The 109,254-nt window shown below is 35.1% G+C and overlaps 5 protein-coding genes, 1 non-coding gene and 2 pseudogenes across 7 annotated transcripts; 4 read left to right on the top strand and 4 right to left on the bottom strand.

Annotated features, from left to right (window-relative positions):
- The first annotated feature begins 7,440 nt into the window (after nucleotides 1-7,440).
- LOC143594232 (protein CPR-5-like) lies at nucleotides 7,441-10,919 on the top strand. The gene is made up of 5 exons (XM_077073594.1): nucleotides 7,441-7,743; nucleotides 8,480-8,536; nucleotides 8,823-8,858; nucleotides 8,947-9,639; nucleotides 10,288-10,919. Exons 1-5 carry the CDS (start codon nucleotides 7,441-7,443, stop codon nucleotides 10,810-10,812), a joined length of 1,614 nt encoding a protein of 537 aa, XP_076929709.1. The 3' UTR covers nucleotides 10,813-10,919.
- A 1,112-nt stretch (nucleotides 10,920-12,031) lies between these two features.
- On the bottom strand, nucleotides 12,032-12,541 carry LOC143594235 (transcriptional activator hap3 pseudogene; annotated as a pseudogene).
- Nucleotides 12,542-29,216: 16,675 nt separating this feature from the next.
- LOC143594237 (E3 ubiquitin-protein ligase RKP-like) lies at nucleotides 29,217-34,434 on the top strand (annotated as a pseudogene). Its single transcript, XR_013146291.1, has 10 exons — nucleotides 29,217-30,813; nucleotides 30,893-31,726; nucleotides 31,816-31,976; nucleotides 32,068-32,206; nucleotides 32,297-32,380; nucleotides 32,473-32,754; nucleotides 33,364-33,495; nucleotides 33,582-33,781; nucleotides 33,858-34,062; nucleotides 34,138-34,434. The product of XR_013146291.1 is annotated as an E3 ubiquitin-protein ligase RKP-like (transcript).
- A 1,617-nt stretch (nucleotides 34,435-36,051) lies between these two features.
- On the top strand, nucleotides 36,052-36,204 carry LOC143594238 (U4 spliceosomal RNA). Its single transcript, XR_013146292.1, has one exon. It is a non-coding gene; the product is annotated as a U4 spliceosomal RNA (small nuclear RNA).
- An 11,779-nt stretch (nucleotides 36,205-47,983) lies between these two features.
- On the bottom strand, nucleotides 47,984-48,448 carry LOC143594231 (uncharacterized). The gene has a single exon (XM_077073593.1). It carries the CDS (start codon nucleotides 48,446-48,448, stop codon nucleotides 47,984-47,986), a length of 465 nt encoding a protein of 154 aa, XP_076929708.1.
- A 5,459-nt stretch (nucleotides 48,449-53,907) lies between these two features.
- Nucleotides 53,908-56,197, top strand: LOC143594230 (putative serine/threonine-protein kinase PBL7). Its single transcript, XM_077073592.1, has 6 exons — nucleotides 53,908-54,145; nucleotides 54,592-54,845; nucleotides 54,933-55,318; nucleotides 55,593-55,725; nucleotides 55,874-55,963; nucleotides 56,039-56,197. Exons 1-6 carry the CDS (start codon nucleotides 53,908-53,910, stop codon nucleotides 56,195-56,197), a joined length of 1,260 nt encoding a protein of 419 aa, XP_076929707.1.
- Nucleotides 56,198-56,434: 237 nt separating this feature from the next.
- On the bottom strand, nucleotides 56,435-60,923 carry LOC143594236 (mitochondrial Rho GTPase 1-like). The gene is made up of 14 exons (XM_077073597.1): nucleotides 60,715-60,923; nucleotides 60,169-60,301; nucleotides 59,831-59,980; nucleotides 59,527-59,703; nucleotides 59,059-59,310; nucleotides 58,926-58,994; nucleotides 58,483-58,538; nucleotides 58,321-58,402; nucleotides 58,036-58,247; nucleotides 57,739-57,808; nucleotides 57,335-57,447; nucleotides 57,104-57,254; nucleotides 56,841-57,027; nucleotides 56,435-56,756 (listed from the first exon to the last, which is right to left on the bottom strand). The coding sequence occupies exons 1-14, from the start codon at nucleotides 60,921-60,923 to the stop codon at nucleotides 56,683-56,685; spliced, it is 1,935 nt and encodes a 644-aa protein (XP_076929712.1). The 3' UTR covers nucleotides 56,435-56,682.
- A 4,038-nt stretch (nucleotides 60,924-64,961) lies between these two features.
- LOC143594233 (phenylalanine--tRNA ligase alpha subunit, cytoplasmic-like) lies at nucleotides 64,962-69,108 on the bottom strand. The gene is made up of 18 exons (XM_077073596.1): nucleotides 68,962-69,108; nucleotides 68,346-68,468; nucleotides 68,165-68,257; nucleotides 67,992-68,048; nucleotides 67,866-67,921; nucleotides 67,639-67,731; nucleotides 67,468-67,558; nucleotides 67,317-67,354; nucleotides 66,532-66,570; nucleotides 66,361-66,437; nucleotides 66,198-66,282; nucleotides 66,018-66,114; nucleotides 65,845-65,941; nucleotides 65,648-65,719; nucleotides 65,474-65,540; nucleotides 65,275-65,400; nucleotides 65,117-65,171; nucleotides 64,962-65,035 (listed from the first exon to the last, which is right to left on the bottom strand). Exons 1-18 carry the CDS (start codon nucleotides 69,106-69,108, stop codon nucleotides 64,979-64,981), a joined length of 1,470 nt encoding a protein of 489 aa, XP_076929711.1. The 3' UTR covers nucleotides 64,962-64,978.
- Nucleotides 69,109-109,254: the final 40,146 nt, after the last annotated feature.

Below are 109,254 nucleotides of genomic sequence, written 5' to 3'. Positions count from 1 at the left end.
CATATAACACTTCGCGTTTAGGACACTAGAAGGTCCTGAGAAATGGACGTAAACAAATATGTAGCTACCAAAAGCTAAACTCATCAGGTGAGTCTCACAGCCCCTTTTTAATATAACTGTTTTGAAACTCTTGGGGGGAATGCATGGAGAAACACATGTTCGGAAACGAGTAGAAACGTGATCTCATTTTGTTACATGGGTTGGAAACAATAATGCACCCAAAGTCCCCTGGAATCTATGATCATTAACTATTTTAGACGTGGCCAATATGAATAGTACTATTTGGGATTAACACACCCCACCCGTGGTTAGTCGCACTAACTTAGATTGGAGGTCTAGCGGGTGATATTTATCCAACAGATGACTTCGATGTTTTCGCATTAGAACATCAAGAGGGGCGCTCATAGAAACGTTGTTAGGTCTTGATCATAGAGCTCATGGTAACTTCTGAGAAATTGGTTGACTCGTTGTCCAAGAAACACATATTTTTATAAACCTGTGAAACTCACCAACAATTTTTTTGTTGGCGTTTTTATACATGCATTATCAGGTAATTGAAGCATTGGAAACACATATGGAGTCACATGCAAGTAGAGGCATTCTGATGAAGTATCTATCGTAAAGTCTATAAATAGTGACTATAATCCATGACGTCATCACGCCCCCGCGTTTCCGCCGCTGACGGGGGTGTGACATATTTTGACTTTCTTTCTCCACATGCAAGGCACGTGTCAATTCACCCATCATTTTAAAACGTCCATAACCTTTTCATACGAAATTTTTAAAAAAAACATTCACCATAATAACAAGCATTTTTTTATCTTTAGTATGAATATCATAATGTTAAATAAAAATATAAAAAAATTAATGGGTTTTTTATATTGTGTTATTGATTGTTCATTGTGTTTTCTAATTGAGTTTTTCTATGCATTGTGATATAGATTTTGGTCATTGTGTTTTTCATTTGGTTAAAGATAAAAATTAAAACAAAGATTACGTTATTGTGTCTTATTGTTCGTCATTGTGTCTTTGTGCTCAACATTTGTCCATCTACTTATCATTGTGTTTTAGTCATTGTATAATGCGTTCATTGTCTTTTGTTTGGAATTGACATGTGGCATTCACTTATTTTGAAAAAATAGTATTATGTTCATTATGTATTACGCTCAAGTCATTGTGTAATATGCAATTTTCATTGTGTTTTACGTTTCAAGTCGTTGTGTTATGTATATTCCCCATTGTGTCTTACGTTTCAGGTCATCGTATTATATGTATTTATCATTGTGTCTACGTTTCAGGTTATTGTGTAATATGTATTCATCATTGTGTTTTATCTTATGTATTAGATAATTTGTTATTTTTCATTATATTTACATATTATTATTACACAACGGTGTTATTAGTATTTAAAAATTCACAATGATGAGTTAAAAGACACAATGACGAAAAAAACACTATGACAAACAGAAACACACAATGACGAAAAAAGACACAATGGTAAGCAAAAAGACACAATGACAAACAGGAAGACACAATGACGAAAAAAAGACACAACGGTAAGCAAAAAGACACAATGATGTAATTTTTGTTTTAATTTTTATATAACAAAATCATACTCATATTAAAGATAATAAAACGCTTGTTGTTATGGTGATTTTTTTTTAAATATCATATGAAAAGGTTGACGTTTTAAAAGGACGGGGGGATTAACATGTGACTTGCATGTGAATAGAGCAAATGTGTACTATTACTTTTATACCATTTTTTCTTTGGTCCATACTTGACGATGCGCCAGTTAATTATGGCTTCTCACATTTCTTATTTTTGTTGACCTTTGTAGAATATATGCTATCATATTTTATAAATATTATATTAATTGTCACTTATTATATATATATATAAGGTTTAGTTCAAGTAATAAGTGATCTTAGTGTGAGAAATGCGAGAAATCAATCTAACCAGTCACAATTTATCATTTCTTTTTTCTATTTGTTTATTTGTAGGGGTATAATAGTAAGAAGAATGTTTTTCTTATATTTGGTAAGTCACAGAAGTTACATATGATTTTCCAATTACTATATTTCTTATACAGTATGTATAAGTTTTCGAGCCGGGGGTCTCTCTGAAAGCAATATCTCTACCTTTTGGAATGGAGGTACGGGTTGCCTACATCCCCCCCCCCCCCCGACCCTGCTAGCGGCTTTGCTATTGGTGAGATTTATACTGGGTAAAGTTGTTGTGTTGTATATACAGTATGTATAAATTTTATATACACATAATTTCATTTTATGTTAATTTCAATTTCACATTGTTATCCATTCAGGTGATCTGGTTATATAATCGTGAATCGCTAAAATTGATTTTTAAATTCCAATTTTGGTTTCACTAAAAATGACATCAAATAGTAGAATCTTCGCTACATACTTAATCCTTAAGCTGTTTTCAAATACAATTCGTTGTACACGAAATCATTTGCCTTATCCACTCTCCACTCTGGACTCTCTATTTATCTTCTTTGATTAATCTAAACTAGCATATAAATTTATTATTTCTACATTTGATTAATCTAAACTAGCATTTAAGTTTGGAAATCACCATTATGAACACAAAAACCAAACCAAAAAACATATTTTTACCACCAACTATATGCTATACGAATCATCCCGATTTCGATATCAATATGATAACGCATGTACACATAGATGCAATTGCATGTTAGAACTTCTAGTAAAACACCTATAATCAAAATAAGATGAATCGATAAAGAACATAAAACTAACCTTCACGACCCGTCACATGCTACACACCGACACAAAAACAAATTAGGGTTTATCAAGATGCGTCTCCATTACATAAAAACTCCTGAATCAGAACCAAAATCAACAACGATTGTAGGAATCAATAGCTAATTTGTAAACATATTGAGTTGTTTTTTGTTATTCTAATGTGTATTGGAAAAAGAGAGGATGCCACATGCGTGAGAAGGGAATCTGACAATAAATAGGTTTCTTAATTTAACATGAATGAAATTACAACCCTACCCTTTTTAAATTAATAGTCATTAAAACCAGTTATCAATACAATTCTGCAATAACTGATTTAGATCCTTGATCATTTTAATCAACAGTGATGATTAACTTCTCACGCTAATATGATTTCTTTATTGAACAATCCCCTATATACATATACACACACACACACACGCTAGATTTTATATCTGTTACGGGGGTTGTTTAAAATTTTCGTTTATAATATTGTGAATGTATTTTTTTGGATTTTAGTTTATTTATTGTAAGAAGTTAATAATATGCTTGAACCTATTTTGATTAATTTTTGTTGCATTATGTTCATTTTTTTAATAAAATGTTGAATGAATTATCTACTTAATTTTATATTTATTCGTTTATGTTCATTTGTTATAATTTGGATATTATTTTGTGAAACTTTTCATTTAAGTTAAACTTAAAAGAAAAAAAGAATCGCTAATGTAACTAAATCCAATTTGAGAAATTAAATTAGGGTTTGCTTACAAGGCTTGTTTTACATTTTATGTTTATAATGTTTATATATTTTTCTGTATTTTAATTTTATTTATTGTAAGAAAATTAATAATATACTTAGGGTTTGATAATGAAAGGTTTCACAAATAAATAAGATGTTATAACCCGTTTAAAAGCTATTTAGGTTTGATGAGATCCATGACCCGCTAATTCTTTTATTATAAAACTATTTCATAATAATATCTTTTTTTTAAAAATGGGATATTAATTTTTAGCATATCCCTATTTTATATATAGGATTTTCATATCAAATATTTGGTGAGATTAATTTTTAATTTAATGAGATGTTATAACTCGCTTAAAAGCTATCTGGGTTTTGTGAGACTCATGCCCATAAACTCGGGTCAAATGGATGAGAAACCATCATTCACAAATAAAACAATCTGGTGGCTTGAGAGAAAATAGGGAACTTTCGTTTATATATATTTAATATATATATATATATATATATATATATATATATATATATATATATATATGCAAAGTATAAAATGAAAACCCACTTGAGGTGTGAAAACCCATGAAAACCCTATGTAACATCGTTTTTTTTTTGTACATGTAATATATGTTGTAATATTTAATACAAAACATCGAAAACATAAAAAAAATGTTTTGCTATTTTTTTTTACATTTTTTTAGTAATTTTTATATATGTTTTCAGGAGAGAAAAAATATAAATTAACTTTTATATTTTTTATTAACTTTAATTATGGACCACAAAATTTAATCTTTAACTAAACACATGTGGTTGAAAATGGGTTTCTAGAGTTTTCACAACTCAAGTGGGTTTTTATTCTAACCTAACCCTATATATATATATATATATATATATATATATATATATATATATATATAGGAGTGGGTTCAAGTGAAAACTCCTCTTAAATAGAAAATTTAAAAACTCTTAAAAAACTATTTTTAAATTTTTAAAAAAAAATTTTTGCAGTTTTTTTTTCATTATTCTTATATGTTGTTATTGGTAAAAAAAAAAAAAAACTTGTCAGTAACCTCATCAGTGTAATGCACATGTGTAATTGTGTGCATTGCATATATATGCAAAAGTGTTGTATTGCATAGAATACAACACTATTGCACATATTTGATATACACTATTGTATATATGCAACATAAGACTAATACGCACACCGAATACACATTAGTACGTATGTGTAATACAACATTAACGCATATGTGTACTACATTGACTTTTGTTTTTATTATTATTTTTTTTCATATAATACAGCACTACTACACATATACAATACCTAAATATTGAATATATGCAATTAAACACTATTGAACTTAAAAATACATAGTAATACACATGTGTAATACAACGATTTCGCACAGTAATACGTATGTGCATTACAGCGAGTTTTTTTTTAATTTTTTAATTTTTTTAATTTTTTCGAGTGGAGGGTAATAAAATATAAGAATAATGGCAAAACAGAATTTTGAAAATATTATTGAATTTTTAATTAAAAATAATTCTTTAGGAGTTTTTAAATTTTCTCTCTAAAGATGAGTTTTCTCTTGATCCTCTCCCTATATAAATATACTAGATTTTATCCCCCGTATTACGGGGTTGTTTTACATTATTCGTTTTTAATATTTATATATGTATATTTGGATTTTAATTTTATTTATTGTAAGAAAGTTAATAATTAATATACTTGAGGTTTGATGACGAAATGGTTTCACAAATAAATGATATGTTATAATCTGGTTTAAAAGTTATCTGGGTTTGGTGATACCCATTACTCGTTTATTTTATTTATTATAAAATTGTATTTTTCTTAATATAATGAGATGTTATAACCTGTTTAAGAGCTATCTGGGTTTGGTGAGACCTTTACCCGTGAACTCGGGTCAAATGCTTGAGAAGCCTTCATTTTCAAATAAGATAATCTGATGGCTTGAGAGAACGGTTGTTTTAAATTTTTTGTTTTTTAATATTTCTTTTTTGAATTTTAATTTTCTTTATTGTAAGAAAGTTAATAATATACTTAGGGTTTGATGATTAAAGGGTTTCATAAATAAATGATATGTTATAACCCGTTTAAAAGCTATCTGGATTTGGTGACCCATGACCTGTTTATGTTTTTTACTATAAAATTGTTTATTAATTATAAATAATATATTTTTCTTTTTAAATTGGATATTAAATTTTAGTATATTTCTGTTTTGTAGGATTTTTATATCAAATAATTAATAAGATTAATTTTTTAATTTAATGAGATGTTATAACCCGTTTAAGAGCTATCTGGTTTTGGTAGGGCCCATACCCATAAATTTGGGTTAAATCAATGAGAGGACTCCATTTAAAAATTAAGCAATCTGGTGACTTCCATAAAACAGGGGAGCGACCACGTCGCGACACGTTGGATTTTAGGGGTTTCGTTTATATATATGGTTGGTATCCTTTCAGAACTCAAAAAAAAGTTAAAAACTATTAGAAACTCATAACCAAACATTTTTTTAATTTTTTTTATATATTAATATTATTTGAGACTAGTTTTATCATATTTAAAAAAAAATTGATTATAAATCGCAAGTTTACACATGTGTAAAATTCGTATAATAACAAATTTTACATGTGTGTAAAAAAACCATAGATGTGTGTATAAATTATTTTTCATAATTGTAATCGTAAATATAAATATAAAAAATAATAAAACTACACTCAAACAACAGTAACATACAACTTTTTTTTATAAAAAAACGTTAGTTATTAAAAGTTAATTACGGTTCTTAAATAATTTAAGAGTTATGTAATGATACTAGCTATTTTAGTTTATTAGCGGACCACTTTTTCTTTTTGTTATCATCCTTCAATTACTAATACAGATTTGGTTAATTTGGTTAAAGAACTTTGTGGATCTCTATACTTATACCTAAACCTATCACTTTAATTGTAAGTCTTCTGAAATTTTCTTTCTTCATCTTGTATGTGATTTTCTCGATAATACGTACAAGTGTTTATATAATTCTTGTAGTTCTCTATATAAAACTAGTTTTTTTCATGTTTATTTTGCATCTCCATTACGAGTAACAAAACCTTTTGAATTGCTTTACAAAGTCATTTTTTGGATTCAACTTGTAAAATCAGCAAGCACTTGTATGTAGAGCTTGCAAACGTGTGATACTAAAGCTATTTTTCAAGCTAGTACGATACATGTAAAATTTTATTTGTATTATTATTACCATTTGATGTTTAAACATTCATTTATCATACAACATCATTACTATCTATAACTTAATTTCCATGGCTTATTTCATTTTTCATAAGAAAACCAAAGTTAATTATCTTGAATTAAATATATCTTTTAATATAAATCAAATGCAATTAATATTAAGAGCATTAGCAGCGAGCAACTTTTAGACCCTAGATGCCTCACGAACTATTGCACTTACTCCCTTCTTTACAAACGACTAAACCTTCTATCTCCTCTCCTCTCACAAAACCCGACTCCTCATATGGAAACAGGAAACCCCTCCACCCACATAAACTATCTTTCTTCTGTCTTGCACGCCTCAGTTTTCTCTTTCACAACTTATATTAAAAACTTGTATTGTGAGTCATCCCAACCAACCAAGCGAGTTAAAATTGAAAAGTAAAATATGTTTTATTCAAATTATTATTATTATCTAGCATCATCAACTCTAATCCGGATAATATAATTGGAATGGTTAGCATATTGAGTTTGAATATTGAGGGGATTGATGATATGGTTATCCAAAATCTAAAAAACCCACGAACTACGGGAACCCATTTGACCGTTATTATTATTATTATTATTATTATTATTCACGCCTCCATATATAAATTACAAATCCAATAATAATATAATAAAAACTGCTGCCGCAGCCACCACCACCGATGGAAGGACTCAAGCAGCAGCAACCGCCACTTAACGCTGACGTCACCTCCACCGCCGATTCCAAACCCAATACTCCAATCATCAAGAAAAGAATCAAAAAGAAGATGAATGACGTACACAAATCTCAACAATCATCATCGTCATCATCTTCTTCTTCTACATCCAACGTATCGCATTCAAGACCAAAGGATATTCGTGTCCGCAAAACAAGAAACCCTAGGGTGCTTTCTTATTCCACAGGCGGTGAGGCGGACGCGCTTGCTCTTCCTCTTGGAATGTCAATTGCCGCTTTTGTTGCTCAGGTTATTATTTATTATGTCATTATTAAATATTAATTGCTTGCTGTTGGGTTGAATTTGATCCAACTGTTGGTAACCCAGAAACCCTAAAGATTGGTTTTTTTATTATTATTATTGTTTGGGTGTGTGTGTGTTGTAAGGTTCCTTTTTTTTTTTTTTTTTGAGGGGGTTTGTTTTTTGTATCAAAAAGTTTCCATCTTGGTTGAAAAATATTAGGAATTGTAATTGTTTATTTATATGTTTACAGTTGTATTCAAGATTCGTAATTTGATGAAATTTCTAATGAGTTGTCGGGTTGGTCTGGTTCCACTTCTAGCTTTTCTTGAGCTCAATCTTGGCTGCAAGATGATCAAGGAGGGAGCTGTGGGCTGGACCTACTTGGGATCGGGCCAGACTTCGAGACCCTGTTTGTGGGATACGCCTACATGATGATGTGTGACTCCCATGGCAAATTTAAAGATTTTGAGAAGCATTTGTAGTATAGAAGAATTAGGTTGCTAAGACACCTTGCCAACACTTTGCGTATAATCTACCTTTGCCTGTTAATAGTTTACTGTTTTCTTTAATAAGCCCTGTCCTAGATTTGTTTGTTAATAGTAGTTGTAAAGTTTTGTTCTTATAAGTGCATTGTCATCAATGATAATCATTAATGCCAAGTCACATCAATCTTGTGCACTTTTAATGCCAGTACTGTTTTTGTTCATCACTAAGCATATAACAACTCTAATGTAAATATCAGGTGTTGGAGAAGAAAGATGCAACTGGAGAAAAGTTGTCTGCAGATCGTCTCTCTGAGGTATTTGTAATATTATTCTCCTAATATTTTTAGAGTCAGAAAATTTCATTTGGTGCATTTGTATCTTGTTGCGCTGCTCATGTGGACAGCTTTGGCTGGAACACCCTGCTGAGAACTTTCAGCTATGGATTATATAATTATGTGCTGTTGGCACGTTTAGAGGTGTGAAAACTAATTGTGTGGATTAATGATCGCATTGTTTCTGTATATTAATGACTTAATATATTCTAGATGTGGCAACTTTATCCCGTTTAAGTGTTGATTCGTGTTATATTTAACCTCACAGATATGCACTTTGGCGGTTAAAGAATCATTGTCCAATGTAAGTATTTTCACTTTTACCACTGTAAATTACCCCTTGAAGGTTATTAGCGTACTTATAACAATTTATTGTCCTGTTATTGCTACAGGTTTATGGTGACAAATTTGACTGCTTTGTAAGTAACTTTGAAAGATCATTTCAAAGCACTTTGATGACACTCAGAGTAATCAGTGAATCATCAGGAAACCGAGAAAGATATTATTCGCACGGGGAAAGCAGTTCAAATGATTTTCATTTCAATATGAAAGAACACACATCCACAAGCAGCCTTCAAGAACCAACACCCATTATTACTTTAGATGAAGACAATAGTGTGCATCGAAACCCTATTTACAGTGACCATGCAGTTGTTCACGGCTCAGTAAATGGTCAAAATAGTCAACAGCTGGCATGTGTTCCTCCAAACCGACTGCATTCCCAGTCGTCTGCACTTGCCACTTTTGAAAGATCTGTAAGCGAACAAGTTCGTGCTAATGATCTTAAGGCAATAGCACTTGGTCTTGATATGCAAAAGTTGAGACTAAAAGAAGCAAAGATTGCTGTTGACTGTGATTCAAATGTTTTGGAGAGATTTAAGTTGTCAATGGGAATCTCAAAAGCAAATTTTAGAGCCGAAAAGTTTAAAACAGAGCTGCAAGACACGAGACACGCTCAGTTGCTTAAAAAGTGTGTTGACTGTCTTGTTGCAGGTTTGTTGATTATGGTTGCGTGCCTTGCTTATGGAACTTATATTCATTCCCATCAGAGACTCGTTGAAGCTAACGAATCGTGTATGATCAAGGTATGGATATTGTGTTTGTTCTTCTGATCAACTTATAACATCTGATTGTGTGTTTAGGATTTTCGTGATTCGGCATGTGTATTATTAGAGGTGCACAAAATTGTATTTCCGGCCCAAAGCGGCTCGGATTGGGTCAAAGAATCCAAACTCGGTTTTATAGTGAACCCGGTTCAGGTTGAAACCAGGTCAAATCTGGTTTTTTTGTTAACCCGGTTTCAGTTGTGTCAAGGAAAGTCAAAGCCGTTTTTTGGTGGACCCAGTTCAGGTTGAAACCGGGTCGGATTGTATCAAAGAAAGTCAAACCTGGTTTTTTGGTGAACCAGGTTTGAGGTGTCTGGTTTTCGAGGGGGAGGGGGAGATAGGGTTTGAGTGGTTGAAATTGGTTTTAACCGATTCGGGTTTGAGTGGGTTCAACCCTACTGTTCGGTTCAGATTCAACCAAACTGAGTTCAAAGTTGGGTTTGGTTTTGTTCAGGTTCTAACCCGGTTCTCTGTGCACCTCTATATATTCACACTTAAGACAGCAATGACTTATGACAGCAAAACGCAACTTTTATAGTATAATGTTGATTATCTTATTCTAGTGATTCAGAATAACTTTTAAAACATGTATCCAAACACTAACTAATCGTCCTCTTCGTTTTCCAGGAATCAAGTTCATGGTGGATCCCAAAACCGATGGCATCTGTTAGTTCAGGGTTCCAAGTCCTTTGGTGTCAAGTTCAAGTTATAAGCCGAATGCTTTTCGGAATATTAATGATTATTGCAATCGCATTTCTACTCATTCAACGCTCGGGAACCACAAATCAAACAATGCCAGTTACATTCTTAGTTTTACTACTCGGTGTCGGCTGCGGTTTTGCTGGGAAATTTTGCATAGACACGTTGGGAGGAAGCGGGGCCCATTGGCTGTTTTTCTGGGAGATTATTTGTTTGCTACATTTGTTTGCAAACATTTGTACCTCAGCGTTGTTCGTTATCCTTCATGGGCCTGTTACAGTAGTTGACCAGTCAACGAAGCGGATGTTGTTCCCTTACTGGTTCAGGCGGGTGGTGTTTTATGTCGCCTTGTTGGTGTACCTCCCTTTGCTGTGTGGGTTGATCCCGTTTGCTGGAGTTGGCGAGTGGCTTGAACATTTTGCTTCACTGGTAGTTGGTTGTGTATCCGAATGAATGCTCTTTTTATGTTTTGCAGTTGGTTTTTGTAATTTTGTGTTTGTATGTTTGTAGTTATTGAGGTCAGAATAGACCAGTTGTTAATTTATTATTAGATGTGTTATAATGAGCGAGTGTTTTGTCCTGTCTTTGTAATCTCTGGTCTGTGTGTTTTACTCTGTTGGTTCTGATATGTTTATTGCTGTGGCATAAACAACTTAATTTATATGTAATGATGATCGAAGCATATTCAGAATTAGGGGTGTGCGCGGTGTGGTTCGGTGTGGTTTTTGACTAAAACGAACCAAAAACCAAACTTTTGGTTTTATGATTTTTTTAAAACTATTCGGTTTTGGTTTTTTCGGTTTTGGGTTTTTGGGTTCGGTTCAGTTTTGGATGCGGTTTTGCTAATCGAGCCAAAACTTTTTGGGCCAAAAAAACTTGACCCAAGATATTGAAATTGGGCATGATATTTTTTTCCTTTAAACTAATGATTAATAGAATATTGAATATTTGGACTTAAAATATTAAAAGCTAATAAAAGATGCATTCCAATAAATAAAAACAAGGTAGTGATTATATCGACATAAAAGGCAAGCGGACAACAAGCTGCGTCGCTAAAAACTAAAACAATAAAATAAAAACAAGGTAGTGATTACATCGAAACAAAAGACAAGCGGACAACAAACTGCGCTGCTATAAAAAATAAAAGTGTCAGTATTACTAGTTATTAACCATATGAAGCAACCAAATATATTTGTTTCGCTTCTTAACAATATACAAAACCGAACCAAAACCAATATTTTGGTTTACGGTAAAGTTCAAAACCGAGCCATCGATTTTTAATTCAGCTTGGTTTTTTCGGTTTTGGTTTGGTTTTTCTGGTTTTGTGCGCACCCCTTTCGAAAAAAAAAAAGACATAGTTTTGACATTATTTATATAAATGAATAAAACTGGTTAAAATTTGATTTTTATTTTTTTGGATATTATTTGTTGTACCTACTTTGGTCTGAATTCCTTATTTTCTTTTCTCAAATTGTAAAGATGCAATTATAAGAACTGTATTAGTTATAGTTTTGTTACAACTTACAAGTTACAACCAAACCATTGAGAATCGACTAAAACCACACGCTTAGTCGCTTAGACATACTTTAGTGTAATATATAAATGATCAGTTCCAAGTAGATAATGATTACAAATACGAACATCACAAAACTCATTCCGGTTTATGTATTTACTACATATATTGTTGAGCATGGGTCGACACGACCGTGTTAGCATCATGCAGCTTAACCATGTTAATCAACTCATCGTGATACCCCACGACACTTGAAGCTTCAGAGACCGATTGTTTTAGTGTCCAGTTAGACACCTCACAACCGATCTCGGTAACACCAGTGATAGCATCACTAGGTGAGTCAGAAGTAGCAACATATTGGTTCAAGTAACTTTTCAAGCTACCAACGTAGTTCTGAAAGCCTAAGGTTGTCATGGCCCACAAGAGATCCTCACCGTTGATCGTCTTGCGCTTCTCTCTTTGGCATTTATCCGAGGCCTCACCAGTTATGAAGCTAATGAACTCGGACACGCATTCTTGAACGGTCTCCTTTGCTTCTTTTGATATTTTGGCATTCGCGGGGAGTGACTTTTTCATGATGCGCCCGACGTTGGCTATTGGGAGAAGCCGCTCTTGGTCTTTAGACGAGGTGTCGGAGGCCGGGCTCATTGGGATTCTTTTTCCGGTCATGGTGTTTGTTATGAGGGTGATGCATGCGGGCTTTTATGGTGCAAAGAGTTACCTTACAAATATTAAAAAAAAGTGTAAAGACGGTTTGATTTAGACAAAAATTATATAAATAAATTTATGAGAAGAAGCGTTAGAATATTTTGGAGCCGACTATTATTCAATAAATTTTATCGTCCATATTACAGGGTTGATTTAAATTATTTGTTTTTAATATTTATACATGTATATTTGGATTTTAATATTATTTATTGTAAAAAAGTTAATAATTAATATAACTAAGGTTTGATGATAAAATTGTTTCACAAATAAATGATATGTTATAATCCGGTTTAAAAGCTATATGGGTTTGGTGATACCCATTACCCGCTTATTTTCTTTATTATAAAATTATTTCTTAATTATAAAAATATCTTTTTTTTTAAATAAAATAGGATATTAATTTTTAGTATATCTCTATTTCATAGGATTTTCATATCAAATATTTTTTTATGAGATTAATTTTTAATATAATGGGATGTTATAACCCGTTTAAGAGCTATCTGGGTTTGGTGAGACCTTTACCCGTGAATTCGGGTCAAATGCGTGAGAAACCTTCATTTACAAATAAAGCAATCTGATGGCTTGAGAGAATGGTTGTTTTACATTTTTTTGTTTTTTAATATTTATTTTTTGGATTTTATTTTTTTTTATTGTAAGAAAGTTAATAATATACTTTGGGTTTAATGATAAAGGGTTTCATAAATAAATGATATGCTATAACCCGTTTAAAAGCTATCTGGATTTTGTGACCCATGACCCGCTTATGTTTTTTACTATAAAATTATTTGTTAATTATAAATAATATGTTTTTTCTTTTTTAATTGGATATTAAATTTTAGTATATCCCTATTTTATAGGATTTTCATATCAAATAATTAGTAAGATTAATTTTTAATTTAATGAGATGTTATAACCCGTTTAAGAGCTATCTAGTTTTGGTAAGACCCATACCAATGAATTCGGGTTAAATCAATGAGAGGTTTCCATTTAAAAATCAAGTAATCTGGTGGCTTCCATAAAAGAGGGAGCGACCACATCGCGACACGTAGGATTTTAGGGGTTTTGTTTATATATATTATAGACAAGATTTTATCCCCCACATTACGGGGGTTGTTTTACATTATTCGTTTTTAATATTTATATATGTATATTTGGATTTTAATTATATTTATTGTAAGAAAGTTAATAATTAATATACTTGAGGTTTGATGATAAAATGGTTTCACAAATAAATGATATGTTATAATCCGGTTTAAAAGCTATCTGTGTTTGGTGATACCTATTATCCGCTTATTTTCTTTATTAATATCTTTTTTTTAAATAAAATAGGATGTTAATTTTTATTATATCCCTATTTTATAGGATTTTCATATCAAATATTTTATGAGATTAATTTTTAATATAATGAGATGTTATAACTCGTTTAAGAGCTATCTAGGTTTGGTGAGACCTTTACCCGTGAATTCGGGTCAAATGCGTGAGAAATTTTCATTTACAAATAAAGCAATCTGATGGCTTGAGATAATGTTTGTTTTACATTTTTCGTTTTTTAATATTTATTTTTTGGATTTTAATTTTCTTTATTGTAAGAAAGTTAATAATATACTTAGGGGTTGATGATGAAAGGGTTTCATAAATAAATGATATGTTATAACCCGTTTAAAAGCTATCTGGATTTTGTGACCCATGACCCACTTATGTTTTTACTATAAAATTGTTTATTAATTATAAATGATATCTTTTTCTTTTTAAATTGGATATTAAATTTTAGTATTTCTCTATTTTATAGAATTTTCATATATCAAATAATTGGTAAGATTAATTTTTAATTTAATGAGATGTTATAACCCGTTTAAGAGCTATCGGGTTTTGGTAAGACCCATACCCATGAATTTGGGTTCAATCAATGAGAGGTCTTCATTTAAAATCAATCAATCCGGTGGCTTCCATAAAAGGGGGGAGCGACCACATCACGACACATAGGATTTTAGGAGTTTCGTTTATATATATATTATAGATTATTATATTTTAACTCGTAATAGTATATATCTAAAGTTCGCTTATTCTAGTCTTTATATAGTATTACAAGCTTTTAACCTTCTTATTACGAAAGTTGTTTTACATTTTTTGTTACATATTTTGAGACCCATTGTTTTCTCGAGGCAATTCATAAAATAATAACTAGGTTTTGAGTGTTCAAATTAGATTACTCAAATTTAAAAAGTACTTTAATTAAGTTACTCAACTTTTATATTTTATTAAATTAAAGGTTTTAACATGCTTTTTAGTCTTTTTCTTTTTTGTTTCACATTAGAAATCTTTTTATCTTCCTTTTTATGTTAACGTTGGGTGGTGACATGAATCGTATTTTTTATTTTTAAATTTTAATATAATTAACGTCTTTTTTATTTTTTTAAATTTAACTACATATATTTCACATTTAGACTCCCACATCTTATCCTCTATTACTTTCTTGACGCACAAAAAAATTGGTGAGGCTCGATTGAAGATTTAACGACCTGATTCAGGGAAAATTTGTGTGAGTGACCTAATCAGAATACTTTTGAAACTTGGTTACTATTTTATGGCATTCCCCCCCCCCCCCCCTTCTTATATTACTATAAAATTGTTTCTTAATTATAAATAATATATTTTTTTAAAAAAATCAGATATTAATTTTTAGTGTATCCCTATTTTGTATGATTTTCATATCAAATATTTAATGAGATTAATTTTTAATTTAATAGTGTATCCCTATTTTGTATGATTTTCATATCAAATATTTAGTGAGATTAATTATTAATTTAATGGGATGTTATAACCTAATTAAGGGCTATTTGGGTTTGGTGAGACCATACCCGTGAATTCGATTCAAATCATGAGAAGTCTCCTTTTACAAATAAAACAATTTGATGATTTGAAAAAAGGTAGAAAACAACCAGAGAACTTTTAAAGGTTTCCTTTATATATATATTTAAGATGAGTTACTAGAAGTTTGATGCTAGTTATTACAAACTTATTAGCAAAATGTTGATGAAATTTTACACTAATTTAATCTACTTTTATAAATAGTTTGAAACTATCAAACCTTAACTGAGTAAAAAGTATTATTAGGCCACCGGCACCGCTAGTCAGAGAAGGGGGTTGCCCCTTTATGTCCGCTTATTTGGAAGAGATTTGACATCCATTATCTCTCTCTTTCTTCTCTTCGAACTTGTTTCTCCTTCTTTCATATCAGACTAAGGGTTTAGATAATCTTATAAAACTTTAAATGATAAGAGCACATCTAGATATTATATATCATGACATTTGATTGATTGTGAAGTTGACATGAAATTGTATAAAGATTAAGTGCAAAGTTGTACAATTTTGTTTCTTACGAAAAAATCCAACCTATATATGTTGAATGTTGATGTTATAAAAAGATCAAACATTGTATAATCATTTTTAAAAGGTAGGTTAAAACATATGTTAGAAATATTTATGAATCATCTAAAACAAATTAATATTACGACAAATAAATAGTTTAAAGCATTACTGAAAGTTCATACGCAATTTAGTTACTAAATATATTCAAAGTTGTACAATTTACAAAATTAAACATCATATTTTGCCTTTTAAAATTACGATTACTATTTTATAACATTCATATTAAAAATTAATGTGGAAACGTTGAAGCCTGTAGATTCTTTCATATTGTAAGTAGAAGTATTTAATTTATTACAATGTTTGACGTTATTATACCACTAGTAGGACATTACAAAAAACAAAAGTTATTTACTCAATCGATATTATTGTTACAATATCAGCCCACAGTATTCATCAGATACGATATATCGTATCACACTATGACTATCAGATGACAAAAGCGTTGCTGGAAAAATATTGTGGCTTTTTTAAAGTTTTTATATATTAGCAACAATAAAAAATATATAGTAACTTTTTTTTATTATTATTGTTATTGAATCATGATATCTATTGTTATATTGAATCATCATTTTACTATATTTACTATATGTTTGCAATCTCAGTACTAACAGTCGAACATAAAGATAATTTTTATAAAACGTAAAGCTAACTTTACATGTTCACGGCATGACAAATAGAAACAGGTATACGTCAGGTGAATCAGTACAATATATAGATCTTCGTAGCACTGCACGTATAATATCATTAGGAGTTAGGATTTATAAGATATCATTTGCTTTAGTATATTATAGATAATTAACCTTTTAGCTCTTTTTATTAATTCTTCTATCATATCTGTAAATAGTTCTCTAACATATATATTGGTTAAAAGCTTAAAAGTACATTTGTCAATAATAAAGCACACACTTTGTACAGGTGAGGAACATTATTCTATATCTTTTTCTTTCATTTATCGTTAATAATAAAACAAATATCTACGCACTAATTCAATTAAAGTTACTGTATCCATAAGGTGTTCCATTCTTGTATATCTTTTCATTTCATTTATGTACATACATTCTTTATATAAACAATACTATTTTAAAACCTACAAGAAACACATAAATCACTTGTACCTGGTACTTTAAGTAACACACAAAGTGTTTAATTGTCTACCACACCATCTTTCTCTCCCACACGAAATCATGAATGTGTTATGCATAAATGCTTTTTATGTTTCTCACATCCTTTACAACATTTTATATTTCCAAATATATAAATCATAATAAAATAAAATTATAAAATTTACAAGTCAAATAAAAGAATAACTCAACATGAGTAATTTAAAAAAAAATAACGTATCGTCAATAAATTGATCGAAATACGATTGAAGAGCTACAGAACGTTCAAAAAATTGCTTAAAATTAACCAAATATGATCATAAGTATATATAAAAGACAAAGTGATTCATTACGATGGATACGCTGCACTAACCATTCATTCCGCTTAGTTACCAAATTATGATTACACCGATGATTGTCAAGTGTATTGACAAAATCTTACTTTCGATGAAACTAACATTAAAAAAATATTTTGTAGCCGATGACAAAGAAAATTATATAAAAAGGTTATGTGTGTATATTGATGTATGTGTTTTGGCACACTTCCGTGTATATGTATACTTGTATATACATGTATATGTATTGTATGACTGTGACTCAAAGCTAATAGCTACCAAGTCCTTAATTAAAATTAATATTGTTGTTGATGTATTCAAAAGTAGCCATTTGGCATATGCTGCAAATGACCAGCCGCTTCCCATTATATAATTTTCTTCAAATTGCCCCCCAAACTTCTGCCCCCTCAAAGTATCCGCAACTAAACTTTAGAGCTATATTATTATTTTTTGTTAAGCTTATTCATATAAATAAACTTCCTATCATTTAATAATAGGTAATCAACGACTAAGTGTATCTTTTTAATAAGATAATGATACATCACACATACAATAATATTTTTATGTGCTATGATAACATAAATCTCCTTTCTATACACAACACAAATAATAATAATAATAATAACAATAATATTAATAATGGTAAATAAAATTAACTCTTTGCCAAATAACCGCTTTCAGATTCCGTATATCCACCATTATATGCAAGATATGAAAGTATAAAGTGATAATGTATTTTTTAGCATCAAATATTCATCATGCCTTTAAATTTCGGTTGCCACGCATATTTTTTTGGCTCAATTGTTGTCTGACCTAAAAAGGGGGTCCAACCCGTGAGTTAGGAGGGGATTGTTAACCAAAATGGCTTCAACAAGTTCGTTGTGTGTTTAAAGAGTTTTTAAGGGGATTTGTTTATGGCTAAATTAGGATGATGAGAATACTTGTTTGTTAAGTTGTGCTAACATTATTAATACATGATTGAGTCTAGGATTATGTAGGAGAGTTGTACACAATATTTTTGAATTATATTTCCTTGATCATAATACTGGGAGTACGTACGTTATCTAGTAACTTGTTTGTTTTTCATTTGGCGTTCATATCAATTCGGGACTTGATATTTGTGTTACATTCAAATACATATTTTATAAGTGTTGCACACTAAATATTCCAATTTTGATTCGTTTTAGAATAATCTTAACAATAACAATTTCTGCTTTTCTTTTTGAGGAACATTTAGTTTGTTTCTTCGCTTCATATTTATAAATCATTATTTTAATAAGCAAGGTCAAGTAAAACCTTTGAGCATGATCATCTATTTTCTAAATCTTAATTTTCATTTATTTAACATGTCATATGTAGACTTTTAGATAAAGATTACACAACTTGTTAACTTTTATCTTTAAACATTAGCCAATTACGTCCCCCTGTCTAACGGCGTCCAACTATGCCGTTAGTTTTAGGGGTATTTTTGTCTTTCTCCTGTTTATTTTTAGTTAATGGTCAGTTTCATCCCTGTGGTTTGATACTTTTGCTACTTCAGTCCAAAGTTTAAAATTTGTCAATTTTATGTTTAATTTAATCAGTTTTTATTTTATTTTATTTATTTATTTATTTATTTATTTTTGCTACTTCAGTCCATGATGGAATTCATTGGTAAAGTGGTCAAGGTAATTCCATAAAACCGAACTATACCGAAAAAACTAAAATCGTTTCTTTGATTAATGCATAATAGTTAGGGTTTAGAGATTAACATGTCGTAGTAAACATTTGGGTCGAAATCAACATCAGGAGGTCGAATATCCCACATTTCCATGTTTGCTCAAGAAATCGATGCACTAAATCGCATGTGTGTTCTTTAAATCGTGGTATTGTTCTTGAATTCGTCGAATTCAACCCTAGAATTGTAGTCGATAGGAAGAATTCAAGAACAACAGTACGATTTGAAGAACACACATGCGATCTAGTGCATCGATTTCTTGAGCAAACATGGAAATGCGGGATATTCAACCTCCTGATGTTGATTTCGACAAAGATGTTGCTACGATATGTTAATCTCTAAACCGTAACTATTATGCATTAACCAAATAAACTACTTTAGTTTTATCGGTATAGTACGGTTTTTAGGGAATTACCTTGACCATTTTACCAATGAATTCCACCATGGGGAGAGTTTAGAAAATGTCTTGAAACTAAATACGAGGGGGGTATGATTATTGTTATCGACAGAGTAAACGTAAACCTGTTTTGGTCGATACTTGATGGTTTTGGGCTTGGATTATGCTCTTAAGGGCTAGAGACAAAAAAAAAACTATAATTAATTAAACATAAAATTGAAAAAATTTCAAACTTTGGACTGAACTAGCAAAAGTATCAAACCACAAGGATGAAACTGACCATTAACTAAAAATAAACATGAGAAAGACAAAAATACCCCTTAAACTAACGGCATAGTTGGATGCCGTTAGACGAGAGGACACAATTGGCTAATGTTTAAAACTATAAGGACTAAATTGACAAAATTTCAAACTTTAGACTGAAGTGGTGAAAGCAGCAAATCACAGGGACGAAAATGGACATTAACTCTTCTAACTATTATACTAAAGATATTACATGGATAAAAATAATAGCTTTAAACGCCAAAGGTAATTGAATAACAGAATATTTTATTAGTAGTAGAGTCGATAAAATCCAATCAAACTTTGTTAGTTATTAAAAAAACAGTTAAGTGTCATTTTAATTCATGTGGTTTATTCAATTACGTAACCTTAGTACCATTTTTGAATTTATTGCAAATGGCTACTTCAGTTTTCCAAAACTTGCAATTTTAGTACTTTTTATAACCCCGTCTATTTTCTCCGTTAAGTCAGGGGTACTTTTGTAATTTCGTAATTATCTATATTTTTTTCTTTTGTTTTAAACGCCAAACTTTCATAACCCAAAAATCTATAACACCTCCGCAACGATCGATCATCGATACATAACATTCCCGTATAGCAGAAAGTTAATCTGAAATGAAGATCGAAGAACTTTAGAACAGCAAAGTTGTTATTATGTTTCATAAACAGAGCAAAAGCAAATCAGAGCTAAACAAACTTTAAAATCTGAAATTGAAGAAGTTAGATGCTTAATTCAACGAACTTGTTAGGGCACGGATTTTCAGTATCCTCAGCAAACATTATATTCAGAGCAAATCTAGGATGCGGTATCCTCTAAGGTAATAGGTATCCTAATTATGTTATACAACTAAAACATTGTCTACTACTTTCTATGTTTACCAGGTCAAAGATTATTGTTGTGATCTCCTGAAGACTCGCACCTGCCGTTATTAGATCGTGGCAGCAAAGGAAACGTGTTGGTTAACGGGATTAACGGCTGATTGATTTAGTCAAAGACTTTCTTAAATATAGGGCATATTGTTAGCTATATTTTTGTATAAATAGAGCTCTATACGGATCATAACACACACACTCTAGCACTCGAGAACTTACTAGTACTCGCTCTCATTGTAATCACGATCCGATTAAGCTCCACCACTTGTAATCATTTTACTATTAATAAATCGGTGGTGATAGTTTTCACCACCCGGGTTTTTTTTCTTGTTATCCCAAGGATAATAGGGTTTTTCCTCGCAAAAAATCCTTGTGTTCAAGTACTTTCACGTTCATTTCATACAAGCACCTAGTCCCGATTACTAATTTGGTTACTAAATTACCATTGTCAATTTTTGACCAAAACAGAACTCTAGGCAAAATTGTACAAACATTGAAATGAATTAGAAGTACTGTGATTGATTTATTTAAATGGGATACCAAAAATTGTTAAAAATTGATGAAGTTGCATATAGCAATATAGCAGGTATCTGAAATGAAAGCCGGAGGTAGTCACCCCCATCGGAAGTCCACCGCCGGAAACTAATTAAGCTGGCCGCCGAACGCACCAAGTTGCCGGAAAACGTTCTTTTGAACTCCGTTGTCGCCGTCGCTTCGTCCTAAACCATCATAAACCAAATCTATCGCTGCTCCTTCTTTTCCACAATTTTCAGATACGGTGGCGAAACCCTAGCCACTACAGCCATCGCCACCGCTACCAATTGAACTTGATTGTCGCCAGCGCTGCTGCTGCCGGAGATATGGCAGCCATCGGCCTTCCTCGCCACCATCACGGGTGACCTTGGAACTCGCCGGAAAACCGTTTTTGTTGAAAATCTTGACAGCAGTCGCCAGAACCCTAACATCTTCTATCGTCGTCGTCGGTCTTTGTTGCAATAGTTTAGGTTGCAACAGTTATAGGGTTATGAAAGTTTAAAAGGGAGCTTTTAAAAGGAAAAGAAAACATTACGAAATTACCAAAGCACCCCTGACTTAACAGAGAAAATAGACGGGGTTAAAAAAAGTACTAAATTGCAAGTTTTGAAAATAGACGGGGTTAACAGAGAAAACAAACGGCGAAAAGCGATCGAATTCAATGTCGACGATCTCGTCCTTCTCAAGGTATCCCCTTGGAAAGGAGTTGTTCGTTTTGGAAAGAAAGGAAAACTAGCTCCCCGTTTCGTAGGCCCATTCAAGATTCTTGAGCGAGTCGGAAAAGTAGCCTACCGACTCGAACTACCGGAAGAACTCACCGGTGTTCATCCGACCTTTCATGTTTCAAATCTCAAGAAGTGCTTAGCTGAAGGTAGTCTCCATATACCTCTCGACGAAGTACAAGTCAATGAATCAATGATTATGGTTGAACGACCCGTTGAAATCATGGACCGCAATGAAAAGAAAACCAAGCGAAGTCGCATTAAGTTAGTTAAAGTTCGATGGGAATCACGGCGTGGCGCGGAGTTTACATGGGAACGAGAAGACTCGATGAAGGAGAAATATCCATATTTATTTACATCATCTTAATTTCGGGACGAAATTTCCTAAAGTAGGGGATACTGTGACATTTGTCAATTTCGGGTTATTTTATACTTGTATTCTTAATGTAAACCCGACCCGTTTTGTATCCCGAACCTTTCGATATTATCAAAATGATGAATTGTATATTAAAGTTTTGTTTTATAGTTGTTGGATAAAAAAAACACCCTTTTTGGTTCTTAAAATTCCCCGAAAACGCTCAAAACGAACTCCACGGACTAAAACTACCAAAACGGAGACTTGAATGACCCATTTGTAGTTTGTGCTTTCTTGGGTCTATAACCAACCCATTTTCATTAAACACCCTTTATGAAAGACTCATTCAACTTATCCTATATACACACACCCATCTTCTTCATTTGTGCTTGCTCATTTCTTCATTTCTCTCTCAAATTATTGTATTCTAAGGTTGTTCTTCATATGCTAATCTTTCATTTTAACTAACTTCTCAATACTTAAAACTTGATGTTACAACATATATATAATATACACTCCTTGTTTACCTTCGGTCTTTCATTTCTCCGGTCTCGGCCGGTTGAAATGTCGGGCTAGTAAGGCAAGGTTACATGGAGGACTTTGTAGTCCTTGTTTATATATTTAACAAATCTAACCATATAACTTGTTATACTTGCTTAACTTCTACATATTTTAGTTTATTGTTCATATTTGTCAAGTTCCATGGTATTGGGTATGTGGTGACTAGCCTCGGTTTCATCCCGAGTTGAGAACAGAACCAAAAACCGAACTTTTGTTTAAAAGCATTATTATTAACTTTTTGAATGTAAAACTTGAGTATTATTATTTATAAGTTATTTTACAAGTTCCATGGTAATTGGGTATGTGGTAACCATCCTCGGTCTTATTCCGAGTCAAGGACCGAACCAAAAACCGAACTAAACCGAGTTCACTCGCTTAAGACACACAAGTGTGTTTTTAGCCACCAAAACTCATATTTTCCTTCAAGATTATATTTTAAATAAATTTTAGTTAATTTCTAAACATACTTGGCATGTCGGTAACCAACTTGATCTTATAACAAGTTTGAACCAATAAGGTCGTATACTCGCTTAACGAACGTTAAGGTTCTTCACAATAGAACTACATACTTGGTTAAGTCTATTTTGATTTTATTGAGTTATCTCATAACATTTATTATTTTGGGAAGTTAACTGTGAGCTTGGTCAATTATCAAGTCTGGAACCGACAAACCCGAACACAGGTTTAAACCTCGTTTTGGTATTCTTATAACCAAGGGTTTTGCAATATCGCATTTTAACCCACATTATTACTTAACATAGGTTGAGTAAAAAAAGAAAAAAACTAATGAATAGAATACCGAGACCCCGGTTTCGAGTAAACTTATTTTACAAAACTCGTTTCTTTAATTTCTCAAATATTTACATTTTAAATCCTAAACTTTATTTATTTACTTTATTTGTCATGTATTTTATTTTAAACCCTTCCAAGACTACCTACTAACACAAGACCCGCTTAATATAGGTCTTGCTCGTTAAACCAATCTCTCCAATTATTCACGACACTATCTTTCAAGTTACTTGTTAATGTGAGTATTTTTTTCATCCCCCGTTTTCCATCTTTCGTTTTAAGGGTGGCATTGCATACTTATTCAAATTCAAATGATTTATACTTGAGTCTTAAACCACAACACGTATTGTATATGTTTACTTAAATAAATGCTCGATTTGGTGTTATATGCTTTACGTGATTATGTGCAAATTTTTGAATGCTAAGGCGGGTAGCCTCATCAAAGTATGATCATACGTTAATTCCGAGTATATATGGTATCCCCATATAGAAAGGTGTCGTCAATGTATTTTTATTGACGGTTTCATTATTGTCATCAATGTATTCTTATTGACGGTTCGTCAATGTATTCTTATTGACGGTTTTATTATCTAAATTGTTGCTATTATTTATTGTTTTCATATACTAGTTGTGGATTTCATACTATATAGTTATTGTCCAAAACTATGAAAATTGCTCACCAACCTTCGTATTGACAAACTCTATTTTATGCAATGTTACAGGTTTGATGTTAGCTTGATTGGATTACTTGAAGAAACTTATTATCTTGGCTTTAGGATATTAGAAAATAAAAGAACAAGTTATTTGTTTATCTATCTCTTTGGCATTTTGTATGAACAATTGTTGTGTTATTTATGATGATATGGATTTAAATGAGTTGTTTAAATATTGTAACTTTATAGTGTCATTGTGCAATGAGCAATCATGTCGCGCTTCGACATTTCCGCCTTCATTGGTCGAGGTGTGACAGTTTTGTTGTAAAAGAAAGTAAATAAAAATATATTATATTTTAAAATAAAGAGAGAAACGATGAACAATCTTAAATGGTTGTGTTAAAGAGATATGAGAAGACAATGTCATATTGTGAATTATGAAAATGTTAACAATTAAATATAGTTTTGGTTTTATACTTGAAGAGAAATCACATTTATATATGTTAAGTCAATAAATCAAACACAATTACCATTTTAGTGGAGTTGGTAAGCACATTTGGTTTGAAACACATGAGGTCTTGGGTTCGAAATCTGTATCACACAATAACATATTTTTCAAAATTTTATAAAGCCTTACGGGTCATTGGTTATAATAAGAAAACGGGTCATGGGTCATAATATAATAGGAAATACACAATAATATATTTTTCAAATAAAGCCTTATGGGTCATTGGTTATAATAAGAAAACGGATCATGGGTCATAATATAATAGGAAATAGTGATATGACATCTACTTGACATTCTATGTGGAGTGCCTAGTTAAATACCATGTGGACAACTTGTGTTGCTTTAATAGTATAGTTAGATTAGATTAGATTATATTTACATTTGTAACTTTGTTAGTAATTTTATAAATGATAATAATATTTGTTGACATCCTAGCTAGCTACTCTAGTTAATGTTATTTGAAAGAATAGTTTTGTTTTAATAGTATAATGTAGATAGTTAAATATGAAATTTCTTCCAGATTTTAGTAGACTAATTAATTTTTTTTTATTCTTTTTTTTTCATTTCTTATATTATCTAGTTAACAATTCTTCTTGCCCATCCCTAGTTTTATATTTCACACATTCAATGATCATTTAATAAAATATGCACAATGAGTGTTACCATATTCTTCTTCACTATTTTCTTAAAAAATTAGAATTAAAAAATTAGAAACAAAGTGTAATCTTTACATGAATTTAAACAAATAACTAAGTGCCAAGTCAAACTCAACTCGTTCTCGACTCGAATAACTTAAATGTAAAGCACTACTCATAATTAGTCTTCAAGCTCAAGTTCTACTCGCTCACTTATTATGTATAACTTATTTGATTATTATATCTATATACGTTTATATATATTGCCATATACAACAAATATATATATATATATATATATATATATATATTCGTAATTATATTTGTTGTTATTTTATAAACAATACTATGTATATATGTAATATATTAATAATAAATAAAATAAATAATAGGCCCGTTAGTTCGGGCTCAATCTCGCTTATTAAATGTGCCCCACTGCAAGCTTAAGGTTGGGCTCAAACGATTAAAGTGTTTAGCGAACCAATATCTGCTAACTCACAAATGACTCAGCTATGTTGCACCCTACTTACACAGTTAGTATTAGTTGTGAGAGAAATCTCTTGTTGAGCTTATTAACCTCTAGTTAATAAGCTTGATTAACCAATGTAGTTTGTGAGCTTGATTAACCTCTCACCTAATGAACTTAAGATTGTTTGGTTGAGATCGAAACTATATTGTTCGAACAATATATATCGGGAGTTCAAAATTACAAACTAGTCTACCATTTTATCTAGTTTTCAAGATTTGTAGTATTTTATAATGGCTAATTCACACATCATCCAATCTTACTCATAAATCTACACGTGTCAACCATAGGACTAGAACTCTCAACCACTTGAAGTGTAGCACCATTACATTATATACACACATTGATGCTGCTAGGCAAGCACTTTAATTAAAAAAACTTTGTTAATTATTAATAAAACCCTTTTACATAGAGTTTAATTTAGCGCATCTCCTAGACACCAACTAATCAAAAAGTCTTATGGATTTAAAACATGTTATAATTACAAAGTTTGAGGCCTTCTTTTTTTTTTTCTCTCCCAAACAAACATGTTCCTAAGTGAAGTGATAAGATCATGTTTGGCCCAAATAACCTAGAATATATTCCCCCAAACTACTTTTTTGTGTGGTGGACTAGTGGGGACTAACAAGATTGCACATGAGGCACTTTAAGTGACCCTTGGCTTCCGTTGTTGTGGCCAAAGCCATAGAACCAACACTTGTGGGTTAAAGTGGGTGTTCTTTTGTGCTTTTTGTAGCCTCCACATGTGACTTGCACTTCTTGGAGGCAATACAAGCCATTGCATGTGCCTCCACTATTAATCCATAGTAACTCGGTGATACTTGTGGTCGACTCATATACTTTTATTGTTAATATTTGTTTTTGTTTATCGGTGTGTACTTTGTTAGATATGCCAGATCATAATCATTGGAAGAAGAGAGTGGCTCCATTAGTTTGAACAACATTTTGTTTCAAGGAGGTTGAAATAATGAGGTACTCCTAGAAAATGAGTCAACTTTGAGATTAACCTCATTTTCATTCGTAATTTAGGTGCAAGTGGTTATCAATGCCGCTTGCATTGTGTTCAAGTAGGGTAACAATTACATATTCTGAGTTTATTACGAGAGATTAAAAAGATTAAATGACAAAAAAATATTTAGAAAAGGTGATTTTGTTTTTTAATTACTTTTTAATTAAATAAGAATATTTTTTATCACTATATTTATATTATCAAAAACCATATAAATCGTTTTATATTACGTACAACTTTATTAAGTACATATAACAACCGAAATTTGAAAGATCAAGGTTGATGAAATCAATACCAACACCAACAATTTTTTCGGTTGATTTTGCGAAATTAATCTTGATTGTAAACCTTGAAATTTAAACTAATAATCCCTCTCCAATAACAAAATCTTATCATATAATTCATCATTATTATTTATTATTGGTAGTGTCTCATAGAACGAAATAAACAACAAACATGTAGAAACAACATCTGAAGGCTCGAGTTTAACAAGAATGGATGGTTAAACGATAAGGAGCCAAGAAAACCTCTAATTATTGTGTATTCACACCCCAAAAAATTTCTTGACACCAATTTGGTATTAACCACTCCAATAGCGCATGTGAAGACTAGTGTAGTGAACTAATGACATAAATTGTGACAAGAAAGGATTCATGTCTTTCATATACAGGGATAACAAACAACTAGAACCTCACGAACAAACAAGAAACATTTAGGGTAAAGGGATATATACGTGTTCCATCACGGATCAAATATTTGGAGATCGAATTGCTTGAACGTTTGGGTTTGCTGGTTCATCCCGGACTTCATTGGGTACAACTTCAGCGAGAAAGGAAAGCGTACATGCCTAGTTGTGCTTGCACGAAAAACGCATCGCTAGTTGCGAGCTGTTGCCGCTTGTTTGATGAGTCCAAGGCATGACGAAACCAGTGGACCATGATCACGAGCGGATGGATTGGCTAGCCTCGAGCGTCACATAGGTCTAAAAAGATTGTTCTGTAACACTATGTATGCTAAAAGTTATAAAGATTTTTTTTTTCTTTTCTTTTTTTTTTTTTTTGCTATGAAACGAATATGATACACGTTTTTTTGTTACCACCTCAGAAAATTAACAGCATATTTACATAAAATAAAGTATATGAAAAGGTTAAAGTTGAATTGATGATAATCAACATAGCTTTCATGCAAGAAAAGAAATCCAAACACAGTTAAAAAAAATCCAATTATTTTGGGTGGTAAATAGTTAGTTACTGTGGATGAAGGAAGCCGCCGGTTGATGTGGCAAGTCTGACAAGCTTGCTACGGACTCTATGTCCATGGCTCCATGATTCGTAAGTGAGTTGATTTTTTTATTTATTGTAACATGATGAATAATAATAAGTTCAAATAGTTATGAACTTGTCATCTCTTTTTCTTTGCTTAAGTTTGATGATTAATCGATATCATGAATTCCAGCTCATCGAACCTTCAGTTCACTTGTTTGTCTTTTAATTTGAACCAAAACCAGTCCAGTTTCTTCATGTTTTCAATTCACTTACTTATAACTAACATAAGGTCTATGAATTTTGTTATTTTTTTTATCCATGGAAGACGTTATGCGCTCCGGAGAATCGGATTTCATTTGTTGATTATTGTTAGGGCTGTTGACTAATCCAACGTTCAGCAAACAACCGTTTGGTGGGAAGTTTGTTTGCCATCGTTCGCTTAATAAATGAACAAAGAATTCCCTTCAATTAATAAAATGAACCAGCATGGACAGAGGTCTCACTCATTCAATTGTGTTCATGAACGTTCGGTCACTTAAGTTTGTTATGTTAGTTTGGATAAATAGTGTTAACTACTTAACTTGATTTATGTTTTAGCAGGTTATATGTGTAATGTTTGGGATTAGAATTTTTTTTTTTTTTTTAAGATTCATATGTGATTATATATGTATCTATGCTGGTTTGTGTTTGTATGTTCGTTTGCGTTCGCTTATGAAGTTAACGAACAAACACGAACAGATGCATTTCCTTAACGTACTTATGAAGCTAACGAACGAACACGAACAAATGCGTTTCCTTAACGTACTAGCACGAACAAGAAATTTCGTTTGGCACGTGTTCATGGACCGTTCGTTTGTCCGGCAGATTCTTAACGAACACAAACAAGGTCTCGTTCGGATCGGTTTGTTTACAACCCTAGTTTGTGCTCTTTAATTTTCAGGGTGAGATTTGATCCTAAGCTTTTAAAATGCTCTTGTTGTAACTTATAACTGCTACTGGTAGTGGTTTTGGAGTCACTGTGGGTGACTTTTATAATTCCACCAATGGCTGATGATAGTCAACATACAAACTGGCTTGCTTCTGGTTTAGCTCTAATATTGGACGGTGAAGATAAGAAGGAAAGTAGTCAGAAAAATCGTCTCGTTTCATATTGTGATGATTTTGGTGAACAGTCCCTTGAACGGACGCTTGAACACGTGTTTGAGCTCCCGTATAAAACGATTAATCTGTTGACGTCTCAAGTTGATGCTGATGCAATCCGTTCCGTTATAAGAAACGATTACTTAAAATATCATAAATCCTTATTGACTGTTGAAACCTCACGAGACGGAGTGTCTGCCTCTGTTGATGGTTCTAGACCTTACACCGTTAAAATTGAAGAATCGAGCGTGTGTGGTGAGTTTCAACTTATAAAACCGCCTTTGTTAGTTGAAAGCCATGCGGTATTCAGTAGTGCACGATCAAATGCATGTGTATGGAAAGGTAAATGGATGTATGAAGTAACCCTAGAAACTGCTGGTTTACAGCAGCTTGGATGGGCTACTATTACTTGCCCTTTTACAGAACACACAGGTGTAGGTGATGCAGATGATTCATATGCATATGATGGAAAACGGGTCCTCAAATGGAATCTGAATGCTGAACCGTATGGTCAAACATGGGTTGTTGGTGATGTCATTGGATGCTGCATAGATTTAGATGCTGATGAAATCTCATATTCTAGAAACGGTGTTTCACTCGGTGTAGCGTTTAATGGAATAAGGAAGATGGTTCCCGGGCTAGGTTATTATCCAGCAATATCTCTCTCACAAGGCGAACGCTGTCATTTGAATTTTGGGGCCCGCCCGTTTAGATATCCAATTCAAGGATTCCAACCAATTCAAATTCCGCCATCATCAAATTCGTTAACTGTCGGTTTGCTTCATTGTTTTTCAAACTTGTTGAATATGTGGCGAGGGGAGAATAGCAGTTATAACTCTATGGAAAAGCTAAGAAGTTTAAAACGGTTTATGCCTGTTAATGAGTTGTATAATCCCGTTTCTTATGGAATTTGCATGGAGTTATTCTTGGCTCTTGATGCAGATTCAGAAAGTGTGGAATATATAAGTTGGGGTCCGCTTTTGTCTTTTCTCATGGATGTTTTCCGGGATCAAGCGCCTCATGATTATGAAAGTTTGGATAGAGTACTTGATGTTTTACTCGATTTCCCGGGGTCCACATTGATGCTTGAACATCTGATATCTGCACTTTCTTACAAATGTAAGACTGCATCTATTGTTTTAAGAGAGAGTCCATATTCAGGTTCGTATCCATATCTTGCATTGGCTGGTCACATGTTAAGGCGTGAAGATTTGATGGTGGTTTGGTGGAAGATGCCGGATTTTGAATTTTTATTTGAAGGGTTTTTGTCTCAAAGATGTCCAAACAAACAAGATCTCCAGCATATGATACCTGCTGTATGGTGGCCTGGTTCATGTGAAGTTGTTTCTAATGAAAGTAGCATGATGTTGACCACTAAAACTTTGACTGAAGCAGTTAATAAGGTATGTTTCCTCTGATCCATATGTTCTAGACCTACACTCTGACAAAGTAGTACTATTTTACTTGTTCTCCCTTTTGCAGATTGAGGAGAAACATCGGGACCTATGCTGTCTAGTCATGCAATTCATTCCACCTGTAACGCCACCTCAGTTACCCGGCTCGGTTTTCAGAACATTTTTACAGAATATTATATTAAGAAATAGGGGAGCAGATCGCAACATCCTTCCACATGGCATATCAAGCAATTCTGTTCTTGTTTCTTTGTTTACTGTTATACTTCATTTCTTATCAGAAGGATTTGCAGTGAGAGGGTGTGGTTGGATGTTTGGTTCTGGAACTAGTGGTGGGCCAAGTGTCGGGTTTCTACACAGAGGTGGTCAACAAAGTTTTCCGCTTCCACTTATTCTTAAAAACGACCCTCACCGAGTTGAGATTCCAAGGCTTAGTGGGTCCTACAGTCATGTAGCTAATGTCCACCCTGTAAATGTGGAACCCGAAACTGAAATGATTCGGTGGGAAGAAGGATGTGTTGATGACGTGGACCCAGAAACCAGAATAACACATGTGGGGATTAAGAAGCCGTGCTGTTGTTTAAGTTTGGATGTTAATTTTTCAAGGATATCTAAGAATCCGTTTAGATATACAGCTAAAGCTTCTCAGAGCCATTGCAGATCTATTCCAGAGAGATCTGCTCAGGTGGCAGCTGAGTGCAGTGCTGGCAATTTGAATGATGACATGGCGGATAAACCTAGCACAAGTGACCGGTCAGATTCTGAGTTTGGTTATCGCCTGGTGCAGCAAATGAGGGTTGTAGCATTAGAGAGCACTTCATCTTCTTCAACATTAAAAGAAGAGGAGCTTTTGGATGCCATGCTTTTGTTGTACCATTTAGGTCTTGCACCGATTTTTAAGCAGGTTATATATACACATTATCCGTTATATATATATATACATATATGTATTCAGATACATTATATATCTAACATGAGTTGTTTTGAGTGCAGGCATCAGGCTACATGACTCATCAGTCACATTCAATATCCCAGCTGGAAGAAACAGATAGACAAATAAGAGAACGAGGTGGCGGTGAACAGTTAAGACGGTTGAAAGAAGCCCGAAGTATCTACCGTGAAGAGGTTATAGATTGTGTGCGCCGTTGTGCTTGGTAGTTATTTTTGTTTTTTTTTTCTAATTGCTTGAAAATTTCTATTACAAAGTATGTATTTATTGAATTCATAACTATGTTTGTATTGTAGGTACCGCATCTCTCTTTTTTCCAGCTGGAAACAAAGGGGAATGTATGCAACATGCATGTGGATTGTCCAGTTGCTTCTGGTTCTTAGCAAAATGGATTCTGTTTTCAGTTATGTACCTGAATTTTATATAGAAACTCTGGTACGCTATTAACCCTTCCATCATATTTTGAAATATATAAAGCCCTCTTGATTCAATGCAGTAAATTAACCGTTTGATCTTTCTTTGCAGGTTGATTGTTTTCATGTTTTGCGAAAGAGTGATCCTCCTTTTGTCCCAGCAGGAATGTTTATAAAACAAGGACTTGGTTCATTTGTATGTTTCTCAGTTTCCATCTATTATGATCAGTAATATAAATTCTTTATATATAATAATATATGCTAATTTTTTGTATCTGATTTCTTCAGGTTACTTTTGTTGTTACTCATTTGTGACCCAAGAATATCAAGTGCAGATTTAAGAGATTTACTTCTGCAATCAATTTCTGTGTTAATTCAGTACAAGGAGTTTTTGGCTGCTTTTGAGAACAACAAAGCAGCGACTCGTAGCTTGCCAACATCACTTTTATCAGATTTTTTGATAACCGATCATGGATTCCGGTTACAAATATACTTGTAAGATTATGCAGAGGTTGCGGGTTTGGATTTTCAAAGCACGGAGAATCTTCATCGGTTTCTAGTGTGTTTCAGGTGACTTTACCACATTGCTTTTAGTAGAGGGGGCAAAATGAACACAAACGGAGCATGTTTGTGTTCGTTTGTTTAACTTTAATCAAACGGACGATCGAATACGAACAACTAAACAAACGAGGTTATCTTGTCCATGTTCGTTCGTTAAGAAAACGAATGTGTTTATTTTCGTTCGCTAACAGTATAAACAAACAGTTTACGAACGTAAATGACCTGACATATCTAAAGTCTAAATATAGATAAACGAACATAACTGAGCTAAAACCAATGGAAATTAAATGTGACCAACAATGTGTTGGGCCTAAAAAGTTATTAAAACTAGACTAGATTATAACGGGCCAAAAAATTTTATATGAATAGATTAATGAACGTAAATTAACGAACTTAAGCAAACGTAAAGTAAAGAACATAAATGAACGAACGAGACATGTGCTTATGTTCATTCATTTAACTAAATGAACACAAACTTTAGTTCATGTTCGTTTGTTTATCTAATAAAAGAAATTCCCACCGAACGGTTCACTCTACGTTCAATTCATATACACCCCGGCCTACTTGTGAAACAGTTTTTTATCTTGGCTATTAACATCCACATTTGTTGACCAACAGAAATTACTACGTGAGGCCTGTTTGAAAGATGAAGAACTGTTTTCAGCGTTTCTCAATCGTCTTTTTAATACGCTAAGTTGGGCAATGACTGAATTCTCGGTTTCCGTACAAGATATGCAAGAAAAAGGCCAGGTACATATTACAATCATCTTTATCAAACAAATGTGTTCTATCAAGTGATAATAATTTATTAAAAGGAAAAAAAAACTCTTATGCAGATGATAGAATTTCAACAAAGAAAATGCAGTGTTATATTTGATCTTTCAAGCAATCTAGCAAGGGTACTAGAGTTTTGCACATGTGAGATTCCCCAGGCTTTTTTGTCGGGGGCAGATACGAACTTGCAACGATTAGTTGAGGTGGTTGTTTTTGTTCTCAATCATTTGACTTTGGTTGATGACCCGGAGTTCTTTGACTTGTAAGTTTCTTCCATTCGTTGACTTGTAAGTTTCTTTAAATATATGAAGTAGTTTCATTTTGGTTTTTTCTAACAGGATACTTAGAAGACCCAGTCAAAGTCCAGAAAAAGTCAACCGAGGAATGATGTTGGCACCATTAGTTGGTAGCATTTTAAATTTGTTGGATGCAAGTGTTGTAACCGACGCCAGCGAGCAAAATGATATTGTCAGCATTTTCGCCAGCATGGAGTGTGCGGATACTCTTATTTCTGGATTCCAGTACCTATTAGAGTTCAATTGGGTTAGTAGTCTGTAACTTATTGTTGAAATAATATAATCTAATATTCTCTCGCATATTCTTGCATTACTTTGCCAGGCTGGCAGCTTTAAGGGAGATGTTCATCTCACAAAACTCAGGCAGTTGGAAGATTTTTCTAGTCATCTTATTTCAAGAACATTGTTGAAGAGGGTGGCCCATAAAGAAGAAACAGAAAGTGATGATAATGTGTGCTGCATTTGCTATAGGTGTGAAGCAGATGCCAAATTCTTACCATGCACACATGTTTCATGTTCTGGTTGCATAAATCGCCACCTCATCAATTGCGAAAGGTGCTTCTTTTGCAACGCGACGGTACTTGAAGGATGCAAAAACTTGTGAAATATAACTTATTTCATGGATTCAAGAATCAGATTTAGTTTTATGTGAGCAAAAGGAAATGATAAACTTATAAGACTACTTAGTTATAGAAAGTGTAAATAAATAGACTATGTTAGTGGGGTATAAGGTTATATGGTTTGGTACTCGGATGGTTATGAATTTTGTAGGATCCGAGGGCGATTAATTTCGGTATATGTTCTTTATGTCAAATTCAGAACAAGTCAAATGTGACAATTTGCTGCTGCAGAGGTACAAATAAGTAGAGTTTTATATTTCTGGATATGAAACAGAAGGGTTTAATTTTGTAATATAGAGTTTGCATAATTGCGTTTGCATCTGATGTATCATAGTGGCAATGCGATCCAACATGCACGTCGTTGGAAATTTTGAGATTCATAATAATATCATCTGAAATTGGATTTTTTTGTATTGCTGTTTTTTGTTTACTGTTCTAAATTAGGGTTGTAAGAGAACTGAATGAGCAGGAGTATGGCTTGCATAGGAGAACTTAAATGGTCGTATCGCTTGCTTGTGTTCATTTATTAAGAAAATAAAATATGTTTGTTCCTCTATTCAATTAATAGATAAATGGAACATGGAAAGAGTAGCATAATATTGTCTTAAATTCTTTTTTAAATACATTATAATATCTTGTTTTATCTATTTGTTACTTCATTCAAATCTCATTTAAGTTCAACATAGTTTAATTTTCTTTTTAAGTTATATGCTTCTATTTTATTAGCATTAGTATTTTTTGAAATTGGCACGATTATTATCGATTATTGTATTAATAATATACCCGATTTTAATAAGCGTATGAAATTTCAGGTAATTATCCACAAAGGAACACGATACTTGTTATTTAACTAAACTAAATGTTAACGAACAATAACTGATTAGTTTGTTCATTTATCTAAACATATGAGAAGTTCGTTGAGTACGTTCATTTGAGTAATAACTCAACATGCATAATATCTTGTGCATGTTTGGTTAAATAAATAAACTTTCTGCTAGGCCATATGGCTGAAAGTTTTGATTCTTTTACACTTTCCTTTCAATTCATTTCAACATTTTTCTTGAAACATTACCCGATCCTGCCATCTTGACACTTTTAATTTACCTATTGCTCTTAGGATGTTACGGTTAGGGCATGCATCAACTGGCTAAGTTGCTAAGCAAAAACACTCTCACAAACAGGTTTCAAAACACAAGTTTTTCTAAAAAATAATCCATGGTTGCTATTATGGTCGTGTCTTTAAGCTGATCTTTTATTGTACTTGTTTAACCCATCAGACATAAAGCATGCCCCAAGTTAAATGGGTTTCGTTTATTGCTTCTCTTCTTCCCGTCTGCCACTGCGTACCATTAACAATTACCTACATATATAACACCATTACGAGTTCCATAATAGTTTAAAAGAAAAAAGAGAGAAAAAAAAACTCGCTTAATCTCAGTATTATTTTGTTAATTTGATCACAAACAGAACAAAAGAAGATGACGAGGTAATATTATTATTAATATGTAAGAGTGGGTTGGAAGGTGGACTTTGCGATTGATCCCACATCGGTTGGGGATATGAAAGGAGGTAAGGTCTGGGTGTATAAAAGGGGGCTCTGGGTGAAGGCAGAAGGTATCTTTGCGCTTGGGGCAATGACGCAGCTAATGAGGTAATAACCGAGGCGCGTCAATTGCTGGTTGAAAACTATTTCCAAACCCCCTCCTTGGCTTTGGGTCTCCCTTAGCCATCGAGAATTTCTGGAAGGGCTCCCTTTTGAGGGTAAAGCCCTACAAGTTTTAAGGTTTAAATATTTAGCTGTTAAAATTGAAGTTGAAGCTTGTGATTCATGTTACTGGTTGCGAGATTTATGTTATGTGAGCTTGCTTAGATGAGAGGTTAGAGCATCACATTACATTTGTAATGTGATGGTCATCGGTTTGATTCCGATAGTCGGCTTTAAAACAGAGAACATAGGTGTTATAATATAAAGGTGTAATCTATCTATCTTTAGTAAGCATACAGAGTGCAATAAGAAAAAGTAAACTATTTAGATGTATGTAGCATAATATAAAACCCACATCCCACATCGACAGTTTGTTACTTTGGAATACTATTTTCCGCATTTGTAAACAATGGATAATCTTGAAACATTTCTTGTTCAGTAAAAGAATCATGTTCCTTTTGTGGGTCCATAACACGTCAGCTGCCTGCCTGTAAAATATCAAAAAAGTTTGCAAACAAACACTGAACATTCATATTATACGAGCCAGCACTGAGCACAATAGTTCTCACCATAATATTGTTTGAAGGGATAGATGCAAGCTTATCTTCAAAAGTTCCCTGTTTTCGACCGATGGCAGTTCATGCACACCGCTTTGCAGCCACAATGATCGTAACCTTTTAACCACAAAACATACTTTATTAGTCGAGGAATGTTTGAAATCTTTGTGTTTCGTTAGTAGAATCAGATAATTAGTTGTAATAAAACGTACTCACCACAATATATTTGTACAGACCACATAATCAGATATGACTTGGTGCACTTTGCTTTCTGATGTTGACTAGAGTCTCCTCATATATTTACCCCTTTCTTCTATAGAAAGTAATTAAATCATTTCTCGCATTCATTTGCTCCCCTCTTCACTTCCACCTGCAAAATGTTATTAAGCCTAGATTCGGATTTTTAAGGTTCCACGTGGCAGCTAAAAGGGTCTAATGGTCTTTGATCAAGTTTCTTTCTTTCTTTCTCTCTCTTTATAAATATTTTGAAATAGTGACATATACATGGTTTATTTTAGAGATATAGTTGGAAATTTCTTTCCTTAACACCAACAGCCAGCCTATGTGAGTGTGAGTCGTCTTATGGTCAACGACTACAATATGTTGTTACCCTTACCCTTTATGTTGGTACAATGATTTATAAAGTAAGGTCGACCATAAGCTTTGTTAATCAAAGCTCTTCTTAGGAATCAAGAATATAAAGGTATTAGAAATTTACTTTGTTATAGCTTTGAAAAAGAGAAAATCGGTTAACAATGCATTCTCTAGGGTTTGCCACTAATATTGTTAAAGAAGAAATTGCTGCATATTGTGATTTCTCTAAAAAACAAAAACAGTTAAAAAGATTTAACAAAAACTGTTGCAGGAAATTAGCAGAAATTCCAAAGTTATCTTTCGGCTGTGAGCAAACAAAAGATAAAAAATATTTCAAAAAGAAATATAAAAAAAGGTATAAACCAAAGAAATGATTTTGGAAAAATAAAAAGAGAAAATTTACTCCTGGTAAATACATCTCAAAAGAAAAACCTAAGGTTTGTCCTCAAGGAAAAAAGAAATGTAGATGTTGGATATGCTCTGAAGAAGGGCATTATGCTAACGAATGTCCTAATAGACAAAAATTTCCAGAGAAAGCGAAGCTTACCTCTATAGCAAAAACAGATGGATATTTTCCCTCTGAAGATAGTTTTGATGATTATATGCAAGTATATTCATTAAAAATAATTAGTGATTCATCCTCTGAAGATTTCTCTTCCGAAGAATCAGGATGAATAAAAATCTAATTATCAATTGGGAAGAAGATATTTTACAAAAGAAAAATGAGTTAGTATATTCAAACATAACTAATCCTAACTGAATTTATATCAAGGGAAAAATTTTCCTAAAAGGATATAAAATTATAACTCTACACTGTTATATAGACACAGGGGCAAGTCTATGTCTCGCAAGCAAGCATGTTATACCCGATGAATTATGGGAAAATACTCCCAGAAGCATTGATGTAACAATCGCCAATCAAGAAACAATTAAGTTGGATAAAGTCTGTAGAAATCTGATTGTCTATTTCTCAGGAGAACCTTTTATTATTCCAACAATCTATCAACAAGAATCAGGTATTGATATACTCTTAGGAAACAATTTCTGTCAGTTATATGGTCCATTTACCCAATGGTTAGATAGAATATCTTTTCATCTTAATCAGGAAATGATTTTGATTAAAAAAGTAACAAAAGCCTTTCAATTAGGAAAGCCCGGATTTCTTGAATCTATGAAAAAAGATTCAAAAACAAAACAAATACCAGGTACTAATATAACTCAAGAAGTTATAAAACCTGAAGAAAAATATTTTCTAGAAATAAGAAAGTATCAAAAAATTGAAGAAATACTTGAGAAAGTATGCTCAGAAAACCCTATAGATCCTGAAAAATCCAAAAAATGGATGAAAGCGTCAATAGAGTTAATTGATCCAAAAACTATAATCAGGGTAAAACCTATGAAATATAGTCCCCAGGATAGGGAAGAGTTTAAAAAACAAATCAAAGAACTATTAGATCTTAAACTAATAGTCCCAAGTAAATCTCCTCACATGTCTCCTGCATTCTTAGTTGAAAATGAGGCAGAAAAAAGAAGAGGAAAAAAGCGAATGGTTGTAAATTATAAAGCAATCAATGCAGCTACTAAAGGTGATAGCCATAATCTCCCGTGTATGCAAGAGTTACTAACCCTCTTAAGAGGCAAAACCATTTTTTCAAGTTTCGATTGCAAAAGTGGTTTCTGGCAGGTACTATTAGATGAAGAATCGCAGTTATTAACTGCATTTACATGCCCAGACGGACATTATCAATGGAAGGTAGTTCCTTTTGGTTTAAAACAAGCACCCAGCATATTTCAACGACATATGCAAAACGCTTTAAGAGGATTAGAAGAATATTGTACCGTCTATGTTGACGATATAATAGTTTTCTCAAACTCCGAAGAAAAGCACTATTTTCATGTTTTTTCAGTTCTAAAAACAATTGAAAAATATGGGATAATTTTATCCAAAAAGAAAGCAAATCTTTTTAAAACAAAAATAAATTTCTTAGGCTTAGAAATTGATCAAGGGACTCATTGTCCTCAAAAACACATTTTAGAAAATTTGCATAAATTTCCTAATATCTTAGAAGACAAGAAACATCTTCAAAGATTTTTGGGCGTTTTAACTTATGCAGAAAGTTATATTCCAAAGCTTGCAGAGCTTAGAAAACCGTTACAGGTAAAATTAAAGAAAGATTATGTTTGGGAATGGAAACAATCTGATACTGATTACATAAAAAAGATAAAGAAAAAATTAACAGATTTTCCAAAACTTTATCTCCCAAAAGAAAAAGATTTTCTTATTATAGAAACAGATGTCTCAAACGATTTTTGGGGAGGAGTTCTAAAAGCTAAAACAGCCGAAAGAGAAGAGATATGCGGATACACTTCGGGAAGCTTTAAACCAGCTGATCGAAATTATCACAGTAATGAAAAAGAATTACTAGCGGTAAAAAATACTATCTCAAAATTTTCCATTTATCTCACTCCTGTAAAATTCCTAGTCAGGACAGATAACAAAAATTTTACTTATTTCCTTAAAACAAAAATTTCTGGAGATAATAAACAAGGACGCCTCGTCAGATGGCAGATGTGGTTCTCAAGATATGCTTTTGATATTGAGCACCTTGAGGGGCCAAAAAATGTCTTGGCTGATTGCGTTACACGTGATTTTCAAAATAATTGAAATCACTATTTACCCGGTTATAAATAAGGACCACACAAGCTCATATTTATCATCTCAAAAATTCAATATCTCTTTTTTATAAATTTTAAGTAAAGGGGATTCGGGTTTAGAAAATAAAAAAGAAATGGAGGAATTAAAGGCATTACGCCTTAAAGAAAAATTCTTGATTATTGAGCTTAAAGCCATTCAAGAAAAAATAGCTTTATATGACGAAAGTCTAAAAGCAACAACTGTTAATTCAGAACGGGAATCCGAAAGGATACAATCTGAATCTATTCCCTTACAAACGGCTAAGGGTAAGGAACACTCAAGTCCGTTAACTCCTGTTGCTTTGGAAAAAAGCAAAAATAAGGTAAATGAAGAACCACAATCTTCATCTAGTCCAGAAGCAAACGGCTCTGGTAAAGACACAACAAATCCGTTGATGGCTGACAGTTTGCCAAAAACTGAAAAGGTCTCTCTCAGACCAAGTTACTCAGAAATGGCTAACAAACCAGAAAAAGATACTTCTAGGTTCTATGTCATTTTTGACGGTGATCACAGAGGTATTTATGAAGACTGGTCTCTAGTCTCCAAATACACCTCGGGAAATTCCTTCCCGTTTAGAAAATACAAAACCTTGTATCAAGCTCAACAAGAAGCTACACGTTTTTCTGCGGAATTCGGCAAAAAAGAAATACCTCTAAAGGTAATAACTTTTCCTGAACCTTTGAAACCCAGGAAACCAGAAAAAATTATAGAGTTCAGAGAAGCTCCCACAAATTTCTCAAAAATGACACGTTTTGAAGAAAAAGAAGAAAAGGATATCATATCTCTGGATGAATTCAGGACAATATGGTCCAAAGCAAGGTCCCTTAGTCAAAACGATTTTGAGTCCGAACATATCTACACAGAAGATAAGGCCACTAAAAGCCTAATTGTCTTTTGTCCAGGCTCTAGCCCAGAACTTGTTTCTCTAGCATTTTCTGCTGGATTAATCAAGTTTATTTATCCTGCATCTAATTTGCTAGAAATCAGTTTATTGACAGAAGGAATGAAGAAAGCAATTAAAAACTTTCGAAAGAAGATTGCAGCAGCAAAGGATGCAAATATCTTTGTCAAATGCACATCCATTCTTCCCGATTGGTATCAAGGAAGTACTTTTCCCGCCTACCATCACCTAGAAATTGGCCTAGCCAAAACAAGAACTGTCAATCCTTCAAAAATTATGAACGATGATGAAGACATTGAAAACTGGAGTTCAATCAGAACAGAAAGATTCATTAGGATCTTTCACAATCTTGACAAAATCAAGAGAGGAAGCTTTAACAAAGTAAATTATTGCAGCAATAATTGCATTATTACAAGCTATAGCACAACGCCTCTTCCACAAGTCGAACGGGCAGCCATCAATAATTTCACACAACAAATTATTGAAAATAAAGTAGAGGTCAGTCCCACCACTAAAGAAAAACTTTGCCAAAAGTTAAAAGAAATCATTGAGGACCACCAATGCACATGGTGCAAAGCAACTTTAACAAAAAGCAGCTATTCCACTGAAGAAGGAATCTACTTTTCGGAAGAAGACACCAGAGACCTGGACCCAACACATGGGTATATAGACTAAAAACGTCATCAATGACGATAGAAGAAGGCCACTTTGGTCATTTGTAAAAATCTGCTTCTCCTATATAAAGAAGTATGATTTAGGTTTAAGGGCATCAACACTCGCCTCTTTTTTTTTCTTTCTACTTTTGATTTTCTAGAAACATGTGTGAGTAAATCTCCTTATAGGAGAAACAATGTAGATATCAAGAAGTTTTTCCTTCGGGAAAAACAGTTATGAAATATGAGCTTGTGTGGTCCTTATTTATAACCGGGTAAATAGTGATTTCAATTATTTTGAAAATCATGTGTAAGGCAATCAGCCAAGACATTTTTTGGCCCCTCAAGGGGCTCAATATCAAAAGCATATCTTGAGAACCACATCTGCCATCTGACGAGGCGTCCTTGTTTATTATCTCCAGAAATTTTTGTTTTAAGGAAATAAGTAAAATTTTTGTTATCTGTCCTGACTAGGAATTTTACAGGAGTGAGATAAATGGAAAATTTTGAGATAGTATTTTTTACCGCTAGTAATTCTTTTTCATTACTGTGATAATTTCGATCAGCTGGTTTAAAGCTTCCCGAAGTGTATCCGCATATCTCTTCTCTTTCGGCTGTTTTAGCTTTTAGAACTCCTCCCCAAAAATCGTTTGAGACATCTGTTTCTATAATAAGAAAATCTTTTTCTTTTGGGAGATAAAGTTTTGGAAAATCTGTTAATTTTTTCTTTATCTTTTTTATGTAATCAGTATCAGATTGTTTCCATTCCCAAACATAATCTTTCTTTAATTTTACCTGTAACGGTTTTCTAAGCTCTGCAAGCTTTGGAATATAACTTTCTGCATAAGTTAAAACGCCCAAAAATCTTTGAAGATGTTTCTTGTCTTCTAAGATATTAGGAAATTTATGCAAATTTTCTAAAATGTGTTTTTGAGGACAATGAGTCCCTTGATCAATTTCTAAGCCTAAGAAATTTATTTTTGTTTTAAAAAGATTTGCTTTCTTTTTGGATAAAATTATCCCATATTTTTCAATTGTTTTTAGAACTGAAAAAACATGAAAATAGTGTTTTTCTTCGGAGTTTGAGAAAACTATTATATCGTCAACATAGACGGTACAATATTCTTCTAATCCTCTTAAAGCGTTTTGCATATGTCGTTGAAATATGCTGGGTGCTTGTTTTAAACCAAAAGGAACTACCTTCCATTGATAATGTCCGTCTGGGCATGTAAATGCAGTTAATAACTGCGATTCTTCATCTAATAGTACCTGCCAGAAACCACTTTTGCAATCGAAACTTGAAAAAATGGTTTTGCCTCTTAAGAGGGTTAGTAACTCTTGCATACACGGGAGATTATGGCTATCACCTTTAGTAGCTGCATTGATTGCTTTATAATTTACAACCATTCGCTTTTTTCCTCTTCTTTTTTCTGCCTCATTTTCAACTAAGAATGCAGGAGACATGTGAGGAGATTTACTTGGGACTATTAGTTTAAGATCTAATAGTTCTTTGATTTGTTTTTTAAACTCTTCCCTATCCTGGGGACTATATTTCATAGGTTTTACCCTGATTATAGTTTTTGGATCAATTAACTCTATTGACGCTTTCATCCATTTTTTGGATTTTTCAGGATCTATAGGGTTTTCTGAGCATACTTTCTCAAGTATTTCTTCAATTTTTTGATACTTTCTTATTTCTAGAAAATATTTTTCTTCAGGTTTTATAACTTCTTGAGTTATATTAGTACCTGGTATTTGTTTTGTTTTTGAATCTTTTTTCATAGATTCAAGAAATCCGGGCTTTCCTAATTGAAAGGCTTTTGTTACTTTTTTAATCAAAATCATTTCCTGATTAAGATGAAAAGATATTCTATCTAACCATTGGGTAAATGGACCATATAACTGACAGAAATTGTTTCCTAAGAGTATATCAATACCTGATTCTTGTTGATAGATTGTTGGAATAATAAAAGGTTCTCCTGAGAAATAGACAATCAGATTTCTACAGACTTTATCCAACTTAATTGTTTCTTGATTGGCGATTGTTACATCAATGCTTCTGGGAGTATTTTCCCATAATTCATCGGGTATAACATGCTTGCTTGCGAGACATAGACTTGCCCCTGTGTCTATATAACAGTGTAGAGTTATAATTTTATATCCTTTTAGGAAAATTTTTCCCTTGATATAAATTCAGTTAGGATTAGTTATGTTTGAATATACTAACTCATTTTTCTTTTGTAAAATATCTTCTTCCCAATTGATAATTAGATTTTTATTCATCCTGATTCTTCGGAAGAGAAATCTTCAGAGGATGAATCACTAATTATTTTTAATGAATATACTTGCATATAATCATCAAAACTATCTTCAGAGGGAAAATATCCATTTGTTTTTGCTATAGAGGTAAGCTTCGCTTTCTCTGGAAATTTTTGTCTATTAGGACATTCGTTAGCATAATGCCCTTCTTCAGAGCATATCCAACATCTACATTTCTTTTTTCCTTGAGGACAAACCTTAGGTTTTTCTTTTGAGAAGTATTTACCAGGAGTAAATTTTCTCTTTTTTTTTTTCCAAAATCTTTTCTTTGGTTTATACCTTTTTTTATATTTCTTTTTGAAATATTTTTTATCTTTTGTTTGCTCACAGCCGAAAGATAACTGTGGAATTTCTGCTAATTTCCTGCAACAGTTTTTGTTGAATCTTTTTAACTGTTTTTGTTTTTTAGAGAAATCACAATATGCAGCAATTTCTTCTTTAACAATTTTAGTGGCAAACCCTAGAGAATGCATTGTTAAACCGTTTTTCTCTTTATTCCATCTTTCTTTGGCTTTTTCACCCATGATTGGAATTTTCATTAGGTAGACTTCTACCCAAGAGTGGTATTCTCCTGTATTTAATTTATATAAATTTGTTTCGAACAAACAGGTAAATTCGTCTAAAAGACAGATGTCACATAACTGTGCTCTTGTTAAGTTTTGTCTTGCTTTTTCAAGCAATTTCTGGTTTTCTAGATCTTTATTAGAAAAGAAATCAAGGCCTAAAAACATAGTGTATAAGGCGTTAATAATTTGTTCAAAAAGATCAATACCATCTAAATCCTCATTCCAGGAGGTTCCTTTGATAAAATCTTGTATTATTCCCGCGGACTTATGCTCTATTAGTAATAACAAGGTTTTAGCATTAGAGAATTCTTCTTCATTAGACTGAATTATCAGGCTAATTTCTGTGACATCTGCCCCGATCCGACCCGACCCAGGTACCCGTTTCCCTTATCCGATCTCTTTCTTTTATGATTTTATATTTATTTATACTTATATTTTACTTTTAATAATAATATATAATTTCCTTCCCGCCTCTCCCTCTCTTTCTTTCCGCCGTCCCGTCCCTCTTCTTCTCTCTTTCCGCCTTCTTTTCCCTCTTGTCGCCGTCTCGCCCTTACGCCTTGTTTCCCTCTTTTCTTCTAACTCTTTGCTTGTCCTTTGTTCCTTCCCGCCTAAGGTTGTCTGCGCAGCTCCACGCGCCAGACTCCTTTCAAGGAAGCCAGCGATACGCGAGACAAACTCTTCTCGCAGCGCGCTAAGAATTGTAATTCTTCTCGCAGCGCGCGAAGAACGGTAGTTCTTCCCGCGACGCGCTAAGGATTTGTAGTTCTTCTCGCAGCGCGCTAAGGATCGTAGTTCATCCCTCGGCGCGCGAAGAATTATAGTTCTTCCCGCGGCGCGCTAGGAATTTTAGTTCCTCCCGCGGCGCGCTAAGAAATGTGATTATTCCCGCGGCGCGCTTAGAAATGTAGTTCTTTCCGCGACGCGTTAAGGTTGGTTCCATCTGCCTTCGCGCTCGCGCTCTCTTGACCTTCTGTGTCTGCCTTCGCGCTCGAGCTTTCTCGCGCTAAACCCTTTGAGTTTTCTTCTGTTTAATCTAGCCGTTTGCTTTTGTGTTGTCTTATCTTTTGTGCTGTTGACCTAATCTGCTTTATGTCTGAAAAGTTACTTTCGGCGCAGCATGCGCACCAACCCCATTGGTTGGCAGAAAAAGTGACTGACATTATCTTTTGAGATCTGCTTTTTCCATGCCTGACCTGTACCTTTATCTGAACCGCCCATGCCTTTTTACTGTTCCCTGTCAGCCTTTTTCTCTTTTTCCCTGCTGCCATATCTTTTGATATCTTTTACTTTTCTAAACTTGCTTTTGATATCTTTTGTTATCTTTTGTTTTGTCTTGTTCTGTTTGTCTTGGAATCTTTTCCCCTTTTTCTGGATTCATGTCTCCTAGGGTTTCTCTATAAATAATAATCTTATTTTTCTTAACACTACACACACAAACACTTATTATCTCTCTTCCTTTGCTCTCTGCTGATTGTCCTTCTGCCGCCTCCTCTCTTGCCTCCGTTTTCTCCTCTCCTCTGCCCTGATTTTCGGTAATATATATATTATATATAATAATTTACTTATGCAAACTTATAATCAAGACTAAAAACCAATCACTAAAACAATAATCTTATTTATAGGTTAACTTATGCTTGTTTAAAGTTGGTTCTTGCTTTATCTTACACCGCATCGTTTATCAAGTGAGTAATTTCGTACCTAATCCCTTTTTGCTTTTAATGTTTTGGGATGTTCATGTGTTCATACAAACTTAGAGTCTTAAACTGTTTATGAACTTTAGTCGCGCAGTATCCCATGTGTTGAGGACGTAGACTTGGCTGTTTATTTGTATGTGTGGATCATTAACCGTCTTGTCGGTCTATTCCGCAGTTCTCATGGTACCATTAGATGAAAACGGGAGAACTATCGTTTATGATTTTCTCTTTTGTTTGCACATGCACAGTTTGTCTTGTTTGTGAGCTCAATTGTGAGCACTGGCAGTCTATGAATCTTAGAGTTGGTCCCGATCGGATTACACCCTTGTTGAAAACCAGACATACACATGTTGCGCGCAGATTTATTGTTATCTATGTATTGTATTAAACTTGATTTCTCACCAACACGCAAGTGTTTGACGTTCTATTTTAACACATGTTCAGGTTTGCAGTAGCTGTTTTGGAGTTCGAGGACACGTAGGAAGTTTTCTTTATTTTGGACCTAGATTAAAATGTATCAAGACAAGTTATTGCTGTTTTATTATTATGATTTATGATATATTGATTTATGATGATTTATGTTAACTTATGTTTACTTTGCGCGTGCGCGAATGAATGTATTTATTAAATATTGACACCCAGTAGTGTCACGAGTAATGAAACAATATGTGGCGCCCCGATGTATAATCCGCCTTTGGTCGGGGTGTTACAATTTCGGTATTCCATTTATCAATTACCGCTTTTCTTTTTTCGAGGTCAAAGATACAGTCAATTTTTATAGTGTCAATGGCAGTAGAGCTTCCATTGTTAGCACTAGGTATTCCCTTATGATATGGCATAGAGAATTCAGCTTTTGCTTTTTTATAGCGTGTTCTACCATAACTAGTACTAGCTTGATGCATTCTAGTATTTTGTTTTGGAATTTCATCTTCTTCTGAAGAATCTTCTTCCTCTTCTGTTTTAGGCTCTGGAATAACCAAGACTGTTTCTTTTGGGAAATATTTTTCGTTCAAATTTTTATTTTCAAAAAAATTTTTCTCGCATTCATCTTCACTTAAAGACAAAAGTTGAACGAGTTCATTAATTTGATCCACTGGAAGGGTATCTAATTGCTCATTAAAAACTTGTTCTAATTTTTGCGTAATAGAATTCATTTTGAATTAAGCTGTAGAAAATATAATTTCTTTTTCTTCAAGAACTTGTAAATGGTTCTTAATATCATATAAGGCTGAGAATTCTTTAGCAAGATTGTTAAGCCTTTCATGAGGATCCATATTGATGTCGTTTATCAAGTAATGAATTCTTATTTGTACGGAGTGAATGAGTATTCTATATTCATTCTTTTTAGATTGAATATTTCTAAAGGCTATTTTTAAATAATTTTTTATCATTGCCTTATTTTGACTTTTAAAGGTCTTCTTCATTAGAGTTAAAAGGCCAAGTTAGCGCGTTTGGACTTTTGGAATTTTCTAATGATGGATTTCCCACGTTGAAGTTAGGAAAAGAGTATTTCTGAGATTTTTCAGAAATTTTTTCTTTTTGCCTTACGGATGTTGAAGGCTGTGTTTTTTCGTGATTATCAATTTTTTCTAAGACATCTTTGATAATTTTTGCCGCAATGACTTCTAAATTTTCTTTAGTAGCCATGTTGTCTATTTTATTAATTAATTCTTTAATTAATTCTTCTATTTTTATGAGTGAACTCATATTATTCTTAGAGAATATATGTTTATTTATGCTTCAATTTCTTCTTCTAAAGAAGCTATAGTATTTAAAATTAGTTTTGAGGACATTATATCCCAACAACTTCTTTTAAGATTTCTCCGTACTTATCTATCCTTTCAGACATAGACCTCATTAATTAAAGTTCACTGTTACCAGCTTCTCTTAAATGTGAAGAGGTTTCTGCATAACTATGTCTTGGTTTAGATACAAGTATTTGTTTGTTTCGGGCAATATCGATTGCCCAATTTTCTCGTAACTGTGAAGGTTCTGAAAACTTACTTCCTTCTACGGTTCCGATTTCTGAAAATACATCTTCTATAGTTATATTCTCTTTTTCTTTATACTCAATTGAATGAGTACTATTTGTTAAAGCATATGAGATTAAATAATTAATCGTAAATACTTTATTTCCTGGTTCCATCAGGTCGGTTCTTTCACACTGATGTATGAAACTTAAAGTTTTATCGAAATCTTTTGAATCTCGATGTAAGGCAAATTTAGGATAAACAGTAAACATAAATTTGCCATATGCTAAATTTCCTTGTATAGCTCCTAGGAGAGCGTCTTGTCTATTGATAATTCTATTATCAACTAAAGCCATTTTTATAGGAAAATTAATTCCATCTCTAAATTGTGCTTTTAGGAGAATTTTTACAGCTCCTATATGTACCATAGAAAGGGACTTTCTTAAATCTGGTTTTATTTGCAAAAGTCTTTTTGCAATTTCTCCCTTTGTTAGAAGTGGTAAATACACTTCTCCAGATGTATTTTTTATATCCACTGAGATTTCTTCAGTGTTGAAACAATAGAAGATTTTATTTTTTCTAGTAAAAGCTCTTGAAACAAGACTTTGTAAATTATTAGGTTGGTTAAAGACTTGCTTGGAGTTGAGCTTAAATTTAAGCTTGTTAATTTTTGATAATTGATCAGAATTAATCATGTAATCTGATGAAAAACCTTTTTCATTTTCACTGAAATTTATTATTTCAGTTGTTTGTTGTTCTGACTCTTCAGAATCTTTTGAAAACAAAAGTTTGTTTTCCATTTTTAAAGAGTTTCTATATACTCTTATTTTTTGAAAAAGAGCAACAAGGCTCTGATACCATTATTTGATACCATTATTTGAAACCATTATTGCAGCAATAATTGCATTATTACAAGCTATAACAAAGTAATAATGCAATTGTTAAAAACTAAAATTGTTAGAGAATGCATTGTTAAACAGTTTTTGATGAGCTCATTTAAAAACTGCAGCTAGATCATTAGAAGTCCAACTTCTTGTATTATCATGATAGAATCTTTATATACTGTTTCTAATTCGGACTCAAATGTTACAAGTGCCTGAAAAGTTGTTTGTTCCACATAACCAAATGCAACAAGCATCATTGTGGGCATGGTAAGAAACATATAAGTCCTTCAACCTATAACCTGATCAATGATATTTCTTTAATAATATACACAGAATTCAGAAGACAGATATGATTGACGGCCGATCAATACAGAATTATGAACAAAAACGAACGAAAAAATGATTCTCTACTAAGTCATGGTCTCAACCGTAAGCTTTGTTAATCATAGCTCTTCTTAAGAATCAAGAATATAAAGGCACAAGCCTAGAGACCAGATCCAGTTCAAGTAAGGTCATATTTTAATGCCTCCTTGTTCATCTTATAAAGAAACGTTCCTTTCTACTTTCCAGCGATGTGGGATGAAACAAACGGAATTTGCACTTAGCACCTAAAAGGAAAAATGACTTTATAAATCATTGTACCAACATAAAGTATTAGAAAACTCATTTGTTAAATCTCATCACTTAATATAAACAAACGGAATTTGCACTTTGCACCTTTGGGTGGTTTACTGTTTATTCATTGATATCTTAGCTCTTAAGTAATTTATTTACTCTGTAAAATCAAATTAAGGGATATAAATTTGACTTTTAGGTCAACATAAAGAATACGTTCACCCATTCAGTGTGTCATCAAATTAAGCCAGTGGATCTATTATCAAGTAACAACACTTCTCAATATGAAAGTTAGAATGTTACAATTATGGGGTTTCAAGAAAAATGACAATTTAAACTAAAGTCTATCCAAAATTGTGATTTAGGTTGTCCAAATTGGTCAAAATGCAGCCTAAATACTTTTACAAGTGTTTCGAAACAAAAATTTGTTGTGAATGTTATAAAACTTGTTTTTACTAACCTTGATGGGGGAAAGTTAAATACAAATGTAAACAAAAATGAGAAGGGCTAGAAGGATTTGTGACCACATAAAACACCCTCAAAAAAATTTCAAAAAATTAATTAAAAAAATCATAACTCAAAATACAAATAAAAAATTAAAAAAACAAAAATGTTTCCCTCGTCATTATCATTTAAAAAAAAGACACAATGCAGAGACAAAAGACACAATAAACCGCAAAATATAACACAATGTTGAACAAAATATAACACAATGTTAACTAATATAACACAATATCAAGAAAAAAGACACAATCAATGACGAAAATGAACAGAAAACACAATGGTAAACAAAACGATACAATGATCTTTTTCCCTCAACATTTTTTTTAAGAACGATGAAAACGGTGGAAACATTTTTGTGTTTTTACTTTTTTTGTTTTTTTATTAAATTTTAAGTTATGATTTATTATTTATTTTTTTTTAGTTTTTTTTTAAAGGGTTTTTTTTGTTTGCCTATAAATCCTTCTTATCCTTTCTTATTTTTGTCTCCCTTTGAAGAATAACTTGACTCCGGCAAACACTTTATATTGGCTTGAATAATGATGATTTTGTAAAACTGAAATATAAACTCATTTTATAGGGCAAAGAAATGGCCAATTGACCGTAAATATGAAACTCAGTTATGATAGAGACATAGTTAGGCATATGATCATATATTTACCAGAAGGGTGCAATTGGAAAAATGAAATAAGCACTTAGTGTCTTGTATGAAATGTTTGGGTAAAGAAAGTGTTGGTAGAAATTTTTTTCCATGGATTCGGAAATTTTGGTGCTTGATTCTTTTCCGGCGTCAAAGTTTTCGGGTCTAGATGGGTTCGGGTCGGTCATTCGGTCAGATAAATAAAGGGCAATATCACTATCATAACAAAAGTATACATCATTAACATTCAAAAAAACACAAAGTCATATCAAATAAAAAATAAAGAGTCGGCCGGCCGGCCATTGTTGTCTGGTTGAAGTCCGACAGGTGAGTGCTGAGGTCGTGAGGCAATGGTTAAAGCCTTGAGGCGAACTAGCGAAGGTGATGAGACGAATGGCGTACTCATCTGGTCGATAGAAACGGATATTGACTGCTCATTATTTTCGTTTTTTATTTAATTTTTATTTAGGTATTATGTTTAAAAATGCTAATTGTTATTTAAAAATGTTAATTAGATTGGGTTTATTGACCAAATCCATTAATTATGTTGGGCTTTTTTCATTTCATATATGAATTACCATTGGCTCATTTATGAGGTTTGTTAATAATTTTTATAGCTTTTTTTAAGCTTTTTACATTTTATAAAAGAAATAGTTATTACTAAAAAAGGTTTTAACTAAAAGTTTCATAATCAATGGGTTCGAATGTTTTTTTTAAATGATACCGAGTTCGCTCGTCGAAAAAGAATGGGTTCGCTCGCTAATTCGATACTATAGGGTATATATAAAACCCAAAAAAACCGAATTCGGCCGAACCCGGTTGACTCAATGTGGCTCCGCCACTGGGTGTAGGTTTAAGCAGACAAGGTCTATATATTAGGCTATGTGGTATGGTTCACTCCCTTTATTTACTATCCATTCGTCGATTACATCAGCTTCATCTTAATCACTGAACTCCATCACTTAACTTATTTTTCTATGGGGTATGAGTCATTCTTCATCATTCCCATTTTCTTTTCTTTTTTTAATTCAATTTATATTTAATATTTGTTACATAGAGAGAGAAAAAAACAGATGACATGAAAGCTTTTGTGACCAGCGTGAGAGTGTTCATTCCCCTTACGACACTAGTGAGATGATGGAGAGTAGGGTGATGTTCAAATGGTGTCATTTGTATCATTGTTGTCCACATAGGACCACTTTATGACCATCCCTCAACCACATCTCATAGCCTTATGAGTTTCAAAGCATGGCATGTATCAAATGTATTTGATATAATGTTTTGATTTAGAGGCATAGATAATTATTATATATAACAATTGAAAAGTTTGGTGGTTATATATCCCATTCCTTATACATATACATGTACCCGTACTTATGCACGTATATGTACATGTACTTATATTCGTACGTTGTAGCGACTTCACGGTATCCTTTCCGCTAACGACTACACCGGTTTTTCATTCATTACACCGTATGTGATTCCATTTAATAAGTTGCACTATGATATTTTGGTGGCCATAAAAATTATATGGACCTTAGACTACATCCATTTGCAAAGGAACTCATTGGATCCATGGAATATAGGGTACCCCAACTGCCACAACTTTTACATCCATAGTCCTGAAAGTCAAAATTCTATCAACAATGATAGAGTTCATGAGATGTTGGTAACCATTTTGAGATAAAAGTTGCCATAAAATTTAATATAATTCCTACAGAACTTACAACCAGGGTTACGCAAAGTCAGTTCGGTTTGCTTATGAAACTTAACCATAATCGTAATTGAGCTTCGATTATGGAAGATAGATTAACCACAACCATAACTGAATGGTCAGTTATTTTTTTTTCCCCATAAAGATGATAATAATCAAATAATATGATATATGAATTTAAATACTATAATACCAAGGTATGCCATTCCCTTTTGAGACAACACATTTGCTAGCAATTTGATAGATCCATTGGATAAAACACATTTTATATTTAGTATATGATTTAACTGAACATGAGGACACAACTAATAATTAAATATGTACAAGTTTTAATGGATAAAGTACAATCACAGCAATATATGTGGAGTAAACTTACAAGCACGACCAAGACATTACATGAACGGAAACAAAGCAAGAGACAAAACGAAACACACAGATACTTGCAAGGATCATGTGCCTGAACAGGTCATGACCTCCTATGTAGGGAATACCAAAATATTTAATGTTTATTTTAAAAGTTTTATAAAGCATAAGAAAATTATATATATATATATATATATATATAAAGACTAGTTAATGTAATTCGTTTTATCTATAAAAGGTGTAGCCAAAATTACCCATGTAATGCTTGAATTTTAAGGGAATAAAAACTAAAGCCAAAACCTTTTTATATACAACAATGATAAATCTTTTTAATACCATATGATTGAAAAACAATGGAAAAAGAAAACAAAACTAACGAACCAAATTGTCAAAATGCATATTTTCTTTTCATCTAACATTATTTTCTTTTTCATAAATAAAACAATTATAAACGTCACTATGGAACAGGTGGACGAATTAGGTCACAGCACATACTCTGATCAAGTGAATATAATAAACTCTTGGTCGAAATTACGTATAATATAAACCAATGTGTAATTCTCGTTCAACGAGTCATCGTATTGTTCGTGTTTAAAAAGTACATGTCTAGTGATATAGTTCTATCAGACTTAAATTATATATATTATGTCCTAATATGTGATCACGGACTGAGTTGCTTGGCCAAGTTGACTTAAATTCTATATATTTTGTCTTGGGCTTTTTGTGGGTTAGTAATTTGGCGGGTCTCTGTTTTTTAAGGTGGAAAAACGTCCCGACACATATTTGACTTACGTTGTATGGTCTTGTTAGGCATGTTCGTGTTTTTTCTTCGTTGGATGGTGTTGTATTTCACTTTGGTGATGTACCATTAGGACGCCTTTGGGTATTTAAAGCATAGATGTTTATTTTAATTTTTTTGAACTTAAAACAATAATTATAAGATACAAAGACGTTTATAACTTTAAAGAAAAACATATAGTTATATTTTATTCAATTAAAGTTGAACCCATATAAAACATAAATATGACATTCAACTCCCTTTGTCTCTCTATCCTATCCTATCCTATCTATCATCTTTGATTTTCGTGACTCGTAATTATGGAAACAACACACACCAACACCCACCGGAAACATTTGGACCACCACCAGATGCTACCGGAAACAACCATCCTTGTGGTGGCAGCTCTTGTTGTTGTCATCATTTTACTCGTTGCAATTGTTGTTATCGTAGCATTGCTCCGCCGCGTAAAGTCTTCCAATCCAAATGGAAACAATCACACCAACAAAAGCTGCATGTTCGTTGCTCATAGAATTATATCATTCAATGGTGCCTCAGGTAAACTAAACTCATAGACCCATTACACGGGTTTTCCATAAGGTTTTCTAGAGGTCCCGGGTTTAATTTTCACAAGTATATGCCTCATACTGAAAAGGATTCGAACTCCGGCAGAATATTTAGAGAAAAATTAAAATAATATCACTAAAATCAGAGCATTTTAGATAATTGTCTTTTGATTTTTTAAGGAATTTTAGTGAGACATGCATTTAAGAAACTTGACTCATGTTACGTGAAGTTATCCATCCATTAAATAAGGTATAAGAATGTTTTTATAGGAATGATTACAACAAAATAATTATAAATGTAAAATATATAAATATTTATAATGAAATCATAGTCAGATATTATATATCCGATATCTCTTTATATAAACTACAATTAACTAGCTAAATCTTTATATGCAGTTATGTAATATATTGATATTTAGATTTAATTTGTTGTAGGGAGGTTAGATATGAAGAGTGGATGTATCAACGGAGGAAGCCCATGCAGCATGTCATCAGCAACATCTAAAGGGGTACAAGTATTCACATATAAAGAGTTGCAATTAGCTACGGACGACTTCAATGAAGCTAACCTTGCAGGTAAGGGCGGTTTCGGGAATGTCTATTGTGGTACGCTGTGTGACGGCACCCTTTCCGCCATTAAAATGCTTCGTAAGGAAGGCAAGCAAGGAGAGCGTGCATTTCGGTCTGAGGTAAACAATTTTATAAAACGGTATAAAATATTATTTTTTATTTTGTTTTAACTGTGATAAATAAGACGGCTATCTATGTATATGTAGGTGGATTTATTAAGTCGTTTGCATTGTCCATACTTGGTGGATCTTCTTGGATATTGCGCGGACAACCAGCACAGGCTGCTTGTATTTGAATACATGCCAAATGGTACACTTCATGACCATTTGCACCTTCATGACGCTCAATCACAGGTGTTGAATTGGGGAACCCGATTGAGAATCGCGCTCGATTGTGCACGGGCCCTTGAGTTTCTCCATGAGCTGACCGTCCCATCGGTTATACACCGAGATTTTAAATCTAGCAATATTTTGTTGGACGAAAACTTACGTGGAAAAGTGTCTGATTTTGGGTTGGCCAAGATTGGATCGGACAAGCCAAATGGCATGATTTCAACTCGTGTTTTGGGAACTACCGGATATTTGGCACCCGAGTGAGTTATTCATTTGTTTACACACGTTTGGTTGAGTTGACTTGAAATGCTTTAACGGGTTGGTCACTGGTCAAAATGAAATGAAATATATAGTAAATCATATATGATTAGTATTAACTATATTTTTTTTAATAATCTAACTTTGAAATATAGTCATAAGAGGTTTTATACATTACAAATACATTTTAGCCTTCTTTTAAGATATATTTTTTGTAATGATTCATTTACCTCATTTGAAGTAATCAATAATCATATATTTCTTACCCAATATTAGGTACGCTTCGACTGGGAAACTTACAACCAAGTCAGACGTCTATAGCTACGGTGTCGTTTTGCTAGAGCTTTTAACAGGACGTGTACCTATTGACACTAGCCGCCCACCTGGGGAGCATGTCCTTGTCTCCTGGGTAAGTATGCTCATTTGTTTGTTTGTGGATTTGGTTGTTTATGTACAGACAATCGAAAAGAGGTGGATCCACCTATGAACAATAACAAATGTGGATGGTTTGTTTATTTCATTTGATGTTGTTTAGCTAAGCTTGGTTGATTCCTTAGGCTCTTTCAAGATTAACAAATAGAGCCGCAGTTGAGGAGATGGTTGATCCAAATCTACGTGGTGAGTTTTCGAGGAAGGATCTAATCCAGGTTAGTTTGGTTTGAGTTGTGTATAATCAGGACTACTAGAAATGTAGATGATTAAATTGAGGTTTTTATATGCAGATAGCGGCTATTGCGGCCATGTGTGTGCAAACGGAAGCTGATTATCGGCCTTTGATGACGGACGTGGTGCAGTCATTGATTCCTATAGTACACAGCCTATCTTCTGGGAGCTCCACTAGTACTTTTAGGTTCAATAAACGGGTTAGGTCAAGATCATAGAGGTTGTTTGTATGTTGTAACCCATATACTAGGTTCACCCATACCATCCATATAGAGCTTTAATGTATTATTAGAGTATATTTATAATATACCAATATCAACCCATAAACAATAATACAGTCCAGATGCATTCAAGAACTATGTTAAAGTTTGTATTAGAATCCTTAAATCAATAAAAGTCGGATTTGTACAAAATCAAATAAGGCAATTCTAATACGTATTGTAAAAAACAAACCAAACCGAAGCTGAACAACACAATTCTAAACTTGGATTACAACAAGCAATGAAAATTTTGAAATTAAAAACAAAGTTGTTGCATCCTTTTATGTGATGGAGAAGGTACCAATTTGATTAAAAATAAAATGACCTAAAAGCAGAGACCGTCTCAACGAGTCAGGAACATGTTCTTTACACACACTGTTGATAAAGAAATATATCAGAATCCAACAAACGAAATCCGTAAACCAATGTTTATGGGGATGATTTTAAGATGAAGTGTTCTTCCTTGTCACATAAACACGGTATGCAGCTAGTCCAACAATTGCAACTGCAGCACCCACTGCAAACACAAACCAACAAATTCAGTATATCATCATTTTTAAGGGTATTTATTTATTTATAAAAGCTAAGTGATAATAAATACCTGAAACAACCATTAGGGAACGGTTAAGAACCCTATGATACTGTTTTCGAGTTTTTCCAGCTTCGGTTTCAGGTATGCTCAAATGAGGGTGCTCTGCTGCTCTCACAATTCTTCTAAATACATTATTAAAGTCTCCCAATTTCGTGCTTATGGGTATTGGAGCCTCTATCCCCATATCTTGGCTCACCTGCAAAAAAAAATATTTGGATCATTAATTAATTTATTAATTTGATAAGAACTCACAAAGACGAACTGAATAATACCCTTGTAGAATCTTGTATTGCAGTTGGATAAGGTTCGAGGTCATCTTTAGCTGCAACGATAAGGCAAGGAACCTCATAACCAGTAGATTCCCCATGACTGGCAACTTGAACAAGTAACTCTGTTGCTCTTGTCCATGAAGACGCATTTGAGCTACAAATTTAAGATAAAAATAAATAAACCTGAAAGTCTGAAACTAGCATATTTAAAGGATAGTGACAACAGCTAGTTACCTGCCATGAACAAAAACTGCAATGTCACAGGCTGCCAAAGCATCCTTATTAACGAGCAACTTTCCGATAGCATCTTCGGGTATCTCCCTCAAAATCAAAGTTTTCTTTGTTCCCTGACACACCAAGTTAATGAGAAATGAAGTCCGATGAAAGCACAAATTAACAAACAAAAAAATGTAAAAGTGGCCAACTGGATTGAATTTTACTAATAATGTAGGATAGTGGGTCAAAACAGCTATGATGGGTTGAAACGTGTTGGATCAGGTTGACCAGAACCATTTTTTTTATCAAAAATTATTCCAATTTTACAAACAAAGAAAACTAATAGAAGAATAATTAAATAAGCATCAATACAAGTACATTAGAAAAAATGGCTGAAAAAAAGTTTAAAGAAAAGTACTTACATCAGGCTGATCAACAGTATTAACTGCATATTGCTCCTCAGTTGTCGGTGTATAAACTTCAGAAAATTGCCTGATGTCAAACCATAAAAAAAGAATGTCAAGAAATTATTAGCAGACAGATAACAAAAATATCAAGCACCCATCAATTACAAACGGGTCTAAGAGTTTTAAAAAAGGAACAGCTTAAGACGGAAATGGTCAAAAGTAACCGAAAAATTTCAATGCATAAAACCTCTTGAATCATTTTGTCTGTCTTGACCCGTTTTCTAAAACAAGTATCTAGTTTAGATGAAAGACCTTCCAATAAAAGAATGCAACAGTGAAGATTTTCCTGCCTCTTTGGGGCCAAAAACAAAACACTGGAAGACATTTCGGTCAGAACTTTGCTTCTTTCGGTCAACACGTTTTTTTCGGGTAACTCTTACTGCAGATGAAGGATCACCAGCATACCCGATGTATATGAGGTTCTCAACACTCAGTACTGGATCTAAAAGTGTCATAAAAGCCCACTGCGCCCCACCAAAACAATTAATAAATATGAAAAAACATATTAGTATTAGTTAAGCAGAAATATTAAAATACCTCTGACAAAAATCCATCAAGCGATAATCCTCCCAATGCATTCTTTTCTGCAGCATTTGCATACGGAGCTTCACTCCAAGGACTGTAACGTAACCGCAAAAATAAAATAAGTACAATAACAATAATGAAAGAATCATGTTATTTTTTAAGAAACCACGATACCTTTCTGGTGCAGTAGAAAAAAGGTCCTCAAGCTCATGCGCATTTAGAGCCCCATCCTGGTTATCAAAAACAGATATATTTTCAATCTACTGAAATGATTTAACAAGTCGATTTCATGCATATCCTTTTAAAAGCTAGAAACTTCATATATACCCTTACAAATCCCATAATGTCATATTTACCCTTTCAAAAGCACTAGCAAAACCGTACTTCCACACTCCATAGTGTAATAAATAATCAGTTGTGCCATTTGATTATTTAGTGAACAGACTGTTATAACTAACTGATTTTCTCTTACTACAGAATAGTTTAAGTATAATACTCTATATTGTAAAATTTAGAAGGATAACACAGAATTTTAATTTGTGAGAAGGGTATATAAGAAATTAATTCTAACATCATATCTGAGAAACTGAATTCTGAAAAAAGACAATATAACTTACACCATCGCTGTCAAACAAGGTAAAAACTCCTCGTAGAAATTCCACTGCTTCGCTTGTCAGCTCCACACTCTACAAAATTACAAAAAAAACATTATATCATTACCAAAATAAATATGAAAAAATAATCATTTACCTGATCAGGAGTTCTTTTAATTGGAGCCAGCAATTGATCTTCACCAAGTCTTATATCATTATTGTAACCGTGTCTTCTTAAAACAGTCCATGTTGTCTCTAAACGGCCTTTTTCAATAAATAGCGCGTGAAGAAAAAGAAAGCCTGTTAATGTTAGGCCATTTTCATTGACTCCTTCAGGCAGTTTTTCTTGCACAACTCTTTTCACACCCACAATTTCTGAGGGTTGCAAAGGTGCATTAAAGCATTTGACCTGTTTTAAATCACAACAAAACAAATGTTCACATTAATCTCCGTGTAAAGAAACTTATTGGTGTAACATGCAGTTATAGGTTGCAATTTGAACCCATTTTTATTTCTCAATGGTTTAAACTAGTAAACTGAAAAAAAAACAGCATAAAATGAGCCAGGTTGGCAGGACCCAAAGTGTATGTTCAATGACTTTATTATTACAAGCAGAAATAGAAACCTGGAAATCATTCAACTCAGCGTCACTTAAGGCACCATCTCTATCATGATCACATAGAATAAATATCCTCTTTAAAGCCCTCACGCATCTAGGTTTCAAAGTTTGTGCCTCCTGGTCAAAAAGTGGGGCTGTTGGATGAAGTACGGCTTTCTGGGCATAGTAAAACACCTCGGGGATCTGAAAAAAAAAGCAAAAAATACAAAGCCCATAAGTAAATGTGACACTAAATAATCATAACAAGATAACTATTCGCAATAACTGTAAACTACAAAAAAAGCTCAGAATTCAAATAATAAAATATTACCTGAATATGTTTGTATGCTGAGCATTCAATACAAGTTTCAATCTCCCTAAACTGTTGCATTATGGGTGACATCACCAGCTCCAAACTAACTGCTTGTTGCTCATCCCTTAAATCCAACTTACACCCCGCCACTATAACAGGGATCTTAACCTGCACAAGTGTTTATATATCACTTTAGTGTAAGACACCCAACAAAACATAATAATAATAATAATAATAATAATAATAATAATAATAAATAAGATTCTTTCATGCAATTGATGAGATATTAATTGAGAGTAAGGCTCTCACAGAAATCAATAGTGTAATAACTATACTAAATAATGGATAAGGAATACCTCTAATCGTCTGAGTTCAGGAAGCCAGAAAGTACTCAACCTGTCAAGTGTAGAAGGCTCGTCACACGCATAGGTAAGGACAACCGCATCCGCCCTCTTCAATTCATCAGCAAGCTTTCCTCTGTTCTCCAAACTGCAAAGAAACAACACATCATTCAAATTTCCACATAAAAAACAAGTCTTTTTACATCCACCATTCCAAATAAGTATATCTTAGCTTCAAAAGATAAAAAAAAATGGTTGCTTTCAATTTCAATTGTAAAGTTAAGAGCATATTTCAGAGTCTTGACAAGATATGAGATATCTACTGTCTATAACCTCATAAAAAGTGATAAGTGTTCAATATGGATATACACTTTGGAAGTGATTATGTCTCTATAGTTGATGATATATCACTTTTTATCTAAGGGTTAATTATCAATTAAATACAAGGTGCAACAAATACACCTAAACTTTGAAAAAAAAAAAAAAAACTTTATGATTAAACAATAATAACCTAGTATAATAGTATTGAATTGAAGAGCATAATAATAATAATAATAATACCTAGAAGATGTGTCAATGACAGTCACGGGAACATGCTCGGGGAACATATCCTCGGGCAGTCTGGTAGGGGGCAAGACGGGAGGAACATTGGTGGGAAAAGACTCGGCGGCGGCGGTGATAATCAAGCTGGATTTTCCGGTGCCACGGTCACCCGCCACAACGATCCGAACGCCGCCGCTAGAAGATTTGCCAGCAGCAGCAGCAGCCATTATCAGATGCAATCAGATGGTGAATCAAGGAAGGATATGATGATGATTTCTTATTGCACAAGCTGAAGCTGCTGCTGTAATAAGAAAAAATATATATAAATTAACAAATGGTTTTGATAGAAGAATGTTCAAGATTGTCTTGTCTTTGCTTTGCTTTGCTTTGCTTTGCTTTATTAGGGTTTATCTCTCAACCATGTTTTTATTTATATTTATTTATTTTATTTCTTTCCATGAATAGCATTCACCAAACTCTATGGTTAAATTAAATTAACATTTACCTCATCATCATCGTACTCAGTATACCCCATCAATAGTAAATCTATGGTAGGATCTGAGGAGGGTAAGATATAGACAGCCGTACCTCTATCCCGTAGGAATAGAGAGGCTGATTCTGGTGAAACCTCCGGCTCGATAGTAGTTTTGCATCAAGCCTTGGACATAAGGCACATAACACTCAACCATCGGCACACCGGTCGATTGGTGCATGTACCCTTGTTTTTTGGCTATCAACGCCACCACATGATGCCTGATTAACCTTCTGCCACTTTTTAACGTTATTTTCTTGAGATTAGTAAAATAACGTCAAAATTATTCCAATTTCACTTTTGCCCACCCGAGAGTTCACACATATATACATTATATGCGCGCACCGCAAGCAGGGCGTTTGATATTTACCTCAGTACAAATATAAATAAATGAGGTAGGATCTGTTTTCTTGGATCCTAATGTGAGATTTTATTTTCGAGGGCATTAGCTTAATGCTATGTTAGTAAGATTAAAGTACGGGTGAGGTAAGACCTGTGAGACGTGTGAGACTTGATCCGGATTAGACCTGGTTATTTATAACAGGGTTGGTTCTCGAGTACTAAAAATACCATTAAACGGGTCCAGGTCGGATATCGCGGATTTGACTGTTTTCTCTTTAAATAAACCCGGTAAGAACCGCGAGACCAGTGAGACCGATTATTTATAATTGGGTGGGTTTAAGTGTTTCAGGGGTCTAACCTATTTGCACACCCCCAGATTAAAGTATGGTGAAAATGAAGTGTTTTTTGTAAATGGTTTTTATAAGTTTTGTTTACTAGAGAATGAGATCTCTTTTAGGTTTTATATGCACGTATACTTTTGTAAAGTAACACTCCTTAATTCGTAACCGGAACTTTTAAATCGAGTTGTAACTTGTAAACTATAGGATCTAACTTTTTTTCTCCTTAATGAATACGAAAGTATCGTCATATAACATGTTGAGAAAATAATGACTAAGATACATGGTCAATGAATTACATGGATGTTGCGCATGTTTTATACAAAAAAATGTTACATTATTACACGTGTTACGCGCTGCTACCCATGTTTTACATAAATATGATGTCGTTACTTACCTTTTCGTTTTTACATTTTTATTAGTAGTTTTTTATAGTGATTTCAAAAGACGTGCTTAATGCTTTTGTAGTTGTATCTCCAAATAGAACAAAAACATGGTGCCCAATTGTCGTTGATGATTCCAACCTGTTTTAGGAAGTATATTCAACAACTTCCAACAAGTTGTTAACTTATACGAGAAGTATGGGTACGCAATTTGTTTATCTGTACGCGATGCTTAGACAAAGACATGGAAAGATGTTGCACACAAACATCTCAGTTGTAACAAAGCTAGTAAGCAACAAAGTAGACGAAAATTTGACACTATGTGTGAAAGTTCAATGCACATTTATCAACGCACTTTTACTGTTTATGACTACATATCGCACTTAAGTGTTAAAAGTTTGTAAGGATACATAAAAGTTGTTGGTGCTAGGTTCGGAAAAAATCACAATCATTCTCTCGTCAACCTTTATAATCATGATTTCAGCAATATCTGAAGTGGGGAATTTTTTAAGTACTAGGTTTATCAAGAACAAAATGGTTTATAGGTCTTGACAATTGACTAAATGGATTTCATGTGACCGGCCATCTTAGATTACGGACTTGGTTTATCTCTCCTAATCGCATTCTATATAACTAACGACATTTACATATGTGGTGACTGGATTCGCCATCTCAAATTGTTGGATCTAGACTTATTCCCTTAAACTCTGTGCTGCCACATGGCAGTGTAAGATGAACCTTGCTATCTGAGATAGCCAGATTGAACTCATTTTTTCAGTTATTGCAAACTCACGGATGTATTCCTTTGAGGATGCAAAGATGATTTGAAAGCCATGTAATGTAAGTTGATAGTAGACAGCACAAACCGGTTAACCGATTATTCAAAAACCGGTTAATTTAAAAACCGGTTATTGGTCGGTAGTAACCAGTTTTCTAGCAAAAAACCCTAACTGGTATAACCGGTTTCGGGAACCACCTGTCGTAAATAACTAGAAAAAAAAACATTTTTAGAAAACCTAAAATCGGTTTCGATTAACCCAGTTTTGTAATCGATTCTTAACCACTGGTTTTTATGGGTAGAAATCGGTTAGAGAAGGACCGGTTACTAACCGGATTAGAGAATCGGTTAGAAGCCGGTCTCTAACTGGTTTGGATGTGCACTTCTAGTTGATAGTTTGTGACATCTTTTGAAAACTATATGGTAGCGTTTGGTATTTAGTAATGACAGGGGGAATGGAGTGATTTATTACATGGGAATGCAAAAAGTGGTGTTTGATTGCTCAATAGAATAAAATCATCCATTACACATGGAATCTCATTCCATCAAAACCATTCCTCCCCCCTTCCCCCCTTCTTTTTTTTCATTCCATTCCTCCTTCACCCTACATTATAAACACCACCACCACCTAACAACCACCGCCACTACCATCGGCACCACCACCTACTCCGCCGCCGCCGCCACCACCTTACCACCAGCATTGCCACTACCACCGTCGCCGTAACCACCACAACCATTGTCACTGTCTCTGCTTGACCATCACCACCGCCAACACCGTTTTCGTCGCTGAAGCTACCACTGTCGCCTTTGTATTTATTATTATTATTATTATTATTATTGTAAAAAGTATTTTGAGATAGGAGTGTTATTATTATTTCTGTTTATTCCTATATTTTTTTTATACCAAACAACATAAAGTAATAATCTTTCATTCCTATAGGTTAACCAAACAAATCAAATGAATGGTAATGATCCATTTCATTCCCTTGTCTATTTCATTTCTTCTCTCATTTCATTCCCCTTTCATTTCATTACCTTCAACCAAACATACCCAACGGATATGCCATGAGAGTTTATCCTTTATTTTTTATTTATTCAATTCTCAAATTTTCCATCTTTCTTAAGTTACTAACCCACGTCCATTCTCATCCAATTTTCCATAAAGCTTCAACACACTCTTTTCATTCTTAAACAATGCTCAGCTCGCTCATTGATGATCTTTTATAATTACACAATTAAACTAGACGCATGGGTTGTTTCAAAATACCGAATGATGTGATGACGAGCTTGATATTAAAAGGGGTAATAGAATCTTTGGTCATATTCAAATAACCGTGGCATGCATGATCAAGTTTTATTCCTAGTTCGGCTGGCCGGTCTTGGTGCAATAATAGATTGTAATTACTGCCTTCTTAATCGTGGGTTAGTCACGGCCCTGGTGGAAAGATGCTCTTCTGAAACCCACACCGAAGGAAATTGATATCCATTTGCACAAAACACAAAAAAATATATATGTTTAGGAATCTTTTTTAAAAGATTTATAACGTGCTGATAATCCAATTTAGTGCTGTAAAGTTATTGCGCACATACGACATAGCTTGTACCACATATGTCCCTATGTTATTCTTGCCACAAGGATTCACGAATGCATAACAAGAATATCTCAACCCTTCGATTACTTTAATCTAAAAATCTTGAATAAAACAGCCGACTATGATTGAAAGGTCGTCTACGTTTACTTATAATTATTATAAGAGATCAAATCAGAATTCAAATTGTAATTAGAGAAATCTAGAGTCTAGGCTATGAATCCAGTACTGTCTTCAACAACTAATTTGGTCGTGTATTCTATGCCAACAAAAATAAGAGTCCACAAGAACATATGTTAACCAAAACATTCATCCCGACCTTAGTGCCATAGACCAATACGACATATAGGGTTCTTCTTAATGAGGCCGAGGTCCACCTGCAAAAAAATAAAATGTTTAAAACTTTGTGAAGTGTTTTGCATGATTTAGAATGGATTAATGCAATTGCGTATGCATACCTTGTGACCAAAGAGATCTCGGATGTTATTGTAGCCATAAAGTATCATAGTTGGCCTGGTGTATGCCAAACGGATATATACAAAATCTCAGATAATTATAGTAATATTATAGTGTTTGTGATCATTAAACCATAAAAATATTGTTTTCTTGCACGTACCGTTCAAGTGAAAGACCCCAAGCAATAACGGAAACATCCTCAGGCAGTCCCATAGGAAGTAACATTTCAGGTCTAAACATGCCAGAATTTCCTACCTCAACCCATTTCTTTAAGCCTTCGTGATACCTGCCACGTCAGATTTAAGCATTACATTTATTGTATCCATATTAGGTTATTAATTAGAATAATGAAATTGTACCCAAATATTTCCATGCTCGGCTCAGTGTACGGATTGTAAGCGGGCTTGAAACGCAATTTGGACATTCCTGGAACAAAATATGGCATTAGATAAATATACTTGATGTAGCTTTTATTCATATAGCGTGTAGCAAAATTACAGTATCATCCTTAACAAAAGAAGGTTAATATTTACCCAAACGAGAGAAAAAATCATGCAGCACGCCTTGCAAGTCCCCAAGACTTAAACCACGGTCACAAATTAACCCTGAACCATAAATAGAACAAAAAATAAATGTGTTTACTCATTAACCAAAAAAATATGGTTTTGAAAGATCACGCTTCTGTTTTTGTCATTACTAGCAGATGTATAAAAAACCGAAACAAAGATACCCTCTATTTGATGAAACTCAGCCAGGTGGGTCCGGTCAACAGCCTCATTTCTGAAAACCCGATCGATACTATAGTACTTTTTGGCTTCAAAAGGTTTCTGCAAATTTTAGCAGATTAGTATTTGATTTGATTAACATTATAAAAACACATGAAAGGTTAATGGATAATAAAACCTTTGCAAGTGCATATAGCATCCTTGAAGAAACCGCAGTTGTATGAGTTCTTAATAAGTTTTTATTTGCTTCCTCTCTTTTCCAGTCATATCCATACCTACAAAGTAAATGTTGTATAACTGTTACAAAGGATGTAAAAAAGTGAAAGTATAATATTAAAATATTCTTATGATGGCATACCCTCTTGACCCGTGACCTCCAGACTCATGAATCTGCTTCACTCTCTCAACATAATCTTCCGGAAGCATCCTTGTGGTAGAAGGTTCTACATATAATATTGTTACCATGCTACCCATTATTGTAAATTTATAAAACAAGACAAAAGATTAAAATTTGGGTTTACCTCTTAAAAAGAACGTGTCGTGTGAATCACGGGCAGGGTGCTGTTGCGGTTGGAAAAGTGCATCGAAATTCCAAAAGCTGCATTAAAATATATATATATATATATATATTTAGCAAATAAAAACATATTAGTAAACAATACTTATTAAAAATTATATATAATAACAATTACCTGCTTTCAACATAATTATTTGTAGGCATCTCCTCAAATCTACAATCGAACAAACAAATATTACATTATACAAGCTATCTATGTAGCCCGGGAACAGGTACGGGACCGGGATATGGGGACGTTACGGGTACGGGAAACGGCAAAAATCAAAAATCCAAGATACGGGTACGGCTAGGTTACGGCAAACAAAAAAATATAAAAAATTACAAATATATTAAAAAAAAGTCCAAAGGTGGTTCATCTACCGAAACAGTAGTAGATGATGTTCCTTGTGTTGTGTTTTGAGAAGCCATAAATTAATAATCGATTATGATGTTTGAAGAATGAAGATTGAAGAATAATATTATATTATTATAAACACACTGTGAGTGAATGACTTGTAACGTGAACACTGAAGAAAAAAGATGATATAATTATAATATTCTTTAGGAAGCCAAAGGGTTTTAACTTTTTAAGTTTTCTGCCGTGAGTGCTGTCAAACTTTAATATATATAATATTATCTATGGAAGTTCAACAGTTTAATAAAAAAAACCCAGATCTAATAACGAAACGTTTCGGAAACTCTGAACATGCCATCCCCAAATCCCGGAATTGTATTACCTCCCGTCCCCTTTTTACGGAAACGGCCGGGAAACGTTTCGGCGGCGTTTCCGTCCCCGGCGCGTCCCCGGGACGGGGACTCAACTTCCATCGGCGTTTCCGTGCATCGGAGCAAGCTATCGTCCAATAATAAACATTTAAACCAATGCCATATGAAATGCTTTAGTTGACAATTTGACTCAACCCCATTTGAAGAAAAATCATCTGCATTTGTCGCCTAACCTGAAATAGCGTAATAACATCATCTATGCAATCTTTTTGAAAGACAACATATCTTAATCATAGTGTTAAATATATGTTAGATTAATAGCATTAGGGTTTAATTGTGTTCTTGCCTTAAGTAACGGATGGAGATAACCGCCTTCAGTGGGTAAACCTTTTGCAGAAAAATTATACCCTTTAAACTCCAATTCCTTCCACTCGCCACTTGATAATAAAAAAAAATGCAGGTATAAGTTATCAAGCATAATGATAAGAGCATCCAGTAATATCAGGTATATTAATACCTTTGCAGATTTTCTCGGGTTAAATCAGTTGCAGGCTTCTTTCTTGTCGGGGCATATTTGGGACCCTTTTTAACAGAGTAGCCAGTCCATACTCTGTAAAAAGTATATACGCATAAAAATCATGAACAAAAGTGCATAAACATAAAAATCATGAACACTTGTACAAAACTTATCTTCATTGTATAACCAAAAGCATAAAAAAAAAAGATGCCAAGAAGAAATATTACTGAGAAGAAATAAGTTTTCTTCGCTTCAAAGCATTCATATCCTCTTGGTTGAGAGCCTGAAATAATTTATCACAATTGTCAAGCATATGTAACTATAATTAGAGTCAAAATTGGTAAACTCGTCACCTCTCCATTATTTATCTTTACCAGCAAATCCTTCACATTATCATTAACATGTGGAACCTACATCAAAATCAAATCATAAATTAAAAAAAAAAAAAAAGATTTGTTGAATGACATTGATAAATAAATACATAAAAACTAATAACTTCAAATATAAAAATCATACTCCACTTTACCTTTCTAGAGACTTGTGACTTCCCCATCTCCACCCATTTACTTTTTATCGCTTGCTGGCAACCAATTTTAAAAACCGAGTCTCCCAACCTTTTCTGCATTTGAAAGATCAGATGAAATTAAATTAAGAACAGCGATGAAAATAAACTGAGTTTCAATAATCCATCTTGGGTTTTTATCTACCTGCAGTGCTTCCCGTGAGATACCCTCTGGTGGGACGGCCATGAATAGTTGGAATTCTGGTGAACCATTCGCGGCATAAGTTTTTCCTTCATTAGTTAGTTGCCATCTCTCCTTTTTAATATCCTATTTGCAAAACATATACAAAAATTGAAACAGTTGCAAGTGTTTTCCATGCATAGAACTACAAACTTCCCTAATTCTAAGCCTATCAAATGTTTTAGTACTAATGGGCCAAAAAGAAAACATGTCACTATGTGTTTACAATACATATTCATCTAACAAGAGTATTATCAACAACAAACACAAACCTGTATTTACATAATCATTTCAGTTGTTTTCTCCGATATTAATCAAAAGAATACTTGACATTTATCATCAAAATAGGTTCTTCCTAAATATCTTTTTGCAGAGCTTTGAACACAGAAATTGTTATCGCCTTTGTATAATGCAAGTTTAACTAGCAACAAAACAAGTTGTGACCAATAATAACAAGAATGTAAATTGGGTTGCATCTAGATTGGAGATTTATTTAGTGAATCTTATTATTACAGAATTGACTTGACAACATTCACATGATTCATGTATGATAAACGAAATGAGAGAAAAGAAAACCTACCTGAGCAACAACAAATTGAAAGCCATTGAGGCTCTTAATGACGTTGAATATCTCTTGGTGACCGAAACCTTTCTCCTTGGCGAACTCGCCTGAGTCTCTAATTTCATCATTATTCTCCAGGAACCCTAACACTGCTTCCTCCGCCATGACTAGTGTAAATTACAAGTAAGTAACCTAGGTTTGCGTTTGTATGAACAGAATATTAAACTAGGGTTTCGGTTTAGTTTTATTGATGATGAGCTTCATTAGAGAATGGCGAAGATTAGCTAAGTCGATACTAGCGTTTAGTTTAGTTTAGTATATAAGACCGAAGAAGCAGTATGTATAAGAGCTGACCTGATTGATCGGCGGTGGAAGTTGATCGCCGGCGGCAAAAGGGTATTTTGGTGAAAAGGTTGAAGATTGATGGACAGTTAAAACAAATATATATATATATATATTCTTTGAAAGAATTAATACATTCCTCTTTTTATCTTTAAAAGTAGTTTATAGTTGGGTATAAATAATTATAAAATTAAGACAAACTTTTTGTGCAAGTGGATGATTCGTATTTAATAAAGAAGACGGACGAATTGTTACATCATGAATTCACAAGTTATGCGAATTGTGTTTTTATCTTAAACATGGAAGACAAAGATAATTAATTTTGCTTTTAAAATAGTTCATATATATATATATACACTAGCTTTTAGTCTGCGTATCACGCGGGTTACTTTAGTTTTTTTTATCTAACTATATTAATAAACTAAAATAATGAGGATGATGTGGTAGTTTCACATTCATTCTTGGCCTAATTTTTCTTTTCATTCATCCTATCTATTCATGGGTTATTAAGCAAAACCATTTTAGCAAATGAGTTATAATTTTCTTCTAATTCTCTAATCTCCCATCTCATTGCAACTGCATTGACCATCGACCGATTACATAATGACCGTACTGCTCTGTGCAGGGAATCAATGTAGTGAAGTATTAAAACAAACTAAAAACCATAATATTACAGCAGTGAAACATGCATACCTAAAAAATTAACTACATCATCAAATGCTAGAGTTGGGCAATTAGGAAGACAATGATAAGTAAATGAATTCTTCGTAAAGATGCTATCTCCAACTGCTAAGAACATACCCGTGTAGGTGTAGGCCCGGACCAAATCAATGCCTATTAAAAATGACCCGTTTTGAGATGAAACAAATTGATACATTTTTAAAATAGCCCAATACATCTTTAAAATGGCCCAATACCGCTCCATAATGGTTGCCAATGCTCAAGATGGTGATTTGATATGCTTAAGCATATGTTGGCTTGACTTTCAAAACGTCTAATCGGGATCAAGCATTTGTCCGTTTCTTTTGCCATTGACGGTAAAAGCAGGATTAGTCGACACCACCGTAATATACATGAAGATGCTTTTAACATGTCTCCTCACCCATGGCTCACATTTAATCTCAGCCGCTGCCTATAATAGCTACATTATATTATTTGAAAAACAAAGTGATAAGGCAGGAAAACAAACAGATTTAGAAAATACCATATTCCTAGATCCTCTTGCTTGAGCATTTTCAAAAATTGAACATGTAAATCTTGAAGCCACTTCTTCTCGCATCTACTCATTGGTTTTATGCAAACAAAGAAAGACTCAAGACGTCAACTATGGTCAGTTTTTACAATTTAAGTAACTGAAATAACCGACACGTAACCGAAATAACTGACAACCAAACTGAAGTAACCGAAATCCGAACCCAACCGATCCAATGTCTGTTTTTGTAAAAACCAAATTTCAGGTTCGGTTTCGGTTTTACATGTACCAAAAGTAAAAAAAATGGAACTGACTTTTATAACCGAATCAAACCTGTGAAAACCAAAAAAACTGACTTTTACTATTGAACTTATGGATTATGATTTTTTTTTTATTGTTAAGTAATTTGCAAGAAATTAATAAATGGTATGGTTCCAAAATTTAATGTGTAATAATCAATTAGTCAATAATTAATAAGAGAAATTTAGGCCAAAAATTTCAGGCATAGTCTCATTCTTTTGGGCCATATTTTTGAACCCAAAGATTTCAAGCCCAGATGGCAAAACTGAAGAAACCAAAACCGAACCGAACCCAACCCATTGTAAAAACCGTAATGAACCGAAACCGAACGGTTTTCAAAAACACAAAAACCGAAACCTTCGGTTTTTGGCTCGTTTTGAGTCTAAACCGACAGATTTTTCCCCTACAACTGACTAAATGCTTTAATTATAACTCACTAATTATTTACAAAATGCTTTTAAGAAAAGCGAAAAAAGGTGATTATAGATCAAATGAACCATTGCCCGACACACCAGTAATTAGTATTTGAAACGAACCTTGGTGAGTGGAGAAAAGACCCGCAGCCCGTGCCATATCGGGCTGAAGCTTTCTTCTCCTATGATTATGTCCATCAAGACGTTTTCTGCAGCTTCGTTTTCCTTCATCAAATTCTTCTAGTGAATGAAATCTACAAAATAAGTTACAAGTGTTAGTACAAAAGACTCCATGGTTGACCTTTAATTGTCAAATTAGATACCTTTCATGCTAAAATTAATGAAATATAATCAATATGAATTGAGCATTTTGTTTAAAACAATAAAGAAAGAAAAATGTTCATGGAAGCAATAAAAATGGCAATTGTTTTATTTTATATTTATTTACAATATAGAGCATAACCTTTTGAAGTACACTGGGCCACATACTTCCACCATGAAAGTTTAAAAGTTTAAAAATAAACATCCAGGTGATCAAAAAAAAAAAAAAATGCTTAAGATTTACAATCTTGATTTACCAAAATAACTACTATCTTGATTTCAAAATCATAGATATTAAACATATCAAAATACAGAATGGAGAGATTCTTACCTCAATATTCATATGTAAGCGGATGTCTTTAAACGCCTCGCCTAACCTGACCCGGATTGACCCAACCCGACCTTTTGATGTGACGTGTCTGAGCCGACCCGACCAATATGCGACTACTTCCAATCTCTCTATTTCCATTTCAGAAGCTCCACAAGAACCGCGCTGCTCATTGCAAAATACAAAATCATGTTTCTTTGAGTTAAAATGTTGTTTAACATTTGAATTTGGGTAGATGGGTCAAAATGACACGAACACGAAACGTGACCGTAAGTTCAACCGAAAAGGCGGAACTAACCCGAACTCGTTTGGATTAAACCCAGACCCGCGAACTTCGTGTTAGGTTTGTGTTGTAATATTATCATATGCATTAATATGGTAACAAAAGTTAGAAGCTAAATAATATATAGACCGAACCTGAAGTTCATTAATCTGAGTGTTCATGGAGTCAACGGTGGAATATAAATGTAAACCTGACAACTAAGAAGACAGTTGAAGTGATAAGTGGTAGCCATTCGGCCCTCTTCCTCCATTTTGTACGCGATGGTTAATGCATTTGAATGATCACCGACTCTGCAATCTTCTTCAATCAAAAGATCATATATCTCATCAGAAGCTCTGAGTCCATCTTCAGCATATTTCATGAATACTTTGTTGGCATCATCCAAATAACTGTTTCTAATAAGTTCACCTGATCATAAATCATAATAATTAAACTTTAAACTATCACAACATAATTTAAAAAAAATGTTACATGTTACATGTTTCGCATAAATTTGTTTGCAAGTTCACCTGGTTCGGCTACCACAAACACGTCATTTTGCCAGCTGGAAATGGTAAAATAAATTGGATTTTAGTTATTATTAACTAAACTTTTCAGTTTAGTCATTACAGTTCAAAAAAAAACTAAACTTTTTAAGAACATAAATCAAGTACTGATAGGCTTGTAAATGAACCAAGCGAATGCGATCGGTGAATATTTGTGTTGATCTAACATTAAAAGGAATAAACGACTGAACACAAACCTCAAAGTAACATTTTCACAGATAAGACAAATATTCAGTGGTTGAATGTTGTCTCCGTCAGCGGCAGTTACAATTGCTGCGTGAGTTCACCAAAATCGTCTAGATATACTACACCAAACCCTAGAGCCTTCCGCCATCGAACCCAACAGTCACTAAACTTTGACGGAAAAATGAACAACATCACTATCAGCCCCTAGAACGGAGCCAAAAACGAATATAATCAAAACGAATCCTGGATGCGGTATCCTCCAAGGTAACTAGTATCCTAATTACATTATATAACTAACACGATATTTGCTACTTTCCATGTTTACTAGGTTAAAGACCGTTGCTTGATCTCCCGAGGACTCGCACTTACTGTTATTAGAGCATGGCAACTAAGGAAACATGCTATCTAACGGAATTAATTGCTAATTGGTTTAGTCTAAAAGCTTCCTTAAATATAGGACTTCTTGTTAGTTTTATTTTTGTATAAATAGAGCTCTATACGGATCATAACACACACATTATAGCACTCGAGAACTAACTAGTACTCGCATTCTCTGTAATCACGATCAAGTTTGAGCTCCACAATTGTAAACACCTTTATTATTAATAAACCGATGGTGATAGTTTTCACCACCCGGGGTTTTTTGCTTGTTATCCTAAGGATAACGGGTTTTTTCCTCGCAACAAATCCTTGTGTTCAAGCACTTTTACGTTCATTTCATACAAGCACCAAGTCCCGATTACTAATTTGGTTACGAAATAATTGTTGTTAATTTTTGACCAAAACAATTTGGCGCTCACCGTGGGGCAATCAGTACTTTAATTCATCAAAACTGTTTGTTCCACTCTCAATTACTTTTGTCCCTTCTTTATGGCTCGCAACCAAAAACCAGTTCAGTCTTTGCTCCAGTGGTCACTGCTGCTTCAAATGTCAACCCAAGACCTCCACCACTGCCGAAGAAGAATACTCAGCCCAGAGGAGAACTTCCCCATTCGCGGGATCCTCTACACGGGTAGATCCCGGTATTTCTAACAATGATATTTTTGCTTTGATGAAACAAGTCAAAACACACATGGAGCAGCAAGAAAAGGCCAACTCAAGGCTATTTAAGGAGATTGAAGGAATAAAAAAGAAGCCAGGGCAGGAGGCTACTCCAATCATGCCAAGGGTTCTTGATTTTGGTTCTCCAAGATCAACCATCATTTAGAATCCCGGATCCTTGGGGACACAATTAACAAGGACTCCGTCTCAGCAGCAATCAGGATACGGAGGAACTTATATTCCGGTATCCTCGGAATTACCTAGAACAACGAGGCCATATTTCATCAACATGCAGCCTCGTTCAACCATGTCAGCCAGCATATTCTCGTCAGGATCCCCCATGGTATCCTCTGAAGTACATGTTGGAGATGACATCCCAATGCAGGCGTCACCTTATCCTGAGGATACCCTCAATAGAGGAACTAGCCGACAAGGCTCAGGATACCAGAGATCTAACCATGACCTCGGTAACAGTTTATTTAATGCTAATTTATACACTAATCGTGGACATGTGCAGGATAAGGGGATAACCCCCGAGATAGCCAGGGAACTGCAAAAAATGAAGGATATGATTTCTAGTATCCCAGGGATAACACGTCCCAGTACCCGATGGTAGCTAAAAGTTATCTAGGTTTACTTGGCCTATATGCGACGTAGAAATCCCCAAGAAGTTCCAAACTTCCAGCATGAAGCTCTACGACAGCACTACGGATCCTGAGGAACACGTAGCTCAGTACAGAGAAAGGATGGAGATCAACCCCATCCCTATTGACATCAAAGAAGCTTGCCTATGCAAAGGATTCGGCTCAACCTTAACGGGGCCAACCCTCAAATGGCTGTTGAGTATTCCTTCCAACACTATTACATCATTTTCTCATTTGATTAATTTGTTCAACAATCAATTTTCTTGTAGTAGATCTTTTGAGAAAATGACAGGTGACTTATACAGAATTGTTCAGCGTAATAATGAATCCTTAAGGGATTACATCACCAGATTTAGCAGGGAAGCTTTGGAGATCCCCAACCTTGACATGGCAGCTGCTGTCGAAGCCTTCAAGATGGGACTAAGGAAGGATTCTCCTTTCTATGATGACCTTGTCATGACTCCATGCAGGAATCTTGATGAAGTCAGAAACCAGGCATTAAGATATATTCGGCTAGAGGACGATAAGAAAGCTCATAGAAGCTCGGTTATCCCGAAGTATGAATCTACCAGTAGAAAGTCAGACACTCCGCAGAAATACACTAGGCCCAAGCCTTATTCCAGGCAGGATAATCCTAGGATAAACGCTGTGGAAGAAGATAAGGATGATGAAGAGTATCCAAAAATCTCTGAATATTGTTTTAATATTGATATTAGTGGTGTGATTTGTGCAATGCAGGATCTAGGTGACAAGGCCAGATGGCCTAAGAAAAATGAAAAGCTCGGATCCATAAAAGACAAATCCAAATGGTGTGAATTCCATGAAGACTTTGGCCATCACACTGAAGATTGCATAGCACTTCGGAAAGAAATAGGATATCTTCTTAGCAAAGGATACCTGAAGGAACTATTTGGAAAAAACAAGAACAAGAGTCAGGATCCTGTCAAGATACCTGAAAGGGCACGTTCTCCACCACCTGGAGCTAAGGTTGTATCCTTTATCTCGGGAGGATCCGACATCTGTGGAACCTCATATTCAGTAGCCAAGAAACGTTCAAAAGAAACAAAGATGGACAACGGAGAAAGAACTCTCCGCACTTCCACTCTAACAACTCAAAGGATCATATCCTTCGACGAGGAGGACCGATGTAATCTTGTAGATCCCAACCATGATGGTTTGGTAATCACTTTATGTATAGATAACTGTTTCGTGCTCAGGATACTCGTTGATGGAGGAAGCTCTGTAAACATTATCCAAATGGATGCCTTAAAGAAGATGGATATTCCGGAAACGGAGATTATCCCAAAATCCTCATTTCTAGTAGGATTCAGTGGCAAGACCAAGAACACTTTGGGAGAAATCAAACTTCCAATATATATTGAAAGAACTAACTCTCTACAAAAATTTTGTGTTATTGACTCATTATCTTGTTGTAATGTGATATTAGGCAGGCCCTGGATCCACAGCATGAAGGCAGTGTCCTCAACTTATCATCAATGTGTGAAACTACCAAGTCCTTGGGGGATCATCAAGATTGAAAGCGATCAGCAAGATGCCAAAGAATGTTATGCTTCATCAATGAAGTGGACTACAAAGCCTACTCAAGCATAGCAATTACAGAAACAACCGGGAAAGGTCCTGCAAGCAAGAGAGCAGGATGTAAAGGAAGTATCTTTGGATACTCAGGATACTGAAATCAAAGTATTATTAGGATCAAGTATTCCTGAGGATATTGAGATGGAATTGATATCCTTCCTAAAGAAAAGAGCTTCTACCTTCGCCTGGAAACATGAAGATATGACAAGTATCTCTAAATCTATAATTACTCATAAACTTGGTATAGATAAATCTTTCAGGCTGGTACATCAAAAGCGAAGGAAGTTTGCTCCTGAGGGAAACGCTATCATACAAGAATAGGTGCAGAAGCTGCTCAAAACCAAGATAATAAGAGAGGTCCAATATCCTAGATGGTTGGCCAATCTAGTTGTTGTCCAGAAGAAAAATGGAAAATGGAGAGTTTGTGTGGGCTTCACAAACTTGAATAAGGCCTGTCCAAAAGACCCATTCCCACTCCCACACATTGACTCAATGGTGGATGCAACTGCTGGCCACGAGCTGCTAATCTTCATGGATGCATCCTCAGGATTTCAACAAATTCAAATGGAGCCTTCAGATCAGGAAGATACAGCCTTCATGACTCCCACAGGTATATATTGTTATACTGCAATGCCTTTTGGACTAAAAAATGCAGGTGCAACATACCAGAGGCTAGTCAACATGATGTTCAAAGACCAACTGGGGGACACGATGGAAGTCTACATAGACGACATGGTGGTAAAGTCAAGAAAGGCTGAGGATCATCTCAAAGACTTGGCAACAGCATTTGACATCTTGGATGAGTATAACATGAAGCTGAACCCAGCCAAAAGTGTCATTTTGGTGTCAAAACAGGAAAGTTTCTTGGATATATGGTTACCAAGAGAGGAATAGAAGCAAGCCATGAGCAGATCAAAGCTATCCTGAATATCAAATCACCAAAAAATGTCAAAGATGGCCAAAGGTTAACGGGTAGAATAGCAGCTCTCAACAGATTCATCTCAAGATCTTCAGAAAAGTGTAAAGACTTCTATGATATCTTGAGGAAGAATCAAAAATTCGAATGGAGAGAGAAGCAAGAAAGGGCATTGGTATCCTTGAAGGAATACTTATCCTTAGCACCACTCCTGATGAAGCCGGTTGATGGTGAACCGTTATCCTTGTACTTAGCTGTTTCTGGAAGTGCAATAAGTGTTGTCTTAGTCAAAAATCACGAAGGTCAACAGCATCCAATATATTATGTAAGTAAAAGTCTACTAGATGTTGAATCCAGGTATTCTTATCTTGAAAAGTTGATTTTAGCACTTATAATGGCTTCTACTAAATTAAGACATTATTTTGAAACTCATGTTATTCATGTAAAAACTAACTATCCTATTAAAGCTGTTTTGAGAAAACCAGAAATGTCAGGTAGGATGGCAAAGTGGGCTGTGAAGCTTAGTGCATACGACATCTTGTATGAACCAAGGACAGCCATAAAATCTCAAGCACTTGCCGACTTTGTGGCTGATTTTAGCCAGGATATACTTGAGGAAGTAGAAAAGGAAGTTCAACAACTGGAGATCAAGGAGAGTTGGACTTTGCATACCGATGGTGCCTCCAACATAAGAGGAACAGGTCTAGGTATCCTGCTAAAATTGCCACAGGGGGACATAATACCTCTATCTATATCTTATGAATTTCAGACTACTAATAATGAGGCTGAATATGAAGCCCTAATATCTGGTTTGCAGTTAGCTAAGGATATGAAGGTCAGGTATCTTCAAGTTTATGTTGATTCTTTGTTGTTAGCTAACCGTTTTAATGGCTCTTATGCAGTGAATGCAGAAAACTTAGTAAAATATTTAGAAATAGTTAAGAAATTAGCTATATGTTTTGAAACATTTGATATAGTACATGTACCAAGGGAAGAGAGCACTGAAGCAGATGCCTTAGCAAATTTGGAGATGATGTCAAGATACCTATCGTGCATATCTTGACTCCAGCAACAAAGGAGAACCAAGAAGTCCTGGAGACTTCGAATCCTGAAGATAATCCAATATCCTGGACCCATCCCATAATGCGTTATCTTCAGGATAATGAGATTCCAGAAGGAGAAAATCTAAGAGCTTTCCGAATGAAGGTAACCCAGTATATTATCCTAAATGATACTTTGTATAGAAAATCACTTGCAGGTCCATACTTGAGATGCTTGGAATATCAAGAAGCACAAGAAGTTCTTAAGGATATACATGAAGGTGATTGTGGAAACCACACTAGGGCAGAGCCTTAGTATTCAAGATACTGAAGACAGGTTACTTCTGGCCAACAATGAAGAAGGAGGCAATGGATTTCTCCAAGAAGTGTGATGCTTGCCAAAGACATAGCAACATATTGCATCAACCAGCTGAACCATTATATCGTATCATATCCCCGTGGCCATTTATGAAATGGGGAATGGATATTGTGGGAAAGCTGCCCAAGGCTCCTGGTGGAAAGGTCTTTATACTGGCTATGACATATTAATTCTCCAAGTGGATCGAAGCAGAGGCATTTGTCCAAGTTAAAGAAAAGGATGTGATCTCATTCATCAAACGCAATATCCTAACAAGATTTGGTATCCCGCCAGAGATTGTCTGTGACAATGGGTCACAGTTCATCGGTAGTAGAACAACCAACTTTTGTGAAAGTTGGGGAATCAAGATGGTGACTTCAACTCCAGTACATCCTCAAGCCAATGGTCAAGCAGAGTCAAGTAACAAGATAATCATCAACAATTTAAAGAAGAAATTGGGATCCAAGAAGGGAAAATGGGCTGAAGAACTACCATTTATTCTTTGGGCTAATATAACCACTTCAAAAAATGCAACGGGACAAACACCTTTCTCCTTGGTGTTTGGGTACGAAGCTGTTATCCATACAGAGATGGTGATCCCCACGGCAAGAACCAGCATCCAAGATACTGGGTCCAACAACCAAAGCCTTACTGAAGACCTAGATACCATTGTTGAATTCAGAGATCTCGCCAAGATCAGAATGGCAGCATATCAACAAAGGATAGCCAAGTCCTACAACAAGAATATTCGGATTCGAAGATTCCAAGTAGGAGATATGGTGCTAAGAAAGGCATTTCAGAATACCACTAACCCAGCAGATGGGAAGTTAGCTCCAAAGTGGGAAGGTCCCTACTTGATTGATTCAGAAGCAGGAAAAGGGGCCTACAGGTTAATCACTATGGAAGGTATTCCTATACCAAGGGCTTGGAACGCTATCCATCTTAAGGCGTATTTTTCCTAGTATCCTTGACTGGTATGTTTGTATCCTCAGGATAAAGGTATGTTCCCTCATCTACTTTTACACTTTTGAACATTATTACCTCTAAATCAAGTTTACTGACTTAAGCATCGGAGGGGTGTTAGCCAGGCTAACACCCACCCATCATCAAGAGTTTAGTGTTTTGAAGTTATCCCAAGGATACGTTATCTTCACAACAGTCAAAGGCTGATCACCTCGCACACGAATAAGATATCCCTGATATCTCCTAAGGTTTAAAGATTTTCACCTTTCTAACGAACGCCAGGAGCGCATGAATAAGATATCTTGGATATCTCTTAAGGTTTAAAGGTTTTCACCTTTCTAACGAACGCCAGGAGCGCACGAATAACATATCTTGGATATCTCTTAAGGTTTAAAGGTCTTCACTGTAACATCCTAAAATTTATAATGTTGAATAAAGAAAGTTATGTTAGTGATTTCGCGTTTTAATTATTAATATCGAGTAGGAGCGGGTCATGGACTTGGATTAATTGAGATAGGATAAATGAGAATGGGATTTCAGGGATATAAATACCCCCAAAATCCCAAAATATCTCATTTCTCACCAAACTCCACACACACTCCACACACCACTCAAAACACACACATACTAACCGATCAAGATTCGAAGCCGAGACCGAGATTTTGTTGATAGATCTGAGTTGTTAAGGTAAGAACAAATCCACCAAAGCTTATATTACTGAAAATGGTTAGGATTTGATGGGTTAACCGAACCCGAAACCCAAACTGCCCAAATCGGACCCCTAAAACGTCGATTTTAGGCCGATTTGATGGTTGGGATTTGTAGGCGCCGATCATACGATTCCGTGGGTACCAAAATCGAGTTATTTGGCTAAGAAACGAAGGAGTTATGGGCAAACAGATCTGCAGCGCGATAACTTCGCCTGCAAGATTAAGTTCGCCTGATGAACTTCGCCTTCAAGCGTAACTTTGCCTTCAAGCGTAACTTCGCCTAAGGATAACTTCGCCTGAAGCCAAGTTCGCCTAAGGATAACTTCGCCTGAAGCCAAGTTCGCCTAAGGTTTAACTTCGCCTGAAGCCAAGTTCGCCTAAGGTTTAACTTCGCCTGAAGCCAAGTTCGCCTAAGGATAACTTCGCCTGAAGCCAAGTTCGCCTAAGGTTTAACTTCGCCTGAAGCCAAGTTCGCCTAAGGTTTAACTTCGCCTGAAGCCAAGTTCGCCTAAGGATAACTTCGCCTGAAGCCAAGTTCGCCTAAGGTTTAACTTCGCCTGAAGCCAAGTTCGCCCGAGGTTTAACTTCGCCTGAAACCAAGTTCGCCCGAGGTTTAACTTCGCCTGAAGTGAAGTTCGTTTAGAAAATAAATTAAAAAACCTAATGGAAAATGTGTTAAGCCAAGTTCGCCTAAGCTTAACCCCAGCCAGGGGCTCTGCCCCTTGGACCCCGCTAGGGGCTGCCGCCCCTAGAACCCCGCTGCCAGGGGCGCTGCCCCCGGACCCCCGTTCGTTGTGGGTCATATATAGATAGAAATACAAAACGAGTAGTAGTAGTTAATTGATATGTGTAAATATTATACAGTTAGCCGAGCCCAGTTAAAGAAAGGAATTACGATCAACGGCGAGCGTAACAGGATCCAGGTGAGTTTCTAGCCCCATTCCTTGTTATGTTTTCGGGGCTGTGTGCATACTTGATGTGTTGTTAATACATTTATCCTAAGTGATAAGTGTATGCCATATGTGATATATGTGATATGTATGAATGATTGCTTGATGGTACGTGAACGATCTTCGGATATTGCACGTACTGTCAGGTTGTAACGTTATAAATTTGGTAAGTATGATACGTATGAATGATTGCTTGATGGTACGTGAACGATCTTCGGATATTGCACGTACTGTCAGGTTGTAACGTTATAAATATGGCAAGTATGATATGTATGTTTATGTGTATGAACGTAATAAAGTTAATAAAAGAAGGAAATGACGGTTGTATGGTTGTATGGTTACGAAAAGGGTACCGAGCCCTAATAATACTCGAGGTATGATGTATGGTTGTAAGGTAACGAAGAGGGAATCGAACCCTACTAATATTCGAAAACAAGGGACCAGACCCTAATAATATCTGTGATGTTAGGGACCAGACCCTAATAATATCTGTGATGTTAGGGACCAGACCCTAATAATATCTGTGATGCTAGGGACCAGACCCTCATAATATCTGTGATGTTAGGGACCAGACCCTTATAATATCTGTGATGTTAGGGACCAGACCCTTATAATATCTGTGAGGTTATAGGGCGAAAGGCTCTTTCAAACGTATGATTATGAATGTAAAGAAAGTATGTAAGTAAGAAAGAAAGTATGTAAGTAAGAATGAAGGTATGAGTACTTATGTGTGTATAAAAGAAAGTTATGAGGTTAAGTACGTATGTATGTAATAAGGTATTGTATGGTATTGTATGATTAACTAGAACTCACTCAGCGTAGCTGACTTTTAGTATGCACGCAGGTGAGTAGGATGAGACAGCTGGCTTGAGTGGAGGACACATGGCAGAAGACTAAAGCCTGGCATCTGAAGATCTGATATGTTTTATAAGTTATGTTTTGATTTTGAAAGACAAGAGGAATGTTTTAAGACATGATTATGAATTGATATGTAATGTTTTATGAAAGTTTTATATTCCGCGTAAAATTTTAATTAACTCTGATATTTAGAACTGTGTTTATGAGTAAATCCAACACGAAAGTAGGGTTACCGGTGACGGGGCCTTACATTCACCTTTCTAACGATCGCCTAGAGCGCACGATGATTCGAATGTAGTTCAAGGCAGGCGGACCAGACCAGCTGATAATCCATTTGTTGTTGGCTATATACCGAATCCTTAAGATAAGTGGCATACGTGTCACACATACGGTTTATAACATTTTCATGTTATCTAAGGTTCATAATATTTTCATATTATCTCAAGTTTTGTCTTTGACATGCCCGTACGTTTGGGACTTTCCCCAGTATTATCTCAAGCTTAGACATTTTCATGTCTCTCAAGTAAAGGCCAAGTCGCTAGTGCAAAGGCTTTATCGCCAGTAAATAGGCTTTATCGCCAGGATTATCTAACTTTGTTTTGACATATCGAAGATCGGACGATCACTAAATGGAGAGATGTTACAAAGTTGTTTTTGACTTAGCAAAATTCCAGAAACGTGATACTTCAAAAGGCTCAACAATTGGGGACATCATATGTAAGCTAACTAGATGATCTACATGAAGGTGCTCTTTACATTTAGTTTTATTACTCGATTTATATTTCAAAGTATGATCTTTTCGTTTGATTGTGATAACTCACACAAGGCATAATGATTTATTGTCTTTAAGATATTTTCAAATCCTAATAAGTCTTTTGATTATGTTTGCTGAAAACATAAAAGCATTTCATGTTCAGGATATATGATCCTCAAGATATCTTGACAAAATGTCTTAGAGATATATTTTCTAAAACTATAAATATTCAAGAAAATGTTTTCAAGACACTTATTCAGAAATTTAAAGACATGTAATATTCCAACTAAAACTTATAAGTTATTGGACACGATGCTTAAAGCCAAAAGGTCATATCATTACTAATCATAAGTGCAGGAAATTAAAAAGGCAACATCTGGGTTTCGTCTTGAAAAGCCAAGATCCCTCCACCCGAATATTGCCAGATGTCCAAAAGTCAAGATAACATGGGCTTCGTCTTGAAAAGTCAAGATCCCTCCACTCATGTATCCTAATATCCTAAGCATAATATTGTTCAAAACAGAAAAGTAAATTACAACCCAACACCAAACACAAACACATAAAAATTGGGCTCAAGTCTTTTCTTTACCGCCATCACTGCCCAATTGCACCTCATCACCAACCGCCTTCACCGCTCCCTTGATCGCCACATCCACTGCCTCCTCCGCAACCTTCTCCGCTCTGCTCGGACCAGCCTCCTCCACCGTTTCACCATTCAGCTCGGCCAAGACCCTCTCCTAACCAGCTACATCCCAAAAGGGAGTGTCCAGACCAGCTTCCTTCGCTTCCTTAGCCATCCTGAGCCGAGATTAAAACACGGAAACAGCAGCAGACATTTTCTCCCCCTTCATAGCCTCATAAATCTTTACCAAGCATTCAGCCTCTTGATGGACCAGCTCCTTCTTGGCCAGTGACAGCTAGAGGTGCATAAATCGGTTTTTTTAAAAAAACCGGTTCGGTTATTAACCGGACCGGTTTTTTTCGTCCAGGAAAAAAACCGGTTCGGTTAATAACCGGACCGGTTAATAACCGGTTTTTTTGTATGAAAACCATAACCGGTCAAACCGGTTAGGACCGGTTTAGGAACCGGTTAGAACCGGTTAATAAACCGGTTTTTTTATGAACCGGTTTTTTAATAACCGGTCTAACCGGTTAACCGGTTTTTTTTTTTTTTTTAAATAACCATTATTTTTTCACAGTATAAACAAACCGGTAACTACAAGCATTAAATCGTTATCGCATATTCGTAACTCAAAAATACATAACTTTCATTTATAGCCTTTACATTAAAAATACAAACATTAAATCGTTATCGCATATTCGTAACTCAAAAATACAAACATTAAAGAATGCTTAGACACGATTACATTAACAACTTGCTGTTTCTTACTCATTATTTTCATCGCTACCCGATCCCGAGCTATTCTTTAGGTAATCGTCGTACGCGGCTTCTTCATCGGTCATTGGTTGAGTGTGTCCTTGATTGACCTCGTCTTCATACAAGCCCGCCTCATAGTCCATTTCCCCCTCGAGTGAGCGTTGATGTTGTGCCCTATCTAAAGAGTCCAAGTAATCCTTGTAGCAAATAGACATCTCTACAGCTGGTGGAGTGAGTCGAGTCCTCCTAATCGATATAACCCTGCCAGAAACAGAAAAAGCAGACTCCGAAGCTACCGTGGAAGCTTGGACCGTTAGTAAATCTTTGGCCATGGCGGCGAGGATCGGAAACTCATCCTCCTTACCTCTCCACCAAGCCAGCAAATCAAGACTTCTAAATTCATCCGGAGTCATGTGTTTCACAAAGTTGGTACCACCATACCTTCCAAGTTCACTGCTTGGGGTGTTTACCTTTTGACGTTTACCGGCGTCTTCCCAAATCATGTAGTACATCCCCATTTCAAGGTCGGTTTGGGATTGGGATTGGGCAACAGCTCTTAACGAGTCATGAATTTGGGAAGACGACCCGTATTTTGTAAGGTGGTGTTGAAAGCATTCTTTAAAGTTTGGCTATAATAGGGGTTTTGATCGTCGTTTAACTCTAGCTCATCACAAATTTTTTCTATTAAAGCTTCAACACCACCAACATTGATGCAAGGGTTTAACGCAGCAGCACATGTCAAAACAGCGGGTAGTTCTTGAAAATATTTTCTAAATTTTTCTTTCATTTTTACACCCATATCAAAATAAGGTGCACCCCTACAATGAAGTTCACCCAACTTTGTGCACATGACAACAATTTTTGGTAAAGCAATGGGGCTTGTTGGATAGTAAACCCCGGATAAACTAGTTGTGCAAGATTTAAAAATTTGAAGGACCTCCGTAACGATCTCAATCAACAACCAGTTTCTAGGATCGTACGGTGCACATTTACCCCTATTTGACATTATTTGATGAAACGCAATTAGTGATTCTTTTTGTTGGATGGCTTTCTCAAACATATCACAAGTCGAGTTCCATCTTGTTGGACAATCCCAATTGGGCCCCAACCATTGACAATTAGCTTCATCATAAAATTTTTTGTATCTTGAAAATGTTTTATTGTTGCTAAAAACATCTCGTAACATTCTTTTAAAATTGTTTCTTTGCGTTTCGATCACGTTTAACCCATCTTGCACGGCCAAGTTGATAATATGTGCAATGCATCGGCTATGAAAAAACGCTCCATCACAAATAGGTTTATACTTTAATTTTAAATGGCCAACCGCGGCCGTATTGTTGGACGCGTTATCAAACGAAATTGAAAAGATTTTATCTTCAATCTTGTATTGTCTAATGACTTTATCCAAGAGTTTAAAAATATTTCTACCCGTGTGCGGGTAATCAAACAATTGAAACGCAACGGTTCGTTTCATCATTTGCCACGACTCGGGGTCAACCCAATGAGCCGTCACACAAATGTATGAGTCGGGCGAACCATTAGGTACCGACCACACATCCGTTGTTAAGTTTACACCAGTTTGTAAGTTTGAAAAGTATGAAATTAGTTCGGATTTAGCGTTTTTCCAAGCTTTAAGACAATCTCTTCTAAGGGTCGAACGACTTACGTGTTGGTAGCGTGGTTGAACATACTTTTGCATCATCTCCGTGAATTGAGGGTTGTCGAAGTGGTTGAAAGGAAGTGTGTTTTGAATCACAAAGTTTGAAAACTTTTGACGTACCGCTTCAAGGTCGTACGTAAACACCGTTCCTTGATTTGTCATCTCCGGCTGCGAACTACTTCCCGATTCGTCCTTCAAGGCCTTGCAAAAGGGCCTTTGTACATGCGCTTTTAAAGTGGAGTTTGCATCTTTGCCATAAAACTTCAAACAATGTTTGCATCGAGCTTTTTGGCTACCGTTGACATTTCGCATAGGTCGAAATGTTGCCAAACATCATGGTTTCGTTTCGTGGGGATGACCCGAACGACCGTTTCTCCCGTGTTCGAGGCACCCATGTTGACGGATGAAGTAGCACTTTGGGAGGCCATGATAATCGATTACGAAATTAGAGCGTATGGAGTGGTAATGTGGTATAATAGAGCGTGAGATAACAAAATAATCGCGTATGAAATAAAAGTTTAGAGCGTTTGGAGCGTTTGGAGTTGTATAATCGAGTGTGTTCTAACCAATACCCAACCTAAACTATATATAGATGTTTGTGGGGGTAGAATGGCAAATAAAAAAAAAACGGTCAAAAACAAGAAAAAACGGCTATATAGCCGTTTCTCAACGGCATAAACCGGTTTTTAACCGGTTAACCGGTTACTAAAAAACCGGTTAACCGGTTTTTTTATAACGGTTATAAACCGGTTTATAAAAAAACCGGTTAACCGGTTTTTTAGTAACCGGTTACTTAAAAAAACCGTTTTTTTTTAACCGGTTTCAAATCGGTTTGAGCTCTAAAAAGTAAAACCGATATACAAACCGGCGGTTTGTAAACCGGTCAAACCGGTTTACAAAAAACCGGTTTTTAAAATAACCGGTTTCCGGTTTAAACCGGCAAACCGGTTCGGGGACCGGTTTTTTTGAACATCTCTAGTGACAGCTCCAGTTTCACGTCGTCCAGCTCTTTGGTCTTCTTATCAAGAAGACTGGTCTTTGTGACCCCTATCTTCATCAGTTCGGAGATACGAGTGTGGGCTTCATGGAGTTTGAGGCTCGTGACAGCGAACCGGGAGGAAAGATACTCGAGGCCTTACAAGGATAAAGGATCCTCAATATAAATTATCTTCAAAATATAGGAGATCGTGACAAACTGAAAAAATACCTGCTGAGTCTTATTCACGGCATCATGGAAATCAACGTCGTGCGCGGGAATGGATTCACTGGTCTCTTGACTCTTCTGTTTATTAGAGCCCTTTGCGCGGCTGCCTTCTGGTCGAGGAATAGAACTGGGGACATCTTCCTTCTTGATGGTGCTTCGGGTGGATACCATGCTGTAAATATCTTCAAGAGCAAAAGCATATGCAGACTTGCCTACAAATACACAGGTTAGTATCTCAGATCCTTAAAAATCATACTAACATCTCGAATGCTTCTTACTAGACATAACGGAACTTGAGGACAGAGATGGTTCTTGAAAGCTTGACTAAAGATAAAACGTTCTCTCTTCCTCGTCAATAAGGAAGAAAGAGGCAAGCTTATCCTCGGTTTCTCTGGTGGGAGGAGCGATCTCAAAGATCTTCAAAGCTGCAAAAAACCAAAGAATATATATCAGTTACAAAGATGTCAGCACATATTTTCAAGACTCATTATCCTACTTTTGGAAACCCAGAGATACGGAAGGTTATCGGGCTATGGAAGAGAGTCTCTCCTAACAAAGAAAAATTGTCTCTTCCTCTGATCATTATTCTGGTTGTTTTTCAAATCCAACGGAGATCGACCGGATTTAATTTTGAGGAGATATCTTGAAGACCCATGGCTGCGAAGGTCATACACCGAAGCAAGCTCCGAAAGGGTAAGATATAGGGCATAGTCAGCAATTAACCTCTCTAAAACGAACAAGGTCCTCCAAACCATGGGCATGGTTTGGGCATAACTAAGACCCGTTTTGGAAAAGAACTCAGTTGTAAAGGCAGAAAATGGGTAAGAAAAACCGATTTTAAATGGCAAAAATGGGAAGCAAATCCAGGTTTTAGAAACAAAATCAGAAGATAAAGTGGCATCAAAAGGTTGGACAACAGTTCCAGCAGGAAAACAACCCCGAGATTAAAGGTTCGCGATATCGGTTTTTCCAAAAACACATATCTCGTTCGCAGGACTAGCGAGGAGATTCTGAGACACAAAATCCTCGATACCGGAAGAAGAAAGCTTTGGACTCATGATTTCGCGAAGATACAGAAGAAAGAAAAGAGACAAGTTACCTGGATAAAAGAGAAGATGGATGGAAATGAGTGACACGAGCATCAACAATCTACCACGCATGCGAAGATTTTAAATTCAAAATTCAAAAATTTTACAGCTGTAGTGCATATCTACAGCCGTTAAAATTTGGGGACAATTGTTAGGGCACGGATTTTCAGTATATTCAGCAAAGATTATATTCAGAACGAATCCAGGATGCGGTATCCTCCAAGGTAACTGGTATCCTAATTACATTATATAACTAACACGATATTTGCTACTTTCCATGTTTACCAGGTCAAAGACCGTTGCTTGATCTACCGAGGACTCGCACTTACTGTTATTAGAGCGTGGCGACTAAGGAAACATGCTATCTAACGGAATTAACGGCTAATTGATTTAGTCTAAAAGCTTCCTTAAATATAGGACTTCTTGTTAGTTTTATTTTTGTATAAATAGAGCGCTATACGGATCATAACACACACATTCTAGCACTCGAGAACTTATTAGTACTCGCATTCTCTGTAATGACGATCAAGTTTGAGCTCCACAATTGTAAACACCTTTATTATTAATAAACCGGTGGTGATAGTTTTCACCACCCGGGGTTTTTTGCTTGTTATCCTAAGGATAACGGGTTTTTTCCTCGCAACAAATCCTCGTTTTCAAGCACTTTTACGTTCATTCCATACAAGCACCAAGTACCGATTACTAATTTGGTTACGAAATAGTTGTTAATTTTTGACCAAAACATTAATCATAATTTTTTTTACTGAAATACAAAAGGTATTATTCATTTCTCACATATCAAATTAGCGATTTTTTAAATCCAATTAAAGCCTAAATTTATTCTATTTTATTATTTTTAATTTTTCATGAATTTAACATCTCATTCTTAATTCTCCAAATCAAAATACAGAAAGAAAAAAAAATTGAAATTCTTCGGATCAATATATAAAAAGGAAACCGATGTGATAAAGAAAATTTTAATTAACTTTTAAGATGTTTTATTCCATATTTTAGAAAATTTTAATTAACTTTTAAGATGTTTTATTCCATATTTTTACCTACACCGAACAATCAGCCACCATAGAAGTATATTTCAAATGAAATGGCTAAAACTTGAATTATCAAATAACTAAAATATTGAATTTGTGAATTCACATGTAATGCATTTTCTTATCACATCAGTAATTTTGATTTCTTGGATTACTTAAGTTTTATTTTTTTTTCTTTTCAGCTTTATGTTCCTTATACTATATTATTATTCTCAATTATGTCAAATAGTGCATCAATTATGAACAATAACAAATAAATTAAAAAAAAAAACACTTCATCTTCAAAAACCTGCAAAACTTATGTTTTTGATCATAATAGCCAATTTAATTCCTCTTTAAAAAACCTTGAGATACTGGATTTTTGGGATGGAAATCCCTGCAAACAAACGGTTTTGGTCAAAAATCGGTCTATGGATCACATAACCAAATTCGTATGTGAGGATTGGTGCTTGTATGAACAAAATAATCAAAGTAGTAATTGTAAAGGATGGACAACGAGATTTATACGAGGAAAAGCCCTTGGTAACTAGTATCCCGCCGGCATTAAAACCTCGGGTAGTGAAAACTATCACTACCGATTGTATTAAGCTCAAAAAGATTACAAGAGATGGAATCAAAGCTGATCGTGATTACAGAGTGTTCTTGGTGAGAGTTCTAGACGTGCTATATGTTGTCTTATGATCAGCTATGATTCAATGATTAAATACACAAAATTCTAACGGTTGCTAACTAAACTCCTATTAATCCGGCCACGTTTGTTTACTTTTTCATCTTGACCATTCAAGAACGTGGAGGAGAAGGCAAGACCTGGTAAAATGTCTCATCCGTAAAAATAGGAATTCCAGTAAACACGTGTTTTACCTGCAAAAATAGATTAGAATACAACTGAAGTCGACTATTAAGGATCCTTGAACCACAAAGGATCATTAGTCCTGCTGATTGTTGCTAATGATACTTGATTTCCGAGGATCAAAGATCCTGGTCCCAACAATTGCCCCCAAAGATGATAGGTGTAAATGAAGTACAGCTGTTATGTTTATCCCTATGCATATTTGAATCGGACCGTTATCGATAATGTGACGTGACCGTCGCCTGCGAACGCATCATTATCCCTAATAAATAGGGTTTCAAGCCTTATAACTTCTCTCTTATCTTATCTCACCTCCTATTCCGGCGATAATAATCCTCAGGTATTCCTCATTCTTCTATCAAGTTTTTCTTTTATTATTTTTCCTTTCGTCAACACCTTCAATTATGCCGAAGAAAAACTTGAAAGCCACCTATTGTTCGAGCCCTAAGGACATCGTTCCTGAACTTCAGAGTCAATATCTTCTCAATGATCCAGTTTCCAAGGTTTCTAAATTTACCAACGAAGAAATCCGGAGGATTTCCAAGCGTTTCCCTGAAGGAACGGTATTTAGAGCGTATGACTCTCGACTGAGGAGCGACTGTGTTTCTTCCGATTGGGTTTGTTTTTCAGCACTTCCGTTCCTTCTCGGCTTTTCGTACCCTTTTCCGACCTTACAACTACCTTCTTTTCCTTCACCGGCATGAGTTATATCCAGGCCATGCCGATGATATGGAGAACTCTGCACACCATCGAGAGATTGATTGAAGAAAGGGACCTTGACTTTAATATCTCAGCCCTGTCATGTTTGTATACCTTAGTCACCCATGGCTCCAGTAGATTTGTGTTTAAGAGTAAACCCTTTCAACCTCTTCCGATCACCAAAACCACACATAACGACCAAAGCTGGAAAAACCAGTTCTTCTTTGTTCTGAGAGACTCTATCCCAAATGGGAATCAGCTACCAACCAGATGGATCCTTAAGAGTAGGATAGTGGATCCCGAGAATAGAGGATCCCGATATTATTGATTGGCTAATTGCAGGTTTGTTTTTGTGCAGTGTCCAACTTCTCGGATCTTGCTGCTGATACAGAAGGTGTGGAGACAGCTAAGGTGCTTCTGTTTCTAGACCCTTTCGACCGTTCCTTCAAGATTGTCGATAGAGATTCATCAGCTGACTCAAGTGACGAAACTGCAAATTCTTCTGAAACAATGTCAAGTAAGTTAATCCTGAAAATCCAGTTAAGAAAGGTAGAATGATTATAAATAAAAAGATCGATTTAGGAGAACTTATCTTTTTCCTTTCTGTTAATGTAGGTGTTCAAAAGTCAGGGAGCAAATCTTCAAAGTATCTCATGGCTCAATTTCAGCTGGAGGATGTAGACAGTCTGATTTCCTCCCGTTCCGTCGAGAAAAGACCTATTAAAGGTTCCAGCCTCATTTCTTCAAAGACTGTAATGACTCGTTCCAAAGCAGGAGGTAAAAGGAAGAGAGAATCTGAATCTGAAGTTCATGGTGCCCAGCGGTCGTTTGACTTGATTTCTGAGGTAAAGATTCTTGATATACCGTTATAGAGTTTTAATTATATCTTAAAGTTTTCATATCTTCATAGGGTGCGGCCGGCGTCAAGGCGTTTTACGAAGAGAGCATCGCCACCTTGGAGACAGAGCTGGCCAAGCATCGTATCGGCATCGTTCTGAAGGATACCCTGATCACAGAGCTTCAAGCTCAAAAGGATACTCTAGAAGATAAGCTTGCCCTTGCTGAGATCCGTGCTCATGAACAAGTTATGGAGGCCACTGAATAGGCCAAGGTCTGGGCCGGTAAGGCGGTGTTAACGGCTATGATCAATATTGCTGAAGAGGCCGAAGATGTTGCATTTGATAGGTCCAAGTGGAACGTAGCTTTATGGATGAAGAATCAGGCCGGATTTGGTGACGAAGGTGAGGATGCTGGAGGCGATAAGGGAGATGAGGATGCTGGGACTAGTAGGACCAAGGATGATGCTCTGGAACTCAAGGCTGTTGGTGATGGTGAGGGAGTCAAGGCGAAGGAGTAGGTGGCGACAATGGGCGATGAAGGATATCATAGACAAGGCTGGAGCCCGTTTTTTATGAAGTTTAAATGGTTTTTGTTGATGTTTTTATGTGAACAATGGTAGCTGTAATTCTCAGGATCAATGATCCTTAAGACAATTGTCATGGGTAGTTTAAGGTGGAGAGATCCTCAGCTTTTAGAGGATGAAGCCTTTACTGCCCTTGTCTCTTTAATTTCCCGCATGGACATGTGATAACCATGACGTAGCTTGATCCGGGTGGATGGTCCACGTTTTGCTGGTGAAGCACGGATCAATTCTTGCTTATAATAATATAACTATTTTGGGTTTTGCTTTATCAAATGTGTCACTAGGATAGAGGATTCCTCATCCTTAGAAATTTTCTTTCAAATCATTTACCTGTTTGAACAAATCAACAAAAGATAATATAATAGTTAGAAAAGTTGGATTTAAACCCAACTATCTTGGAGCCCAACAAATCGTGGGGACAAACCCAATGAAACGTGGGGACAAGCCCAATAGAACGTGGGGACAAGCCCAATAAATCGTGGGGACAAGCCCAATAAAACGTAGGGACAAGCCCAATAAATCGTGGGGACAAGCCCAATAAATACGAGCGACGAGCCGATTCTTGGCGTTCGCCCAATTGTACGTGGTGACGAGCCTAACCCGGCGTTGACCTTAACTTGTGTATATGGTACGTCTACCATTTAATTCGTAGGATCCAAGATTTAATTTTCAGCCATGAAATTGTCAGCCACATATAGTGCACTGGTCCCACAGCCTACAATTATACCCGGATAATCGTGCGCTCTAGGCGAGGGTGTAGAAACCTAATTCAGGAGATAAGGTGAAGACCTTATAAACCTGGCGACAAGGCCGATAAAACTTAGGAGAGAGTTGGCCAACCCGTTTTTTCCACTTTAGGGCCCTATAGCTCGGCATTTCTGCAACTTGACATATTTGACAAAACAAGAATCTAACATAACATATATAAACATATACATAAAGTAAAGTTTTACCAAATACTGGATTGAAGTTCATCGACTAGGATCTAGGATCCCGATCAACAAAAATACTTTTTCAGACGAATTGCATTCCAAGCCCTTGGGAGCATGTCACCCTCCATATTCATCAAACGATATGCCCCCTTTCCAGCTTCGGATTCAATCAAGTAAAGCCCTTCCCATTTGGGTGCTAACTTTCCATCAGCAGGATTAGTTGTATTTTGGAAAGCCTTTTGAAGAACTAAATCCCAAACTTCAAATCTTCTGATTCAAAATATTCTTGTTGTATGCACCAGCTATCTTCTGTTGGTAGGAGACTATCATGAATCTTGCTTGATCTCTGAGTTCTTCCACATTATCTAGGTATTGAGCAAGATTTTCTTCATTCGTCTGAGGATCACGGATGCTTGTTCTGGCTGTTGGATACATCATTTCGGTAAGGATCACTACTTCAGCTCCAAAGACTAATGAGAACGGTGTTTGTCCTGTGGCATTCTTTGGAGTTGTCCTATCTTCCCAAAGCACGTGGGGTAGTTCCTCTACCCATTTGTCTCTCTTCGTTCCAAGCTTCTTCTCAAGTTGTTGATGATGATTTTGTTTCTTGATTCTGCTTGGCCATTTGCTTGTGGATGGACTGGTGTCAAAGTGATCATCTTGATTTTCCAACTGTCAACAAAAGTTAGTAGTTCTTTTCCCAAAAAATTGAGAACCATTATCACAAATAATTTTAGAAGGGATTCCAAATATAGTAATAATGTTACGTTTAATAAAGGATATAACTTCCTTCTCCATAACTTGAGGGAAAGCCTCAGCTTCGATCCATTTAGAGAAATAGTCTGTCATTGCTAACATAAAGACTTTTCCCCATGGAGCTGTAGGAAGTTTGCCCACTATATCCATTCCCCACTTCATGAATGGCCATGAGGAGACAATGGGGTATAGGGGTTCTGGCGGCTGATGTAGGATGTTGCTACGCCTTTGACAAGCATCACACTTCCTGGAGTATTCCATAGCATCCTTCTTCATAGTAGGCCAGAAGTACCTAGTCCTTAGGATCCTGGAGTATAACGCTCTGCCCCCTGTATGATTGCCACAGTCTCCTTCATATGGAAATCCTTTAAAACTTCTTGGGTCTCAAGTTCTTCGATACATCTCAAGTATGGACCTGCAAGGGATTTCCAGTATAGCATATTACGTATAATAAACTATTGAGATACCTTGGCATACTTCGTTATCGGAAGGATCCAGGATGAATGAGCACGAGGGTGATCCTTAGGATCCATAAGTACATTCCCATTTACCTCCATTGCTTTGAGTTCCTCGATCGAAGTAGATAAGACATGAATGATAGGAACCTTCATGTTCTCGGGGAGCTTCAAGGCTGAGGCCAGGTTTGCCAAGGCATCAGCCTCTGCATTCTCTTCTCTAGGTACCTGCGTAATATTAAAATACTCGAAGGATCCTATAAGATCCTTTACTATATCTAAATTTTTTATTAAATTTTCACTTTTGATTGCATATGAGCCATTAAAATGACTAGAAATGAATAATGAATCTACAAAAATTTGAAGGTACCTGATTTTCATACCTTTGGCTAATTGTGTACCTGCAATGAGTACCTCGTATTCTGGCTCATTGTTAGTGGCCTGGAATTCACAAGCTATCGAGTGGGGTATTATGTCCACCTGTGACGATTTTAGTAGTCTTCCCAATCCTGTTCCTTTGACATTTGAGGCCCCATCAGTGAAGAGTGTCCAAGGATCCTAGGTTTCTTCAAGCTGTTGGACTTCAAGATTAGCTTGTTTTTCTATGTCACTACTGAAATCAGCCACAAAGTCTACTTGGGCTTGTGACTTGATTGCGTTTCTAGGCTCATATTGAATATCATAAGCACTCAGTTTACAACCCATTTAGCCATTCTACCTGACGTTTCTGGTTTTCTAAGGACATTCTTTATAGGGTAATTAGTTTTTACACTGATAGTATGAGTTTCAAAATAATGTCTTAACTTAGTTGAAGCCATAATTAGGGCAAGAATAAATTTTTCTAGGTGAGAATACCTGGATTTTGCATCAAGGAGACTTTTACTTATATAGTAAATTGGATGCTGGTTACCTTCATGATCTTTTACTAGGACTGCGCTTAAAGCAATGAGAGAGACGGCTAGGTAAAGGATCAAGACCACTTCCTTAGAATCCTTTGGGACTCTTGTATTTCAACTCCAATTAGGACTCTGCCGTCATGATCCTCTGGTTGCAAGACCACTTCTTTATAATCTTGTTCCCTGGTCTCCACGACATTTGTTCTTGCTTTTCGTAATTGCTATACTTCCCTTAGCTTCTTTATAGGCTTCATTGAAGAAGTATAGCAATCCTTAGCGTCTTGTTGGTCGCATTCTATCTTCGCTAATCCCCATGGGGTAGGTAGCTTCACACATTGGTGGTAAGTAGAGGGAACTGCCTTCATTTCGTGTATCTAAGGCCTGCCAAGAATAACATTGCAACACGACAAGGTATCAATAACACAAAATTTTTTAATAGAATTTACTCCCTCTATATATATGGGGAGTTTGATGTCCCCCAGTGTGTTCTTCGTTTCTCCGCAAAATCCTACAAGGACCGAGAATCTTGGGACGATTTCTGACTTTGGAATATTCATTTTTCTAAGCACTTCTAACTGGATAATGTTGACTGAACTCCCGCCATCAATTAGGATCCTGCAAACATAATGGTTAGAAATAAGTAGAGTAATGACCAAACCGCCATGATGAGGATCCTAGACGTTGACTCGATCATCCTCATCAAAAGAGATGACTTTTTGCTCGACCGTTGTAGAAGTCCTGATCGGCCTTTCACCATTCTCCAATTTGCTTTCTTTGGCATGCTTTTTCGTAGCAGAATACGAAATCCCGAATATGTCAGAACCTCCAAAGATTACATTGATAACTTGAGCATTCGTGGGAGGTGGAGCAGCCTTTTCTGGGACTGGCTCAGGATCCTGGGTCCTTAACTTCTTTCTTCCAAACAGCTCCTTGAGGTAGCCTTTGCTGAGGAGGTAGCTGATCTCCCTTCTCAAGATGATACAGTCTTCTGTCATGTGGCCGAAGTCTTCGTGGAAAGAGCACCATTTGGATTTGTCTTTAGGAGGAGGCGCCTTCTCATTCTTCCTCGGCCATCTCGCTTTATCACCCAATTTCCTAGCAGCAAGCATTACCCCTCCCATATCTAGAGAGAAGCAGTAATCGGATATCCTTGGGCAATCTTCATCATCTTCTTCTTCCTCCACAGCGTTGATCTTTTGGCCATTTGGTTTGAAGTATGGTTTGGAGTTTTTATTCCTGAAGTAGGATCCTTGTTTCTTGTCTTGAGTTTCACTCTTTGCCGGGGTATTAAGTTGATCTTGTATTCTTTGATTCTCCTCCAACCTAATGAATCTTAAAGCTCTGTTTCGGACTTCATCTAAGTTCCTGCAAGGGGTTATAACAAGATCTTGGTAAAATGGAGAGTCCTTTTGTGATCCCATTTTGAATGCCTCAACAGCTGTTGTGACGTCCAGATTTGGAATTTCCAAGGCCTCTCTTCCAAACCTAGTAAGGAAATGCCTAATGGGTTCCCCACGAGGTTGGACAACTCTATATAAATCACTAGTTAATTTTTCAAAGGATCTACTGCATGAAAATCGACTATTAAACAGATTGATTAAATGAGAAAAAGAAGTAATTGAATAAGGAGGAAGACTTAGCAGCCATTTGAGGGCGGATCTAGTGAGTGTTGAGCCGAAGCTTTTGCATAAGAAAGCCTCTTTCAGTCTTTCTGGGATTGGATTGATTTTCATCCTCTCACGGAATAAGGCTACATGTTCCTCAGGATCCGCGAATCCATCATATAACTTCATGCTAGGGGCGGTGAAGCGCTTTGGTATCTCAGCATCACAAATTGGTGGAGCGAATCTGGATATGTTATGGCTTCCTGCTGGTAATTCGGGAATAGGTTTGATGACTCCTGGTACACTTGATATCATATCCTTGAGCTTTTGTAGCTCATGGGCTAAGGTTTGGTTGATCCCGGTATTCTACATACCATCATGATTAGTGCCAAAAGATAAATTATCATAAATGTTACCTCTTGCGTGATCAAAAGATCTCGCTCCATAGCTGCGTCCGGGATACACTGTTTCAGTATCAAGAGTTGGTCCAGCAGGAGCAGTGGTTTGCATAGTATAAAATCGCCTTCATGGACCTCCAATGGCCTGGATCGGGGTTCCTTAAGGGGTTCTTTTCCATAAGGATAGTTGGATTATGGATGCTGATGGATGATGGACTCTGTTTGGAAACCCAAAGATCCTGGTTGAAAGACTGAGGATCCTTGAAGTTGTTGGTTGGAGGATCCTTGGCGGAATCCTAAGGGTTCGGGTTGGCATGCTGAGGATCCTTGCAAATGGTGATTGAAGGGTCTTTAAGGTTGACCCAAAGATCCTTGTTGAAGGATGGAGGATCCTTGCGAATATTGATCAGAAAATTTTCTCTGGGAGAGGTCCGAGGATCCTTGTTGAGGATACGTGGATGCTGGGCACCTTTGGTCCGGGAAATCCAGAGTGCTGAAATCAAGCATCCTCGGCATAATGGGGCTTGTGTTTTCAGCGGCCCTTTTGTCCTCCTGATTTCCTCGATCTCGTAGAGGATCCTCTAATTAGTCTTGTTCTGCTACTCCATATAGCTCCTCATCTGTGAACACAAAATAGAGACATCATTATTAGCAGTTACCGTTTGGGAGACAGTAGTGGATTTCGATCCGGAGAAAACAGCAGTCTCCTTCTTCTAAGTAACAGCCACTGGCTTTTGTAGCTTCGTAGTGCCAGGTAGCGGTGGTAAGGTTACTTGAGCCGGGACACTTGAAGCAGCGGTTGTAGGAATAGGTTTTCCTTGAGAGGCCATTGAGTGAGTGATAACAAAGGATTGAATAAAGGTAAGGATTTTTTGTGATTAAAGCACCAAAAGCCCCACGGTGGGCGCCAAACTGTTTTGGTCAAAAATCAGTCTAATGATCACATAACCAAATTCGTATGTGAGGATTGGTGCTTGTATGAACAAAATAATCAAAGTAGTATTTGTAAAGGTTGGACAACGAGATTTATACGAGGAAAAGCCCTTGGTAACTAGTATCCCGCCGGCATAAAAACCTCGGGTAGTGGAAACTATCACTACCGATTGTATTAAGCTCAAAAAGATTACAAGAGATGGAATCAAAGCTGATCGTGATTACAGAGTGTTCTTGGTGAGAGTTCTAGACGTGATATATGTTGTCTTATGATCAGCTATGATTCAATGATTAAATACACAAAATTCTAACGGTTGCTAACTAAACTCCAATTAATCCAGCCACGTTTGTTTACTCTTTCATCTTGACCATTTAAGAACGTGGAGGAGAAGGCAAGACCTGGTAAAATATCTCATCCATAAAAATAGGAATTCCAGTAAGCACGTGTTTTACCTGCAAAAATAGATTAGAATACGACTGAAGTCAACTATTAAGGATCCTTGAACCACAAAGGATCCTTAGTCCCGCTGATTGTTGCAAATGATACTTGATTTCCAAGGATTAAAGATCCTGGTCCCAACACAAACCTTATAAAGTTATAATCAAAATAGTTGATATGTTGTAACCTTACCTATGGAATTATTGTAAATATGGAAGGGATTTTAGTTAAAATGATAGGTTTTTATCCAAAATTACGTTGTTTTGATTGGTTTTTCATGTAAGCTTACACGGCTAACAGCACCGTATTCACTTTCTCTCTCTCTCTCTCTCTCTCTCTATATATATATATATATATATATATATATATATATATATATACTAGCTTTAGAACCCGTATATTGTTGGGACCAGGATTCTTGATCCTTGAGGATCAGCTATTTTTGGCAACTGCTTCCGGGATTAAGGATTCTCGGTGGATCAAGGATCCTCAACAGTTGACTTCAGTTATATTCAAATCTATTTTTGCAGGTAAAACATGTGCTTACTGGAATTCTTATTTTTACGGATGGGATATTTTACCAGGTCTTGCCTTCTCATCCACGCTCCTAAATGGTCAAGATGAAAGAGTAAACGAACGTGGCTGGATTTATAGGAGTTAGTTAGTAGACGTTATCTTACTTTGTATTTATAGGCTGATCATAACTGTTGGGACCGAGATCTTTGATCCTGGATGATCAATTATCCTCAGCGCTCGTAAATGTCTCTTGCCAGGACCAAAGATCCAGTACGGCTCAAGGATCCTTAACAGCTATCTCCGAAAATATTTCTATCTTATGTGCAGGTGATTGATTTTATTAATTACGTGTCCTACATTCGTGGAAGCCGCATTTACCGAATCTTTACACACGTTCTCTCCATTTTGCAACGGCCAAGATAAGATATGGAAGATTGTAACCGGATTTTTAGCATAATTAGTTACTAGTCATTTGTATTTCCTTCTATATATACTGAACAAAGCTAGAAAACACACACAACACATAACATACGAGAATAGCTTACTTAGAATTTTCTACACATCTTTGTATTCATTTCTAGCTGAAGTTCATCATTTGTAATCGTGATTTTCATTGATAATATAGTTGGTAGTGATATTTTTCACTACCCGAGGTTTTTATGCCGGCGAGATACTAGTTACTAAGGGCTTTTCCTCGTATAAATCTTGTTTTCCAACCTTTACAATTACTACTTTGATTATTTTGTTCATACAAGCACCAATCCTCACATACGAATTTGGTTACGTGATCCTTAGACCGATTTTGACCAAAACATATATTACACGGGATTTGTCAATATACAAATTAATACAATGAATTATTTGAAATAAAAAAAAACTAAATGCTAAACATAATAACAAAATTATGTAAAATGCATTACAAATATATTCGAATGTATATACTATAAGTACTAAAAAGTTTAGAATTTACAAATTTGATAAAAGTAAAAAGGATTATTTGAAAACTTCTTGAAGGAAATTGTCATAAGCATGAAAGCAAAGTAGATTTTCTGTATATAAAGTTAGTCTATCAAAAGTAAATCTTCCGTTAAATAAAATAAGCCATCAAAAGAACTATGATCCTAACCACACAATGCATTTTCTCTGGCGTTAGGCTTATTGTTAAACATACATTTTTTTTGTTGTGTGTTGTTAATAAAATAAGATGTAAGTGACACAAATATATGAATGCATGAAGTTGACTTACAAGATGTGGCAAGTTTATATGTTTCAAATTTGTAAATAATTACACTTCAATCTCATCAGTGGCAGTACCCCAATTGTCACGCTCAACGCCTTCGCGTTTTTACTCATTATTGCAAACCATAAGAGCATTCTCATCCAACCTCTCATATTATGTGAGGGGTGTTTTTATAATTTAGAGAGTGATTTAGGGTGTTGTGAGTGAAAGGTTTTTATATTTTAGAAAAAGTAGTGATTTTTTCTGTATATTTAAAAAGTTACTATTCATCCCCTATAATTTTTTAATATATTTTGAAAGTGGTTGTGAGTGAAGGAAAGAGAAAAGATAATGATAAAAGGTATAAAAAGTATTATTTAATTGAAATAGAGAGAGAAAATAAAGTGAGTTTTAGTGTAATTTTTTGTTTGGAGATAAGGTGTGGGATGAGAATGCTAAGACATGATTAAAAACATATGACCATTCACTATTATTATTTTTTTTATCAATTTAGTAAAAAAGTTACAAATAAAAGAGCTCACCCGCAACCGATGCCACTATGGCGTTAAAGTTTTACAAGTTTGTAAAAGTTTGAAAATAAAAGAAGTTAATTATGAGTCCATTGAAACATTGATATTCGTTTGAATATTTGATTGCATAATAAATCAAAATAAGAGACTTGAATAGGAAAAATTACAATAATGAAGGTGTGATACACTTGACAAAATCCGGAAGACATTGATCATTTGCAATATTAATATTCTCAATTAAAATTGTATATTTATATATTTAAGACGGATTAAAGAAGAGTATGTAAAAACAATTCTGATTTTGTTATATTAAATAAATATTGGGTTGATTAGTTTTTAATGTCATAAATCCATTAAATTCTTCATTTTCTTTTGTGATTTAATTCCGATTTTTACATATGAAAATGTTTTTAAAATTAGAAAATATATATGTATTTATATTTTTGTTGTTATGCTACAAAATATAGATGCTTAGAAAAGTTAAGATATTAAAGAGGGTAATTTAATTTTTAAATGAACACGTAATCTAAGAAACCATATTATTATTATTATTATTGGTACATTCTTTTTATATTATTATGCATGACATTATAATATATATTATAAATTAAAATTGAGATTTGTTAAATATTTCAATTCCATTTTTAGTTTTATAGTTTCTCATGTAAATTACAATAAACATTATTTGTTTTGTTAGGAATTGTCCAATTTATAATATATATATAATCTTTGCTTATATTAAAGTTTCTAGAATGTCTATAAAAAGATATTAAGAATTTGAGCGGGAAAAATTAGCCAAGGAGGAATATGGGACTGCCACATCATCCTCATTATTTTCTTTTATTTGTATAGGTAGATATACACACACACACACTAGATTTTATCCCTTGTATTACGTGGGTTATTTTCATTTTTCGTTTATATATATATATATATATATATATATATATATATATATATATATATATATATATATATATATATATATATATCGTAAAGGAGTTAATAATATACTTAGGGTTTGATGATGAAAGAGTTTCACAAATAAATGTAATGTTATAACCCGTTTAAAAGATATTTGGGTTTGGTGAGACCCATGATTCGGCCTGTATTATGGGGGTTGTTTTACATTTTTTGTTTTTTAATATTCATGTTTTGGATTTTAATTTTCTCTATTGTAAGAAAACTAATAATATACTTAGGGTTGGATGATGAAAATGTTTCACAGATAAATGATATGTTATAACCCGTTTAAAAGTTATCTAGATTTTGTGACCCATGACCTGCTTATTTTTTTTGCTATAAAATTGTTTCTTAATTATAAATAATATTTTGTTGTAAATCGGATATTAATTTTTAGTATATCGCTATTTTATAGGACTTTCATATCAAATATTTAGTAAGATTAATTTTTAATTTAATGAGATGTTATAACCCGTTTAAGAGATATCTGGGTTTGGTGAGACCCATACCCGTGAATTCGAGTCAAATGCATGAGAAACCTCCATTTACAAATAAAGCAATCTGATGGCATACATATGCTATCACATATATTGATATATTAAAGCTTTCTAATGCAAGGAATCAATTCTAAAAGTTCACCTTTTCATACAAAAACATTTCTTATACATTTATCCAACTTTGTCATAAGTTTCAGCAGTCATAAGAACATACAACCATTTATATACACCAGTAACTTTATTGCCGTCACATGAAGCTAGCTCTCTTAACACCAAGAGATTAATTAATAAAGTTCGACGCGTAGTGGATGACTCGTTTAATCTTTAGTTTGTTTATTTTAGTTATTAATCACTCGCCTTAAATCTAAGGTGAGTTTGATCATTCCCCTTTTTATACACTGTTTTCAAACGTTTTAAGGACATATGCGTACTTACTCATATTTTCTATCCTATATATATACACAAAATCGCAAACATAATCATTGTGTGAATATCAGTTGAATGCTATTTGCTAATTGCTACATGCTTAATTGTTTACTTGACAACATTTGGAGATTCTCATTAGTATGATCATACGACCGTCTTAGTAACCGGAGCCCGATTCGCTTGGCATAAGTAAACCGACAATTTTAGTCATTGTAATCAATGCCCGATTCGCTTGGCAACGATTCATTGGCACACTAGCATGATTTGGTTATATACATGTTTTGTTATGATTTGATTGATTATTATCACATGGTTAGTTTGCGCATTTATCACTTATCATTTATCAATTATCTATTTATATATATTATTATTTGTTGTAACAAATGTAACATCCCGAAATTTCAAAGGTAATATTAATTATATTACTTATTAATAGATGGGAAGTTTACTCGGGTTATCAGGAAATAAATAAAAGAATAGGAGTTGGTATGGGTCGGGCTAGTGTCGGGTAATGGAAGTGGGTTATGGACTTGGGTTAATTGAGATAGGTTAAATGAGAATGGGATTTCAGGGATATAAATACCCCCAAAATCCCAAAATATCTCATTTCTCACCAAACTCCCTAACACACACTCCTTACACCCTCAAAACACACACATTCTAACCGATCTAGATTCGAAGCCGAGACCCGAGATTTGTTGATAGATCTGAGTTGGTAAGGTAAGAACTAATCTAACAAAGCTATTATTACTGAAAATGGTTAGGATTGGATGGGTTAACCAGACCCGAAACCCAACTGCCCAAATCGGACCCCTAAAACGTCGATTTTAGGCCGATTTGATGGTGGGGTTTGTAGGCGCCGATCATACGGTTCCGTGGGTACCAAAATCGAGTTATTTGGCTAAGAAACGAAGGAGTTATGGGCAAACAGATCTGCAGCGCGACAACTTCGCCTGCAAGATTAAGTTCGCCTGATGAACTTCGCCTTCAAGCGTAACTTCGCCTTCAAGCGTAACTTCGCCTTCAAGCATAACTTCGCCTACGGCCAAGTTCGCCTAAGGATAACTTCGCCTGAAGCCAAGTTCGCCTAAGGATAACTTCGCCTGAAGCCAAGTTCGCCTAAGGTTTAACGGATAACTTCGCCTGAAGCCAAGTTCGCCTAAGGTTTAACTTCGCCTGAAGCCAAGTTCGCCTGAGGTTTAACTTCGCCTGAAGCCAAGTTCGCCTGAGGTTTAACTTCGCCTGAAGCCAAGTTCGCCCGAGGTTTAACTTCGCCTGAAGCCAAGTTCGCCCGAGGTTTAACTTCGCCTGAAGTGAGGTTCGTTTAGAAAATAAATTAAAAACCTAATGGAAAATGTGTTAAGGCAGTTATCGAAAATAAAATTTTTCCAAGCTGACCTGGCAGCTTAACCCCAGCCAGGGGCTCTGCCCCTTGGACCCCGCTAGGGGCTGCCGCCCCTAGAAACCCCGCTACCAGGGGCGCTGCCCCCGGACCCCCGTTCGTTGTGGGTCATATAAAGATAGAAACGCAACATAAGTAGTAGTAGCTAATTGATACGTGTAAATATTATACAGTTAGCCGTGCACAGCTCAATAGGGGAATAACTATTAACGGAGAGCGTAACAGTATTCAGGTGAGTTTCTAGCCCCATTTACGTGTTATGTTTTCGGGGCTGTGTGCATACTCGATGTGTTGTTAATACATTTATCCCAAGTGATAAGTGTATGCCATATGTGATATATGTGATGGATATGAATGGTTGCTTGTCGGTACGCGAACGATCTTCGGATATTGCGCGTACTGTCAGGTCAAAAATAAAGGTACGAATATTATACATCGAAGATGTATGAACATTACAAATGAATACTTGTCGGGGCGTGAACGATCTTCGGATATTGCACGTATCGACAAGAGGTATGGCTGTTAAATGAATGATGTAAAGAACGCCTAGGGTGTTCTTATGCTATGATGTAATTATTGTATATGTGAAGTAGGTGTATACAGGTACACGAATGGTACGTGAGTTCTACGTTCGACATAGTAAGTTAGGATGGCAAATCCCTCTAGCTTTTGTCGGACATAGACTCGGCTGGTGATGGCGTAGTTAAGGACTGCGGGCCTTATACGTAAAGTAGATGATAGATGTAAACGTAGTTAAGGACTGCGGGCCTTATACGTAAAGTAGATGATAGATGTAAACGTAGTTAGGGACGGTGGGCCTTATACGTGTTACAGATAATAGACGACAACGTAGTTAAGGACTGCGGACCTTATACGTATTATAGATAGGCATCAGCATAGGAAAGGACTGTGGACCTTATACGTGCTGTAGTTGTATTGTGGTAGCATAGGGGAGGACTGCGGACCTCGTACGTGCTATGGTTTAGGTTGCAACATAGGGGAGGACTGTGGACCTTGTACGTGTTGTGGATGTAGGATGGTATAGGGAAGGACTGCGGACCTTGCACGTACCATAAAGGGTGAACATAGGTAAGGACTGCGGACCTTTGTACGTGTTCACGACCTTGAGTACAGGTATAGACGGTGAACTATGAACGTACTCTCGGTAGACTGAGGTTAGTGATTGTAGATATGTATGTATGTATGGTAGCAAGTATGTAAGTAGAACAGAAGGGTAACTAGTGAAGTATGGATATGTATCTACGGATATGTATGTATGTGTATGTATTGTATGGCGTTCGATTAACTAGAACTCACTCAGCGTAGCTGACTTTTAGTATGCACGCAGGTGAGCTGATTACAGAGTTAGCATGAGGATGACACACGGCATGGATTGAACGGCTGGCATCTGAAGAAAGAAGTAAAGATGTTTTAAATATAAAGTTTTGTGTTATGGTATCAAAGAAAAGATTTAATGTTTTGTAACAAATGATTGATGTTTTATATTCCGCGAAAAGTTTTAATAAACTCTGATTTGAAGAACTGTGTTTATGAGTAAATCCGACGCTAAAGTAGGGTCACCGGGTTCGGGGCCTTACAACAAAATTGGTGATCATCTCACTCAACATGTGTTGTTGATAAACTCCATTTTCTACGCATATGCAGGTTGCTTGTATTGAAGATTGAAGATTGAAGTTTGAACATGTAGACAAGACCTTAGGATAACATCAAGATAATCGTTATTTGAGCTCATATTTGTGTATTTGAATTGTTTTGTTATATTTGGATATGGTCTGTATTGTTTGAATAAAATAATTAATTAGATATTGTCATTTATATCTATGATAGTATCTTCGAGCTGTGAGCAATCAGATCACGCCCCGGCATTTCTGCCTTAGGTTGGGGTGTGACAGCCACCTCATACCACTTGCCGTCACCATTACAATCCCCTTCATATTTCTTCAAGCCCTAATTCACCCACCACCTACTACCATCATTCACGTCCTCTTCTTGTTTGTGACCGACGGAAGGACACCTAGGAGAAAACAAATCCGTCCATCTCCGTCGCTGTTAAATGCCACACCCCGATCTCCTCAACCACATCGTTGATATGCGGATCTCGCCGTTGCCATCGACCCCGCCGCCAACACATATCACTACCCCCTCAACCTTTCCATCAACCGCTGAAACTGTCCACAACTTCCTCTTTGACTAGCTCAACAACAAAAACATAAAAGACGCTAAAACCCCCAATTTTTCACAACCAATTATGAATTAGGGATTCCAAACCCAAAACCAAGGTATTAGAACATAAAACTGGGGGATCTAGATGTTTGTTTGCTCGTTGTAAAACCTTAACTTAAAAAGTCAGCCAATAGCTACACTGCAATGGTTCCACAAACCCACTCGTTAACGGTGGTCACACTACTCGTCATTACTGTATCATTTCGGGTTTTACCGTATTCGTTTGTTTTCGTTTTATCATTGTACGAACCTTATTTGGATCTTAATCTTTAATAAAACTTTACATTTATAAGTAATTAAGTTTTCATATGCTCATTTATGCCCCTAATACTTTATATATTGATCAATTCTTAAACTATGCATAAAAGGTTCAATAAAGTCCAAATAACAAACCACAAGGACTAATCTTGAAAAGATTGAAAATCCCTCCTCGGTGGCTGGAGCGCCACGCGACGGCGGGCTCCAAAGTTGGCCGCGCGGCGTCTTGGATGATTTGCACAGATTTCCCATCCGATTTACTTTCCTAGCTCGTTTTTGGTATAAAAATCGTTTATTTTAAGCATTAGTGAGTGAATTAAGGTCCAAGAAAAAGTATTATAACCAAAATACAAGTACTAATTCGTTTATTACTGACCAAGAACAAGTATTTTGGTTTATTTCAGTGATTTTGTCATTAAAACCATATTTACTTGCTTAAACAAGTGTTATGACCATATTTGGTTCGTTTTTTGCTATTCCTATATAAACAACCCATAATCCCCTGCCACAAAACTTTACACTAAACCCTAAGACCTCCTTCAGCCGTCCTACCCTCTGTCTCTCTTAATACTCTTCAGTTTGGCTATTTCGTTGAAGACATACTCATAAAACTGTTGACTTTGCATACATGTGAACTTTTGACTCGTCATATCTCTTTATTCTTTCACTTTCCGGGTAAGTTGTAAATTAAGTTATTGTTCATTAACATTCCCTAGTCGATAACCTTCAATTGATTTCTAAGATTGAAGGGTGTTGACTGGTCAATTTCTTTAAAACCCGATAAAAGGCAAAACAATCAACTTGTTTGACTTTACATTTCTCATACTTCTGATCGGATCAGCATTCGGTCCCAAAAGATCTTTATTCTCGTAACGAAATTTAAGGCTTCTGATTAAAACCCGACTTCTGACTCGCTGTTCAGATTTTGGTCAGACTCGACTCATTTAAATATTAAAATTGACATAACTTGAGTTTTATTCATCCGTTTGGATTGATTCCAGCGGCATTAAGTTCGTTTTTATTTATAGTTTCATATCTCTAAGTTTCAGGTTCTGTTAGTTTTCATCGTTTAGCGCGTTAACGGACGAGTTCTTATTATATTCTTATTTTATACTCACTTGCTTATTTATTAAGGTGAATCTTTGTCATTCCCCTATTTTACTTATTTTAAAATATTTTGGGGACGTATGCGTACTATAGTATTTCATATTATACATATCTCAAAATTAGAAAATGTGATATTGTGTGTGATTAATCGAACATATTTGCAACTTGATTACTTGTTTACTTTACGCATTCGGAGAGGTTCAGCATATTCTCGTTATAGTATAATCATATGACCGTCATGTTTAACCGGCACCCGATTTGCTTGGCAATGGTCTCTTGACACTTTACTTGCTCATGGTTTGGTTATATTTACCGCATCATTTACGTTTTGCTAATTTCATAGTATATCATAAATTTGCAAAACTTGGTGACATTCTTACTCAACATTATTGTTGACATATCTATTTATTTTATACGTATATGCAGGTTATCGCTTGAACTGAGACTTGAAGTTATGGATTATTAGTCGAGACCTTAGGCTTTATCAAGAAACAATTAAATTTTGAGTTTATTTTGGATTATTAGTATTGTTATGGATTATATTTGTTATTTATGGATGGTGTATATTTTGAATGAAATAAATTAATTATTAGATATTGTCATATTTATTGTATGATAGTTGACTCGAGCTATGAGCAATCATGCTCACGCCCCCGAAATTTCCGCCTTAGGTTGGGGATGTGACAATTACACTCCTCTACACATCTAGGGTTCAATCGATTGGAGTAAACTAGGTCGTCGTCGCCTCCCACCTGCTGCCGCCGTCCACGGTTGAAGTGTGAGAATCTCGAAAGTCGAGCAAAGAAGTGTGAGAAACTCAAAAGTTGAGAAAAGAAGTGTGAGAAGCTTGAAGCTCAAAAATAGTATTAAAAACAGAGTAAAGAAGATAGGAGGGAGTATATGGTGGCGGTGGTCGTCAGAAAATACGGTGGCTAGAGATGGTGGTGGTTAGTGATAGTGGTGGTAGTGGTGTAAAGAGGGAGGGATAAAGAGAGGATGAGTTGCAGGTTGTAGAGATAGAGAGAAAAAAATCATCATTAAATATTTTTATCTTAACTCAAAGTCTAAATTATCTACACAAATAGTTCCTCAAAGAGTAAAAGATGAATTTACCCCCATGTGCTTTGCACCTGACTAGTTTTAACGAGAAAACTTAACTGGGTAGAGTCAAAGGACAAAATGTGATAATGTTTTTAATCATAAAGAATGTTTTATGACATTTTTTTCGCTAAAAGACGTCCACTGAAAAATCATGTAACGCAAAGGACGAGTTTTTGCTAATAATTCTATAAATGGTATTAGTATTAGTTGACATTTTAGTTTAATTACCCTAGTTGAATGACATGTGAAACGGTTTTGTTTTAATAATATGGGTAGATTTATTATAATAATTTGAGTCTTACAATTTTAAGAAAATCTCAAAATCTATTGACATTACCAAAAAGAAAAAAAAAATAAAAAAAAGTGGTTGCCAAACGAAAACAACGTCACCGAGAATAAAATGTTCCACGTTATCATCTTTCGACCCACACATCTCAGCTTCTTTCCCATCAAAGACGTGGACTCTAGCGTAACCTATTAGCTCATCTTTTAAAATACACTTAGCCTTCCATCTACCAGTGGTGCTCGAATAACCCTTTCGTTT

This window comes from Bidens hawaiensis, unplaced genomic scaffold, assembly GCF_021521415.1.
Source record: "Bidens hawaiensis isolate Kalapana, Puna unplaced genomic scaffold, B.hawaiensis_p1.1 tig00043396_1, whole genome shotgun sequence".
In the NCBI taxonomy this organism is placed as follows: Eukaryota; Viridiplantae; Streptophyta; class Magnoliopsida; order Asterales; family Asteraceae; genus Bidens; species Bidens hawaiensis.
The sequence above is the reverse complement of the archived record's forward strand: the minus strand, read 5'-3'. Positions and strand labels throughout refer to the sequence as shown.

What these genes read in the sequence shown, in the direction of transcription:
- LOC143594232 (XM_077073594.1), top strand. Translation starts at nt 7,441, where the DNA reads ATGGAAGGACTCAAGCAGCAGCAACCGCCACTTAACGCTGACGTCACC. An exon ending in TTGCCGCTTTTGTTGCTCAG is followed by an intron (nt 7,744 to 8,479) that starts GTTATTATTTAT and finishes TGTAAATATCAG; the next exon opens with GTGTTGGAGAAGAAAGATGC. An exon ending in ACGAATCGTGTATGATCAAG is followed by an intron (nt 9,640 to 10,287) that starts GTATGGATATTG and finishes TTCGTTTTCCAG; the next exon opens with GAATCAAGTTCATGGTGGAT.
- LOC143594231 (XM_077073593.1), bottom strand. Translation starts at nt 48,448, where the DNA reads ATGGCTTTAGTTGATAATAGAATTATCAATAGACAAGACGCTCTCCTA.
- LOC143594230 (XM_077073592.1), top strand. Translation starts at nt 53,908, where the DNA reads ATGGAAACAACACACACCAACACCCACCGGAAACATTTGGACCACCAC. An exon ending in ACCGGATATTTGGCACCCGA is followed by an intron (nt 55,319 to 55,592) that starts GTGAGTTATTCA and finishes ACCCAATATTAG; the next exon opens with GTACGCTTCGACTGGGAAAC. An exon ending in CGAGGAAGGATCTAATCCAG is followed by an intron (nt 55,964 to 56,038) that starts GTTAGTTTGGTT and finishes TTTTATATGCAG; the next exon opens with ATAGCGGCTATTGCGGCCAT.
- LOC143594236 (XM_077073597.1), bottom strand. Translation starts at nt 60,923, where the DNA reads ATGGCTGCTGCTGCTGCTGGCAAATCTTCTAGCGGCGGCGTTCGGATC. An exon ending in CTGAACTCAGACGATTAGAG is followed by an intron (nt 59,981 to 60,168) that starts GTATTCCTTATC and finishes ACACTTGTGCAG; the next exon opens with GTTAAGATCCCTGTTATAGT. An exon ending in ATACTGTTGATCAGCCTGAT is followed by an intron (nt 57,448 to 57,738) that starts GTAAGTACTTTT and finishes TTGGTGTGTCAG; the next exon opens with GGAACAAAGAAAACTTTGAT.
- LOC143594233 (XM_077073596.1), bottom strand. Translation starts at nt 69,108, where the DNA reads ATGGCGGAGGAAGCAGTGTTAGGGTTCCTGGAGAATAATGATGAAATT. An exon ending in AGTCACAAGTCTCTAGAAAG is followed by an intron (nt 68,049 to 68,164) that starts GTAAAGTGGAGT and finishes ATTTTGATGTAG; the next exon opens with GTTCCACATGTTAATGATAA. An exon ending in TAAAGATAAATAATGGAGAG is followed by an intron (nt 67,922 to 67,991) that starts GTGACGAGTTTA and finishes AAATTATTTCAG; the next exon opens with GCTCTCAACCAAGAGGATAT.